The 143,598-nt window shown below is 41.0% G+C and overlaps 6 protein-coding genes and 1 long non-coding RNA gene across 14 annotated transcripts; 1 reads left to right on the top strand and 6 right to left on the bottom strand.

Moving 5' to 3' along the window:
- Positions 1 to 16,479: 16,479 nt before the first annotated feature.
- LOC309711303 lies at positions 16,480 to 17,221 on the bottom strand. The gene is made up of 2 exons (XR_014277931.1): positions 16,898 to 17,221; positions 16,480 to 16,740 (listed from the first exon to the last, which is right to left on the bottom strand). It is a non-coding gene; the product is annotated as an uncharacterized lncRNA (long non-coding RNA).
- A 19,649-nt stretch (positions 17,222 to 36,870) lies between these two features.
- On the bottom strand, positions 36,871 to 51,118 carry cUnh2orf42 (chromosome Un C2orf42 homolog). Of its 4 annotated transcripts, XM_082541520.1 has the most exons (9): positions 50,842 to 51,117; positions 49,477 to 50,570; positions 48,521 to 48,640; positions 48,275 to 48,385; positions 47,906 to 48,010; positions 46,115 to 46,222; positions 45,369 to 45,469; positions 45,070 to 45,232; positions 36,872 to 44,977 (listed from the first exon to the last, which is right to left on the bottom strand). In XM_082541520.1, the coding sequence occupies exons 2-9, from the start codon at positions 50,537 to 50,539 to the stop codon at positions 44,745 to 44,747; spliced, it is 2,004 nt and encodes a 667-aa protein (XP_082397646.1). In that variant the 5' UTR covers positions 50,540 to 50,570; positions 50,842 to 51,117; the 3' UTR covers positions 36,872 to 44,744. The 4 variants fall into 4 exon arrangements, with proteins under 4 accessions (XP_082397648.1, XP_082397646.1, XP_082397645.1 ...); XM_082541519.1 differs by having other exon boundaries at positions 48,275 to 48,640; positions 50,842 to 51,118; XM_082541521.1 differs by lacking the exon at positions 48,275 to 48,385 and having other exon boundaries at positions 36,873 to 44,977; positions 50,842 to 51,115.
- A 2,742-nt stretch (positions 51,119 to 53,860) lies between these two features.
- LOC309710601 (cytotoxic granule associated RNA binding protein TIA1-like) lies at positions 53,861 to 64,890 on the bottom strand. 3 transcript variants are annotated; one of them, XM_082540200.1, is made up of 12 exons: positions 64,667 to 64,885; positions 62,800 to 62,896; positions 62,451 to 62,549; positions 60,091 to 60,145; positions 59,867 to 59,954; positions 59,274 to 59,349; positions 59,022 to 59,127; positions 57,773 to 57,871; positions 57,605 to 57,689; positions 57,344 to 57,485; positions 57,049 to 57,197; positions 53,861 to 55,406 (listed from the first exon to the last, which is right to left on the bottom strand). In XM_082540200.1, the coding sequence occupies exons 1-12, from the start codon at positions 64,690 to 64,692 to the stop codon at positions 55,268 to 55,270; spliced, it is 1,161 nt and encodes a 386-aa protein (XP_082396326.1). In that variant the 5' UTR covers positions 64,693 to 64,885; the 3' UTR covers positions 53,861 to 55,267. The 3 variants fall into 3 exon arrangements, with proteins under 3 accessions (XP_082396326.1, XP_082396327.1, XP_082396328.1); XM_082540201.1 differs by having other exon boundaries at positions 57,049 to 57,194; XM_082540202.1 differs by lacking the exons at positions 53,861 to 55,406; positions 57,049 to 57,197; positions 57,344 to 57,485; positions 57,605 to 57,689 and having other exon boundaries at positions 57,773 to 58,528; positions 64,667 to 64,890.
- A 967-nt stretch (positions 64,891 to 65,857) lies between these two features.
- dtwd2 (DTW domain containing 2) lies at positions 65,858 to 70,143 on the bottom strand. Its single transcript, XM_082541530.1, has 6 exons — positions 69,765 to 70,143; positions 69,444 to 69,534; positions 68,068 to 68,162; positions 67,787 to 67,985; positions 67,097 to 67,225; positions 65,858 to 66,665 (listed from the first exon to the last, which is right to left on the bottom strand). Exons 1-6 carry the CDS (start codon positions 69,929 to 69,931, stop codon positions 66,486 to 66,488), a joined length of 861 nt encoding a protein of 286 aa, XP_082397656.1. The 5' UTR covers positions 69,932 to 70,143; the 3' UTR covers positions 65,858 to 66,485.
- On the bottom strand, positions 69,923 to 75,835 carry LOC309711293 (uncharacterized protein). Its single transcript, XM_082541518.1, has 3 exons — positions 75,131 to 75,835; positions 70,090 to 74,642; positions 69,923 to 70,005 (listed from the first exon to the last, which is right to left on the bottom strand). The coding sequence occupies exons 1-2, from the start codon at positions 75,253 to 75,255 to the stop codon at positions 72,404 to 72,406; spliced, it is 2,364 nt and encodes a 787-aa protein (XP_082397644.1). The 5' UTR covers positions 75,256 to 75,835; the 3' UTR covers positions 69,923 to 70,005; positions 70,090 to 72,403.
- A 6,281-nt stretch (positions 75,836 to 82,116) lies between these two features.
- On the top strand, positions 82,117 to 110,399 carry homer1 (homer scaffold protein 1). Of its 3 annotated transcripts, XM_082541525.1 has the most exons (10): positions 82,703 to 83,351; positions 95,296 to 95,452; positions 97,903 to 98,034; positions 98,124 to 98,216; positions 105,523 to 105,576; positions 105,871 to 106,013; positions 106,723 to 106,882; positions 106,976 to 107,086; positions 107,206 to 107,286; positions 108,849 to 110,399. In XM_082541525.1, the coding sequence occupies exons 1-10, from the start codon at positions 83,347 to 83,349 to the stop codon at positions 109,035 to 109,037; spliced, it is 1,125 nt and encodes a 374-aa protein (XP_082397651.1). In that variant the 5' UTR covers positions 82,703 to 83,346; the 3' UTR covers positions 109,038 to 110,399. The 3 variants fall into 3 exon arrangements, with proteins under 3 accessions (XP_082397652.1, XP_082397651.1, XP_082397650.1); XM_082541526.1 differs by lacking the exons at positions 82,703 to 83,351; positions 105,523 to 105,576 and adding an exon at positions 82,117 to 82,687; XM_082541524.1 differs by lacking the exons at positions 82,703 to 83,351; positions 105,523 to 105,576 and adding an exon at positions 84,910 to 86,923.
- A 1,010-nt stretch (positions 110,400 to 111,409) lies between these two features.
- Positions 111,410 to 142,313, bottom strand: jmy (junction mediating and regulatory protein, p53 cofactor). The gene is made up of 10 exons (XM_082541516.1): positions 140,906 to 142,313; positions 128,246 to 128,419; positions 120,075 to 120,225; positions 119,373 to 119,542; positions 118,679 to 118,844; positions 118,140 to 118,330; positions 117,936 to 118,022; positions 117,539 to 117,625; positions 116,490 to 117,003; positions 111,410 to 116,226 (listed from the first exon to the last, which is right to left on the bottom strand). Exons 1-10 carry the CDS (start codon positions 141,773 to 141,775, stop codon positions 115,916 to 115,918), a joined length of 2,721 nt encoding a protein of 906 aa, XP_082397642.1. The 5' UTR covers positions 141,776 to 142,313; the 3' UTR covers positions 111,410 to 115,915.
- Between the last annotated feature and the right edge of the window lie 1,285 nt (positions 142,314 to 143,598).

The raw sequence follows: 143,598 nt of genomic DNA, 5'->3' as shown, positions 1-143,598 counted from the left end.
CCTGGCATCCAGTATATTTGGTTGGATTGGCAGAGTCGACCAAAACTATCTACATGGTTTTCTACAACAAAACTAGTGAGAAAATGTTTTTATAATTTGGTTGAGCTGGCATTTTGAGTACATACAGTAACACAGGCTGGTCTTTTAATGCAAAACATTCAGCTGTGGAGCTCTCTAAGTAAGTACATGTTTGGACTGTCAAGGCTGTGATGTGGACAGCTGAGAGCTGTTGTAAGGAGATCTGCTGCTGATGATGGTGATGATAGTGAGGCTTATTGGCCTGTAACTCTGCTGTCTGCTCTAATAGCAGCGCTGACAGATGTAGACCACCCACTTTCCTCTAGCCAGAACACATTCATCATACTCTTAACTCTTTTTTTTTTTCCAACCATAACATCTTAGCCGGAGGCTAGAAAAATATATACAGAACATGCGATCTGGTCGTTACAGTTTTGAAGCAAAGGGATGTTATAGATTTTCGGGATGGTCAGAATAATAAAGAATCCTGATTTCAAGTATCTGGTTCATATTTCTGAGTTAACCACAGTGGAGCAGGCCAGAGCCATGGTATGAAATGTGGGCAAGAGAGAGACGTTACCGTCATGGTCATTCCTCAGCTTTTCCTTTCTCCTTCTCCATTTCCTCTTCGTCTTTTTATAAAATTAGTATAATTTAATTCAACTGAAATGTTATTAAATTTTTTGGTTAGTGCATACGTATCAGTTCTCTAAATCATTTGCCCTGTGTTTTCATCGAGAGGAGAATAAAAATTTCATACTTGACATGTTAGCCTTGTGGCAGACCAGACGGTCATGCTAACTACCAGATGTTAGTCTGAAACAACAACCCACATTAGCTCTCTTGGTAACATTTTCTTGGTATCTGAGTAATAAAAATGAAAACACATTCTGCCTGAAGATCAAAACACACGTTCATTGGGATAAAATACTCTGCCGATGTCATTTCATCTGCAAGATTTCCAATTAGCTGCTCAGTTGTAGAAAAAGAAGAAGAAACAACATGTAAGCATTACTGTAAGTGTCAGGCTTGATGCTGGATTGGCCTTGGGTGCCACTAACAACATGCAGGTTGCCCACAACTTTGTAAGGCACAGATCAAGTTTCTTGGCAGTGCCACCTGTAACTGAGTTCAGCCTGCAAGCTGCTGTTAATCAAACATTGATGAGCTCCTCTGCTCAACCACAAAACAGGCATGATGTGTCAGTGTTACAAAGACCCAAAACAAGAAAATGCATTTCCACTGCGTTGTTTCATAAATAAAAGCTGTGGGAATAGCACTTATTTCTGCCATTCCTCTAACCAACCACAGCTTAGGAGGCCTCCCAGCTTTACCAGCTAGCTAAAATGTTATTGGTTTCCTATATCACAAGGATATCGTGAGAAAAGACAAGATTAAGCCAACGCAAAAATACCACATAATTAAAGTTCTTTAAGTGGACACTTGATACTGACTCCAAGGGCAAGTCATTCCCTGTAGACTACTGTACCATTAAAAGGGTCAGCTTTATATAATAAATGGCTTTGGTCTGGGCAAATTTCTTGAATGGAATCACTGTAGTGTCAGCTATTGGTTTTTCTGTTTTTCTGGAGTCAGATGCTAGCATGTTTAGATGAATGGGTAGAGTGCTAACTCTAGACTGCTTGATGACAATTAGTGCTAAGAGACTAACAAAACACTTCACTCACCAAAACTTAAGCACAAACTTTGTGGGTGGCTTGTAATACAGCTCACATTATTTGTACGGTGGGTCCTTTAAAATGTTCAAAAAAGGCAAAAGCAGCATAAAATCTGTGAAGAAGCTCAATTCAGAAGGTGAGGTCTTAGACAGCAATGGGCTTTAATTGCTTGTCAAATGTATAATGCCAGCAACCAGTTACATTTGGGAATCTTTAACTCTTGGACGTAAAGACTGCAAAAACATCTGTAAACCTGTTATTGCTACTCTGCAGTATACATGCTTTTAATAAATGTATGGTAAGGTTTTATGTTTTAAGACAAATTAATTTAAACTAATAATTGATTTTATGGTGCCCACTAAGGTAACACAATAATTTCTTATATTTTGTGAAAGGTTATGTTGCGTTGTTATCTAAGCTAGGCTAGTTAGCTTTTAGCGAAAACAAATTTATTTATCGTCTTGATGCATGCTCAATCATCCAGGTAAGTAAATCTCCAAAAGTTGATTCTGTTCATCTGGACATAGCGTTTTCAGTGGGAGAAACGTTTCGTCACTCATCCAAGTGACTTGGAGACTGAAGAAGTCACTTGGATGAGTGACGAAACGTTTCTCCCACTGAAAACGCTATGTCCAGATGAACAGAATCAACTTTTAGATGCAAATTTATTTATGTTCTTTATTTTATGTTGATTTTTTTCATTATCACTGTTATTTTATTTATGCACCACTGGTAGGGTAATCCGGTCGTTAAGTCTGACGTCACTAGCCGTGTCTGGGCCTAAACTCTGCTGCAGGTCCATATATCAAACGATCACTATGGCATTACTGAGAGTTGAAAAACTGTCTAAAGTCTTTCATCTTTAATAAAATGATCAGCGTTCTGCTCTACCAGGTGTAACAATTGAGTTTAACCTCCAGGCATCCATGAAAACGGAATTTATGACATTTAACGGAGTTAGAAGTTAGCAGGAAGTTAGCTCGCTAGCTTCTATCTATATACAATATAGCATGTCCTGACTGCGGGGTTTTGGAAACAAATTAAAACGTACAGCTCTGTTATCACTTCCAACATAAATGAAGACAGAAAACTAAACAGCAGTGACGTTTGTAGGGTTACTGAAGTTTGGCTAGCTGGTATATAATGATGTGCTATGTGACCGCTAGCGACACAGCTATGTTAGCATAATATAAACAAGCTAACTTTATTTCCACTCGATAAAAGTTAACGTGAGTGTTCTCGATGGTCAGGAACAAATGTAATCGCATGGCAGGGTGCTGTAAAAGGACCAAACTTCAACCAGGAGAACAACTGAGATAATCCATCCACAATACGAGGTTAGTCATTCATATACTGCTGCATGGGCTGGGCTGTAGCTACATCCTAAGGTTTTAAAAACTGAGCTTAAATAAATGATTAGCGATAATAAAAGCGAGGGAAGTCAACAGTGATCACTGACTGACTGTAGGAGCTTTTTGAGATTAAATAGAAGAAAATACAAAACATTAAACATGTTAACAACACAAAAGCCATATTAAACGCAGACTACTTTAGGCCCGGAAGTAGGATTCGTCACGTCATCACTTAACGACCGGATAGGAGCATCAAACTGAGGCTTTAATTCATAGCAAGAAAGTAAAATATATCAATTAGTTTTGCCGTTGTTCGGGCTAACAGCTAACTAGCCATTTCAGTTTATCCGTGCTTTTTGTTCTTTGTAAACTTCTACACGCAATTTTTCTTTTTGACCCAAGAACTATTTTCATGGCAAGATGTCACAGGATTAGATTTGACCAAATATAACCATGTTTTAGCTTTACATGTCAGTATACATGTCAGTGTCAGGTTTTTAAATATGTTTCCTTTCCCACTGGAGTCTGAATATTTTCATGATCCATAACTCTGCTGTCTTCACCAGGTACTGAGGGCCTTTGGGAGATTCTAGACTGGCAGTAATTCAATGCAAAATCCATATGCTTTTGTTGGTCAGAGCGTGATGCGTTCACTTCCCCTCCCTTTTGACCAGGATGTTCCTGCTTCGCTGACTCCAGCGCTTCAGTATTCGCTCTTGAGCAGGATGTGATGTCACAGCTTCATATCAACAACAAAGCAAAGGCCACTGAATAGGCTGATTCATCTCATCTCTGCAGAGAGATTTCTGCCATGTCTGCTGCGCTCCAGCTCTCATGTCTTTCATCCTCCGTCTCTCTCTGTGATGACAGTGATTAATGACCCTCAGCTGCCGTGTGCTTCTCGCTGACACTCCCATCTTTCTTTCTCCCATTTTTGTGCTCTGTCTCACAAAAAGAAGGATTAAAGAGAGAGGATCAAGCCAAAAAACAATTGATGCCATATGTTCTAAGAGGGAGGGAAGTGAAAAAAACTTGATTTTGGTCAATATGAACAAAGAAATCCAAGTTAAATATAACATATATGCACAAATGTTCAAGTGTCTCAGTGCAGAGGAATGTGTAAGACTGTGAGGATCAACAGGTCAGTCTGTGACTCTGTCACTGATCCTGTGTGGCAGACAGTATCAGGAGTCCCTAACGGAGAAAAGACACATCAATCACTCAGCTATCATAACTGACTGGTTGAGTGAAAACATGAAAGATATTCATTGTTATACTGGTGAAGCTTATGGAGCTCAAGAACTGAGGTATGCCACTTTTTTCTCCTGACTTTTTATATTTATTAATAGAGGTCGTATAATAATGATCAGAGGAGAATGGCCAGACGGCTTCAAGCTGATGGGAAGGCAACAGTAACTTAAATAACCACTCATTAAACTTTGAAGCAGATGGGACACAGCAGCAGAAGACCACACACACAAAATTGTTCAATAGAAGATTGGAAAAACATTGCCTGGTCTGTTGAGTCTCAATTTCTGCTTCGACATTCAAATGATAAAGTCAGAATTTGGTGAAACAACATGAAAACATCCTTCCATGTATCAATGGTTCAGGCTGTTGCTCATGTAATAGTGGTACATTTTTTGCCCTTTACTACCAGCTGAAGCATTGTTTACATACCGCAACCTACCCGAGTATGGTTGTTGACCATATCCATCCCTTTATGTTCCCATTTTACTGATGGATGCTTTCATCCGGTTCACAAGATATCATCTCAAACTAGTTTCTTGAACATAAAAAATGTATTTTTTGTGTTCAAATCCTCAAAAGGTTTCACATAAACATCGGGCAGCAAAATGCCTCATATTTTCCTAAAAGATAAAGTGAAGTATGATGATGGAAAAGTAATAAATGAGTAAGTGTACTTACATTGCTCTGCAGTAGATTAAAAAGGTGAAATAAGTCAAGGAGGAAGAGACTGTATAACAACTAAAAGATTAAAACATGATTGACAAAGAGGCGTTTGCATTGACTTGTGCCATATGGTGGGTAATAAATGAGGAGGCGGGCTCTTGCAGCTTCTGGATGCAGTCACAGCTGTAGTTGCGCAGGAGCATCTCTCCACCTCTGTCACTTCCTTTTCCCGTCACTACATTTCTTTATTTGTACTGATGTCACAGCATCCACCTGATCCCCAGGTGTCCGACACAAGTGCCCCTCTCAAGTCAGGGTCCTGACAGCCGCCAGACAGCAGAAGCTGAGGGCAGCCAGGGTGATACAGATTGACAAAGCTAATGCATTTCTGTGTTCATTGCTTTGCATCTGTTATTTCTTATAAAAATGCCCCCAGGGTGTTCCTAAACCACCTGATTTTCCAAAATCTTCCATGCAGTGTCAAAACTGAAAAGTGTGAAGTTCCTCTTTATAATTTGTTCTATCTTTGGCTTACCTCCAGCATAAGCAAAGACCTAGAGTGTTAGCACCTGCCTGGTATTGTCCAACACGCAGAGACAAATCCTGAATAAATTACAGAGAGGACCAGCGAGATAAGGCTGTGACGCTGGGATTATTTCAGTTCAAAAGCTTCCAATCAGCATAAACAAGCCGTCTTCTGAGACAAGGGGTCCAGAGGAGATTAACCCCTGGTCATCCCTCTGTGTCTGCTGAGATGGTATCAGAAGGTTTGGCCTTTTTCACAACGCTGAAACAACAATCTGCAGGAAAACTCTAAGCCAGGCTGTCAGAGCGCATCACCATTTCCTATCAAATCTAGCCTCTCATTTCGATCTCTCTGGCCCTTTACATTCTCTCAGCTGTTCAAACACAGCTCTTCTATTCATACGCATTAGCCCGAGAATATATTTACTCTGGTCCAGTGGAGCAGTCCAGCATGAAAGAGCATCAGTTTAGATTGTCAAATTACCCTGCGCTTGTGCTACGCTGCCTGCTAATGACAGATAATTGAGCTGCTGGCAGGTCCGCCTGCTTGGTTTTATGTCAAGATCTAAAACCTCTATTGCATCTCTGCAACTCTGGGGTCATGTCAGTTTACATAGCTTTGAGTGTGTGTCAGTAGGGCGAAAGTAGCTTTAATTTAAGCCTGTTGTGTGCTTCCATTAGATTTAAGTTTTAAAGCTAAACGCAGGCGTCATTTGGTTCTCAGCAATGTTTGAAAATCAAAAGCTCTTTTGTCAGTTACTGTTGCTCACAAGGCCCTTTTTGACTTTTACAACCATGCAGTTTTAAAGGTTTTAAATTAAGCTGAAAAAACAGACTGTACTGGCTTAAAGGCACATTTTATAATTACTCTCTGCGGAACTTAACTGAAACTTGTGGGCAGCATCTGGAGATGTTTTTCAACGTGTCCTGTTGATGTTTGTTCTTTTGATATTTCCGTTTTCTCAAGAGACTTTGTCTTTCGCTATGCTGACATTTTTAAATAAGAATGCTGTCTTCATGATTTACCTCGCTAAATTAAAGGTTACACTGACTCATTATGTCACATTGTGGTGGTAGCCTGCATTACTCAAAGGTTTCACGCATCTCTTTACAGAAAAGAGTCTCAGTGTGTTGAGTGTTTTATATAAATCTAATGCATCACAGGGCGAAAATTGAAATATGAAAATGAATAACAGTACAAGACTAAATAGAAATAAAATCGAATCTACACAATCAGCAAACCTTAAGAGGCATCCATACAGGAAGCAGCTGACCATGGAGAGTTGTGACTTTCTGTGGCTACAAGAAACACAAAATGTGTGGGTCACTAGTTAAACTTTCTCATCTGGAAGTGACGGAGCGATGGAAACGACCACCAGCAAAACTACTGAAAGACATATGACAGGGTTGTAAATACATTAGAGGGTACCACAGGCTACCAGAACCTGCCAACTATTAAATATGGGACAAGCAAATCACTTCCAGCATGGAAGGGTGTAAGCAGAAGGTTCCACTAAGTATCTTTTGTCCATTTAGATAATCCCAGATTAAGTCAATTTTTGAGTTTTGATCTTGCATTTATCTTCGTAGTCTCTGTTTCATGTTGTTCATTGCCTATCCTTTCCCCAGTGCCTCGTGTTCATGTGTGCAGTTCTTGTCTCTTTTCCTTTTAATCATGTCTTTTGTTTGTCATGTTCTTGGTGTGTTTTGGCAGATTTTCCTTCCTGTCTTTGTGTGTTGCCCTCCATCACCCTCTGTAACTGTGTATCTTGTGTATGAAAATATATGAAAATAACAAATTGTGATTACAAACTGAGGAAGGCACATGTTCCCTACACAATCCAAAGAGATTTAAACTGATTTAAATGATGATTTCCAAATAGGTACATCTTTACTTACTTGTATGTATTATTTGCATCATTTAGAAAGTAAGGAAACTGAGTGGAAAATGAGTTAATGGTGTTTTTCATAATGCAAATGACAAAAATTATTTCTTCCAGCTGGTTTGAGGAGTCTCCAAGGATTAATAAACAACTGCTTTGTCGGAGATCACAAGGTAATTATATCCTAAAGAACCAGATGCTTTTAGTAGATGCTGCCTTTAATAATAATACATGAGGGGTGCAAACTGAGGTGACGCATAGTGAAGGGTTTTTTGTTATTTTTCTTACCATTTATATTTGCTGTGCAGCTGCAGCCAGTTAACCAAAGTATTCTCAGCTTTCCACCTACACCAGCGAGGGCAGCACAGGCCAATCTGTGGTTAGTTTGCTCAATACATCCAGTGTAATTTAATCCATTGCCAAGAACCTGTGAAGAAGTTTAATGGCGGTATAGAACGAAAAGAATTAGCAATACCAAAGGAGATTAGAAAGGCATTAGGATCTGGGAAGCTTGGCCGCGATGCTTAACGACTACTCTGTCCTGAACAAATCAGTTTTACTAAGTAAAGCTGCCCTCAGCAGAATTATAGCCTCTGTTAGCCACTCTTATTGCCTACCCCCATTAACTGGGTCCTACCTGAAGAGGGATCGGTGGAATAACACCATCAATTCAGACCCCTGCGTAACAAGTTGGTTCATGGAAAAAAGTTTCACTCCGTTTATAGCTTACAGCTCAACTTACTTCCCTCATATTTTCAGAAGGAATACTTACAGCCTGGTCCTATGGATGATAGTGTCAGTCCACTGCTCCACCAGTTTGGTAATGACTGATATCAGTAGCTTTTTACTGCTGCTCACAAGTTCAGTACAACAAGCCATTGCTCCCTTACACTCTAATCCAGCGGTCCCCAACCCGTGGGCAACGGACTGATACCGGTCCGTGAGTCGTTTGGTACGGAGCCGCGAGAGTTGAGGCTCGTGTGTGAAATTTATGGTTTTCAGGGTTTTTATTGTTGTTTTTTAGAATAGCTTTTTATCGTTAACTCGGTTTCCCTGGGTCTTTTCCTAGTGTGTTATTAATAAATCTTCTCTTTTTTTGGTATTGGTACTGGTTTTATTTTGTTGTATTTATCCGCCACACCTTAAAGGCCGGTCCATGAAAATATCGTCAAATATAAACCGGTCCGTAGCACAAAAAAGGTTGGGCACTGCTGCTCTAATCAATCCCTGACCTAGAGATATGCCTTTGTTATGAGATAAATACACAATGGTTGACATAAGCTTTAGATTTCAGTGGAACCTGATTTTGCATGATTTTTTGTCCATCTACGGCAAATTCTCGTAAATATGCAAAAATAATGTTTTACTGCAGTCCGTCTCTGCTCATTTCAGTACTCACAAGATACATAAACCTCTGTAAATATTTTTGATATGGTCTACTAAAACAGTTATACCAATGTCAGACTAATGCCATTCATCAAATTCAAATCAAATCAAATCAAAACACTTTTATTGTCACATCACATGTGCAGGTACACTGGTACAGTACATGCAAGTGAAATTCTTGTGTGCAAGCTTCACAAGCAACAGAGGTGTGTAAAAATACAATAACATAAGAACAAGCAAACTATAAGAATGGCTAAATCTGAGAATTATATTAATAAATATATGTACAATAAAAGAGTGTATGCACATTACTGAATGTGTATACTAAATATGTATGTGTGTGTGTGCGTGTGTGTGTGTGTGTACATATTTTAAAAATTAAATAGAATAAAGAATAATAGGGCAGCACGGTGGCACGGTGGTTAGCACTGTTGCCTCACAGCAAGAAGGTCCTGAGTTCAATTCCACCATCAGGCCGGGGTCTTTCTGTGTGGAGTTTGCATGCTCCAGCACCCCCCGCGACCCTGAAAAGGATAAGCGGAAGCGAATGGATGGATGGATGGATGGATGGGAAAGAATAAAATAAAATATACAGAGGTTGGCAGTTGGAAATGTGCAAAACAAATGGCATTTGTTTTGCGTATGGTATGGTAATCGACAGGTTGCCGGTTCGAGCCCGGCTTCGACAGTCTCGGTCGTTGTGTCCTTGGGCAAGACACTTCACCCGTTGCCTACTGGTGGTGGTCAGAAGACCCGGTGGCGCCAGTGTTCGGCAGCCTCGCCGAACACTGTCTCTCAGTCTGCTGGTTCGGGACCGGATACTGCAGAACCTCCTTCCTGATGGAAGTAGTCTGAACAGTTTATGGCTGGGGTGACTGGAGTCCTTGATGATCCTCCCCGCTTTCCTCAGGCACCGCTTCCTGTAGATGTCTTGGAGGGACATTATTATTAGTGAATTATAAATTCACTGGGAAAACAAATATTAACTAATAGAAATATAAACTAATATTACAAATATTACTCCTAAACTTTGTCCTGCATAAGAAGTTTAGATTAATTACAATACGTGGTTCACAAAAGTTGTTCATGTTGTGCATGCAAGCATTTTAAAATAATGTAACCTTAGACCAGTGCTGTTCCACCAAAGGGGCAAGCAGGGCAAACAGTGCTTGTCTGGTAAAATCTAACAATAAGCAACAAAAAACTAAAGCTTCTCTCTCCTTAAACGTCAAATAGTATTCTGTCATAAAGCTTCTCAGTTAGTTGCATTTAAAGGGCTGCCATCTTGTCGCCACAGTTGGCTATTGTCTCTGAAAGCAGGCTTAACTCTGTTTGACTGTTCTACCGAAATATAAAGCTTGTGTCATTTTGATGGGTGTACCCATGACCTGTTGACACATACAGGAACTAGACTGTTTATGCATGCACATTGTGGATAAACTTAGCGTCTTTGATGGGAAATGGATCGGACTAGAATGCTATACAAGTTGCCACTTGCTCTGCTTTCACTGTTCTAAGCAAGTAACTGAGCCCTCTCTGACTTATCCATTTGTCAAATTTAGCATCTTAACAAATAGTTTTTGTTTTACAAACAACCTTGGCCACCATATTGTTAGGTATCGTTAATCTAAGTCGAAGAAAACAGGGACAAAGCTTTCTCGAGCTTTGACATAGGGATTCCAAAGCGAAAGTTTTTCTCAAGCTTTGTACATAAAGATTTGTTCATTTAAAGTTTGTAGTCATTTGGTGGCTTCAGGTGGAGGACAGAACCTGGCACTCGTTCTTATTGTTCACGCAATTTAGCAGTGAAGGCTTTGCTTTTCTTTCCTTCCCTTTCCTTGTATTTTCTTCTTAACCCACATCACATAACAGGATATTAAGATGCCAGAGGGAGCAATGCACCACATTTTCTGATCTCATCGCAGAACAGGAGGAGGAGACTGCAGTAAAACAACTGGCTGTAATACCTGTAATTTGTAGTGAGTAAAAAACACCTGCAGAAAGCTGAACGAGTCTCGATATGTTGGGATCTGCAAGTTAGTTATTTTGAATTATTCATCCAGCCTTCCCCAGCATTCCTTGGTGTCAAGTTGCTGTGCCTGTGTTTATATTGAGTTTGTTTTTTATTTGTCACTTCCTGTTTTATTTTGTTATTGCTTGTGTTTTGCATCTTGCCTCAAGTTTGACTTCCTGTTTTGTCATTTTCCCTGATTACTTTCGCACATGGTTCATTTTCTCCAGCTGTGTTCACTTACCTGGTTACCCTGTTTGTGTTTGAATAGTTCTTTCTTTCCTTTGTCCTTTGTCGTGGCATTGTTAAGCTTTGCTTATGTGTTACTGTCTGTTTGCACTGAGGAATTTGCATTTCGGACTGCATCAACAACCTCTATTAAATTGCGATATAAAGCCAGATTATCTTGATACTAACCTTGATAGGATATCTGCTTCAGATGTCTTCTCCAGCAGTCCCAGTTTGGTATAAGATGACTCAAGATTTTTCTATATCCAGAATAATTTACATCCTATAATTATGGAATAGATGAGATTTTCTACCTTTAAACCAAAGGCTGTAATGCTAGGTCTACAAACCAATGTCTTCTGTGATACCGGATTCATTTTATTCTCTGGGTTTTTGAAGCTAGATCAGTTTGCTGTCACATTTCTTTACATCTCTCAGTGGTGGACATAACCAGATGCTCAATTGCATTGCAAAATTTGAGGAAGAATGTTCATGATAATAACTTGTTAGTGAATTCCCACCAAAACAAGCAGTAATTAAATTAAATTTTCACATTAAAGAGAACTTGTCTGTTACTCTGGCCTTGCTCCTTGTTTCAGAAAGGGCTAACAAGTTCAGTTTTCTCGCATAAACCCAGGCTGCAGAGAGCAAGTCGTCAGAGAAATACAGTGTGCAGTAAAGGAGGAGGAGGGAGAGGTGGTGAGGGTGAGAGGAGCGGGAGGGAGAGAGCAGAGGGGAAGGGCTCGTATTGATCATCCGCCAGGTGTGATGGATAGCGCAATAAGTGGCAGCGGCCAGCGGAGGAGAGGAGTGAGTGATTTCTGCTTTTCAAAGTCCTGATGAATGAGGGCGTCAGAGGGAGGCCCAGCGTCCAGAGCCCAGCACATGATGGACTGCTGTGTCAGGCAGAGAGAAATTGAAGGAGAAAAGAGAGGTGAGGGGAATGGAGGGAAGACAAGAGCTTTTTACAGAAGGCAAAAGAAAAGGAAGAGTGGGGGAGAAAAAGGAAAATGTAAGGGGGAAGACACGTGAGATGGGGGGTGAGATTTTAGGACGGGGGGGTCAATAAAGCGCAAAGAGAAAGAGGACGACTGTGAGACAGAGATAGAGATGAGTGCAAGAGGCGACAGCAGAGTGAGTTCATCTTTATTAATGGCCAAAGAGCAGAGAGGGAGTTATTAAAAAGGAAAAAGATGAATGAAAGAATGAGTGTGAACGAGCGGAGGGGTGACGAAGGGAGATGTGATATATGCCCCCTCCCGGGTTTCTGAAATCCAATAATAACACTGAGGAATGGGCCAGCTGGTGGACTGGGAGGGGGGAGGAGGGAGGGAAGGAGCACTTATAGGAAGCAGCGAATGAAGACCAGGCAGGGGCAGCAGAGAGGCTCACAGCTCTGAGAAATACACTTCTGTGGGAATGCACAGTAAGTGTCTTTTCAAAGAATGGGTGTTAAGCTAATCCCACACAAAGTTCAGTAAATGCAAATATTCTTCATTCAAATCAATATTCGGCTTTGCTTTTGCTCCAGTTTGTCTGGATACTGTTTTTCAAAAATACTAAAATTAAATTTACTAAATTTTCATAATAAGCTAGCTAATACAGCAAGAAGCTGAACTGTGAAAGAATCTCTCATTTTTATATCATTTTCTTCTCGTACTCTAGTCTAATAGCATGTCAGCTAACCCTGTAAGGCTGTACTGGGCTAAAAACCAACAATGTGTAGTTGTCATTAAGTATAATGAAAAATTTCTCATTTCAACCACCTTGATTTCTCGTATTAGCATGCTACAGTTTAGCACTTACCATGTAAAACATCTGAGGCCAATGCTAAATGGCCATAAGTCAGTATAGTTGAATTGATATATTGCTGTTACTACCAATCACAGTGTTTGGTGACTTAAAGCTCTAATATTCAAATATATATACACATATTTTTTATTTTTTTTTATTTCAGACATGAGGTAACAACGGTGAGATGTTTTTTATCCACTGGAAACAACAACGAGAAGCGGATTAAGAGGTTCTGATTTTTTCTGATTTTGTAAGGGGTTGTAAACACTATATATTTATTGAGCTGTTCTACTTTATGTAATGATTTTGTTAAAGGTTGTGTTTAATGTCTTGCTGTCACACAGTAATTTCCCAACTTATTACAACTGTGGGATGCCCTAAGAGGTAAAAACACACCATACGCTTTATACACCTTGCTTTTTCTAAATACAAGTAGCTTCTATCTACATTTACACTCCAATGGATGCATTGGAGAGCAACTTAGGGTTAGTTAGTATCTTGCCCATTGATATTTTGTCATGGAGACTGGAGCATTCAGGGATTGAACCACCTAAACAGTACATGCCCTGCTTAGTGTTGCTCTTTTTTTCTTTTTGCTGGTGTTTCTTTAAGTTGCAGTCCGTTTGACCCCTCAGGTCCACCGGTGGGTAAGAAAAATATATCTTCAAATATATTTTATCTTAAGAAACAAAAACTTAGCATTTAGAGCCAGGCTTTAGACCCAAGGGCTGAGTGCCTTTGTCCCTTGGGTCTAAATTATGTCTCAGACTATTTTTACTTCAGGGACCTTCAGGGTGTTTGTAGCAGGTGTCGAGAACAGTTACCAGCTTTTTATTATCCCCATTTCCAAACATCTGCACCTGCATAGAAGTTCTTTTTTTTTCCTGTTTTTGTTTTTTTTAGCTAATGGTACTTTGACACAAAGACATGGAAGTACAGAAGGAATCCTGTCCCTGTGACTTATATATGAACTCTAGAGATGTGAACAACAATTCACAATAATAAAATCTGTCTTTAAAACGCGGTACTATTATTGACAGCAGTTGTGGAGCCTATTTATGTTTAAATAGTCTTGACAAAAAGCAGCAATCTGATTGACACTGCCATCCAAAGACATACAATGCTAACAGTTTTTTTTGACACTAGCACATTGGCACTGTGGCACAGGAGAGACATAAAAAACTTTATGTTAGCAAACAGATACATGTTTACACAGATATGTAATCACTTTAGCAGTGATTGGTAGGCGTGTGTTTGTCTAACTGAAGAGTTCAGGTCAGTCATATCTTATAGGTTTGTTTAGCTGTGTTCGCTAAGTTTAGCAGCTAAATGCTCCAAGCTAGTTGCTAGCTACGTCTATCTGCTATTTGGTGCTGAGCAGGTACTGCACACAGTACGAGGTTTCTTCTGGTAAATACAGCTGCCTGTTGCATGAATGGGAACAAAATGTGAGTCTCAGCCTGGAAAAGACAAAGCAATGCCAAACACAGAGGAAGCTCATTAAGAGGGAGCTATAACAAAAAATTATGAGTATCAAATGCAACAACACTTTTCCAAGCTTCATTTAAAAAAAAAGATGACAGCTTGTCCTTAGATAGCCAGCAATGTGATGCGATTCAGGCTGACAAAAAAAGGAGTGCTTAGTTTGGCAAAAGAAAAGTTTGACTGGCTATTTCTTGAAAGAGAGATGGAGGAGCACATTCAGCTAGAGATAACAGCCAGACAGGATTCAGGAAATATTGGGAGAATAACACCCAAATCCTTCTCATCTACTGTTGCCTGGTAATAACAAATTATTCTGGACACTCTTCTCAAATTGCTTGTTTGTCCCGTAATGAATGCATGCAATGATATCTATTTCCTTATTTTTCATTAGAGATGGCACGATACCACTTTTTTATGTCCGATACCGATTCCAATATCATAAATTTGGATATCTGCCGATACCGATATGAATCCGATATAGTGTTTTTTAATCAACAAAACTGTTTTTTTTTAAAATATCTTGCTGCATTTTGTATAAGTTCATACTCAAGTTTAAAACAACAACTACACTAAAGCTATAGGGCTTCGGAGTTGACGTCACGCCGCAATGCATTGTGGGAGCGCGGCGGCATTTTCGGGGTCTACGAATCAAATCAAACACACTGTGTTGGAACGACGATTACAAGATGCTTAAAAGCAGCTTAAAAGAGAATGGACTGTATAGAGACCGATTGCGTCCAGAGGCGAAGCGGCGGTACTTGCAGAAAATAGCGTGCATTGGAAATGTGGACCCGTATGAAATACGGCCGTGGAGTAGAAACCCTGAAGACCAACCGCTACTGACGTAGCCTGACATATTTCATACCTTATCTGTGGAGTCAGCGCGTACAAGTCGTCATTCAATCAAAGGTAAGTCAGCTCGAGTACTGCGAGTGAAATGCGTTTGATTTCCCTGCAAACATTCAGATTACTGCAGCATAAATTCATTCATGAGGGGAAATTACAGTGAGAACATGTGGAGGCTGTTAGGTGGATAACATAGTGAGTTCAGTGCATTGATGAGACACTGTCCTGAAGGATTTAGTTATTCTCTATGGTTAAAGAAATTGCAATGATTTATTAATGTTTATTATAAATAATTCTAATTATACATCTTGCTTCCATATTTGTATCTTGTGTCACTAAAAATACATTTTATTTTAGTTTTATACATTGATTAATGACCTGCAGAATCTCCTTAACATATTAAGTGATTCATAATTGTCACTTTATGCTTTCTCCATCTCTAAAGTGATGACATCCTTGCATTACATACTTTAGGTTCATTTTCTGCAGGCAGGTTTCTGACAGAACAGACAGATTTAGACTATAACATGCAGCGTTCTATAGATGGACACATAAAGAAATGAAAAATTACATGTATGTGCTAACTTTCTTGACACTTTGTTACATTTATGATAAAGTAGATTAAACACATTTGTGTCGGCCTTGGCTCATAGTTCTTGTTTTTAAATGAACTTTGTCTGTGTGTGTTTCAGGTGCTGCACTCTAAGACTGAATGAACCAGCATTGCAGCCATGGGTCACTGTGAGCATCACAGGGAAGGTTGAAGCCGCCCGCTGCACCTGTATGGCCGGAGTCGCAGAGACCTGCAGCCATGTCCCTGCTCTTCTGTCTAAAGTAGACGGAACAGTGTTGATCCGTGGCACAAGGACTGTTACAGATGAACCTGCATACTGGGTTTTGCCTGGTAATAATACCAAGATACACCCAGAGGTTGGCCATAAGATAGACTTCTCCTCTTCAGCTGCCCAAAAAAAGGCTCTTGATCAAAACATACACAGACCATCTGTAGTGACGGGGAAAAGGAGCCGTCCTCAAAAAAGAAAAACCCCACCTGCTACTGTGGAGGAGTTGTCACTGCTATAATGCCATAATGTTTTATCTAGGGGTCTAGATGTATGCCTGTAGTGCACTGCTGTGTAAATAATTTGCATTTACTGAATATGTACTGACTGAGTCCCACTGTTCAAAAGTTGAATAAAGAAACTAAATTATTTTGCCTTTTTTTTTTTATTAAAACCACTTTATAGAACATCACATCAGTAACAGTGTAGAATCCATGTCATTTACAGTTTACAAATGACAAGATGTTTACACCAAATCATGAGTGTTTACATGATATCACCCACTACTAACATTACTTTATTTACTGTATCTTTTGAAAAAAATAACAGCACAAGACTTAAGAACATTTAACAGGAGCAGGTTTCATTCTTCTCTGGTTTTATTATCACACTGTTCACCAAACGCAGCAAACCTTCACCATCTTATCCAGGAGGGTCACCTCTTCACCCTCACATGGAAGAAGTAATCTGATTGGCATGGTGGTTTGTTTGAAGCAGGTCCCTCGTGTAGCGCTGGAAACCAGTCATGATGTTTCATCCATTTCATAGGCTGGTTTGCTGCAATAATGCCAAATAATTAGCAACTCTATAAATAGACGGTAGTTCTGCAAAATGACTCAGTAGGATGTTTGTTCTAATTTGCTATGAGCTCAGAGCGCATCGAAAATGAAACTAATAGGCTATAAAGAGAGATATGAACATATTTAGAACTTACCGGAATGAAAATGTCTGGAGCACCAACAGATATTTGGAGATGGAAGAGAGCTGCACGTCAGCTCATCTCACAGCTGCTATCCAGGCTAGACGCCTTCGTTTGGTAACATCGATACACGAGCTGCCTCATGTCGCTTCCAGGTTGGGAAAGCATAAAAAGACAATCCAACCTTATTCCCGTGCCGGTCGTAAGATCGAACATTGCAGCCGAGCACACAGCAAGTACGAACCATGGCTATGCTATCGCTCCTAGCTTAGACCCCCAAAATGGTGAATCGGGCCAAAATCCTTTCCACGCCCACCCCCGTGACATCACGCTCCGAAGCCCTATTCTGTTATACCTATATGCAAAAAAAAAAAAATTTCATAGTTCAGCAATACTGATCAATCTAATAAACTTAAACCTACACCATCCTCCCTATTCTGGTATTTTAAAGAGTACTTAGCGTAAATATTAAGCAACCTAACTAATAGGGTTCCAACTCCCAGCAACAACAAAAATAAATAAATAAAAAATAGGGAACCACCCCTCACACTCCACCTCATGATGCTTAATCGACGTAATCAACCTTAATTTGATGCAGTGTGAAAAAAAATGCACAGAAATCAATTATTTTTCAAGAAATATTAAATAGATTCAACATCTTTCTTCAACAAAATTGCAGACTGCACAGATGGTACCTTCCCAAAGGAGAAAGTACTATAGCTTACTAGGGTATATTAGACTTAATAGTTACTATATACAGTAATTGACTTCTATTCATTTTACATCAAATTAAAACTTTGGGTGTCAGATAATTATTTATTAAAAGCTAGACATTTTAAATGAGAATAAGAAAGAAAAGTATGTCTTTGTGCCCCCTTTTCCCTGTTAATGCCCTATCGGCCCCCCTGGCTAAACTTTGCTAGATCCGCCCCTGCACAGTTACCAGCCGTCAGCTACAAAAGATCCTCGAGTAGAAAGTAATATTAAATAAATTCTAACAACAGCGTATCAAGCTTAAACGTGCTGCTGTTGTTCAGCCGCTGGTTTCCTCTTTCTGGTGCAAAGTGGGCCAAAAACAAACCAGAGAGACGGAGTCGCGACAGAAAAGCCGATCAGCTGATCATTAAGCAGTTTCATGATTGAAGTAGCAGCAAGAAGAGGCAGTCGCTTGTTAAGCTTAACGCAGGAATGCTTTACAAACATTCAGAGATGGACTTACACACTTGCTTTACTTCTCTCGGGGATAACTTTGTCGGAGATGAAATGCCGGGTTGCTAGCGAAGCTCCACATGCTATCCAGACCACCAACAGGTCACAAATGCCACAGCCGCTCTATCACGTGATGCATACTGTTCCGACGTGCTAACGTTCTGAGGTGAGTTACGCGTGTTGCAAGTTTTGTGAGGTGCTTTCCTGATATTTAATGGATCGGATTACATTTTTTATTTTTCTCCGATATCCGATCCAGTAATTTAGGTCAGTATCGGACCGATACCGATACATAATATCGGATCGGTCCATCTCTATTTTTCATATCGCTACAAATCCAACTACAAAGGGAAGCATTTGCGATACAGCTCACAAATACTGATATATTTGAAAGCAGAAAAAATGTATTAACTGAGCTCAAAAAAAAATCTCAATATGACATCATGTCAGGCACATTTAATGGTATTAGTGAAGATAAATCTACCAATAAATATAAAAAATGGCTCCAGTAAAAACAAGCTAAATCACGCAAACATTTTTTTAGCACAGAATTGCATGATAAATCTTTCCCTTAAGTCTCTCTCCTCTGCAGCGAGTGGATCTGGTATCCTGCTCTGCTGGTCTTTATGTATCTGTATCCACAGGACATCATACATTATAGCAGTGATTCTCATCCTTTGAGCCCCTCACGTATATCATAAATCACTGGTTGGGACTCGTTCCGAGCCAAAATGACAGTAAACCATAAATACAACAGACTGTGTCTTATCCAGCATAATTTTAAAAGCAGTCTATGGAACAATCCCAGGTTTGAGAATCCTTAGTATGACTAAGCATTAGCTTAAGTTTCCACAAAGAGCAGTAAAGTACTGCACTGCTGAGGAGGTTGAGGACTAATACTATTAAACATCTCTCAACTCCATTCAGCTGCGATGTGTGGTGAGCACATGTGTGCTTGGTTTTTGTTTGTGGTGCCATTGTTCTCAATGTTGGCATCTTTACACAGCTGCAGAGTGCAAACAAAATCGCTCTTCATCAGAACATCGAATACAAGTCGTGCACGACTCACATCAACTGCATGAATGGTTCCTTTTTCAGGGGCTGTTTATTTATTGTCTTCCCTTCCTGACTGTTGGGTGGGAAGACCCTTTTTACACTAGAAATGGATCAAATAACTGGGTAATGGGTGGCTGTGCGTCAGGAGGTACAGTAGAGCAGGTGTATTATACTTGGGCAAAGATACTAAACCCCAAGTTGCTCTCCGATGATTTCACTGAAGTGTGAATGTTAGATAGAGAGCACCTAGGTGTAGAAAAAAAAGTACTTAAATGAATGGGTGTGAATGGCTGAATGAGGCACGTCGTATACAGTGCTTGAGTAGCAAAGCACTATACAAGAACAACTCCTCTTGGGATATATAAGAACCAGTAATTTGAACAGTCCCATTAGCACTGTGGGTGTCTTTCAGATGTTTTGTTTTTTTAGGCAGTAACTTTAGAAGTAAGCAGTTAGACAGAGTTAGCTACCAGATGGTGAACATTTGGACTACAAGCCGGAGCTAAAAAGTTGAAGGAATAGAGATCACTGAATGTATCAGGTCAAATGGCAGCACCTGTCCCAGTATGATGTCCAGTTTTATTCATCTGAAACCTGAGGCTACAGATTAAGACTCTTCTGTATCCTGATGTTACTGGCACCAATGATGATTTATAGGAGTGGACAGATTCCAATATCGATAAGCTGCATCAGTAATGTTGACTGACTAGCGGCTAATGGTGGAGTGTGGTCATTTGCAGGCAGAGGAGGCTACACACAAAATCGTCGACAACTAATTTAATAGTCAACACATCGTTTGAAACTTTGTAAGATCTCAAAACACGCAGGAATAAGTAGTAGGATTTAAGAGTGTAATAACGGACTGAAACAGAAGATGGTAGCACTGCATGTACAAGGATGCCAGCTGCCGTTAAACCCCAAAGAAGAAGAAGCTGTGTCCGGTATCGTACCCGTGTCCAAATTCAGGAACCGCATCCTCCTGTGACCGCATTTGTAGGCCGATTACGTTACAGCAACACGATAAAGACTGTCCATATTTGAAGACAGATATTCGACAAATGCGGCCGACAAATGCGCCCTTCATTTCCCCAGATTTGAAGGATGGGTCGGGTGTATACTTCGTGGCCCGACCTATCCCGGAATTCATAGCCCTGCTCAGTTTCCAACAACGGCAGCAGCTAGTTAGTTTTAATATTAGTCTTATTATTTTTCTGGGTCATAAAATAAACATTTAACATATTTTCAGGCGAGAACGTAGCTGTGTAAACTTCAAATATCTGCTCAGTTTATCAAGACACCACATATTTTCAAAAGCGCTCCGACGTTTTCAGAGACGTCTGTTACCCACCAGCTCGATAGTTAGCCAGGGTTCAAGGCTCACTAGAGCCGGTGAGAACACCGGACACCCGGCAAATCGTCTTTCGCTAATCAGGTTAAACATGTAATATAAGTCACTTAGATAACTTAAAAATGTTATTGTTTGGCTTTTTTCAGTATTTTATTTGTTCTTGAGTAAATCCGTTTGGCTGAGATTAAAGTTATAGTTTTTACACAGCTGAATAAATGTCAAGCAGACAACTGATTATCAGAAGTGTGAGATGCTGGAGAATATACTCCGGTGTCCTGTTATATTTTAGATAGCAAGGAGCAGACGGCTGAGTTTATTAAACTCCACCGAAACAATCTGCAAACTTCATTAAAATTTAATAAACTATCATCTTGTCTTTATTTTTAGTTAGCACATACCTTAAACACTTAAAGCTGTAAGCTAATGATAGTTATATAAGAGCAGATGCATGCTGGTGCAGTAAGCGGTGTGTTTTACATCCAATGGATGTATGATCTGATTAGTCGACTAATCGCAAAAATAATCGGTGACTAGTTGACTATCAAAATAATTGTTTGTGGCAGCCCTACCTGACACCTAGTAGGCATCCCACTTTAACCTGTATGTAATGCTATTTGCCATTTTGGTACCAAAACATTATACTGTTTTTGGAATTCCTGGCAGAGTGGAGCAGCGGTTATTGCTATCGGCTTTGCAAGAAAATTCCAGGTTTGAACCTCCTGCTCAGCATGATTGGAAATTGGCTGTAGGAGTGAGTGTGTGTGGTTGTTCATCTTTCTGTGTTGACCTGATTAGCAATTTGCCCTTAAGTTCAATAAGTGTACGGTGTACAAACAGACAATGTCTGTATATAAACTAGATGAAAAAACAACTATTTCATACATATTATATGTATTTTTATGTAAACTAGTTTAGTTAATAAATTAATAAGATGAATTTTCCCCATGCACTTGTACAGTTATAAATTTAAATTAGCTTGATAAATGTAATTATGCAACTGAAATTCCTTGATTTTATTTCTATGCTTTTTCTTATTTGTGATATTAGCTCTCGCAGCCATGCAGCATCTATTCCCTCCTTTGAATAACTGAAAAAACAATTAAGGCAAACATTAAAGTTTTATTTTTGTATTTGGTGGTTGTTTTGATCTGTTTCACATTAATTAAGTAAGCTTTGTATAATTCAATTCTTTAATTACTCCTGAATTATTATAGATATTAATCTAACATTAAGCTGTGTCGGCTCCTTTTGTCACTACAGAGATAAGAGTGCTCCCGATAACCTTGTCAAATTGAAGAATGTAATACCTTCCTTCATCAAGGTTAGAACTCTTTTCATTAATGTGAAAAAGAACTGCCGGGGCTTGTATTTTAATATGTCTGATTTAGAAATGGCAGCACATTTTCTTCATGTTTTACAAGAAGATAAAACTCTCTTTTCGCCTTCTTGACGCATAAAGTTTATTTTTCATTCACTTGTTTTTTTAGGTTTCTTCAAATCCATCTTGATCCTTTTTTTTTATCCTCTGTCCTCAAACAGACTGTTTCTGAATCTACTGCAGTAAGATTTTCATGATTTACTACCACATTCACTTCCAACACAGACTGTGTAAACACTGTAAAATGTTTCTGGTATTTTTGCAGTGAAGAAATTGTTTCTGCTGCCAAATAATTTTCTGTCCACCGACTAACTGTTACACCTCTATTTGTGTAACTGGTTATGTAGTTTTATGTATAATAAAGCGTCAAAAAAAATCACATATTTCAGAGAATCATTGTACTTTCAACTACCGCTTCATTTTACAGATAGCTATTTATTTCACCTTGACCGGCTCATGCTAAAGGTGACTTTCTGGAGTGTGCATGTGTTGACTGAATTTGGGGTATGGATTTCATAATACCAGAAATTTGTGTGATTCTATGAGATAAACTTTACAATTTCCCTTATCAGTTTTGATCCCTGCAGCATATCACATCATGAGCTGTTGCTATATTGACCTAAACAGGCGTACATGAACCTTTGTGGCCCCTGTGTGTGGAGCACTGCTGCTACAGGTGACAAACAACAACAGCAACATTTCAGGATGTGAAAAATGTGACAACACAAAGTAGAATTCAGCGTACAGATCCAGATGACGCTCTGCTGCACCTGCTGTTGTTGTCGGTTATTGTTATTTTCGAAAAATGATCCAGTACTAACGGCAGCTACTTTCAGACAAACAGGTTGTGCCACCCAACAGATGTCAAAGAGAGCAAAGAAGCTGCTGTTGTGGAGAAATGAGAATTCGTCTTTATTCAAGCAAACGTGGGAAGACCGATGATGATCAAGAGAAAAATGGCAGTTTACACAAAAAATACGCTTTTTTTTAGTGTCAGTCTTGTTTATGACAGCCCATTTCTATCTTTGAATACTGGACGATCATAATATAACAACAAGTCTTTAGACAATCATCACCCTGCACTAACAGCACAAAGATCATATATGGAAGTAAGGCATGAAACATGTTAACGCATGTGTATAAATGTCATTTATTTAAGGTTACTTGTTTATTACGACATAATGACTACACTTTTCCAGGTTCACAAAATCACTTCAGCTAGTTTTCTTACCTAAATTTTAGTTAACTATAATAACTATAATAACTTGTGTTTGCATGCTATAAAAAAATCACAGTTTGTTCAGTTAACTCAAAATTATAAAGGTTTTAAAGTGCAGTCCCACACAGTCCAGTAAGTATGTGCGTATTTTTGCTTCTTCTTCTTTGGCTGCTCTCTTCAGGGGTTTCTACAATGGATCATCTGCCTCCATCTCACCATATTCCGAGCATCCAACCCTCTGCTTGTCCTCCTTCACTATATCCATCAATTTCTTTTCTGTCCTCTTCCTCTTTTATTCCTGCCTGTCAGCTTCATATTCATCATCCTTTCCCCATTATCCCTCTTCTGCTAATGTCAAAACCATCTCAGCCTTGCTTCTCTCTGAAACACTCAACCTGAGCTGTCCCTCTGAGGTACTCATTTCTAATGCTATCCATTCTAGTCGCTCTCAACACAAATATGAGCATCTTCAGCTCTGCCATTTCTAGTTCGGCCTCCTGTCTTTTAGTCAGTGCCACCGTCTCCAAACCGTACATCATAGCAGGTCTCGCTCTTGTCTAAATTTTTTCTTGCTGCTGTCTTTCTGCTGACACTTGTCTCTGCACTGTCTGTTATTTGGGACGGTTGACCCCACATATTTAAACTCCTCTACCTTCACTATCTCTGCTCCTTGCATCTTCACCATTGCACCTGTGTCTCTATCATTCACACACGTGTTCTGCCTTGCTTCTACTACTACTGCATTTTATTTCTCTTTCCTCTTGTACATGCCTCGGCCTCTCCAGGCCTTCTCCTGCTGGCTCCCTGCTCTCACTACAGATAATAATGCTGTCTGTGAACATCACAGACCATGGAGAAATCTTACTTATGATCTGCATCTTTGATTTGACATTCATAATGCAACACAGCCTTGGGACTGGCACCAGGGTTGTAGCCGCCTGTGTAATTTGTTTTTTACCAAAATGATTTTAGCAAATAAATAATGTGAAATAAAAGCTAAAGCCATTGAGAAACATGAATTAACCCATCAAGCAGGTCTTTGAACTGTGGAAAGAAGCTGGAGTACCCAGCGAGAACCCACATAGGCCAAAGCTAGCCAGCAGTTTCAAACCAGTAACCCTCTTGCTGTGAGGCAACATTGCTAACCACTCCACCGCTGTACCACCCTAAATTATCCGCAATTCAAATTATCAGTGTTTCATGGATAATTTCAAAAGTCCAAAATAAATTTCAGAAGTTTATAGACAACTTTATTTTTTCACTAATCATTTCATCAGATTTAATCTTTACAGGCTCTAAGACACTAAACTGCTTACACTGCTGCAGCTGCATGTTTTTGTAGGATCTTAATCATCAAAATCATTGAAACTTTGGTGCTTTTTTTCAAGGACTTCCTTCACCACTGCCCACGGACTGGCTGCTGTAATCTCCACCCACTATAAAGCATGCTGCTTGTATCATTACCTAAATAGAGAGTAAGTCAGGGGGGACTGACAGTAGGACAAGTAAGAAGAGAAGTTGTTCTACATGCAGGCGAGCCGAGTTAAAAGATTGAAACAGTCAGCTGAACAGGGGATGAAAGGTGAAGAAGAAGAAGGGAGAATGAAAAAGGAGGAGCTGAAGCCAGACAAGCTCATTAAAGGGAGGGCAGCGGTGTGACAAATGATGCATGGAGCTGGCTGCATTGATCTCACCGCTCACAAGGAGGGTGTCTGGGCTGGGAGATGCATGGAAAAGTGTGTGTGCGTGAGTTTTTGTGTGTGTGCGGGCGCAGGACTGAGAAATACTCAGGTGCCACAGCTCTAATGGAGAGGCCAGAGCCGCCAACCCGTTTGACAGATGACTTGTCAGTGAAGAGGAGGAGAAAGGGGGAGAGGAGGAAGAGAAAGAGTAGAGCTAGTGATTAGATAGTTTCGCTAATGCTTGACCTCCTCTAACCCGGCGCCTGTCCTTCACTGGCACTGAAGATGGGGTGGACAAGAGGGGAAAAGGGAAGGAAATAAAGAACAAGGGAGAGAATGAAGGGATGAGAATTGATTTTTTTGGTGGGAGGATAACCAACTGTGAGCACACTCAATTAGCACTTTGTTTGGGCTGAAACAAATATAGCATTTTTACAAATGAAATGATATACAATGAAGCAAATAAGCAGTCAGATTTTACTATATAACTTTGCTTCAGTATTATAGTACCATGTTAAAAATACCTCTTGAAAAGTAAAAGTATTCTATGCCAATATTTTACGCAAAACTAAAAAAGTAGTATCATCAAATTACTTGGACTTAGCTTAGCTTGCTGGTCATCACCCATGGGTTAGCATTGTTTCGCCCACATTTAGATGAAAAAGTGGGGTCATCGGCTAAAGCTAAAAAGCTTGATTAGTGAATGGCATCTATAAACTGTACAGGCACTATGCACACATATAGATACCTGCTAATTAGCGCTACGTGACAGACTAATACAACACTAGAATTTCAGCCACCAGAACACAAGAACAAACTACTTGGAAGCCATGATGTCAGATAATTCCATTAAATTGCCCTAAAACATGACACAGTGCCCAGCTCAGTTCAGTGACTGTAAATAATCAAGTTGACGCTGAATAAACACCAGTCGGTTTGAACTGCCTTTTCCAGACACCTTTCAGTCAAAGTAGTCAAACCTCTAACTGTCAGATTAGTCGTTAAAAAAATCCTATCCACTCAGGACAGCCTGGTAACTCTTTCTAATACAGCACTAAGGGCGTAAGTCCCTGTAATTAAATGTCATTTCAGAGTATTTTGTTTGAAAATGGAATCTAAATTAAAATGAAAGGTAAAGTTGAAGTGAGACACACTAGAATAAGGGGGTAAAGTTTACAGTAAACAAAGAAATGATTATACTGTAAGTAAATTAAGTAAGTAAAGCTGCCCCCAACAAACATAGATGTTTACATCAGCACTGTAATTTGCACTAATCAACTGAACAACTACTACTGTTATAACTCGCACATTATTTTTCTCAGTTTATATAAAACAAACAACAACCTGTCCTTTAATCTTAATAACTGTACAGTACTCTGTTGCCAGGGCCCTAACAAGTACAGCTTACTTTGATGTGTAAATATTTTTGTTTTTCCACAAAATGACTGAGATATTCCAGAGTACTTAAAATTACTTAGAGCATCATTTGTCTCCCTTCCTGTAAAATACACAGAATTACTTATAATGTAAACTTAGCTAAAATGTAATTATTGCTCATTTTCTCTAAAATACATGAAGTTATACAGTACCTAAAATTATATTATTATTATCATTATTATTATTAATAATATTATATCGTTACCCCTTTATCACGATCCGAGTGAGTGTCTGGTGTTTTTCCATTTGAGTCCTGTGATTTTCCTGTGTCCGCCCATGTGGTTCCTCACCTGTTTCTCTCACCTGTAATCCATCGACAGCAATCAGCAGAGCGACTTTAGAGGCCAGCTCAGTCCTCCACTCTTTGCCAGTTCATCAGCAACCTCATGATGGTAACTAGGCCTCCTCTTCTTTCGCGGGCCATGTTCTTGCCTCGTATTTACCCTCGTCTCTTTGTGTCCCTAGTTCTCTTACCCACAATCTGCCTGCCCTCCTGTCTGCCCTCACTCCTGGGTTCCTGGAAACACAAGGTTGGAACCTCACTATCACACACACCACCATTCAGGCACTTACTCAACCATTTATTCTAGTGTCAGAATCCAGGTGATGGTAACTTCTGGCCCTTATTAGCCACATTAAACAGAATTATACAGCTGGTGCTTGGATGCTTATGGACAAATGAAAGGCAACATTTTTCCAGAAGGAGCTAACATCTACATAAAGTTTTTATGAATAGAAAACTTTTACTTTTTTTAGTAAATGCAGTCTTTAATCTTCAAGTGGAGTTTGTACTGATCCAAACTATAGAGGTGCTTTAGCTGTGAGTCAAATTAACAATAACCTTGGGAATTTTCCATCTAGAAGTAGCATACTCCCAATTCTTTCCCACTGAGGGCATGTATTTTATAGTCTATTTGTATTCTTCTGGATAGTAATTACTTTTATAGAACACAAAAGTTTATGTTCACTCATTTTGACCAACAGTAAACCATTTCCTAACAAATACATTGTTGGGGCACTCTGTTTGATGTCTTGGCGTCAAGACTAGCAACTACGAACACCAGAAACACTCTAGTTTACCTAACCTTACTGACAACCTATAGCAAACAAAACTGTTTGGAAAGCTTTGACATTTTCATAAAAGGTTACGGTGGAGTCAGCTTTGCCAGAAGCCAGTTTTACTGGTCAACAGGGAGCTGTAGTGGTCAACACTGCAGGTCCTGGATTTGATTCCACCATCTGGCCGGGGCCTTTCTGTGTGAAGTTTTCACTTTCTCCCCATACTGCCACAGGTTCACTCCAGACACTCTGTGTGTCCTTCCACAGTCCAAAGAAATGTATGGCAATTAGGTTAATTTGCAATTCTAAATTGGCCATAGGTGTGTTTGATTGTCTTTCTCTGTGTATTACACCCAGAAGAAAATGAATGGACGGACAGCTTTAGATTCATGTACATAATTGAGAGATGAGCACATAAAAAGTAAAACGAAAACAGTTTACAAAGGAAAGGCAATCATAAAGGAAACAGGGGAAGAAGAAGAAGAAAAAATGAGCTGGTTTGTTGCGATTCAGGCAGCTACACCAGGACTATCATTACCATACATCAGGACAATGAATGAGGCTTTCACCAAGCGGTAATAAGAATTTGATAAATCATGAGCCGAGAATTAACTAGACGTCAAAACAATGAGAGCACCCTGATAGATGAAGAGAGGATGATGGCAAAAAGAGCAAGGGGTGGGAGGGACATGAGTCCACACAGGGTCAGAGGAGGTGTAAGGGGGGTAATGAAAGGGTCGCTAGCAAAGGAAACTGCAGCAAAAACCAATGGAAGAAGACAAAAGAGACGGAATCAGCGAAGAGGCTGATTGAAGAGATTACGGAGAGGAAAAGGGTAACTGTAAAAGGGGTCGAGGACATGTCTGGATAACTGTAATTATATCAAAAGCCTAGATGTTTCAGCTCACCATGTGATTGGTGGGTATCTTAAAACAAGAACAGTGTCCAGTAAATCTGTGCTAAAATCCCTGCAAGTCTGTAGCTAAATGCTAGAATGAGCATGCTCACAAGTTAGTTTCCATCCACCGGTTGATGGACTCAAAACTTGAGAAAATGTTTTCAGAAATTAAAAGAAAAAATTAAAATGTGAAGTTCCTCAAAGATTCTTTCAGTTTTCTACATCATAGAAACAAGCACTCTTTGATTATATCGTTTTTAGTATTGGGGTTGTTACAAAAAAGTCATGTATTACTTATTACTTTTCTTAAAGTAATCCAGTATGTTCCCAAAAGTTGATTCTGTTCATCTGGACATAGCGTTTTCAGTGGGAGAATCGGGAAAATAATCCAGTATGTTACTTAATTATGCGCTGGAGTAATTTCTATGTCGGCATGTACTCAGCTTTGACATTACTCTAGGTTTATCTCTAGCTTATTGTCAACATGTTGTTTGTGAAGATTCCTGCAAAGAGCCAAACTTTTGTTGGGAGTGTAATGCAGCGGTTTCTAGCCTGTACACACTTTACATTTTACCATTATGCTCTTGTTCTTTAATGCGATAAAAAATAAAAGCAATGTCTCAAAAGTTGTTGAGTGCTCCAATATTTTTCTCCTTCCTGCACAAGAATTGAAATCAGCTGATTGTAGCACAAGTGCACGGTAAGAAAAAAACATATTTGATGTTTTGTTTTGCTTTTTTTTGGTTTGTTTTTCTTTATCCACTTATCATGCAGATAACTGATTATTCTTTGGCGCTCAAGAAACAGCAAAACTGTAATACAATTACTGAGTCTGGTTCTGCAGGAGGTTTCTTGCTGTCGTCAAGCACTTGCTCATAAGAGGCTGTCTGATTGTTGGGGCTTTCTTTGTATTATTGCATTACAATATAAATTGAGGCATTGAGATGACTGTTGTTGTCATTTGGAACTATATAAATAAAAGTGAATTTAATCGAATTTAGTACTAAAACACATTACATTACTGCATCAAGGAAAACTTGTAATTACAGTAATGCGTTACTTTGAAATGCATTACACAAAACACTGTTCATCTTACTGTGCCATCTGCAATGATTTGACCCAATAGCTGATTGGATGCTGACTCCAAGATAGTGGTTTGATTTAAAAATCCTCACCTTGTGCATAAGCTAATAAAGAAAAAAACTTGCTTTTGGGTTTCCATCTGTGATGTGTATAACAACCTCCAATTCAGAACTAAACTACCTTCCACTGGAGCCTGGTTCTGAATTCTGAGCTGTGATGCTTTTCATGTCATACATGTCCGCCTTAGACAACATTAGAAAACACTACATGCATTTGACCCTTCCCTTAGTTATGCTGTTATGCTGCTATAGGCTTGCCTTGTGTTCTCTTATGTTTGTCTTTTGTTGTCTTGATTGAAAAAAATTACTTTGATTCCATCACATCTTAAATGAATAGTGTCTAATGTCATGCCTACCTCTACTGCAGGCTGAATGAGGTGATGTTTATTCAAGATGGCGCCGGTGTGTATGGCAGGCCGTCCTTGTCTGCGCCTTGGCATAGTACTCCTTATTGTTTTGGTTTTATGCTCATCAGGTGGCTATGCACTAATAACTTACGACAGACAAATGCTTTTAAATCTCCGATTCTCTTACTCTATCGCCCGGATCCATGTTGGACCCTGGGTGACGCCACCCCTCTATAGCGGAACTCCCCCACCAGTATGTCCTGCCTACCCCTCTCCAATCTGCACAGGAAACGTTACAGGAAACAGGGTAAAAGGAGTGGCCTTCGCGTCGTCTCAAGGCTTACCTTAAAGCCAAGGCTGCGGATTATCCATATGCTAGCCGGGATATTCTACACTTTCTCCCCTCCTTCAGAGGCCGCCCTGATGCTAAACTGCTGAGCCATCGGTGGATCTGCCCCGCTGGATTTCAAGCCTACCCAGCCCTTCCAGTGGCTTGCCTCCCTGTTCGGTTCTGGATAACGTCCTCTAGACACAGCGTCCATCACAACAACCTCAGCGTCCTGCGACATGCCACCGGTGGTGACCTAGCTCCCTGGGGGCCCTGGACATGGATGGCTTTATTTAATGTTAGGTCGCTGGCGAATAAGGCTTTTCTTTTAAATGACTTTTTCCTCGCCACAGGCCTGGACGTTTTACTCCTGACGGAGACCTGGATTTCTCCCGGTGAGTCCATCCCCTTCTCTGAGCTTCTCCCCCCTGAATTCGCTGACTTTTTAGGATCTGTTCTTTTTAAATATGGCTGTGTTCTTATTACTGGTGATTTTAATACACATGTCTGCTGTAAGGACGACCCGTTAGCTAAAGACTTTCTTGTATTTACTGGCTCTTTTAAACTCATTCAGCGGGTTAATGAACCAACCCATGCTAAAGGCCATACCCTTGACCTGGTCTTTTCATATGGCTTGGACATTTGCATCAAGGATATGAACAATGCTGGGACTTAGGTAATACTGAACTGCACCTTGAGGCCCTCCTTCGCCCTTGGGCGATCGTGGCTCAAGAGTTGGGAGTTCGCCTCGTAATCGGAAGGTTGCCGGTTCGCCAGTGTCCGGCAGCCTCGCCTCTGTCAGTGCGCCCCAGGGTGGCTGTGGCTACAATGTAGCTTGCCATCACCAGTGTGTGAATGTGTGTGTGAATGGGTGGATGACTGGATGTGTAAAGCGCTTTGGGGTCCTTAGGGACTAGTAAAGCGCTATATAAATACAGGCCATTTACCATCTATGCGTATAGTTAATGCTGAAACTGTGGCAAATTTTTCTCTCTTTTTTGAATTCTGCATCCACTACTTTTGATTGTTTTACCTCTCATATGGTTGAAGACTTTGCTAACACCTTGTTAACCATATGGTCCTCTATCCTTGAGACTATTGCACCTATTAAAATGAAGCGCCCTTGAACTTATTCCCAATGTTGGTTAAACGACTCTATACGCGCCTTACGACCTGTGTGCCGCCGCGATGAGAGGAGGTGGAGTAAAGATAAACTCCAGGTATCTTATGAAATCCTACGTGCCAGCCGCTCGAAATTTCGATGTAATTGGACCCAGTATTTTATCGTTATTGAATTCTTCTTTACTCTCTGGCTGCGTCCCGTCAGCTTTTAAACATGCTGTATTTCAGCCTGTTCTTAAAAAAGGAACCTTGATTATAATGATTATGTGAATTACAGGCCGATCTCTAAGCTCCTGTTCCTGTCTAAAATCCTTGAGAAGATAGTTCTTTCACAACTCCAGGCGTAGCTGGATGAGAATGACATTAATGATAAATTCCAGTCTGCCTTCAAACCACATCATAGCACCGAAACAGCGTTGCTTAGAGTCCTTAACGATCTTCTTCTAATTGCTGATACTGGACGCTCTGCAGTCCTAGTTTTATTGGATTTATCCTCGGCCTTCAATACGGTAGATCACAACATCTTATTAGCGTGGCTTGAGCATACTGTAGGCATTAAAAGTGTTGCCCTTGAATGGTTTAAATCATACCTCTCCAATAGGTCTTTCTCGGTCAACCTGGGCACCTGCTCTTCCTCCGCTGCACCTGTCTGCTGTGGCGTGCCTCAAGGATCTGCGCTGGGCCCTATTCTTTTCTCACTGTATATGCTCCCTCTAAGCGCAATCTTTGAGAAATACCACACCGCTTTTCACTGCTATGCTGATGATATACAGATCTACTTTGAACTAAATGATGATCTTGCTTTGTCCTTGCACTGCTTTCAAGAGTGCATGTGTGAGGTCAAAGAATAGCTCTTAGGAAACTCTCTTATCCTAAATGATAAGAAAACTGAAATCGTGGTATTTGACAGTAACATTCCTCGTGGCCAACTTCGTGATGCCTTTGGTTCCCTTACCAGTTCCCTCTCTGACACTGTTAGCAATTTGGGCGTGTTGCTGGACAGCTCTTTCAAATTCGATAAACAAGTGTCAGCTGTAGTCAGATCTAGTTTCTACCAACTGTGTCTCATTTCCAAGGCTAGGCAGTTGGTTCCGCATAAGGACCTGGAAAAGCTCATCCACGCCTTTGTGACCTCTAGGCTGGATTACTACAATTCACTTTTTTTCGGTCTTCATTCTGCCCTTCTTCATAGACTGCAAACAGTTCAAAATGCTGCGGCACGCATTCTGACCGGAACTGGGAGGTTTGCCTCTATTACCCCTGTTCTAGCTGACCTGCATTGGCTAACCATTAAATACCACATCCAACTTAAAATACTGCTGCTTACGTTTAAAATCACCAACAACACAGCACCGAGCTACCTTATCGAACTCCTTAGATTGTATGTTCCCGCCAGAGCACTAAGATCATCTACTCAGTTACTCCTGGTGCAGCCAAGATCTCGGCTGAAGTGTAGAGGTGACCGTGTGTTTGCCTTGGCTGCACCATAGTTGTGGAATAACCTTCCTATTGCTATCCGGGCGTCCGATTCTATCCAATCATTTAAATCACGGTTAAAAATCTATTTGTTTAATCTCGCTTTTCCTGCTTGTTAATGCCCGTACCTGATTCTTAGACTTACTCTTTTTTCCTTTATACATATCTTTTATAGCTTGTGGTTTTACAATGTTTTTACTTGATATGTATTTTATGCTACCCCTGTGTATTAGTGACAATGACCTGTTAGTATATTTCTGCCCACACCCCCAACAAATGGCTGCTCCTCCCTGAGCCTGACTCTGCTGAAAGTCTGTTAAAAGGGAGTTTTTCCTCCCCACTGTTGCCAAATTCTCACTGATCATTTTTTAATACTGCAGGAGGTTATCCTTACAATTTAAAGCACCTTGAGTAGATTGCTATAACTTGGCCCTGTATAAATAGAATTGTACCATACCAAAGGACCATGTACTTTTCCGATAAATATTATGCAAATCTATGCGAGTGCTGTTGATACATTTCTCTCAAACCACAAATGTAAATCCAAAATCCAGAGTCCATCATAAAAATATCTGCTCTAAACAGTTGGTGATATTTCAGCCTGAATCATGAAGTCGAAGGAGCCAACACTGTCAGAGTCATAGTGCTAGCTTGGATAACAAGCAGAAGAAGAAAAAAACAGCGCTACAAGTACTTTTACAAGAACACCAACATACATTTTGCAGCCGACTTGACTTTGATTGACAAGTTTTTCATTAACATTCCGCTTTATTGTCTGTCTCACTCATCCCTCTCCTCCCTTCGCCCTGTCCTGCCTCGGTTACTCCTCTGCTCGCAGGGTGAAGGATGTGACAGGAGGATGTTTATTTAATGAGAGCAGTCTGGAGGGGGTAATGAAATCTACCCTAACACCATTAACAACCAGGCTTATCAGCTCCTGGGACACACGTCAGCATGCTGCAGCCTTTTGTTCTGTGGCTCTAGGCAGCCACCGACCCAAAGGACAGATTAAGGATTCTCCGAACACCGTTGACACCTATGCTGAGAAATTAAAAACTGTCCACCAATCTGTGCTTTGAAGTAACGCTATCGTTTTTCACTTTGCGCATTAGGAATTGACATGAAAAGCATTAAGGAGGCAGGATAAGTGGGCAGGTGTCTGACAGGCACATGTAAAGTATCTGTAGTGTGTGTGTGTTCGAGCGTGGGAGGTGGTTAGTTTGTTACCTGACCGCACAGGCACAATCAGTCCCCCTTCATGTTGATATTGATGGATGGACTTCTTTGTGTAACACACAAGCAGAGACAAGCCACAAGCTCGCACTGTATGTATGGCAGCATATAATGGGACAATTAAGACCTCTTTATGCTCGCTCCTTCCCTGTTTCCAGTCCACAGCATGCACCGCCCTTGTGCCGTTTTTCCACCCTTGAATCATACAATATTCTATGAAAGGCTCATTTTCTGAGCATTACATTAGAGTGAAGCTGCTGATGGCCACACAAAAGCCATGTAAATGAGCTGTGAGAGAGGCCCATCAGTCATCATGCCAGATGCGCTCTCCCATTATTATTTATGGCCATAATTGGCCCGTGTTTCCTCAGGCAATGACTGTGCACTGATGGATCTGATGATGACTCTGCTCAACGATCAGGAAGCAGTCTGAAGGAAGGAGGAGGAGAAGGAGGGGAGAGAAAGTTTGCATGTGAAGGGGAGGATGCGTGAATCATAAGAGAAGAAAGGCTGTGTTAAATGATGCAGTGTAGCAGCTGAGTTGCACAAAATGAGATCCATCCAAACACTGATGGCAATCACAAACAAATTGCTTCTGCACATTCAAACTGTTTTTCAGTTCCCCTCAGAGATTCGTCGCCACGTGACCAGTTTCCATTCAAATGCAGTCCAAACTTTTAGCAGTTCTCCAAAGAATGTAAAATTACTACTGCATAATTTACAGGACACAGATTAATGGTGATGAGATTAACGGTTGGTGGTTCTATAGTGGAGGGTCATTGAACTTTATTATTTGAGTTTCACATTTGTATTACATAGATCTCACACACATCTCATTGGCTCTTTGTAGTATTAAAAAATAAGAACATTTGCTTCATTTTGTTTTTAGATTTATTGCTTTCTTCTATTACTGCAGCAGGTAATGAAAAAAAGTTTAGTTTTTTATTTAGAATTTCATTTGTTCTTGGCATGGACGGGGTATGACACGATGGACCCTCAACCTCTAGAGGTATAAACAGTAACTATAACTACGCCTCTTTATATAATGCACTATCAGTACTTATTATTTTGCAAAATGATTTAGATTTGTTTCGTGGCATCGTTAGCTACCTGGTCACTGAATATTATTCAAACTGCAGAGCGTGTGAATCACCTGTTGCGATGAACCTTTAATTTAAGTAGGATTCTTGATCATTTCTTTTAAATACAGCTTCTTCTTTTGTTCTTGGCACTCTGAGACCCCTCTGGTGTCTCATTTTACCTTTTCAAAGAAGCTCTCCAGTGATATTTGTTTTTGTCATTTTTTTCAAGGGTTAGCTTGCAGACTTACTGATGCATGAAGAAAAAACACGACTGAGGGAGTGAGGTGTAGGTAGTAGTAGCATTTTTAGAAAAATAACAAATCAAAATAAAATAAATTTTTAAACTAAGTATTTTTTCTTTGCACACGGTATGAAATAATCCAAAGCCAGTAACCGTTGGTACCGACTCTACGGTTTAGACTCCTCAATTTGAAGCCTCAAAACTAGCATTTAATTTTTAGCCATATGGTACAGAGTTACCATATTTGAATGAAGAAGTGAAGTGATAAGTTATCAACTAATGCTATCAAGCTTAGTTAGCTACATCCGTTACATTGTAAGAGTGATGAAACACAGAAATGACTGATAATTAGCCTTAAATAACAGACTAATGAAATGCTAGTTCTTCTAAAACCATTTTCCTTGCTAGGCTATTAGCATGATTTTTTTAAATCTGTAAAGTTGAACATTTTAACATGGGAGTCATGCTCAGTGGACACTAGAGAAATCACAAATCCAGAAGTACTGAAAATGGATAATTCTGTACTTTTCATTGGTCATGTTGACTTTAAAACAAGAAATGTTAGCTAAAGCTTCAAATATAATCTGGATTTTGTCCCAATTTGAGGAACTGACATAAACAATAATGTCACAATTACTAATCTGTGCCCAAACAAATTTGCTTTTTATGCAGTTAAATAAGTACAGTGTTCTGAAATGAATAGTTTAGGTTTAAAAAAGCTACTTCTAAGATTTGGTGGTGTTAAATCCAATTGGCAAACGTCCACATTTTTACATGTTTATGAATCAAATTTCAAACACGCATTTTTGTTATGAGATTTTCCACATACAGATTTTTAGTTTTAGTTTTTTAACATGTATGAAAATATGTCCTCAAGTCCTAAAGCAATTAATATACCTTGAAAGAATTTTTTTCTTCAATGTATATTAAGTAAGCAAACATATAAATGCAGTGGAGTATGAATAAGCATAGAAAAAAAAATTAAATGCAAGACGCAAAAATGTACTTGAGCTTCATTAGATTTCACCACTTTTGGACAGGTTTTTAAAGGTTCCTTCACACATCTAATGAACATGTGATCGACTCACTCCACATATTCATCCATCATTCAGGGCTGATTTACCCCTCCTAATACAAGTCAATACATGCCGCTGTGGAGTCAGGAGGACTTGTGGAGGTATTGAGATGTGGATCGTCAGGACATCGACTTTGGATTCGGTCGGTTCACCCGAGGACTGACAGACAGGGTAAGTGGTCTTCTCGCTCTTTACCTTGCATGCGACATTGACTTCTCTGTCTGGTTAATGGTTTTCTGTAGAGGCAGGTCGAGTGCAGTTTGTTTCCAGGCCGTGGAAATGTTGCGTGTCACGGTTTGTCATCAGTCATCACGGACGTGTTGATAAGTCCCGTCAGTTTGCCTGCATCTCTTCCAGTTGGCAGGTAGGCTACTTGTTGGCAGATCGTTTTCCCCGCCCTTGTCTTACACTGAGTTACACCTCATATATCCACGTGGCAGGCTTAGATAATGTGTTTTGCCTTGTAAAAATGCTGACCTTTGTAACTGATGATTGGTGCATCCTCGCGGTTTTTCCCTTTTTCATATTGTTTTTCTGTGCTTGGACACAAAGACCTGCTGTTTGCACTAATCGCGTGCAAATGGAAGCAACTTTTCTGACCTCATTACGGAGATAAGTCAAGTGATGAGGGCCGTGGGGATGCTTCAACAAGTGATAATGGATTTGTGAGTCTGAGGTCTGGAAAGTTCTGTATTAATAGTACAAGTGCTGCATCTCGTTAAAACCAATTAAAATGATATTAAGGTGAGTATGTGATCTTTCATCAACATGCAGCTACGCTTGCTAACCAAAATTTGCTCATATAGCATGTTTTTATATCAGAGAGAGGCAACTGGAAAAGGCATGTATATGCTTTTTTTAGTTAACCGGCCATTCAAAGCACATTAGGGCTTTAATGTACACACTTTAACCTATTTATCCACATCACACCCAAGCCCATTTGAAATCACCACTTAACCAAGCATGAATAGCTTTGGACTGAGGGAGGAAGCCAGGAACCCATACGAGCACAACAGCCACTAGAGGGCAACCCCTGTGGTTGAGTAAAGACTCCCAGTCCTATGGAAAACACCTGCATCATGTTATTCTGTTACTGGACACTAATTAGCAAATGTGTGTGTCTGTTAATTGTTTATGAATACAGCCAGCATTAGCTAACGACTTTGCCCTCTCCTTTTCAAATGTTAATATCTGCCTTTAAAAAAAAACTAGTACTGAAACTCTAACATTGAAACCTCAGAATGCAGAGTATATAGAGGCCTTGACTCATTTAGCAATAAGAGACCATAGAAAGTCTGATTTGTTCTGTGGCTTGACGTGACAATGGGCGAAATAAGGCACTAGTGATACAAAGTGGCCAGGTCCTGAGTTAAGTTTTCCTCAGCTGTAAAGCGAGGGACTGTAGTGACTACCAATGACATTGAAGAATATGGTTGATTGAGTCATGACCAGTGTTGGGACTAACGCGTTATTAAGTAACGCGTTACAGTAACTACGTTATTATTGTGGTAACGAGCACGGTAACTAGTTATTATGCCAAAATCAGGAACGCGTTAGTCGTTACTGGGATTTAGATAGGGTCGTTACTCGTTACTTCGTGTGGTGGCTATCGCGGAGCTTCCACAGATTCAGTAACATTAGCAAGTGGTGGAGGCCAGCAGGTGGATGAAGGAAAGGGGACGCAGAAGGAAAAGAGACCCGAGGCGGCCGCCGGTCCAAGTGTGAACGAACTTCAGGTAAGAAGTTATGACCTGCAGTCTCTCTGGGTCAGATATGAACCAAGTTTAGGTGGAGTTTATTTTCGTTATTCTGACTTTTTCCGTACTGCGTGCTAGCTAGCATGACGGAGTTTCTATACAGCTGGGTGGTGCTATGAAGTTACTGATGTTGAACTTTATTTTGTTCATAAGTTATTAGAGTTGCCAACCGTCCCGTCTGGTATTCAGAGAAAATATTACGCGTTTCTTATTGAGGTGAAAAGGAACAGTTTATCCCGTAATTCAGCTACAATGGAAAAGGCACAAAGCTGGAGTTATTCTGTGTCTTTGCTGCACAGCTGCCTCTTCTTCTTTCATTCTCCCCCCTCCCTCTCCCGTTTCTACTTCAATCATGAAAACTGATCAATGATCAGCTGATCGGCTCTCTTGTTTGTTTATCGCTCACTTTGCGCCGAAAGAGGAAACCAGGGGATGTCGCGCTAAACAACAGCAGCACATTTAAGCTTGATCAGCTGTTGTTAGAATTTATTTAATATTAATTTCTAGTATCAGCTGATGTTTGCTGGAGCCACAGCTGCAAAAAAGCTGCTGGTCATGATATCGTTTGGTTATTTGGTGAGAGGGAAACATGAAGATGAAACCAGGAGATGTCCTTACTGGATCATCAGAGCTGAACAGGTGATGGAGAAACAGGTTTACCTTTTAGGTGACATGAATGAGTTGAAGGGAAGTTATGAACTGTTTCTGAGAGACAAATAACACCAGGATCCTTTTTTAGGTAGCTGACAGCTGGTAACTGTGCAGGTGCGGGTCTAGCAAAGTGTTGCCAGGGGGCCAGGTAGGGCATTAACAGGGAAAGGGGGGCACAAAGAAATACTTTTCTTTCTTATTCTCATTTAAAATGTCTCGCTTTTAAAAAATAATTATCTGAATCTTACAACAAACGATTGATAGATTGATGCATATATACCATCAAAACAGTGAACATCACTGTCACAACAGTGTTTGTTTTCATTCAAAGGCTTTATGATTTTTCCTATAATGGTGGGCCAGTCTCTAGTCAAAATGCCCGGGCCAATTTTCCCAGTCCCAGTCCAGCCCTGTATGCAGCTCATCTGCAGTCTGGTGTTGCCTACATCTTCCTATTCAGAAGGCAGAATTTCTGAGTTCTGAGTACAATCGAAAGCACCACGACTGCAGTTTTTGTGTTGGATGTAAAAGGCGCGCATGACGCTGTGACGTAGGCTAGAATCATGGCAGCAGTCAATGACGGTCCAGGCGTGGGATTTCTCTCGTGGAAATATGCATTATACATTATACATTATATTTTCCCTTCTATTGGTAGGTGGCACAGTGCACTTGTGGCAAGTAAGCAAGCTAGAAGACTGGCAAAGTTATGGAAGAAACACATTAACAAGAGAACTCTGAGTAAAACCAAAGTTACTTTCCCTAGTAACTAGTTACTTTGAAAGTAACGAGTAACTTGAAGTAACTGAGTTACTTTTGAGAGAAGTAACTAGTAATGTAACTAAGTTACTATTTTAAAGTAACTTACCCAACACTGGTCATGACAGGGTGGTAAACACATTAGAGGAACACAAGCTGTCAAAGCAATAAAGCAATGCGCAGTGACTGAATTGCTTCCTGTGTAGAAGAACCTTACAACCAACAGGTGCACCTTTATATACGGTTGATACTTTTAACTGAAATGCAGTATAGAGCTAGTCTCTCTTGACCATGATATGAACGGAGTGGAAAACTAAGACAAGTGTCTCAAAGATGCTATAAGGCTCCTTTTGAGATTACTGCTCATTGTGAATGATCTCAAAAATATTTAAACATGACAAATTTATTGCACAATGTAAATTCTAGAAACGTAATTATTCTTTCTTCGGTTACATGGACAGTGCTAAATCCAATATGGTATTACAGGCTGAAGTTTTTGCTACCTGGCTGAGACTTCCGGTTTCATGTTAGTACTCGCAAGGTACCCCAAAAGTATGAATTTGTGGAGTAGTTGTTGTTGTTTTTCACTTTTGCACTGCCCCTGTCTGCAACAGTGAGTGTTAACCTTAGAAGTAGTTATCAGTTAATATAAATCAATCAACACACCAACCTGATGACATCACATTCTGTACTAAGAAACTCGTGTTTCTTAAATCCAGCTTCAAAGATTTACATACAAAATACAATACTACTGCTTAAAAGTAAATACAGTGGCTTGCAAAAGTATTCGGCCCCCTTGAACTTTGCCACATTTTGTCACATTACAGCCACAAACATGAATCAATTTTATTGGAATTCCACGTGAAAGACCAACACAAAGTGGTGCACACGTGAGAAGTGGAACGAAAATCAGACATGATTCCAAACATTTTTTACAAATAAATAACTGCAAAGTGGGGTGGGCGTAATTATTCGGCTCCCTTTGGTCTGAGTGCAGTCAGTTGCCCATAGACATTGCCTGATGAGTGCTAATGACTAAATAGAGTGCACCTGTGTGTAATCTAATGTCAGTACAAATACAGCTGCTCTGTGACGGCCTCAGAGGTTGTCTAAGAGAATATTGGGAGCAACAACACCATGAAGTCCAAAGAACACACCAGACAGGTCAGGGATAAAGTTATTGAGAAATTTAAAGCAGGCTTAGGCTACAAAAAGATTTCCCAAGCCTTGAACATCCCACGGAGCACTGTTCAAGCGATCATTTAGAATTGGAAGGAGTATGGCACAACTGTAAACCTACCAAGACAAGGCCGTCCACCTAAACTCACAGGCCGAACAAGGAGAGCGCTGATCAGAAATGCAGCCAAGAGGCCCATGGTGACTCTGGACGAGCTGCAGAGATCTACAGCTCAGGTGGGGGAATCTGTCCATAGGACAACTATTAGTCGTGCACTGCACAAAGTTGGCCTTTATGGAAGAGTGGCAAGAAGAGAGCCATTGTTAACAGAAAAAGCATAAGAAGTCCCGTTTGCAGTTTGCCACAAGCCATGTGGGGGACGCAGCAAACATGTGGAAGAAGGTGCTCTGGTCAGATGAGACCAGAATGGAACTTTTTGTCCAAAATGCAAAACGCTATGTGTGGCGGAAAACTAACACTGCACATCACTCTGAACACACCATCCTCACTGTCAAATATGGTGGTGGCAGCATCATGCTCTGGGGGGGCTTCTCTTCAGCAGGGACAGGGAAGCTGGTCAGAGTTGATGGGAAGATGGATGGAGCCAAATACAGGGCGATCTTGGAAGAAAACCTCTTGGGGTCTGCAAAAGACTTGAGACTGGGGTGAAGGTTCACCTTCCAGCGGGACAATGACCCTAAACATAAAGCCAGGGCAACAATGGAACGGTTTAAAACAAAACATATCCATGTGTTAGTCAAAGTCCAGATCTAAATCCAATCAAGAATCTGTGGCAAGATCTGAAAACTGCTGTTCACAAACGCTGTCCATCTAATCTGACTGAGCTGGAGCTGTTTTGCAAAGAAGAATGGGCAAAGATTTCAGTCTCTAGATGTGCAAAGCTGGTAGAGACAAACCCTACAAGACTGGCAGCTGTAATTGCAGCAAAAGGTGGTTCTACAAAGTATTGACTCAGGGGGCTGAATAATTACGCACACCCCACTTTGCAGTTATTTATTTGTAGAAAATGTTTGGAATCATGTCTGATTTTCGTTCCACTTCTCACGTGTGCACCACTTTGTGTTGGTCTTTCACGTGGAATTCTAATAAAATTGATTCATGTTTGTGGCTGTAATGTGACAAAATGTGGCAAAGTTCAAGGGGGCCGAATACTTTTGCAACCCACTGTATGTTCTTGGTTTGCTTCTTGTTAGCAAATGGCTTCCCTAAATTGGATCAGCCCACTCTCGTTGGTTAGAAAGACTGGTTACAGCAGTTAAAGAAACCATGGACATTTTAGCAAAGGTTAGCTATAGTATCAGCCTCTGGTGCGTTTCTAATAAAAGACGAGCTCAGATAGAAACACCCACCCCGAAACAATGTCACTGGCATAAAATTTGCATACTGATGTGACACACACCGTTGGAAAGTATGGTATAGCGTGCCATCCAAGAGCTGTGACATACCACTGTGGAACTGACATATGCCACCGTGCAGTGACTGACATGCTGCTATCAGCTTTTCAATCTTGAGGCTTTTTTTTAAGACCATTAATTTTACTGAAAACCACTTTAGTCTTTTTAAATTTAAATCAACTTTTCTGGCTTCCAGCAACATACGAGCCCTCCCACCCTCTCAGGCCTTTGCTGTCTCTTTCTATAACACATCTTTTAGGTGATGGAGGAAGTCTCTCTGTCACAATGTGCTCGCTATTCCTTCCAGGAGAGGATTGATGTGTCTCCCATCTCTGTGACTGACAGACTACATAAACAGCTAAATGTGTTCCTCAGAGCTGTCTGGCAGAAACCTGCACCCCACCCTCCACCCCCCTCCTGCACAGGCAGAGGCTGTACTCACACTGATGTCCTGGGGGCCTGTGAGGGACGACGAGGCCGGGGGCTGGCACTGTTCTTAAACGCCTACACCAACCATGTAGATACACAGTGTGCAAGCTGCTATTCTGAGCGCTGCATATAATTTGGCGTTACGTCCTCATGGCATTAACTTGTAATCTTAATTAATTCATGAGCATTTGGACACATTTTGTAAGCATGTGTGATGTTTCCAGCGATATATCACACAGCAAGTGTGTAATCGCCGCTTTGTGATGCCCAGAAGGGAGAAAAAAGGGATGAAGCCAAATTATGAAATGCAGTTATACACCTAATTTTATTCTATATTAACTCATTTCCTGAGAGGAACAGAGTGAAACGATGCACTTCTTACACTCATTTCTCCTCCATTTTTACACTTCTTCAATTTGTGTTTGCTCAAATCCTGTAGGTGAAGGAGCAGGACGCTGCTTCCATCTGCTGGTAACAGTTATGTACATTCGTCCAGAAAAGAAATGCAGGACTTCCACTGTAATGAGAACACAAGCCGTCTTTTATCCTGCAGTCATCTGAATTTGACTGTGATATTGTGATGTCTAAGCATGCAAATTCAGAGAGCATCTTCACCAAACTGCACGCTACAAATAGAGAAAAGAAATACACCGGAGATGTCTCCAGGGAATACTAATGAGTGGTGGATGTAAACACATAACTACATAATGGGGGAATCCAGTTTACAGCTGGATATTGCACAATGAACCTGTTAATGTACATGTAGCTGGACTGTGGATTAGAACGGCCAGAAAACCAAGCCATGTTCACAAATGTCACCAGGAAAAGTCAGACAGGCTAGGTATGACAAAAAAAATTCTTAAAAAAGAAAACTCATTTAATACTGGCTGTCTACACCTTAAAAGTTGTCCTTCTGTAACACTGCACTGCCTCCCAGCACAGAGGCTGTTATTAGATTAGGCTGGAAGTCCTGGTCTGACTCCTTGCATGTATGAATTTCCAGTAAAGGCTGGATCTTCTCCAGCGTGCACGATGGCATGACAACAACCATGGACGGTATAAAAGATGGACTGCACTGTGACGTCACTAATTACTTAATTACTTAATTAATTACTTAATTACAAGTTCTGACTCTTAGAATGACCATAATTGACTAAGTAAAATGGATGTTTATTAAACTTATCAGTAAAGCGCTTACTGAGGTCAGAACAGTCGGGTGTTTTCTACAGGACTGGAAGACTTTGTTCAACCGTAGGTGTTCCCCTCTAGTGGCTGGGAGGTGCTTTGCTTTGGCTTCAGTTTTCCAGACCTGCAAACTGCTGAAAGTCAGCTTGTTAAATGGCAGCAATTTATCCTTTTTGCTGACTGTCCTCCATCAAGCGCCTCACACAATTACAGCAGAACTGTGCTTTGACAGTTTGTGCTTTGACCCTGAGGTACACCACTCTGTGAAAGGCCAGCATACTCCTGGTCCCTCACCTGACCTTGTGTACCTGCTGGTTCGGTCTTTGCCTGAGAACCAGCTCTGATCATCAGATCACAAATGGCCTCTTTTAATGTATATGCTGATAATTCGTTTTCAAATGCTGGATTAAATGTTTCTATATATGATTCTGTTTTTACCTGTTCTTCTAAATTTGAGAATCACCAGTTTAATCACGTGACTGAATGATGTGGCTGTGGCTCAGGTGGAGTAGGTCCTCAACTAATTAGAAGGTTGATGGTTCAACCCTCTGCTGGTCCAGTCTGCATGCCAAGTTATCCTTGGCAAGACACTAAACCCTGAGTAACTTCCAGTGCCTTCACTGGGGTGTCAATGTGAGATAGAAAGTGCTAAGGTGAAGGAAAAATGTACTTTTATCAATGAATCAGGCTTAAAGCTCCATATAAGAACCAGATCATCAATCATTTGATCATCTGGACATGACGAAAAGGCCTAAGAATTCATTTCTGAGTTTCCCAAGATGAAAACACAGCAGGACACACAGGGCAGTAAATGCATCTTTTTTTTCCTGATTTTATTTTGCACACTTTTTACTGTACAATCAATTTCAGACTTTTTTCTTATCTTTACAAAGTAAAAAAAAACTGAATCTGTTTCAAAAAATAAACTGTTGATTTTTAATATGTAGTTTAAATATTTTTGCATAAAGGAATACACATTAAAATGAGAACTCCAGTACAGTCTAGCTTTCTACTGATCAATATTATACAGTGTAACACACTTGTTCCTTCACACGTTTCATAATACTTTTATTGACACATGGAGATATATATATATATATATATATATATATATATATTTATGAGTGGGACACATGAGGAGACACATGTCATGCTGTGTTTAGACGACGACCTGTAGAATTTCGACAGTGTTTGTGAGTTTGTGTTGGGGACAGTCTGACTTATTACGGCCTCCTTTCTCTGCTGCGCTCGTTTTGTCGCCGTGTTCGGGCTGGCCGCTCTGTTGGTGGCCAAATTCAAAGCTGATCCTGAGCTCTCCCACGTGACAGCGAGGGAGAACGTCTGGGATCCAGTCAATCACAAACGGGCAGGCCTCCTTCTGATCTGCTGCTCCTGCTCGAGAAACAGCAGTGTAAACATGGCTGTGCAGGCTGACTTCAGGTGTAAAAGAAGAAAAACTAAAGAAAGAAAGAAAAGTTACTCACCGACTTTGAGGAAGGTGCGGAGCTCCATTGGTCGTATCGCCTGCGGCCGATCTGACTTGCATCCTTCTAGTGATTCCAACTCAGGCGGAGGCTCGGGGCAGCGAAAATGTGAGTACGAACCGTCTGCGTTTTTCACAAAACTCTGAGTGACCTCCAGCGGCAGCTGTTGGGCAAGACAAGAAGAAAGAGGTACGAAGTTGTAAGAAGAGGTCTGGGGTCTGCCAAAAAAACCACTAATGAAGATCTTTCATGAAAGAAATGCTGTGTGATTTTTTTTATTTATAGATGCGAGCGTTTACCTCAGGAGTGTCAAAGATGCGTTTGACCTGCATCAGATTGGTGATGTGCCAGGTGTACTTGGAGTAAGAGGTCTGAGGAAGTCCATCGTTTCTCACAAATGCTGACATTCACACAAATAAGACAGAGACAGAGAGAGAGAGACGTATCACATAAGTATGAATTTTTGGGCTTGTTTAGCTGGAAGTACCCAGATTCACAGGAGACATTCACAGTTACTGCAAAGGGTTACAAGAGGAGTAACGAGGCGATGAAGGCAGACTTACTACATTTCATTTTTTGAGTATTTTCTTTTCTCTTTAATGATTTGTGAGATGATAAAAATGACCTCCATTGGCTTGAAACTTAAAACCATTTGCAAGGTTTTTGCGTGGCTGTGTTACGATGGTTCATGAGTCACTAGTTTAATATCTGCCATTGTGCTGTAATTTGTAAGATTATCAAGTACTTTCTGGGTGACGAACCAGAACGTCGCTGACATAGTTTGCATCACAATTCACAGGTTACTGCCTGTAAAATGATCATTATGATCTTAAGCACAATTTGAGCAAAGACCCGTTACATGATAATTGTGTGCACCTAAATTCAGACATCACTCTGTTCTGAAGTAGCGAATCTTGTGACTTGTGAGCACACGGACACCTCAACCTGGGATAAGCTCATTGGTTCTTTTCCAGGATGAGCTACATGATGAGCTCAGCTGTGTGGTTTTGATTTCTGTCTTACTTAAAGCCTAATATGTTCCCACCTGTTGTGAAGTTAGGCAGTCTCCTCTTCTTGGATCCGAGCGACAGACGCTGCTGCAGAGCGTTGAAGAACTCCTGAGGAATGTGGTAGACCAGAGGCTCTGGCTTCCCTGATGGGGAAAAAAAGAAACAGTTTTTTTTCTGTGCGCAGTGAGAAATTTAAAGCCTGTCATGTTGCAGAAACATGTACTGTGATCAAGTTCCATACCATAGTACCATATCACCCCAGACTGCAAGCTTACTTGCAGTCTGGGGTGATATGCAAGTAATCACCCCAGACTGATTACTTTCTACCTTTAAATCTACCTTAGGAGATTTAAAGGTAGAATGGGAAAGCCTCCCCCATTCTACTTCTTCTCTCTGTTAAAAGGAAGTTCTTCCTCCCTACTGTCGCCAAATGCTTGCTCATTAGGGAGTCATCTGATTGTTGGGGTTTTCTCTCTCTCTTACTGTAGGGCAGTGGTTCTTAACCTGGGTTCGATCGAACCCTAGGGGTTCGGTGAGTCGATCTCAGGGGTTCGGCAGAGCCTCCGCCGTGACATGCACGGCTCATTTTGTGCACCAGTAAAAAACATATCTATTTTATTTTATTTTATTTTTCACTAAAGAGGGGTTCAGTGACTGCACATATGAAACTGGTGGGGTTCGGCACCTCCAACAAGGTTAAGAACCACTGCTGTAGGGTCTTTACCCAAAGTGCCTTTAATTGACTGTTGTTGTGACTTGGCGCTATATAACTAATAGTGAATTAAACTGTCGATGTAAACACAGTCGATGTAGAGAGTTTGTATGTTTTCACTGAATAAATTAAATAAAATGGGGACCACTGAATGGCTACCCTGAGGTACCCCTGAGCAAGGTACCGTCCCTACACACTGCTCCCCGGGCGCTGGATTGGCTGTCCACTGCTTCAATAGAGTGAATGGGCGAAATGCAAAGAATAATTTCCCCCAGGGATCAATAAAGTATTCTGATTCTGATTATTAAATTACATAAAAATTAATTAAATCGTTTAATTTTGTTTTACAGCTCTGCAATAAGCAACTAGAAACTGCTATTTTCATCAAAAGCAGAATAATATTTGTGTTTTGTTACTACAACTGTGTGCTCCCCAGTTCCTCAATTTAAAATGTGTTAACAGCGTGTTTGCGCTGCCCCCTGGTGGTTAAATACAGCAAGTACAGCATATTTAACAATTAAACGAGTGAACCATTCCAAATAAAGGTTCTTTGCGTCATTAATTTTTAATAATCTGTTATGTTGTTCATGTTGATAACTTGGAAATACATTTTTGTTGTTGTGATTTGCTTCTTACTGATTTATGGTTTCACTGGATGTAAAGTAACTAAAACATTTATGAATTATGATCAAAAATGTGACAGAGCAACATGGAAGACCCGGCGCAATTATTGGTTAAAAAAGTGAAAGGAGGGTGAAAGTGTTTATTAAGTGTTGGCTAAAGTTTCGTATAATGAGATACTATCTCTGTATCTGACTTTATCTCATTGTATATCTGCATAGTGACAATAAAGACATTCTATTCTACAAGGAAATGAATAAGAAGTCTCTGTGAGACAAAAACTCAGGCTTCAGTCTGCTCCAAACACTATGTTTCAAGAACTTTTTTCTACTCGTGGCTCGGTATGATGTCAAACATGAGGATATTTTCTATGTAAAAGTCTCCATTGTACCACCGGAGACAGGTGACACTACTCTCAAAGACGCAAGATTTCATGGCCTAATTTGTTGAAAATACTTTCGTTTTAGTGCTTGAATCGTTGTTTCAACTTTACCATCACACTGGTAGTGCATGGCCAGGTGGATCCTCTCTGTGATACTCGCCAGCCACTGATGAAAGCCCATCGTCACCGTATGCTCATCCACGGCCTGAGTGCTCCCTGAGACATACAAATATTTAGTCTTCAAATCAGATTAAAAAAGAATCCAGACATTTTCCTGAACTAAATGTTAGAATATGCTACAACTGTTATAGTATCTTCTGTGTTCTTTTTGAACAGTGGATCGGGGTAAGTGCTGCAAGATTAGATAGATGAAATGACAACCACAGAGAGAGACGTCTGAGGAGATTTAAGGTTCTTTAACAGACACACACAAGAGAGGTGGAAAGGCTCCAGTGGTGAGACAAGGCAAGGAGGTAGCACCTGGAGCCTTCGGCCCACCAGCACCAGGGGCTTTCCTGTGACCAGCTTTCCTTGGGCAAGAGGCCGACACTCCCTCCTTCCCCACCCCAGAGAGAGAAGCCACTGAGAGGGCTTCACAGAGGCAGCAGGAAATGACAGAGAAAGATAAGACAGGAAGAGAAGTGAGGACAACAGCAGATTTAGAGCAACATCGATGAGCACAATGATTTGTGCTCAGTTTTTCAGAAAGAATTACGATCAAACCACCAGAGACAGATTCATCCAGGTGAAGCTTCTTGGCTCTGGGATGAGAGCCGACGGGTTCAGCCTGCTGCAGAGGTTTCTCACAGGGACTGATTGTTCTACCCAAAACTTTTTGCTGCAAGCCTGAAAGGAAAACCACAAGGAGAGGGACATGCTAAGACATGTGATCAAGCATGAAGGAACAGTTGGCTGAGCTGCATTTGTGGCCAAGAGTAAAGCCGTAAGCTGGTCTGTGGTGCTTTTTATACATCTAGATTGTTTTGGTGTTAGAAACCCAGTCTTGGAGACATCTGCTTTCTCTTGACTATGCTTAAGTTAAATGGCACTTGGAAAAAAAAAAAAGCATAATGAGGGGCTTTTTCTTGTGACAGAGTGACACAACCAAGCCATGCTCAAAGTCTTCTCCCATTCTGATGCCCAGTTTGAATGTCATCAAGTCACCTTCGCTGAGTCACTGCCATATGATTGGCTGATCAGACAGTTTGTGTTATAGAGCAGTTGAACAGGTGTACTTCTGAACAACTGAAATATATGGATATTTCTTCACTACTACAAGTCGAGCCTTCTGGTTTCATTGCATTGCAGAAAGGCAGACATACCCACAGCTCAGGGCAACTCACACCAAAACAATCAGAAATGATTAAAAAAAAAAAAAAAAAAAAAGCATTACAGGTCAGAGAAAAATGTGTAACTCTGATTTTCGCCAAGTCTCTTAGTAAACATCATGTGCATGTACATTCAATTGCTGTTTTTTTAAACAGTATTCCTCTGCAGCCCTCCAAAATGACAGGTTATTATCACTAATATATGTATGTGTGTATCTTTTTGCTTGTTGAGAAGTTTCATAAATAAAGAGACTGGATTCAGTATTCTTGTCTGACAACACTTGAGTACTAATGTAATCCCAGTCTGCTGCCAGGTTCTGTCGAAACTGGTTGAAATCAGCTGGGTTGCCGTACCGCTGGAGGCGTAGTTGAGGAAAGCTGAAAACTCTGAGGCCAGCTTCTCGTCGCTTGCAAATGCACACACGCAGGCAAAGAAGTGAAGGCAGGGCTGCAAAGTGAAAGAGCTGGGAGGCAGCTGAGAGCCGCCTGCTCCGTCCACGCCGGCTTTATTTCTTCTCGTGTTAACCTGGCAGGCACAGTGAAAAATGCTTCTCTCGCTCTTCAAAGCCTCTGATGACGGCCCCCCTGCGCCTACAGTCAGATGCAGCAGCCCCAGTGGATGGTGTGAGTCCGTGTGACACTTCACCACCAGCGTGTCTTTAGAAACGCGCTGCACCAGGGGCCCCGGAGACTCCGTGGCCAGCCGCCACAGCTCTTCTTTGACTTGATCTGAGGCCTTCAAACCCTCCAGGACTGAACTTTTGAACGTCAGTGGGGTGGCACAGCTGCGACACTCTATGGCTTGTTTGATGTGGACACAGAGGCTCTCGGAGGACTGTTTGGCTGCAGGTGACTCGCCCTGATTCGATCTTTGACCCTGTTTGCAGGAAGGCAAAAAGCAGCGGCCCAGGTTGATGCGGGTGAGCAGGGTGGGGCCATCCCCAGTGGCGATCGCAGTATCCGTGGGAACGAGTTCCACAAAGCCACACTGTGTGCCTGTGACTCCTCTTCCCCTGTGACATACCGAGAACACCTGCACACCTCCGCCTGACCCACTGCCCAGGACCCCTTGTCCCTCCTGCTCTTTCCCACCTCTCACCTCACTGTCGATTATAACTTTAACCACCTCCACAGCACATTTCCTGCTGCTTCTGCCCGTGGATGAAGCATTCCGGAGGGACACCCCACAGGCCTTGTTCTTGCAGCTGAGCCCACGGGTGCCGTTGTAGACCCCACACTGAGGACACTTGCGAATACCCCGCAGGGTGGCCCTTCCCAGGTTGGAGAGGAAGGCAGGAGTTGCGGCTGAGGACTTTCTGCTGTCTCTCTGTTTTGCTGCCAGGTTGGCCTGACTGGTTAGAGTCTGTGAAGTGGGGGTTGACAGGACGCTTGAAAAGGAGCAAACTTCAGTTTCCATTGTTTTTAGGAGGACATGAAGGGATTCAAGCCTTAAAAATTTTTAAAAAGAGGGAAAATAAAATAAACACGTGCATTAAGAATAAAGGGAGCTGTGACTAAATGTTACCAGTAAAACAGTATTTTTGATTTATAATAGTATGAAACTTTAATTGAAATAACACTCAGCCTTATTCATTCTACTATCTACATTGCTTTTTTTAAAGTGCTTTATCATATTTCTGTTTAACCGCTACAGCACCTCTCTATAAACAAACCTCCTATCTTACATATGGTCTTTACGTGTGTGAATGTCCAAACTACCTATAATCTGCCTCTTTTGGTCAAATCCAGCTCAACTCAAACCTCCAAAATCGTCTCGACCGTCGCCATTGCTCCTTACATCCCGACACCCGCATTGCGCCTGTAACGACACTCCCTATTGGCCGGAGACGATCACGTGGTGTAGAAAGGCGGGGACAGAGCGGTTGACTAGAGCTCAGGGCTCTGGGAGGGGACGGCCTCAGGAGCATTGGCTCATGGGGGCTGTAGTTATTTTGAACTGTCGGGTGGACGTCTGTGACGCTTGTGTTGATGAGGCTTTTTATGTTGTTTTGTTGATCATGTTGGTTTTCACATGAAATTAAAGTGCGCCAAATATTTATTAAAGTCCACTTAAAAATATATAGCAAGTGTGTGTTTTAAGGTATATTTTATTTTGTTGTATAGCTTTTTTATGTGTGTGCTTATATATATACATACATATATATATACATACATATATATATATATATATATATATATATACATATATATATATACATACATATATATATATGTATATATATATATGTATATGTATATATATATATGTATATATATATACATATATATATACATATATATATATATATATATATATATATACATATATACATATATATATATATATATATACATATATATATATATATATATACATATATATATATATACATATATACATATATATATACATATATACATATATATATACATATATACATATATATATACATATATATATACATACATATATATATACATACATATATATATATATACATACATATATATATACATACATATATATATATATATATATAGTTAGTTTTTTAATTGGTCTGACAAAAAAGCCAAGGGAGTTTACATGTGCTTCCCATTTTGGTAACTTGCGGATTCAAAATTGCCCATAGGGATGAGTGCAAATGTACACTGATCAGGCATTACATTATGACCACTGACAGGTGAGGTGAATAAGACTGATTATGTATTCATTCATTATTAGAGAGCAAGTGAACTTTTTGTCCTCAAATTTTTATGGGCTAGAAGCAGAAAAAAGTGGAGATATCATCTGAATTTCAGGAGTGGGACCACTCCTCCCTCACCCCCCCTCTGGGCTCCCCTTCACCAATACCTGCTGTTCTCATTTTCATGCCCCCCCCCCCCCATTTTTCCTCTCTTCTCCTCTCTTCCTTTCCTTCATTCACTTCTCATTAGTACATGGGGGTCTGCCCGCCCTAGGAGCCATTGCCAGTCCCCTTCAAGGCCTTCCCCAAACCGCAGCACCAGTTCATACTTCCTCATCCCTCATCGCCCATCGTTACTGAGGATGTGGTCCCAGCTACTGAAATGGGCAAGTGTCAGGATCTTGCGAGTTTGACAAGGGCCAAATTGTGATGACTGTAGACGACTGGGTTAGAACGTCTTAAAAACTGCAACTCTCATGGAGTATTCCCAGTCTGCAGTGGTCAATATGTATCAAAAGGGCTCCAAGGAACAGTGAAGCAGCGACAGGGTCGTTGGTAAACAAAGCTCGCTCATACACGTGTTGTGTATCTATATAAGATCCCATAGTTGACAGTGCATGACAGAGCACAAAAGAAGACATGAAATCTAAAGAATTGTGTGTAAAGCTCTGAGACAGGACTGTATTGAGGCACAGATCTGGGGAATAGTAGCATCAGGCTGTGGGGATGTTTTTTGTCAGCAGTAATTGGGATACTAGTTGGGGTTGGTTGAAAATTTAATTTGATCCATTTTGGAATAAATATGTAACATGACAAAATGTGGAACAAGTGAAGCGCTGGGGATACCTTTTGGATGGATTGTATTGGACTGAGATCTGGTGAATGTGGAGGCTGTGTAAATACAGTGAACTCATTGTCACATTAGAGAAACCAGTTTGAGATGATTTGAGCTTGACATGGTGCACCATCCTGCTTGAAGCTACCATCAGAAGATAGGCATACATTGTGATGTTGAAGCGATGGACATGATCAGCAAAAATACTAGAGTTTTGGTGAGCCTGTGTAAATTATAGCCTCAGTTTGTTAGCTGACAGGAGTGGCCCATGGTGTGGTCTTCTGCTGCTGTAATCCATATACTTCCAAGACTCTGTTGCAAATTCAGATACGTTCTTCTGCAAACCTTGATTGTAACATGGGGTTATTTGAGTTACTGTTGCCCTCCTGTCAGCTCAGAGCAGTCTGACCATTCTCTTCCGACCTCTGTCACAGACATAGAGGCTGCCACTCCCTGGGTACCAGATTCCTTCTCAGACCCTTCTCTGTAAACCCTAGCAGTGGTTGTGTGAGAAAATCCCCAGTAGTTCAGCAGTTTCTGATATTCTCAGATCCACTCATCTCCCACAATGAGGGCATGTTCAAAATCACTTAAAATCACCATTTTCCCTTCATTCTGAGGCTTATTTTGATCTTGAACTTGGTTGTCCTGACCACATCTGCATGCACTGCGTTGCCTCTCCGGCAGCAAGTTGTAACAAGACTACAAATAATGTTCTCCATCTCAGGCTCCACCTGCTGTATAGCATAGACGCCAACAGCATAAATGTGATCTGTTTTAAGTATCAGCACTTTAATGGGACAACAGACCAAAAAAATTTAATTAAAATCACAAAGCATGTTACTGGAGCTTTAACAGAACTTGCTTTGGGTTGGAATCATTCTTAGGCACTGCCTACTGTGATGATTTTCGGTTTAATGAAAGGTAGGTCACTGATAAGGCAGCACAGCAAGGTTTTTTTTTCCGATTGTGTTTAAATGACTGGGGTCACAGTAAACAAAATCTAATCCTTAAGAAGTTGCTTCTGTACCCAAAAACCAAACTGTCAGGTGGGGGGAAAACAAAATAAGTTAAGAACTATAAGGTTAAAGGCTTTTCCAGCGTGTCCACCAAGCACGTGAAAGATTGAAATGCTGCACCGCCTCCCAACACGTCCTAGTCATTGTTGCTACTCGTTTATGGAATCCACTTCCCCAACCAGGAGAGCAAGCACACTTCCTTAATCATCATGTTGTCTTTATACAGATTCAGTACAGTTGAACAGACTGTTTTGTTATTTACATAAAACAGACTTCCAAATGAAATCACAAATAAACTGGAATGCAAAACAAAACAAACAAAAAAACCCTCTAATGTTTCAAATTTTGTGACAACTTAAGTATTTGTGCAATATTTGTCTGCCTATAAGTAAGATAGAAGTGGCAGTAATCCCTGCATTTTATTGGAGATCATCTAATTTAAAAAATAAAAGTTGACAGTTGACAGCCACTTCATGTTTTAGAAAGAAAACAGAAGATTTTGCGCATCACATGATTAGATGGTGTCACTTCAACATTTCTTTATAAGACAAGAGTCCTGAAATGAAACACAAAAAGGCAAAAGCTCTTTTTACAATAACAGCATTTTAAATTTGCTCAACAAAAAGAAAAAGAAAAAAAAAGAAAAAAAAATGGCAGTTCATCTATTAGATTTGTAGCAAAAAAGGGGAAAAAAGAAAAGATGGCATAGTCCTTTCAGTTTCAGGGGAAGATGACCAGGGTATTGTCTTGTGTGTAAAAGCATCAGTTCATGCACACACGTAAGCACACACACACATTTCTTAATCCGCAGATGGGATTCTCTGCCCAGTCCTGTCCGGGATAACAAGTGAAGTAGCGCTCAAATTTACTTTGATTTTTTTGTTGTTCTTTTTTTTGTTTGCATCCGCATCCTTCCCTCAACCTGCTGGCTCCTTCTACTCAGTGATATCCTACATTTCACAGAATGACTTGACAACACCCTGAGAACTCGCTCGGACTTGTGTTTTACTTTAGCAACTGGACAGACGGACAGTGACATTGATTCTCCAACTGAAAGAAAACTAAAAAAAAAAACCACAAAACAAAACCCCGTACCCTTATTCAAGACACATCTTGTAGCTTGTAGCAATTGTGCCAACTATTGAGTTCGTCACCTCTTTCGCCCTGGACGATCGTTGAATATTGGTATAAAATCCTGCCCTTGCTCTTTGGCTCTTGGGGGCTGAAAACAAACATTAAAGCAGCTGTTTGAATAGAAATCTAATTCAAGAAAAAGGTTCCTTTTAAACTAAACTGTGGCTGAGCTCAAAATATCGTAGGAGAATTTACATTTGGCCAGTAGTACACCAAACAATAAAATGGGCCCAGGAATGCAAGGTGCATTAGCGATAGCTTTAACTGTGTTAAAGTGTGACTAATTATCTTTACACTTGCACATTTGGGCGGTGAGTGAAGTTTGGGGCTTGTATGGTTGATAAAATGGCGTACCAGCTTCACTAACAAAGTAATTTGGTGAGGTGACAGACAGAGCACTTCTACTGCACTCCTTCCCCAGCAGAGTATCATCCTTGTGGCCTCAGAGGCTTAGAGGGAGACGGACGCTGTGATCAGTGAGTGTGATAGCCAGCAGTACCCATGCCAGCCTGGTTGGTTAGCACAGTCCCGTTGACTCCTTGCCCAGCCTCCACCATGCCTCCATTGCTCATGGCACCCACACCTGTCCATCCAGCACCAGCATGTAAATGACTGCAACAGCACACAAAAACAGAACAATTAGAAAAAATGCAAAATACTGACAACTGCTTATGCTACCCCTCAGCCTCCTAGCAGAAACACCTATGATATCAACTTCAAAATCAAATTCAAAATTTTGACCTTGAGGTCAAGGTCACTGAGGTTCTAACTCATCAAAGATTTTTAGTAGATGCATCTATGGTATCAATTCCAAAAGCTTAGGTGACTGCCTTCTTGAGTTATCGCATTCACAAACTTAGGTGTCCAAGTCGCCCGCCCACCCACCCAGCCAGCGGGGTGACGACAATAGCAAATCAACCTTTTATGGCTAAGGGGTAAAAACAAATGCAGCCAAGTAAGACATGAACCAGAGTAAAGATGCACTGATCAGATATCAGCCCAATCCTCATATCACTAGTTTGGGTATTGGTTATTATTCTAATAGTAGACCACTAGTTCCAAGCAGGAAATAAGGTAGCAAATTATATGTTGATCCTGCTGCTGTCTTACACATTTAAAATAAATTAATTAATTAATACTGACAGCTGTCACTGCTACCACTAAGCCTAGTAAATGCAACTATAGCATAAATCTGAGGGTTAAAGCACAGACTACAGCTTATTTTTGATGCATTTACTAGCTGCTGGTATCAGACTGGTGCTCCATATCAGCAGAAAACAGCTTTAAAGCTTTACTCATTTCTAGTTTCAATTACAACTTCCTTTGCACATAATTTGAGCTGTTCAGATTCCATCAGATGCAGGGATTTCAATGTATGAATTCCAACATGGGTTATTAAAAGGAATACAAGTTATTCTTATGCCAGCATTTTTCAATACTTTAACAGTATCTGAATTGAATTAAATGTGGACTTGCACTGCTCTGCATGTAGCCAAGAAAAACAAAGACAGACTAAAGTCAGACGACAATACTCCATCAGCCTTTTATGAGTGAGGGACTACACTAATACACAGTATAAAATATGGATGTAGCTTCCAGGTCAGAAGAGTGAATGAGCCTTAAAGTTGCATTATTTTTAGCAGGAGATGCTGCTGCAGCAAAAACACTTGTGGTCGTATAAAAGCCTAAAAGGGGAAAACAGCCCCTGTCCAGACCTCTGTCCAGACCTCTGTAAGTACTTTCCTGATGGGTTTGTGGATTCAGTCACTTATTTCTGCTCATGCAGAATAAAACCCTAAGTCGATTTTGGTAATTCCAAGTTTCAGAAAGGACAATTACCCAGCATGCATGTTAACTAGCTAACAACTTGTGAAACTACACTCGCATTGTGTAGCAATGTCTAATCCGTCCCTTGTTTGTCATTTTTGATTTAAAATACCAAGATGGCAACGACAGAACTGCTCAGCAGCTGGAGCCTGAGGCTTCATAACAGGACGTCACAAACCAGTGGGTGACAACATCCATATTTCTCACTGTCTTTAACTTTACTTCTGTCTTAAGCAGCCTACTGTTACCTAGGCTTCAATGTGCACTGTGCATTGTAAAGGCTGGTAGAAATTCTAAAGTATCAAGACAACATGAAAAATGTTTAATTCACTGTAATGTAAATAACAGCCCCTGACACAGAAAAGAAACAAAGCTGAGGTGAACAAACTGCTCACTTCTTTTGACTGTAATCATCTTTGGTACTTACTTGTAGCCCTGCTGATCCCAGGTCTGTCCATAGACGCTGTAGCTCGGCACCTGCCACCCATTGGGCACATACTGGCCAATCTGCTGTGTGTTACTGTACCACTGGCCCCACTGACTGTAGGGCTGCGCTGCGAAGCTCACTGTGTTCTGCTGACATGCAGAGTTATATTTTAGGAGGCAGACTATCACATTGCATCAAAATCACTCACAAGTACAGTCAGTCTCTCATTTGAATGAGTGGGTGTCATTGTAGTCGATCTGTAATACGTTCAGAATAAAATCTTAAAGGTTCATACCTGTGCCATCTGTACCTGCTGTATGGGACCCTGGACCATGTCTGTAGTTTCTTTACCCCAGTAACACTTAACAACATAGCCCTCTATGGAAGTGCCATTGACAGAGACAATAGCATGAGCTGCGGCCTCATGGGAGTTGAACCTGCACAAAAAAAGAAATAGGAAAAAGCGCAGGCATTAGATTGGATAATATTAAGACACCCTAAACCTAGGTGTGTTTGACAATTTAGACTTAGAAAGCATAACAACAAGACAACTTGCCTCACAAATGAATAGCCTTTCTCCGGGAAAACTCTGATTTCCATTATTTGCCCAAAAGGTGAGAAGGTCTGTCTCATAATTTGTTCTATGAACAGGAAAAACAGTTTTAATGTTGAATGTGTAGGCAGTGCTTGCAGCCCTGCAGCACAGAGGTAAACTGTGACTCACCTGTGAGTCCTGTTGTCACTCCTCCGCAGTAGACTGTGCAGTTGCTGGGGCTTGACTGGTTCACCACCTCATCAAAAGATAGCTGCTTGGTATTGGTTGCTAAAATGAGAAAAGAGAAAGACAAGGTTTCTTTTTTAATTAGCTTCGTTATCAAAATGTTTTCTTGCAGCATATTTGCTTTGGGCTAGTTTATAGTGCTAGTGCATTTATATTCATTTTGAAACAGAACACAAACCTGCTCCAACTTTTTTTTATTAGCCAAACACAGAAGAAACAAATCTGAACATTTAGAACTTTTATATTCTCGGGTTTTACCTTTTTTTTTTTTTTTTTTTTTTAAGGGACTGTTGAAAAATATGCTTAGCAGCAACTTTAATTAAAAAACAAACAAACCAAAGAACCAAAAACAGACATGATTCCTATTGAGCAGTAAATAAGACCTGGAGTATCTTTGCACTGTTCGCACCAGAATACCCCTCCCCCAACCCTTGTTAAAAAATAGTAGTAGTAAATAAAATAAAAAAAATACAGATGCCGTTTCAATATCATGCAAATATTTATTGTTTCCCATATTTAGACAAGTCAAGTGTTGCTTTATCAATAAGCTATGGGCAGTTTTACAAGAGCACTTCTATTTGCGGAATGCCTCTCACTGGCACTGGCACACCCACTATGAGTGCTCTTCTTATTACCTTCTTGTGCATGTCCGCACGGCTTCCCTGACTCCTATTTTCAGGTTGCATCTGCAAGCAGGAACTAAGGGACGATCATGCATTCAAGAAGTTATCAAACTATATTTACACACTGCCTATTATTATGTAATGAGCTACAACCAGAAGTAGGTGGTGGTAATAAAAGTACAAGCTTTTACCAACCATTAAAAAACAAAAACAGAAGCACAGCGGACGTATGTAGTGCGGGGACACGACACAATATCATACAAAACCACACACATGGTCTGTTTGGTCTGACACACGCACGCACAACTGAACTCTTCAGCTGAAAACTGCTGGTTTGGAGCTGGAGACTAGTGTTTCTCCATAAGAAACATGTTTCTGGTTAGAATAGAAACTGATGTCTGAGGTGGTGACACAGGTAAGTGCAAGCAGTGAGAAAGGGGCTTTAGGGAGCGATATAAAAATAGCAGCTATATTGAAAAGCAGTCCAGAGATGCACAAGAGGATTTACTTCAAGAGAAAAAAGAAGGGAAAGAGAAAAGAAAATCTCCCAAATCTTCATTCTCACTCACTTTCACTTGTAGTTTTTGGAGCAGGCTTCCTTGTAGCCCAGTTAGTCCTGATCTGCCTCCCTCCCAACCACTGTCCTCCCATCTGCTGAATGGCGTTCTCTGCATCCTGATTACACAAAGCAAGCACAGAAGAAAAAAACAAGACATTTGTAAACATTATCAAATACAATATGGAAATCCTGTCTCTGACTTAAGTGAAAAATCAGAACCTGTTTCTGACTCCTCTAACACGGTCATAATTTACACACTTACCCACTTGTTGAAGAAGGAGACAAAGCCATAGCCTTTAGATTTACCTGTGGCCATGTCTTTCACCACCCGACAGTCCCTGCAAACAAATGAAACTCGGTCAAAACAAGCAGCTTGAAAGACTGAGACCTATAAAGAATATATTTTAACCGAATATTACCAAATATTGACCATGTAAAGCTAGCATTTGCAGCACATTAAATCATTTTCCTACAAGAGTCAGAGCCAACCAGTGTTCACCTTCCCTGATTCATATGGTTTCCAAAAATAAAAATGTATCAAGTGATGGTCCAGCACTAGAACTACTGAGGAATGGGCCTCACATTTTCAGCAATAAATTCCAGCATATTTCCATGATGCTTTCCTCCTTATGAAAGCACCAGCAGATCTGGTTAGATTAGTGCGAGTTTACCAACTATTAAGGTAGTGTTTGCTAATACCTACAATGGCCTTTACACCATATCTATTAATTCATTTCACAAACCAGTGGAAGTCAGACTGGGTGACACAGAAGCACTGGTTACTAGCACATTCTCGATTGTGCTGTTTTCAGCTCACAAATTTCCAGAAACTAAATATCACAAGAACACACTTACGATATTTTTCCAAATGGAGCAAAAGCTGCTTTTATGTCATCTGTGGTGATTTCAGGACTTAGATCTCCAACAAAGACATGGAAGTGACCTTAAAAAAAACAAAGAAAAATAAACATAACACAGTAAAACACAAAATTCATTTATTTATTGACCAATGTTCCCTGTTTAAAAAGCTAAGACGACCCCAGAGAATACTGTGCAACCACATCACCAGTTTTACTCACTGCTTGTGTCTTTCTTTTGACTGGTTGGTGTAGTAGCCCAGTTGACCTTGACTTCCTGCAAGAGAGAAAGATGCAGAAAGCGAGGAAGAGGACAAAGGTGAGACATGTAGCGCGCTTGTGGAAGGAAGGAAGGTTGTTTTTCTGTGATTAGAGGCTTTTTCACACACCACTTTTACTTAGGCCACATTTTGTGATTGAGAACTTTTTTTATATAAATAAGATGATCTCTGTATGTCACATTTGGGTTCTTAAAGCACCAACACAAACTGATTTATCCATTGCCATTTAATTTTATACACCTTTGCAGTAATTAATACACAGTAAAAATACAGTGGCGTACACAGAGGGATATCAAGATTTCACCTTCATAATCAGGAACATTTCACTCTCAGTCTAGTAAAAATTTGGAGCAAAACTGTAGGAAGTAAGGTCCAAATAACAAGGGACTTACAAACAAGTGATTTTTACGAACTTGTTATACTCCTCAAATGGTCCTTCAATACCTGTTGAGGATAAAATATTTTCAACTGAATGTATTTTTCTTGGAAGTAGCTCTTATGTGGATTCTATGTGGAAATAAGTTTGCAAAAGAACACACAGCAGTAAAGATGTAGGGGGACAGAAGAGCATCAATCAAATGAGATCAGAGAATGTTACATGATTACACAGCAGGGCCACGGTAAATTAATTCATACACAGATGGAAACTCACTTAAGGAACATCGGCATTTAAAAACAGGCACAGCATGGAGCATGAAATGACAGTAAAAGGCAGCACTGTGTTTATACCCACTCACATACTGGATTTCACTTTCTATGTCAGACACTGTACTGTAACCTACAGAGCCCCTGAAATACCATATGGTGACGTTTACGAAAAATAATATAAAATTTAAAAAAAAGTTTTCGTTAAAATAAAATAAATACATAAATAAATGTATTTATTAGCCAGGAATTTCTGTACCTTGTATATACGAGACACACTTAATGTTATGGGACTTCAGGAGTTCTGTAATAATTCAAAACAGCTGAAAAATAAATAAATAAATAAAACACTGTATTTAAAGCTTCAGTGACCACATTTATGCACTTTCTTCCTTTTTGTGATTTTCTAGTCTAAGGTTAAAATTCTAGCGCTTCCATTCTATACATGAGCCGTAACTATGGCGTTCAATTAAATTGTTACTGGCCTTGAACTAGAATGAAAACTTCACCCAACAGTGTGTTCAGACCAAATGTGAAGTAAAGATAAATATAAACATTGTGGAAGCTACATATTTGTGTCAAACAAAGGCAAAGACATTAGTTACAAAATTTATAAACTCTGGCACCAACTTTGCTTTATGCTCCATCACCAAAGTATCAGCTGTTGTTTCTCCTGATTACACTAATTAGCAGAAATGGGGGATAAGCTTAAAGTCACAACACAATTTGAGTCAGAGTGAGAGAGAGAGAGAGCGAGAGAGAGAGAGAGCGAGAGAGAGAGAGAGAGAGAGAGAGAACAGGACTTGAAGTAAAGTAAGAGAAGTGACTCTACTTCCTGGTGAGGTCTGAAATATGTTTCTGTCAACTGCATCTAGCTGACAGTGAAAAGTTGGACACTTTATTCGTGTGAGTAAAGTCAGGAAAACATCTGTTTGGTCTGAACAAACAATAGGTGGCAGCTCTAGAACATAATTGACACATCAACTGTTGTCCCACTAAAATTTGATTGATAGATTTTCTCATTTTTCATTCATTTTCATTTCATCTGTAAAAAATAATTGAAATAAAAAATAAATTATTTATTTAAACAAATTAATAACCCAACTGGTAAAATTACTAAAAACAAATTAACAAAAAGGTCATATCTTTGATGTCTGTATCAACAAAATATCGAATTAAATATTATTTAACTTTCTGAGAATCTCAAAATACTCTACCGCTGTTAATCTACCACAGTGAAAAGAATATGCCATTAAGTCATTTTTGCATCTAATTTCTTTGGTTTGCATGATTTGCAGTCACTTCTTGATGTGCAGCTACTGATTTGAGTTAATTCCACACAACCAACAGAGCAGCAAACACACAAAACCAAAAGCTCACACTGTTGAGAACCAAGACTACATATTTTTAGGATTCATAAAGTTCACAACAGTAAGATTACACAGATCAGTGCTTAGTGTTCTCACCCTGGTCATTTCAGACTGTGCACAGAAGAATGGTTTGCACAGGGGAATTAAACAAATTAAGTGAAGTGGAGCAGGAACAGGGCAGTGTGATAAGGTTTAACAAGATACAAGTTTCTCCACACGCTTCATTTCAAATTGTGCCCACCCAGCCTTGACCTAGTTGACTCACCCAGGAGATACGATAGCTTACCTTACCCAGAATTTTCCGACCATTCATGGCTGCGATTGTGGCAGTGGCATGTCTATGCTCATAAAACTCCACAAAGCAGTACGGATCGTGACCTGCTGTCTGGGTTGGAGAGGAAACACATAAGTTATGTTACTGTGAGCAATATGAAAGCTTGAATAATTATGGTGACGTCATTGTTAAGCATTAAATTGGGAGGATGCAACACCAATGCAAAATGGAGAAAAAAAAAAGGATGAACATTACAAGAGTCAAGCAAGTAGCTAAACCAGATTGCAAGGGCTGAAAAGAAAATGAGAAGAAAAAGAGTTACGGAAAAATAAATAAATAAATAAAATTAAAAAAAACTCACATCTACTATCATTTTGCAGCTTTTGCAGGGTCCGATTTGGCCAAACAACTCCAAGATGAGTGCCTCGGTCACATCCCGGGACAGATTTCCCACATACCTAGATGCACAAAAACAAACAACAGACGGGAGACAGTCAGTGCTGGCTAGTTTTTCAAAGTAGCCATCGATGGCTGGTGCAGATGCTCTAACAAGGCAACAGGGTTTCCCTTCTCTAAAAGTTTACCATTGTTAAAAAATTAGCCCAGGGAAACATCTTTCCTAATCCATTTTTAACCTAACTCCAGAAAATGTTTGAAGCATCACGTCAGGACACTGTAAGAAGTTGTTGTTTCCCATTTTTAGCACATTCATATCAGCCTCACCCTCATTACTGGAAATACTTTGTTTCGTTTTAAATAAGGGAGGTTTCTGGGTAGACTGTGCAGGAGGCCAGACGCATCATAACAACTTGATAGATGTGAATTCGCTGGACCATTACATGTGTAATTCCTAGACCAGAACAACTCAGCAAATCACAACCACATACCACGCATTCATCCAATCCAACTGTATAGGACATATGCATTATCGTATACCCCTCCTTTGGGTACGGTCTAGAAAATTTCAGACAGGTGGAGGTGATTGCTTTCTTGTAATTTCTTGGAAAAGATAAAAATAACAAGGCGGTACATGTTTCCATAAGATGGCAAAGCAGCTGACATGATCATGTTTCGATAAAATACAATCACTGATTACATTCTGTGTTGGGATAAATATTCAGTTAAAATATTGCCACAAGCTAAAATGACAAGTAATTGTTATGAAATTAAATTTCTCTACTATGAAAGCATTCCATATCAAATACACTTCAAAATACTGGTGTTTTTTTGGTATGATATCTTGGATTAACGCTGAAGCCCAACAAGGATCAATTTAAAGCTTTTTACACACTGGAAGATGGTTTAATCTCTAAAAATATCATACTTACTGAGCTGATAAAAGGGTTTGAATTTAAGATGACGACTTACAGATTAAAACAATAAAAAAAAATAAACAAAACAATATCAGCACCAGACACCACTACTAGTCCACTTGTAAGGCTCCATTAAATGCAAATTTGAACGCTATTTATGCTTAATGATTCTGTAATCAGAGCATTTAAATGTCAGCCAAAGAGTAGGGAGAGGTTTAAATAAAGAAATATCAACCATGTCTTTTAAATAGAACTGTTTTAAATAGAATTAATCTTCCCCAAGGTAATAAAAACCCGTTTTCATAATCAAATCAACATTGGTTGACACCATGTTAACACTTAAAGCATCAAACGCATATACATATATGTACAGTTTCCTGGCCTATACAATGGTGACTCTATCAGGGTGATGGCACGTCGAACTCCATTGAAAAGCCAGCTAGTTTAATGTCCTTCTGCTTATTGCAACACTTAACAGCGCTATAGAGAAGTCTCTGGTACATTTAGCGAGTCTCCCCAAGTTACTACTTAAAGTGTCGTTCACTAAGCATACCAACAGTTATTTATTTTAGAAACAATTCAACTTTCACGCCGTCTTATTCTCAGCAAGAAACGTGAACGGACGCGTTAATTTGAGATTTTTCTGGAACTAGCTAGCAGGCTAGCATTAACCAATGTGTCGACTATACCAGAGAAAGACCGTTACCATGTGTTTAGATGTTATAAACGCGTTGTTATGCTACGTTTAACAAAAGCTTACACAAGACATTCAACTGTTATTATATAGACGGGAGCCTCCAATGTGCCTGTCCTAAAGAAACAACCGCTTCGAGACCGGAGTCAGCCCTGGAAACTGCCGCTGAGCATTACGTGACGAACACAAGCGTTTAGCTAACGATAAAGGCATACACTTACAGGGTTTTGGGCTGGTCATCGTCCATTCTGTTTCAGTTGCTGGCCGAAAACAAGTCGCAACCCCGAGTGCAAATCCACGACTGTCGCGGGCAGCTGCCGGTGACACTGTCAAGTTATTTTATTGCGAACTGGTTTATCGCCGTTGTTAGCTCAAGAGTGAACAATGGGCAGCCGACAAAGATGGCGGAGCAACTGGAGGCCGACGCGAGTCCCGCATGCGCAGTAGTTCAGTCCAAAGGCAACTTCTAGACAGGTTACAAAATAAATAAAATAATAAAGTGTAAATTAGATGACAAAACGCGCATAATTATTACACGAAAACATGTAAAAGCACGTGTAAATGTTTCTTTTCTTCTATAATATATGCATTACAAGTAGATCTCTAATCAATAAAATATGTAAAAACCTGTGCGACTTTTAATAACTTCATTCAATCCCGCTGTTTTTTATATTCTCTTTTGTGTAAAGTAACTACACTTTGGGAAACGTGTATCTGAGAATGTATATTTAAGTTTTGGATTTCTCCTCTTTTCTACATTTGAGAGGCAAATATTAGGACATGCAATATATTACAATTTAAATTATGTATACACAGATGGATAAAGCTGATGAGCCATACTACAAACAAATGGGAAGAAGTTGTTTAAGCTAGGTTAAGAAAAGAGGTGACAATCAGTGAGCAGCAGTGGGGTATAGAGGGTGGCAGAGGGTGGTGCAGGACATGCGAGGACAATGAGACAGTGGTGAGGTGTGCAGTATGAATGACAGATGGGTTTCCGGTGGGAAGGGAAGAGTTACATCAGGGCTCGCCTCTGACTCCCCTCTTGTTTGCAGTGGTGATGGACAAGTTCACAGATGGGGTTTGGTAGGACTTGGCATGGACTATGATGTTTGCAGAGGACGCTGAACTGTAGTGAGAGTAGAGAGCATGTGGAAGATAACCTAGAGAGGTGGAGGTATGCCCTGGAGAGAAAAGTAATGAATAAAGAGAAGAACAGCCAGACTGCTTTGAGCTGATTGGAGGATAGCAGTAAACCAAATAACCAGAGTACAAGCAAGGTATGCAGAAGAGCGTCTCTGAATTCACAACATGTTGAACCCTGAAGCACATGGGATATCTGCTGCGACATTCAGATAGTAGGACCAGAATTTGGTGTAAACAAAAGAAAAATTCTACACATATTCCTAAAATGAGATTTGTTTTCCATTTTATTGATAGTTTGTGGCATTGAAAAACTGCAATACTTAAACAGCTTTTTGTAACATCCAACAAACATTATTGGCAAGCCTCCAAACACCATTTATAAAGCTATACATTTATACAGTATAGTGCAAGTTTCAGTTGTCACTCTTCTTACCAGTGTGTTATTTGTCTTTGGTAGGTTTTGTGTTGCTTTCTGTTTATTTTATTATTTTTTGTGGAAATTGAAATTTTGCTTATTAAAAATATCAGTGGAATCAGTCCTTCCACATGTGACCTGCTATATAGCCACGTGAATCCAATCACAACAGAACCACCACACGTTTCTAAAAAATTCAAGCTATTGTGATGTAAACAAAGTAAGAAACCTAATTTATTCTTAACTCTGATGCTTCAAGTACAACATTTATTTGTCAGTAATTTACTTACAATTAATGACAAATACATAAATTATATTTATCAGCATATACAAGTGTTTTTACAAAAAACCAAAAAGGAAAAAAGTCCCCTTATGTCTCATCGTTTCCATCCTTGTACTCTGATCGCACAGTCCGACACAGTGCAAACAGCAGGAGAAGCAGAGCTGACAGGGCCTGTCCTCTCTGCTCTGACATGCCCTCATCTGGGGCAGATGCTGTGGTCACTGAGGAGTTTCTCCATCCTCTTTATCTTGCGCTTGTTCTTTGGCATGGGCTTGTCGTACATGCCGTTCTTCAGCAGATGTTCCTTGCTATGATGGATCTGAGCGCCGTGCTGAAGCTGGAAGGAGCAGAGTGCTTTCAGGGGCTTGAGCAGAACCTGCACACGCACAGATGGGAATGGAAGGAGAACGCGATAAAGAACACCATGCTCTGTGTTTTGACATGATTCATGATAATGAACCTACAAAGAATTACTGCCCAGCTTCTCACGCACTCTTATCTCCAAGCTTCATTTTACCATCCTTTTACCCTTTTCATTTAGCCTACCCACTCATCACCCTTGTTTTAAGAAGGCAGCAGCAAAAAACTCATTTTATTCTAAAGAGCGGAAATGTCCATTTAGCAATGATCTGCTGAACACAGTCAAGCATTTAGCATTAAAATCTAGATATTTATCTCAGCAGTTGGTAGAGACTAAACACAGAGTTAAAAGTAATGCAAATATTAGATGTAAAAATAATTATGATTCTGTATACTACAGATTTTAGATATTTATTATACTACTATATAACCGTTTTGGTATTTTACCTCTTGGATCTCATCATTCCGCTCCAGGATCGACAGAGCGACAGCGGCACATTCCAGAGTAGACAGACAGATGTTGGAAGGTTGTGTGCGGATCACGTATTGACTTGATAAAGTCCTATTGAGCTGCACCTGGTAAACCAAAGCAGAAGTGATCAGTAATCACAATGTTGAGGTATGAAAAGCAATGAATTTTATGAAAGCTGTAATTCTTAAGGAATGCACCACACTGGCAGTTTTTCATTTAGGGCTTTCAGCGTTCATCTCTGACAGGTGTGAAGTTTCAAAGTTATGGTTTGTCCATAAACACGTGATCAGAGCTGGAACATCTTCTAATGTTGGTTGTCAACATTACACACATTCAACTTAGAGGCGGACTGACACAGAATTTATGACACAGATTTATCTGATATCAGATATATGAGCTAATTTTTCCCCCCTTTCGGACTTCTGTGTTTCATTTACTTGTTTACGTTTTCCCTCACTCTACCTGGATCAACTGATTTGTGTGTTTGTGGCGTTGTATTGACTAATCACGTTTGTGCACACCTGCATGTTATAGTTCTGTGTCAGTTGGACACACAAATCCAAATTTTCCACCCAATTCAGGCTTTAAGACCCTAGAAAGAAAAAAGGCTTAGCAACTGAGAGAACAGAGTTTATATTCTCTACAACGTCCTTTAATATGCGCACCTGCTTGGGCAAGTGGAAAAGGCTGTTTTTGAGGAACATGTTTTTGGCTTGGCTCCATGTGCCGTCTATGATGATGACATTATATTTCGCAGTGCCCACTTCTTGGTATTGCACCAACTCCTCAAGGTTCTCCGATTTAGGTCCTGGGTACAGAATCAGCGTTCTGCTGTCCCGGCACACCGCAGCCAGCTCCGGGTGCCTGCACAGAAAATAAATGAAGGCAGAAAATAAAAATTTAAATATAACACATATTTAACTACGCTCAATTAACGCATACTTACTTTTCCTCATTAAATCTCCTTCCAACTATGACATTGCATTTTCCTTGTGGCAAGCAAGCAGCAAGTAGAGGAACTGTGCGGAGTACTCGGCTCTCCTGCAAGAGATCGAAACCTTTAGTCTCTCATGTTAACCTTTTATAAAATGTGTGTTCATTACTGTCATGAAAGCCGCACATTATAGAGTCCACTGTCAGGAGCAAGACAGTAATCTGATTCCAAAGCATTCAAACACACCCGATGGCGATGTCAGGGTGATACACTGAGAAATGAGACACTGATGTTCTTCTTATTCATCCACTAACTCTCAACACAATATCAGTCTTGGTCTGGTGCAGATGTACATGTATGCATCTTTCTGGATATGGGTCAATATCAAAACTTGCCTTTAATGGAAATAAGTCAGCAAAACATGCGTGGAAATGGTGCGATGTAGAAATTGTTCTTTCAGATAGTTTGATTAATAAAATAAGCTATGGTTGTATCAGCTGATACAGGCATCAATGTATATGTTTGCCATTATTATTATTATTATTTATTTTACAGGAAACAGTTTTTCCAGCAGAGTGGACATCTGTACCATCATGCAGGATTTTAGATTAGCGAGGTAACTTAACTGGGAATTTTCCGTTTTAGTGCAAAGTGCAACTAATGTCACTGTTTGTTTTGATAGTAAGATTATTATAGTCCATAATGTTTGTCTCTACAATTAATACTTTTGGGTGTTTATTTTGCTTAAATATTCATCAGCATTTTTAAACCAAATCAATCTTAAACAGTTACAGTCATCTTAGTGTAAAATTCCCTCTCTCTTTGTTACTTTATCAGCTTTTCTGCTGATTCAATTAAACCCATGTCCTATAATATATTATTGTATATAGCATTTGTATTCTATTTTATACGATTGTATATAGCATTTTATTTTTAATTTATTTTATTCTACTCTATTGTGTACTGTATCTCATAGATATATTATTCCAGTGTTTTTTCTCTAATTTTTCTATGTAACTTTGCACTGTCCACTGCTGTAACAAAACAAATTTCCCCACACGTAGGACTAATAAAGGTTATCTTATCTTATAATAGTTTATTACTTATATCCTATTTTTGTCAGCCAGGTCTCAAAGTGAAACTCATGCAAGATCAACTTGCTAGGCAAAAAATAACCCATAGAGGCTCAAATCAATGTGCAATACATGCATACAACAATACAGCTAACACTACCACACAACATAAAGTTTAATCTAACAGATTTTTATAAACAATAACAGTGACTTTTGGAGGCTTTTGAAAGACATAGATGTATTTTTGAAGCTTCACAAACGCTACATGTAAACAGATCAAGGACTCTGGGTCTTAAAACATGACTTTTGACTCACCTCTGCAGGATGCTGCACTACGTACAGACATGTGGAGACCTCCAGAGGTTGTGGTGGAAGAAAAGGACATAGACACACCTTCTGAGGGCGACTACATGGGAGGAAAGTTGAAGACGTGAGGCTGTGTTTTCCCAGTTACTTCCCAGCCTATAGCCCCCATCTGTGTGTGTTTCAGCTGGTCTTGAGCTTTTCTGTAACGACACGGATCTGTTCCCTCATTAAAGCATGCCAGCTACGCGAGGAGACGGGAACATTCATACGCCGCCTGGATCAACCAACTCGGCTAACTACTAGCATGAGCTGCTCTTTAATTCAACTCACCGGCAACGGAAACATGTCGGTCTTCTCTCGCCAGCCTCCACCGGAAGGGCAGCCAGATCCCCAAAAGCGTCAACCAACCCGTCCTCCATCGAGGAGCCGTCGCACATTTCTGGGGCGTTTTGTATCTCTTGGGTGACGGCGGGACACAGACTGGGAGCGCAGTCCATTGTGGAGTTAGCAACAAGCTAACCTGTGCGAGTACCCAAACACTGCGCCGTCTTCTGGTGTAGAAGTAGACCGACTAGAGAGAGAAGGCACACGGCGGCGTAATTAAAAGTGTTTCGTAGAGTTCACAGTGCGTACGCTTTATATTTCGGGTATATACCTCGCCTCTACAATGGATGAAAAGAGATGAGTACACAATGCACATAACTGCTGGTGGTAGGAAATGTTTATTACAGGAGAGTCCGAGGCTGAATTCGTTTATACAAAGTGTTTCTCTTCTTTTTCTTTTCCTCCCATCTCCTTTGGTATGCGTCTATCGCGTAGTATGTTATATACATTTAGAGTTGGATGGCTAAAATAACTTGTTTCATAATCATAACAGACACCTTTTCTGGCTACGCTTACCTCGTTAGTAAGGTAAGAGTAATGATCTATGGGGCGACTTCACTTGTTGCTACTGCAAGGTTAACCAGTAAAAAGACTAAAGCTAGATCGATATTATTAACCAGTATTAGCCATTATCACAGGTATATATGATATTAGCCCAGATGATTTCCCGTATATGCTAACAGAAATTAACACAGAACTTTTTGACATCCGGGGTCTCAATACAGATACAGATACTAAAATTAAGACTAGTTCCTTATTTTGTCACATCTATTTATTTATTTTTTGTCATATCCAAGATCAGTGGTGCAAAGTGAGCTTCACAATAAGCTGTTAACTATTTAGTTTGGAAGTTGTGTGTGACTAAATAATAACCCCATCATTTCCCCCTTTCTCATAAGATTCAAATATACTCTCAATATGTGTATGTATGCATATAATCCAGACTGCTTTCATGCATCATTGGTAAAAACGCCAATCATGTCAGAAACAGAATACTTTTATAATCTCTAAGGACAATATATATATACTGGTATATAAATCGGTATATATTCAGTTTGCCATCATATGCAACAAAGAAAAATAATATATTATTGTTTGAAGAGCTAAAAAAAAAGAAGCAGCTATTTAAACTTTCATTGTCGAAATTGTGTTTCATTACAATTTTTGCTGTCCTTCTCAGGATGATTACAGATGTTCATAATCAGTTCATAGGCATAAATATAACAGCAATCATTTTGTTATACTCGTCGTTGTTTTGTTTTTCATTTTCAGTCAGTTAGCTGTTTGCTGTTCAAAAACTCAAGTTACCAACATGCACTGACACATCCGTTCTATTTATTGTATTTCTGCGACACAGTTGCTTGTAAGTTGTTAGTACTTCATTAACTCAGGGCTGCCACCTGTCGGTGTGGAGGAAAAGGGTTATTTTAAAAAGTACGCTGGGTGTCGCCAAAGGCTATTTAATGTAAAAGTAAGGCCGCTTTAATATACTTGGAAACACAGCTTTTGCCCCACGGAAGCAAAATAGTTATGTACACTTAGTTGCGTATGCATTTTATTCACACATCGTTTGTCCATTTGAAAATGGATATCTGTGAGTTTGTTTATAGTTTGACTTTGAAGGTCAGTCGACACAGGGTCACAGCTGAGGCTTCAGAACGCACCTTGGATTCAGACGTAAAGCAACTACTGTACAGTGTATCTGCAAGCAATGCAAACATGCAGAATACTGTACACCACAGTGCAAAAATTAAAAAAAACAAACAACCCCAAAAAGTTTCTCTATGTGCATACATTGGGGAATATTTTGTTCATTTTGAGACAGCTGTGCTAAAGCAGACTAAAACGAGCTACGTTTGGTTAAGTTGGAGATATCTCTTCGATGATGCAGGAGAAATATACGTAACTTTTATAAATGCCTTTGAACATTTTTATGATAATTTTTTTAAAAAGCATTTGCAAAATTTTATAACATTTGATGAAGATCTTTAATTACAGATTATTTTGACAGGGTGCTAAACATCACACCCCATTTGGCTTAGCGACAGATGCACATTGTCAAGAAGTTTCACGTTCCAAGCACATCCGTGATTAAACAAAGATTTGCAGGGTGGATAATTTGTCAGGAATAACCACAGGTAAATAGGCTCATCTGCACGGATCACAGACTCTGTCTTGGATGTTTACAAGCGGTTGTGCGGAACACAGGCTCCCAGTTTAGATAAGGTGTCGAGTTAATGGCCAGAAGGGCTTATTTATAGCTGAAGATGCACCCTGACACCGTACAGACACCGACACATGCACGCTTATCCTTTTTATTTGCACATGTGAACCACTCTCATCAATCATGCTATGACTCATGCGCTATTGGCAGACAGTTTGGCTTCACCTGCAGAGACAAAGGATATATGATCAATCTGAAGGCAAAGGTTTTAGATAAGACTTTGATTATATATGCAAATCTGAGCTTTAAGAATTTATCTTAATTTAATGCACTTTACATTTACTGACATTTTAAGCCCAAATATGGATATTGATCTGTTACAGCACTTAATACCAAGTTTATTGAAAAAGACTGTAGCGCACTAAAGTATTACACACTGTCCTTTGTTTTTGGCTTGCTCAGTTGGAAAAACTGTCGAACTATCTTCTTGTTTCTCAGCATTATTCTCTGTTGGATCTGTTTCTGATGACTTAACATCTGTCTCTAGTTCAGTTTGTTTTGTAACTGTTTCGGTCTGGCTTCTTTCTCCTTCTTCTGCTTTGGGGTTTTCTCCTTCAGTTGGCTTTCCATCTCTCTCATCTCTGGTGGTCACTTCATTCCCGTCCTGTACGCTTTCAGCTTCTGTTTTGGCCACAGCCAACGCATTCTCTTCTCCATCTCCGTCGCCTTCATCAGCAGTCTCTGCCGGCGATGCCGTCTCTTTCTCCTCCTCTCTTTGCTCCTTCCCTCCAGCCTCTTCGTTTTCCTGCACAATTGGAGTCAGAGGCGTTAGATCTAGACACGTCTTAGGAGGGGATGCTACTTTTCTCCTAGGAGGAGCGACTGGCTTGTCTATTTCTGAATCTTTTTTCCACAAATCCCGAACACAGACATTGCTCTCTTCCAAGGCTGCGGGATGATCATCTATACTTGTCCAGTCTGCTTCCTCTGAGGGAAACTCAAAGCAAGAGATGCTAAGTTCATCGACTGGGATTTCTGTTGGTTTTTCAACTGTTATAGACACACTCCTTACTGTCTTGGATTTACTCTTTTTTGCTGTTTGTGTGTCGTCTTCTTCCAGAAGTCGAGGGAAAGGCTCTATGTCGCACGGAGAAGAATTGGCGCTGGACCTGAAGAAGTCTGTAATATCCTCCTCTGAGTTAGGCACCTCTCCTTTTTCAGGTTTGGTCACAAAAACATCAAGATCATACAAATCCTCGGACATTATCCGAGGTCCTTCCTCTGGGCATTTTTCTTTATCTGTTGGTTCCCCCTCCACAACAGGAGTCTCATCTATCAGGACATATTTCTCTAAATATCCCCTGGCCTCTCGGTCTGAATGCCTGCTGTGGAAGGACTTCTCCGAGGTCACACTTTCAGTGTCTTCTTCTTTTTTCCGGCTGCCGAGTGCTTCCTCGTAAAGGTCTGTATAAAGAAAGGCCATGGCTTTGGGTTCCTCCAGCAAAATGGGATCAATAATTTTCGGAGGCCCTTCGGGTAGAAAGATTGGTGTGAGGACATCTTCTTGGCTTCCAAACAAATTCGAACCACTCTGTTTTGAGGGAAGCCTAGATAGTGCACTTTCTGCTGCTCCGCCTCCATCTGTTGCCCCTGGACCTTTCAGAAAGTATTCGTCTGTACCGCCATAAAAGACTTCATCTAAAAGCTCGTTAGCAAGTTCCACCAGACTGATTGTGTCTGACTTGTCAACATCTGCACCTTTGGTGCTGGTGCTTTCTTTAGTCTGTGCATGTTTCTCAGTGTACTGACTCTCAGTAGCAGTCTTTGCCTCTGGTTCCACCTGTCCTCCTGCAGCCACAGCAGGACCTCCTGGAGCTTGAGCATCAATCAGGGCGAATGCCTCAAAGTAGTCCACATTTCCTGCTGCTGCTCTGCTTTGCATTCTGGCCACGGGAGCTCCCGGTGGATCCATGGAATCTAGATCCACAGGAGGGTGGGGGCTGGCTTGGTAATCTATTGTTGGGCCCGTCTCTACTGAGATCAGCAGCTCATTTTCATGGATCTCCTCACTAGCTTTAGGAACAACACTTTCCTCCAGGTATGAAAGATTGTCCACCATTTCTTTGCTGACTTCTTCATCCACGGTGGCCAGTTTTTGGGGAACAACAATGTTGAGGATTTCAGAGCCTTCTGACACTAAGCTGAACAGCTGCTGCTCTTTGTCTTCCTGAGGATCAGTTGTTTCGTCTTGGTCTCCTTCTCCGTCACTTTTCAAATTTGGTTGAGAGACTTCCACTAACTCTGGCCGCCCTGAGATGTTCTCAGAGCTTTCTGCCAGGACTTCTCGCTTTCTATCTGCTTTGCTTTTCGGCCCACTTGCCCTCTCCTTGGTTGTCTTCCTTCTTGAGATAAGCTCCTCATCCATGACAAAAATGATTTTGCCTGCTGGATGAGACCCAGGTGTTGCAGGCTGTATTGCACTGAGATCCACAGAGGGGAGTCCAGCTTCAGACATCCATGGTGTGGTGCAGCGACTGGGGGTCGTCTCCCATGCGATTCCGCTGTCCTCCCCTTGCATAGTTACCATGGAGAAGGAGGAGTCCATCATTAGGCACTGCATCTTAGGCCGGACATTATCATCGTGGACAGCCTCGCGTAAGCTGAAGGCACAGTAGCGCAAAAATATTGGGAGGTTAAGGGAAAACTATACAAAATATGTCCTAATAACTTCTAAGTTGTGCAGGTGTTCTTTTGCTTTAATACTTTTTGCACTGCGCCTAAAGCGAGAGAAAGAGTCTCAACTTATATTCACCAAAGTCTGAACTGCATAAAGCATCACATCTATCAACCTTTGAAGATGCTTGTTGTGCTCCATGAGCATTTTTACGTCACACAAGTGTCATTAAGTAGGAAGAAAGAAAGAAATTTCACCCTGCAGAACTTCCCATTCTGCTTGACCAGTGCAAACATACGAACATGTGTCATTTCCTCCATAAATTCAGCATATTTTATTACTGTAAAATAAATGTTTCACCACAGACTCTAATTCCTAAATGATCAAAAACTTTCTTCTGTGGTAAAAAACAAAAACAAAATTGCAAAACAAATCTCATTAAGATGAAACTTTAACCTGCAGCATAAAGAGCACCTGTTTTGAAGGGTCTCCACTTCATCAGTAACATCAAGGTTTTGTTCTGTAATATCTTCAGATGTCAACACAGTCATCTCGGGGTCAACATCTGACTGTGCAAAATCCTCCATTGCTGTAGCCATTGTTAGCAGTATGGATCTGCTTCAGCCTCTCAACACGACTCGATGCTGCTCTGCTGATCACATACGAAGCGAGCGAGCGTGCTCGAGTCGGGTTTTCATGCTCAGCATAATCTTGAAATAGAAAACTTGCCTTCCACTGTTTCATCTGAAACATTTGCAGCATGCAGGGAGAGTAATTCGTCTCCTGTTCACAATGGTTGAACTCTTGAAATCACTACATACAGATAACAAGTTAATCTGGGTTAAGCAGTTGCAAATAATCTGAACTGTGAAAATGCAGGAACATTAAGGCAGTGTCTCTGTCTTATTTATTTTTGCCAGGTCTAATAATAATTTTTTCTTGGCATCATGTATTTGATATCATTAGTCTCTCTGTAAGCGAGTTAGAGGTAAGATTGTTTAAAATCTTTAAGCTGTTTTTTTTTTTTCATGTGCAACAAATCACATGTCAATGAAAAATAGTAAAAACCAAAATTGTGATTAAAAAGTTAGACTTGTCATGCTTTTCTGTCCCACTAGTGAGCATTTTTTGTGGTAACTGGCCAAATAAGTTTTTAAAATCTGCCTTTCTTTCATTTTGATTGAGCCACCTGCTCGTGTCTGTCACACAGAGTGTCAGAGATGCTATGTGGGAAATGAAAGCGTGAAGGAGTTGGGGAGGGTTTAGTCAACATGTTCTATCTGGGTAAAAGTTCCCCAGTGTAAACTAGTCTGACATACCCTGTGCATCATAAAACTTTCCAGTGGGCATGCCAAACTGTGAATTTAATATTATATAAATTTTGAGGCAGTAATCACACACAACAAGACCGGGAAGAAGTAAAACTGAAAAGTCCAAGAATATAAATTAATCAATAAACACAAAACACTGGGCCAGTAATTTGACATTTATGTTAGGCTGCTGAAAGGTGTCTCTATAAGCGATTGCACCATAGGTTATACTTAGTTTGTTACAGGTCCTGTAGGAAAAAATGATAAAAGAAACTTTATCTCTAAGATCCAGAGAAGAAAACTCCCGTTATTTTAAAACATATATCATTAATTGTCATGGTCCTGGGCCATGTGGGCCCAGTATTCTTAGTTTTCATGTATTTTTGTATTTTGTTCTTTATTTAGGCCATGCTTCCTGGGTTGATCTGTTACGTTGTTCCTTATGTGTTTTCCCTTCGTGACTCTTACCCCCTGTGTGCCCCTCTGTGTATTTATGAGCCCTCGTCTCTCTTTGTGTTTTATTTTATGTTTTCCCCAGCCCGTTATGTCTGCGTTCTCCCCGTGCTCTCTCTCCTCCTGTTTGAACCTCTGTGTACTTCCTGCTTTACTTTGCCCATCTCCCATCAGTGTTACGTTCACTCCTGCCGTGTCTTGTTATGATTATCAGTGTCACCTGTGTTCCCCGTGTGCATCCACTTCCCCTGATCATCCCTCATGTGTATTTAGTCTCTGTGTTTCGTACAGTCTGTGTCGCGTCGTCTGTGTTCCCCCCCTCCGTGTTTCCATGCCTGGTCTGTTGTCTTCCAAGCCATAGCCTCACCATAGTTTGTTCTCAGTTTAGGTTTTTGTTTAGCCACGCCATCCCTGCTGTATTTGCACACCTTGTTTTCAGCCATATTAAAGGCTCGCCTTTTGTTAAAACTCACTCCCGTCTGCTCACTTGTGTACGCACCTGGGTCCATTACACGCATTCTCCACTCGGTCCGTCACAGCGGACCGTGACAGTACGACGCGACCATGCCGGACCCAGCGTCACAAGACCAGGAGATCATTCGGACAGTGGAGTCGCTATGCGGCGGTTGGCTGCAGTGTTCCGGGGAGGAGGACCGGGTTGAGCTAGCCCGCCAAGCCGGAGTATGCGTGTCCGCATTCCCCTGGTTATGGGAGGCGCTGCATCCCCTCATCATAGACTTTCTCGCCTCCACTCGCCAACTCCGCCCGCGACAGCAGCTGCCCGGTAAGCGTGAGCCGTCGCCTGAGCCATGCTGTAGCTCTGTTTCCCCGCTGCCGCGTGAGCCTGAAGCGGTCAGAATCGGTACGGTGTGGCTCACCGCCGACACACCCTCGGCTCACGCTCCATCGGCTTCCGCTTCCTCGCCATCGCCTGACTGCACTACGCGGCTCAAGGAGATGCCAGCTGCTATTGACTTTGGTGAGGAGGAGCGGCAGCAGGTATTACGGGCGTATCGCGAGGACGAGCTCCGCTGGAAGCCCTGGCTCATCCCCCGAGGAGGAGTTCTCGCCAACTGCCCCGCCTCGCACCTGCCGCCCGCCCTCGCTGCCCCGATCGGACTACTCGTCCCCTGCTGTCTTTCTAGCACGGATGTGGTTGGAGGACGAGGAGCCGGTCGCCAGGGACAGTCAGGTTTTGTCCACAGCCGCTTCACGGGGAAAGCGGCGTTCTCGCCGCCGTCGCGCACTGCTACGTCCTGTCTCGCCCTCCACGAAGCGTCCCGCGGACGCTGTGGGGGTCCTGGACGTCGATCACGAGGGGCAGCAGCACGCCGCAGGCGCACAGCTAGTGGAAGAGTTCGGGAGGGAGCCGTGGCTCGCTCCTGATCATGACGAGCGCTCTTTCCGGGGAACTCGACTGGCTCTTGGGGGTCCCCGGAGCTGCCAGGGACTTCCACCGCTCACCTCGCCCGCTTCCACGGATAGAAGGAAGCGGCACTCTCGCCGCCGGCGCTCTGAGCCTCAGCCCAAGGAGGTCCCTCGGTTATTGCCATCTGAGGCTTTGACTTCCATCAGCCATCCAGTCGTGAGTACCACTGCCTCAGTTTCTGACATTGTATCTAGCCCCATAGCCAAAGACCTTAAGTCAAAGGAGAGTGTTTCAGGGGCTGCTGTGAATAAAGACTTCTTGTCTGACTGTGACCCGGCTGATTCGGCAGGTTACAGCATCCATGAACCAGTTAACAATCTTAACAGCAATAAAGATGACTGTGTCCTCAGCGTCATGACTTCTGAACCTAAATGTTGTGCTGATGCAAACAATAACTGTATTGTTCTTGAGTTGTTTAACCCTGGTACTATGAGCAACAGTTCTAATGTTGCCGTTAATGAAGAGGTGTCTGTGCCCGCCGGCACTAACCTAGCACCCAGCTCTACACAGGCTTTTAGCGCAGTACAGGACAGATCGTCTGTAAAGTGCAACGCTGTAATAACCAACCCACCATTGTTTACAGCCACCAACCATTGTACTTCTGTGTTATGTCTTCCTACCACGTCAGAGGGGTTTACTGAGTTAACTAGTGATGAGGACGTTAAGTCTCACACAGTGAACCTGCAGTCGGTGGATTTCTCTGAAATAATGTCGGATGCTGGGAGTAAAGGTTCAGACTCGAAGTATTCTGTGTCATGTGACTTTCGAATTAATGTGTCGAAACCATCAGCGGGCAGCCCTAGTTGTGCGGGTGATCAAGAAGTAACTTCTGTTACCTCTGACAATTTAACAAATGCTACGCCACCTCATGCCGGGTTTGAAACGTTATGTGAACAAGTTACCGAGTCTGAGGAGAGACTGCCTAGCTTTCCTCAGGGAGCGACTAAGGACTGTCTGTACTGCGCTGAGGTCTCTGGAGAGGAGGGGGCAGCAGCTGTCCAGTCCGCACCCGTCCTAGTTCTGTCCCAGACTCCTCCTATAACGGAGGTAAGTGACTGTGCTTTCTCATCTCATGAGCCTGTCATAGTGGAGTGTACTGGGCTACCCTTTTGTGGGCCCAGTTACGAAGAAACTGGTACCAAAGACCGCTCCACCATTAACCATGATTTCATAAACATCCATGCTGTGGCCGACCTACCTCTGGTTAAGACTAAGGGCCAGTCAGAGTCGGGTTGTGATAATGAAAGGATTGTGTGTAACAGTTTTGATGAAGCGCACAATGAAATCACAAACCATATTCCTGACTCTGTAGGATCCAGGATTTTTTCTAGCGTTGCTCTCACAGTCGCGCCACATGAAGCCCAGGTTCAGGAGACGGCGAAAGGGGACCACACGTCTGCTGTACAGGTTGCTTCTCAGCCTGCTAGGAATGGCGTGAGCTTTCTCTCCGCCTCAGACTGCCTTCTGCTTCAGCCGTCTCTTCCAGCTGGAGGGCCCGAGGAGCCCGTTCAGCCTCATGCCACGTCTGCTGTACAGGTTGCTTCTCAGCCTGCTAGGAATGGCGTGAGCTTTCTCTCCGCCTCAGACTGCCTTCTGCTTCAGCCGTCTCTTCCAGCTGGAGGGCCCGAGGAGCCCGTCCAGCCTCAAGCCATTTCAGCTGGAGGGCCCGAGGAGCCCGTCCAGCCTCGAGCCATGTCAGCTGGAGGGCCCGAGGAGCCCGTCCAGCCTCAAGCCATGTCAGCTGGAGGGCCCGAGGAGCCCGTCCAGCCTCAAGCCATGTCAGCTGGAGGGCCCGAGGAGCCCGTCCAGCCTCAAGCCATGTCAGCTGGAGGGCCCGAGGAGCCCGTCCGGCCTCCTTCCACGTCAGCCGGAGGGCCCGAGGAGCCCGTCCGGCCTCCTTCCACGTCAGCCGGAGGGCCTGAGGAGCCCGTTCGGCTTCCTTCCACGTCAGCTGGGGGTTCAGGAGAACCGCACCAGCTTCATGCCTCGTCAACTGGAGGGTCCGAGGGGCCCGTCCGGCCGCCTGTCTCCGCTGGAGGGCCCGAGCCGCCCATCCAGCCACCTTCTGCTTCTGCTACGCCTGGTCCAGCCTCAGCACCAGCTCCTGCTTCTGCCACGCCTGGTCCAGCCTCCGCCTCTGCTTCGCCTGCTGCAGCTCCAGCCTGTGCTTCGCCTGCTGCAGCTTCAGCCTGTGCTTCGCCTGCTGCAGCTCCAGCCTGTGCTTCGCCTGCTGCAGCTCCAGCCTGTGCTTCGCCTGGCCCAGCCTCAGCCTGTGCTTCGTCTGGTCCCGCCTCAGCCTGTGCTTCGTCTGGTCCCGCCTTGACTGGTCCCGCCTCGACTGGTCCTGTGCCCACCGGGCCTCGGCCGGTCCTGTGCCCACCGGGCCTCGGCCAGTACGCCTGACACTGGAGAGCCGCCGCTGCCTTGCGCACTGCCGGCCCCCTGAACTGCTCCGCCGTCGCCGCCGCCGCTGCCTTGCGCACTGCCGGCCCCCTGAACTGCTCCGCCTTCACCGCCGCCGCTGCCTTGCGCACTGCCGGCCCCCTGAACTGCTCCGCCTTCGCCGCCGCCGCTGCCTTGCGCACTGCCGGCCCCCTGAACTGCTCCGCCTTCGCCGCCGCCGCTGCCTTCCGCGCGGCCGGCCTCCGGATCTGTTCTGTCACCGTGGCCACCTTTCCCGTGGCCGGCCTCCGGAACGGTTGGACTGGACTTTTGTGTTGTCGCCTCTCGGGTTGGCCTTCGGGCCTCTTTGGACATTCGCCTTCCTGTTCTGGACTCTTTTGTGTATTTGTGGACTCAGTTTTGTTCTCGTGCTCCTTGTTTTTGGTTCGTTTTGTTCCCTCCGTCCTGGTCCCCCGCCTCCCGCCCTGGGTGGGGTGTTTTCTGTTTTGCTTGTGTTTTGTTTCTCGGGTTTGGGCTGTCGGGAGCCAGCCCTTTAGGGGGGGGTGGTGTCATGGTCCTGGGCCATGTGGGCCCAGTATTCTTAGTTTTCATGTATTTTTGTATTTTGTTCTTTATTTAGGCCATGCTTCCTGGGTTGATCTGTTACGTTGTTCCTTATGTGTTTTCCCTTCGTGACTCTTACCCCCTGTGTGCCCCTCTGTGTATTTATGAGCCCTCGTCTCTCTTTGTGTTTTATTCTATGTTTTCCCCAGCCCGTTATGTCTGCGTTCTCCCCGTGCTCTCTCTCCTCCTGTTTGAACCTCTGTGTACTTCCTGCTTTACTTTGCCCATCTCCCATCAGTGTTACGTTCACTCGTGCCGTGTCTTGTTATGATTATCAGTGTCACCTGTGTTCCCCGTGTGCATCCACTTCCCCTGATCATCCCTCATGTGTATTTAGTCTCTGTGTTTCGTACAGTCTGTGTCGCGTCGTCTGTGTTCCCCCCCCCTCCGTGTTTCCATGCCTGGTCTGTTGTCTTCCAAGCCATAGCCTCACCATAGTTTGTTCTCAGTTTAGGTTTTTGTTTAGCCACGCCATCCCTGCTGTATTTGCACACCTTGTTTTCAGCCATATTAAAGGCTCGCCTTTTGTTAAAACTCACTCCCGTCTGCTCACTTGTGTACGCACCTGGGTCCATTACACGCATTCTCCACTCGGTCCGTCACAGCGGACCGTGACAATTAATGTCATGAATGCATATCATACTGAAATGCTGATTGTGCCTTCAACCCCATCACCATTTTCAACCCCCATAATGCAAAGTTAAGCCCCTATTACCGATGTTAATGAAAGTTCTCTTGGCATGCTCTGGCAATGAAACAGAGTATTTTTGAGTGAAAATTACGTGTTTCATAAGTGATCTTTAGCCATGGGACATTTCATCATTACATACTCACCAGAATTTACTACTACTTATCATGATTCTTGGGGTTTTCGCTATTTCCTCTGTATTATTTTAAGGTCTTTACCTTACAATATAAAGGACTTGAGACAACTGTAATTGGGATTTGGTGCTATATAAATAAAACTGAACTGAACTTCAGCATGATTTCAAATCATGATCACAATGATCATATGATAATTTTGTCTGTGACAGGGTTGAAACCCAAATGGATTTAGTGAGATTTAAATGCCTAATAATGACTTTGTGCCTAAAATCTGATCAAAGTACAAAAAATGTGTTTATTATACAAAAATATATTTTCTTTATTGTTACTGATATAATATAATAATACTCAGATGTTCTGAGTACCATTGCGTTATTGTCCTCTTTTATTTACGTCAGTTTATTTTACCCTCTACCGGATGTGAGGACATACATACTGCCAATAACGTCAAAACTGCAGGCGTTAACGTAGCGTGATGACGTCGTTGGTTAATGCTTCCCTCTGAGCAGAGGCGGCGGATGGAGCGGAGCTGATGAATGAGATGAGGGGCTAACAGAGGGCAGACGGGCTGATGATGAGAGAGGATGAACCAGCAGCTGAAGGAGCATCAGTCCTATTCTCCCACCATCTCAGATCCAGTTTACGCGAAACAACGCAAACAAAACAAGACGGAGAAATCTGCTCGTTTGTGAATGAAGGAAAATTTTGTGGCGAACATCGACGTCGGTGAAGCTGTTTTGATTTTTTTTTTCCTCTTGGAGGAGGGCAGGACGTGATGATAAAACCCGGAGTGTACTCCAAGGGCTTTTTTGTGTTCTCTCCAAAAGCAGCGGAGATGAAGCCCCGTCTGGAAAGAAGATGTCTGTCACCACAGAGCGGCGTTAAATGTCTCACTTGCGGCGGTAAAACTCTTTAATATTTCTCCGATTTGAGGATTTTAATGGCACAGAGGACTTCAATCAAGAGCCAGCGACTTAAAGAGGGATTTATGAGTGTCGGAATTGAGGGGTGAATGTTAATTTTTTTATCCCAACGTCTGCCATCCCTATTCAGATTATACACCAGCCAACGGAGCATTTATAGCCAGCTAACGTCACATTTAGAGACTATAGGCAGTTTTATTTGCTAAAACACGTTAACATTTTTTCCCCTTCGATAATTTCACTCTGAATTTAAAAGCGCAACACGATCCCTTCGAGTCTAATGTGGTTATAAATCACACCATCCGTCTGCTGTCAGTTTTTTTCTCCTTCTTTTTTTAATAGCCCGAGTTGAGCTCCATAATCCTGCATTACTGTGGAGTTTGGTTGTGGGGTTTTTTAGCTAACGGCGGCGGCTACTAGAGCCAGAGCAGCGCGCGCGCGTGTTGTCAGTCATCATGCGTGCACCGACACGTTCGCACGGATGAAACCACCACCTATGCCAAAAATATGATGCACCCAGAGGGCACAACAACACGCCGAGCCATGTCGGACTGAGAACAGTGAGAGTGGGGCTTCGCCGGGCTGTGAGCTCACACAAACAAGCAGAGAGCGGCTTTCAATTGAGAGGGAGAGCGGATAAAAACAAAACAAAAACAAAGCTGCAGCTAGCCTGTCCGCACAGCTCTCAGGAGACCGCTGAGAGGATCATTTTCGACTCAACTTAGAGACCAGAATCCAGCTATAATGGGGTATGTAAAGTGGTGGTTCAGTGGAAGTTGTATTTCTCACTCCCCATGTCATGAGTGTGGCACACTTTGTTGTTGCAGATTTCAACACCCACAGCTGCCAGTCTGCTAGCTAACCCCCCTTGTCCTCTTACATAGAAAAAAATTACTGTAAACCACTATCCCATCATTATGTGCACCTAAAGCCTCCATACGCTGACATTTCAGCTTACAGAAGCCAATAAGGATGAGGCTGCGATGAAGTAAGCTACTGATGATAGGGAGAGCATATTTAATGTTTTGCCATGAGTAAATGTGGAAGGGGGGGGCTCCATCACCACAGCTCCATTGTGGTGCTCACATGTGGCCGAGCCTGCAGATGTGTGGTGATTCTCCTGATCAAAAGCGACCTAGTTCCCACTCCAGATGATGTAGAATGTGATTGGTTTGTTGTCATATTGTAGTTGGGAAGGAGGAGAAGGGGATTGGTGAATGGCTTGCCTCCTCATCCTCTGTAATTCTCAAGGCCAGTGGTTGTAATCCAGTCAACAATCAATTTCTGAGTCGGTCAAAAGAGAGTATGTCCTACAGTATGTGTTTACACTGTCTCAATTAGCAATTCTCCCTGTTCCTGTCCTCTTTGTGCAGTTGTTGATCAGTTCAAATGTCACTGGCATGTTTTTGTTTTTTCAGTGGAAACGGAAACATATCTGAAGTTGCAGCAGTGACACACCCCTACCACTGGAATTCAGTTAGGACTTTGTAGTAAACAACAGCAAGCATAGTACATCCAGCAACAACACAATAAAATCCCTAAAATGACAATTACAAAGTTTTTATTTTTACTGGCTTAAAAATGGGTGCGCAGCTTCAGACAGTTATTCCCATACTGTTATTACAATGAGTCTGTGATATTGTAGAAGTCTGTGCAATTCATGTATTTTATCCTTATGCGGGTAACCTCTTTGATGTATGCCAATTGAATGCTTTTAAATTTAAAAAAAAATTACATACAGGGAGTGCAGAATTATTAGGCAAGTTGTATTTTTGAGGAATAATTTTATTATTGAACAACAACCATGTTCTCAATGAACCCAAACCCAAAGCTGAATGTTTTTGGAAGTAGTTTTTAGTTTGTTTTTAGTTTTAGCTATTTTAGGGGGATATCTGTGTGTGCAGGTGACTATTACTGTGCATAATTATTAGGCAACTTAACAAAAAACAAATATATACCCATTTCAATTATTTATTTTTACCAGTGACACCAATATAACATCTCCACATTCACAAATATACATTTCTGACATTCAAAAACAAAACAAAAACAAATCAGCGACCAATATAGCCACCTTTCTTTGCAAGGACACTCAAAAGCCTGCCATCCATGGATTCTGTCAGTGTTTTGATCTGTTCACCATCAACATTGCGTGCAGCAGCAACCACAGCCTCCCAGACACTGTTCAGAGAGGTGTACTGTTTTCCCTCCTTGTAAATCTCACATTTGATGATGGACCACAGGTTCTCAATGGGGTTCAGATCAGGTGAACAAGGAGGCCCTGTCATTAGTTTTTCTTCTTTTATACCCTTTCTTGCCAGCCACGCTGTGGAGTACTTGGACGCGTGTGATGGAGCATTGTCCTGCATGAAAATCATGTTTTTCTTGAAGGATGCAGACTTCTTCCTGTACCACTGCTTGAAGAAGGTGTCTTCCAGAAACTGGCAGTAGGGCTGGGAGTTGAGCTTGACTCCATCCTCAACCCGAAAAGGCCCCACAAGCTCATCTTTGATGATACCAGCCCAAACCAGTACTCCACCTCCACCTTGCTGGCGTCTGAGTCGGACTGGAGCTCTCTGCCCTTTACCAATCCAGCCACGGGCCCATCCATCTGGCCCATCAAGACTCACTCTCATGTCATCAGTCCATAAAACCTTAGAAAAATCAGTCTTGAGATATTTCTTGGCCCAGTCTTGACGTTTCAGCTTGTGTGTCTAGTTCAGTGGTGGTCGTCTTTCAGCCTTTCTTACCTTGGCCATGTCTCTGAGTATTGCACACCTTGTGCTTTTGGGCACTCCAGTGATGTTGCAGCTCTGAAATATGGCCAAACTGGTGGCAAGTGGCATCTTGGCAGCTGCACGCTTGACTTTTCTCAGTTCATGGGCAGTTATTTTGCGCCTTGGTTTTTCCACACGCTTCTTGCGACCCTGTTGACTATTTTGAATGAAACGCTTGATTGTTCGATGATCACGCTTCAGAAGCTTTGCAGTTTTGAGACTGCTGCATCCCTCTGCAAGATATCTCACTATTTTTGACTTTTCTGAGCCTGTAAAGTCCTTCTTTTGACCCATTTTGCCAAAGGAAAGGAAGTTGCCTAATAATTATGCACACCTGATATAGGGTGTTGATGTCATTAGACCACACCCCTTCTCATTACAGAGATGCACATCACCTAATATGCTTAATTGGTAGTAGGCTTTCGAGCCTATACAGCTTGGAGTAGGACAACATGCATGAAGAGGATGATGTGGACAAAATACTCATTTGCCTAATAATTCTGCACTCCCTGTATGTTGATATTTTTAAGCCTTCGTGCTGATAACAGCTGGAGCCTTTTGGGTGCACCTTTGTGCCTGCATCCATCTGTCCCATTCCTGTGTAAAGTCACTGCTATTTTCAGGTAGAACTAAAATGACAGTTCAGTAGACAGGCACGTGTTTTGATGAGCAATTAACCATCAAAGTGATTTATTTGAGCAATTTGTTAAAAAGCGCTTTTTCGGATAGGAATATTTGACAAGTTTATGGGAAGATTAGTGTGTCTGGGGAAAAACAAGACGTCGTATGCAGAGCTACAGCAATAAATCGGCTGATATTTGCTAATTTTTTATGTAGATGGCTCTGTTGGTGTATTTACCAGAAGATAAGCAACAAGAAATAGGCAAAATTTAATGTTTATTTTTCACATTTATTCCTAATTTTTTTTTAAAGTGAAAGCAAATGGGTGTCTGAATCTTTTTAAATATTATTATAGGTCAGAATATTATGGGTCTTAAGCTGGCGCTGTGAGCTGTGGCTGATTAATGAAATGTTTTTGTATATAAATTGACATGTTCTCAGCTGCTGTTTTGTGATTTCAGTTGGGTTTCCTCAAGACAAGCCAGTCTTTCATAACTTCTTTCACTTCCTCTATGAGCTTGTGTTATTTTCAGTGTCAAAGAAGAGTTGTTACAGAAGGGCTTGGACTTTCTGAACTTCTTACATTCAGACAAAGAGAGCATCAGTGGAAAAAACACAGGACTTCGTTATTGTCATGAGAAATAGTTTGAAAGTGTCAGGCGAGCCGAGTGTCCCACGCTTGCTCTTTCTCTTTTGTCGGCTGCTGAAAGACTAGAGGTCTGTGAGCGGCATATGGGCGTTTGGGACTGGAGGCTTCGCCTTGCCAGGCTCCTGCTGCCTCCCTCTGCGAGTGGGCTAACCCACAGGGATGCTGCGATCGGATTGGGCGAGAGAGCGTGTAGGAAGGAGAGGGAGCGACGGAGTTGGAGGATGTTCACAGCTCATGACCACATGGGCAGTTGCCATGACAACGTAACAGCTAAGTTAGTAATGCGGAGTTATTATTCCTATGCATAGCAAACATGGGCTGCAGCTGTCATTGCTTTCACTCAGTGGAGTTTTGGCTTGTAGTCAGATTTGTTTTCAATATTCTTCTTGATATAGTCCTTCATATATAGTATAGACAGGATAGGTAAAAAATGATTTACGATTTATAAAGAAGAAATAAATGAATCTAACATAAAATTCGAGACTTAATAAAAATAAAAGACATTTCAAAGTTCAGCGGGGGATCAAATAATTTTTCCACTGTATACATCTCTTATATCTGTGACCTGTGAGGCACAACTTTTACTCCGAAGACAAACCTCCAGTTTGTTTTTTCATGTTTCACGAAAGCTGAGAGAGTGTTAGCAGATAAGTCAAGACTTCAATGCTTGCTATGAGCAACCACAGCAATCTGCTAATGACCAATGCAATTACAAAGAGGGCCTTCGTCCAGAGTCCTCTTTGCAACCGATTTTATATAGCAGCAGCCAAATATAAACCAATCAGTTAGGAAATACGCATTTTTTCCCGCCTTTTGACCAGAGGACGGCAAGTAGTCGCAGATCAGACTCTAGTGCTGTGTGATCGAGGCCCAATGTGCTGATAGGCTGATATCAGCTAGCAAACCAAACATCAGCCAACACCTTTGTTTGGGTTGTTAGGATTGGGTAGTTTGTGATTACCCGAATTAGTGATAGTTGTTGTTTTTGACGGGAATGGGATTAATTTTCTTATTTAATAGTCTGTTGACTGTAAAAAAGAAAATAAAACTACCATGGTAGATACTATATCGGTAAAACATAAGCACTAATAGGAGCTGGCCATGTTATGCACACTTTAGCAGCACTATTTTTTTCTTCACAAACCATGGCAGAGAGTAAATGTAAAGAAGTCTCCATCTAATGGATTAGTACTTAAAAAACAACGTCAATTCATGAAGAAAATGAAAAAACTAGACCTAAAACTGAATGTGTGGTTGTGCACCCTGTTCATTTACTACCGTCTGTTATCCCCACCTGTTCATTCATTTCCTGGCTGCGGGCGAAGGCGCTCTGCATCCGATTGCTTTGTTTAGTTTCTTGCCAGTTTTATCAGTTTTAAAACCCAAATAATCCCAAACAGAAGATTAAATATTCTTTTTGCACAGCTGATTCTTGTGGACTTTTCCTTCTTACGCACGTGCACACAGACACACAAACACACAGAGCATGCATGTGCACTCATTTGACTGGCTGCTCATAAAAACTTCACCCATCTGTAGTGGATTCCAAGCATTTTCTGATAATTATTTTAAGCCAGACTGGATTAATGAGATGCTAATATATAAATGGTTGCATGAAAATATACAAAATTTAAATGTTTTTTTTAATAATGACTCTTTTGCACTATTTTTGCTGTAAACTAAATTACACATACTATGTATTAGTGCAAAAACAATTGGCAAGCAAAAATGAAGTTTGCTGGATTTAAGCTCTTAGATGTGAATAGTTCTGTTTGTTTGTTATATTCATAGATACTTTATTTATAGCCAGATGAAGTGGTGAAGTTATTAAGATTAATCAGATTAGTTGACACTTCAAGTTAACGTTAGTTGCATCCCAAATATGTGACCGATTAAGGAAATTGTTTCGCATCAGTCCCCAGACGTCATTAAATGTGGCAGGTATCAACAAACCTCAGTGTCCTGAGTGACTGTGACATGTCCTAATAGAGTCTTTGTCATTGGAAACTAATCTGAGCATTGTTTCGGTCACAAACAGTCCACATCTTTGTTTGCCACCATTGAAAACACCAGCGCTCGTGTGTGTCTTCTGCTGCTGTGAATGTTTCTGCTGATCTGACGACATCTGCACTCAGATTCACGTGCAAGTACATGTCATTGAGACTCGAACGCTAGGTTTCATTGTGAAAAGGGATTATGGGCTAACAATCGCCACGCTCTCATGGAGACACACTGCACCGGGGCAGAGTTTGATCTAGGCCACACTGTCAGACTAATGACCTGCACCCACTTCAAGCCCCTGAAAAGCCACAGCTAATTGAGACATTGACACAGTGACCAGCAATGCCTTTTATTCTTGTTTAAGAATTAATCAAACGTTGATTATATATGGCTTTTAAATTCATTTTAGCTTTGCATTCAATTCATTTTCAGTCTGAATAGCTTTACCTTTCTTTTTTATGTGTTTGTTTTACAGCAGCCACATTAGCTAGGATTATGTGCTTAAATTGGGAAGAGTTAAAAAAACAGAATTCATTTGATCTAGCGGTGAGAGTCTTTACACTATGGCTTTAAAACCAAGCACAAAAGAGTTGAGATTGAACTGAATAATACCTTTATGTGCTCTAGTTCCAATAGTTACCTTACACATTTTTCTATTGGCTTATAGAACTATTTTAAAACCACTTGACTATATATTTGCCTTAAAATCATTAAAAGAAATGGGATAACATTTGTCAGATTACTCAATTCATTCAACTGAGTAGCTACTTACAAGTTAGATTAACAGAGTCCATCTGCTGCATGTATTACATGCAGCAGATAGTTTCAGGATATCTTTCTGTATTTTAGTTTAATACAGGGGAATGTCACTGATACAGTTTATCACCAGTGAATTATTTTGAAAGTGTGTAATTAGCATCCTGCTGGTACTAAACATTATCTGTGTTGGCAGCCACAGTGCTATTGCTTGAAGTGCAGCTGCAAATATTTGTGAATATTTTCTTTTTTGTTACACAGATTATTGTTGTTATATGAAACTAGGGATGCACTGATCCAGCTTGATCCGTTTTATTTGTCTTATTTATTTGCACTTGTCTTTACAATCACATTGCCTTCCTCCTTGGTATATTAGCTGTGCACCAGTTTGCTGCAAACAACATGAAACTAAATTGATCTGTCAGGAGCATCTGATCTAGGTTTTTGAGTCAGGATCGGCGCAATAGCCAAACCAAATATTGCATCACCAGTTGAAACATTAGAAAGTCAGTCAGAGGTGATGTTAGCTTAATTGGCTTGCCTTGACACAGCTTTAAAAAACAGCTCACAATAGTTAAAAAAATTCATGAGCCAGTTTGTGCTGTTCTAATTATCTTGTCCGAAACCTTGCTTGTTTTGCATAATATCTCATTGATAACATCTCCTGGTAGATATCAGGTTAGAGCTGCTGTAACCAAATCATGTCAGAGGAAGTCTTTATTGTGAACTCTGACTCGCACGTAACCTCCAAAGCAAAGAGTGCTGTTGCATTCAGTCTCTCCTAGAGCTTTACTTTCATCCAGTAAGCGCTTCTAATGAGTTTATGTCCTTTAGTGTATTTATATGGTTCTTTACTTCCAGCTTGCATGAGCTGATGAAGCCGGTGTGACTCCCATGTACACATCGTTACATCATTAACTGTGTCAGTGTTTAAATAAGCCTCTGCTCTGCTATCTTAATTAACACAGTGAGATGTGACAGGATATTCCCAGAGATGGGAACAATAGCTGGGCTCAGAGGAGTCATGGAACACTTAGCTGCCAGACAAGGAATCATATCTACTTTCCCTAAAAGCCTGGCAGATAGACATCTCAGAACCAGAACTGCATTAAAGGAGTCATGTTGAAATAAAGAGCTTGTTATAGTACTGAGCTACACACAGAGTTACTAGCTGCATTTAGATCTGTTGTCTAACTTGAGCAGCTTTTTGACTAATTGTAACTAGACTGAAGCTGCAGTCCTCTCAGGACCATGTCTGTTTTCGTCTGGTAGCCCAGAGCGTGAAAGTCGATCTCTGTCAACCCTGACTTAATCCAGTACGCGCTGGAAGTAATACCCATTTTGCATGTTGATATGACACTATCTGTTTCAGATACAGTAACCAAAGCATTTATAGATGTCACTGTCAGCTTTACCTTTTGTTAGCTGTAGCAGCATTAGTTGGTCTGCGCGTAGTGTCCCAGCTGTTGATCATTTTGAGAACAGTCATAATTTTCAGATTGGAGTTGAAAATCTATTTTAAGAAAAGCTGAGATTGTATTTCTAGATAAAAGTCTGGAATTGTGCTTTCACATTAAATGTTTTTGTTATTTTTGCAAGGTTGAGTACAGTCTCCATCTTTATGTCTGTCCCTTAAATATTCTAAATATATCTGCTCTTTATTTCCTGTGGATTTCCTTCATCACTGTGACCAGTTGCAACCAGAACAGTCAAAGCTTGTTTTTAATCCAAGACCCTGGGAGCTTTTCATCCATAGCAATGTTTGGAAGTCATCCAGTATCTGCTGATCTCTGTATGTTGGCACAGGTGCTTCCAGGTCACCTTTGGCTTCACTTGTTCACCTCATCTCAGTGTGCACCCCGCTGGTTAGGACCAGCCTGCACACACTTGCACATAAAAAGTAACAAAAATATAACACCATGTCAGTTTTCCTGTCAGAAGTCACTCTGGCTTGTCAGGTGGAGCTGTGGCTGCGATGGGTGCTGCTGGTGTGAAAGAGGCACTTAAAATGAAAGTGACAGCCAAACAGCAGCAATCAGCTCCACATCTGCACCTAACGAACGGATATGGAAGCATACCAAGATTCCTTCAGTATCTGGACCCACATGATCGTGATAGTCCAATGATAAGCCTGTTTTTCTAACAAGTCTAATCCCTTCTATCTCCGACAAGTTGCTCAGCAGCATCACCAGCTTTTGCTTGCTGTAGAGCTTTGCTGCCGATGGGTCCTGAGGTCGTCCGATCATCCTGGTCATGTAGAGATGTGCGTTTTTTGGTTTCTGTGTATACTCCGCTGTATTGTTTACCTCTATTATTTAAGAAGAATTAACTTGTCTCTGCTTCTTTTGCTGCTTAAAAAAAACAAAGCTTAATTCCAGTCTGATTTTTTATCAACGACACACTCAAAAAGAGACAGTAGGTTTCAGAAGGACAATAAAAGATGCCTCCACAGTCAAGCGCAGTTATAGTGGTTGACTGCACAAATCATTTTCTGGTCCCTGAGACTAAAACATGTTTCATTTGTACAGAAGAAAAACATTTTTCTCTTCTATAATTTCTACTAAGTCTTTACTTGAAATGCTGTTCACATTTTGATGTTATGTGCAAAGTGCAAAAGTGAAGTATACCTCGTAATGATACATCTTAAAAGGGGGTGTCAAGCTTAATTTAAAAGAGAACTGCCTCGGAGGCTAGATACATGCAGTTAAAGGACCTGCATTTATCTAATGTGAAATGCATGCTGCACCTAATCTTCTGTGTACATCTTAGGTCCAAGGCCTCAACCAGTCATCCAAATCTCCATTTAGTCAAGCAAGCCTAAAAGTCTTGCTAGCTATGGCTTGTCTGGGTTGGTGTGTGGATAAGCACATATTGCTGTGCAGACCACAGATTAATTAAAGTGTTAAATCTAAGCTGGACTAAATTTTGCAAAGGGCAGGATTTGGCACACAGACTTTGACTGAAATATGACATGAAGGATGCTGCATTATGGCTTTCAACGTTTCCACATTTGTTATTTTTTATTAATTTTTACAAAATCTTTGAAGGTCTTTCATTTTTATGTGCTTTCTAGAACATTTTTGTACTGGCAGATGTCTTAATGATTTTGTCTACATCAGTTTGGGTCTGTGTCAGATTATCTTGATATATAATGCAACTGATATCACAGTCAAATGCCCATGCATTCCACTGTTCCAGTTACATTAATGTAATCTAAATCCCTACATTGTGGCTGATTGCATAAGTTGTATTATGTTCACCTTTGCCGGTAGACACACTTACGCACTTGCTCTCAGTGTGAATGGCTGCTGGCTTTTTTTCTTCGTCCATTGTTCAGCATCTGCTAGTTCAACAACAGAGTAGGTCTGTGAATTATGGATGTGCGGGGATGAGAAATGGCGTCTTCTGATTCATTATGTTGTTTGAGACTTCCTTTCCGTGGCAGTACAGGACAGAGTTGGATATTTCCGTTTACATGTATGCTTTAGCTTTGGCAGTGCTGGTAGGTTGGTGCACCACTTTAGTCACTACAGCTGGGTGGACCACTAGAGAAAAACATTGTTTAAAAATCATTGTTTAGGATTATCCCGTGAGATATCTCAGTATCTACCAGATGATTACAAAATGTCTCTGTAGACGGATACAATTTGGAACTGACATTTATGCCGCTTTTGAATGGGGTCACATTAACTTGTGAACACACAGGGGCCTGTTCTCCACATGTGGATTAACCTTTTATCCGGATGAGCAGTCCATAGTAATGGAGACAAATATGGGATTTCCTGCTACTGCTCGTAAACAGTTCCGAATGAAATAAAGAAATTACACCAAGACCTGTGATATGACACAAGCAGCAGGGGATAAAAAGTCAAAATTGATGTCCTGCCAGTTGGTCCATGGAGGTAAAACCACCTCTTTATTAATAATATTCATAGTAAATATTCTGTAATCAGATAGCTTAAAAAAAAAAAATCTGTTCGCAGTCTTTCTCCCACATGGACAGTGTTTTCTGACTAATACACCAGGTGAGCAGAGAAGCCAACATATTTAAAAGTCTTTTTTTGTTCTTTTGTCTTTGTTGTGCTGCTGTTTGCTCTGAATATTAGGGGATAACGGATGAAAGCTCATTATCACAGTGGACAAAGGAGGTCTGCTTTCAGCTTTATACCACCTTTTTTTAAATGATGGTTTGTGCAGTATTAGGCTGTGACCTTTTGGGAAGCGACTGAAAGAATGAGTTGTCAGAAATTAGCTTCCTCCAAAGGGTCTGTGTGCTCTCCGATAGAGGCAGAGTGAAGAGCTCCATCATTCAGGAGGGACTCCTTTCAGTCAGTGAACAGAAGTACACAACCAGTACACAACCAGTGTTGGTCTCAGATATTTTTCATTGCTGTCTGACTGTTTTTTCCTGATCTAGGGCACTTTGGGAGAAAAGTAAACTAGGATTTTTGACACTTTTTAAGGACCAAATACAAACCCGATCAAAAGTTTAAGACCACGTGAAACATGGCAAAAAAAAAAATTTTGCATGTTTTGCAACTTTCCCTTTTTGAATGTGGTCGGGTTGTTGAACTGCAAAAGCAGGATCTCTTGCAGTGCGCCATCGCTGATGAGGTGGGACGCAGTAAGACAGTTATTTGAAATTTCTTTAATGATCCTGAGGGTTATGAAACAAAAAAGTCAAGTGGAAAAACCCCCCAAAATTTCACCAGTACTGAGCTGGGGGATCCAATTGACGGTCCATCAAGACACTGGACGATCCTCGACCTAAATTAAGGCCATTACTGGTGCTGACTGCAGGCCCATAACCATCAGACAGCTTCTGAGACTGGAAGGCTTCAAAAACAAAAAATGTCTTCAAAGGCCTCATCTCCTTGAACGCTGCAGAACTGACCGCTTGGACTTTGCACTTTCAGAGTACCAAACATGGGACATTGAAAGGCAGAAGAAAGTTCTGTTCTCTGATGAGGAAAATATTTGACCTTGATGGTCCTGATGGTTTCCAACGTTACTGACATGACAAACAGATCCAACCTGAGATGTTTTCTATGCACCACAGTGGAGGGGGCACCATAATGTTCTGGGGTGCTTTTTCCTTCAACGGAACCATGGAGCTTCAGGAGGTGCAGGAGCGTCGAACGGCCGCTGGCTATGTCCAGATGTTGCAAAGAGTGTCCCTCATGACTGAGGGCCCTCGCCTGTGTGGTAATGACTTGGGTTTTTCAACAGTACACAATGCCTGCAGGTCAAGAGACTTCTTCCAGGAGAATAACATCACTCTTTTGGATCATCCTACATGTTCCCCTGATGCAAATCCAAGTGAGAACCTTTGGGGATGGATGGCAAGGGGCATTTACAAAAATGGACAACAGTTCCACGCAGTAGATGCCCTTCGTGCAGCCGTCTTCACCACTTGGAGAAATGTTCCCACTCACATCATGGAAACGCTTGCATCAAGCACGCCACAACGAATTTTGAGTGATCAACAATAAAGGTGGAGCTACTCATTACTGAGTTCATGTTTGGAACTGTGATTTCTGTTTTGTGGGAGTTTACAGGTTTATTTTGGAGGTGTGGTCCTAAACCTTTGATCAGTTTTTTCAGTTTAAGCGTTGTTTTCAATAAATTGCATGCTCAAAAAATGTTTGTGTCAGTCCCATTTCTTCTTGTTGCATGTTGAAGTTCTACTTGGAACCTTGTTACAATCTAAACATGCAAAATATGATTTTTTTTGCCATTTTTCAAGTGGTCTTAAACTTTTGATCCGGACTGTATTTCTCTTGTTTTTCCTCTTCCAAACTACTGTTTAATTGAATCGTTCACATCTTTAAGCCATCCTAATCTGAAACTTTTAAACATCCTCATCTGTTTCTTCCTCTCTCTGTGCAGAGAGCAGCCCATCTTCAGTACGCGGGCCCACGTCTTCCAGATAGACCCGAACACCAAGAAGAACTGGGTTCCCACGAGTAAACATGCCGTCACAGTGTCGTACTTCTTCGATAGCACCAGGAATGTATATCGAATCATCAGTCTGGATGGATCCAAGGTGTGTACAAGTAAAGCCAGTTCTTAACCCGACCTGGTACAGGATTGCAGTTTTAACCTATGTTTACATGTTTATCTACATCCTTTTGATTTCATCGAACTTCTTTTACGTGCTTTGCTATAGTAACATTACTTGTTCAGCTATCAAACAATTACGTATTTTTATCGTAGAAATGCTTTCTTCCACCACACATTCCACCACCCAAGAATAATTTTTTGGATTTCACCAAAGTGGAAGTAAAGCACTCTTCCGCAGCGTGTCTTTTGTCCCGTCTCCCTCACCCTCAACCAGTCAGTGAAGATGGCCTTCCCTGAACCCGGCTCTGCTGGAGGTTTCATCCTGTTGAAAGGGAGTTTTTCCTTCTCACTGCCAAGTGCTTACTGATACAGGGCAATTTGATTATTGGGGCTTTCTCTGTATAACTTTTCATGTCTTTACCTTACAGTGTAAGGCACCTTAAGGCGATTGGTGTTGTGATTTGAGGCTATGTAAATAAAACTGAATTGAATTGAAGTTTTAATTGTATATAAATATATTCATATAAATAATTGGAAACACTGGTTTTCCATCAGTGCATATTCTTTGTGACTGCTGTGCCTCAGCCGGGCCTCTCTCCTAGAGCAGTGAAGTTGAACTCAGGCCCGTCATATCTATGTGGCAGTGATTATTTTAGTCTTGAGATAGGTGCAGGGGTGGAGTTAGCATAGTTATGCAAGAGTCTCTATGGGTGACTAGCAGTGCTGTTGTTGAACCAGCAAGTTAGCTGTGCTGTGCTGGAAATAGCAGCAGTCGGGTGGGCTGGTGCTTGGAGGACATTATTATACAGACAACAAGAAGGATTCTCAGCAGAGACACACAATGACTGGTGTTACTTGCAAAGTTCCAGAGGGAGCAAACTTTTGACATGTTTGACATGTTAGTACACCCATGGATCCTAGAAATACACAAAAAGTGGTTATAACCTGTTTGTTAATAATAAGAGTTTTCAAAACTTTATAGTGAGTTCATCCATTTTTTGGCTTCTTGGTTGCACATTTAATAATAATAATTGCATTTATATAGCGCTTTTCGAGACCCTCAAAGTGCTTTACAATTCCACGATTCATTCACTCTCACGTTCACACACTGGTGGAGGCAAGCTACAGTTGTAGCCACAGCTGCCCTGGGACAGACTGACAGAAGCGAGGCTGCCATATCGCGCCATCGGCCCCTCTGGCCATCACCAGTAGGCGGTAGGTGAAGTGTCTTGCCCAAGGATACAATGACCAAGATCGAACCGGCAACCTTCCGGTTACAAGATGAGCTTCCCAACCCCCTGAACCACGACTATTTTGGTTTACTCAGCAGCAGCAAAAGCAGGCAGATGTTTTCAACAACAGGAAAAAAACTGTCCGACATGCAACCTGCTCCAGCTGCTAGCTGCTGAGCTTTTAACAGCTCAACAAACACAGTCATAATTACTCATAATGTTTCTCCCTCACTGCTGCTGATTGTGTAAATGGGCAACTGTTTGCAAGATCAATTAAAAAGTTGATTTTATGTCAGTAGTTTCTGCTGCCCCCAAGTGGTTCATGAAATTGATATCACAAGCTAAAAACAGCCACTTGCAAATTGTTGACATTTGCCTACCCGCTGTGTTCAAATGCTTATTTTGAAAACCATGAATGTTTGTTTCTGCTCTTCCCTTCTGTTAACTTTTAGAAACCACTGTTATGTGTTACTGTAAGTGTATAACTAATGAGAAACATACATATATATTTGGTAAATCAGCAGTTTTTTCTACCAGGTCAGACTTTTTTTGGAGGTTTATCTTGGGTGTTTGGTGAAGGAGTCAAAAAAAAAAAGAAAAATCAATACAAAACTGCACTCATAAAAGTTACTTTTTTTAAATCTAAAAATTCCCATGAACCATGAGCAGTCTAGAATGATCCAGCCTTACTTACTCCACTACTTGGGCAGATTCCATCCAAGAACTAGTGCAAATTTTATTGTTTTTATATTGTTTTAAAGACCACATGTACAGACGGAGATACCCATGCACCTCCTCACAGAACCGCTCTTTAAATTCAGTGTCCATCCTGTTTTCCTCTGTTTGTTCATGTGCACTTACAAAGTAGTGGTCACAACACATTGGAGGGTACACATGGCTTCTGCCCCATGATGGTAGGCCACTCCACACTGCCCCGGACCCCTCCTGCTGTAGTGGGCTCATGTCACTCTCTTGGTCTGCGTGCGGCCATCCCTGACCACCAGGCTTGTGCACTTCGATCAGGTTTTGACAGTCTGATGGAGTCATTTCCAACTGCATAAAGCTCAAGAAAAGCAAGCATGCTGACCTTGAGCTGACAGTGATTTCTTTTCTTTAGCTCTAAACTCTCTTTGGCTTGAATAAGCTGTTCATGTGTACATTTGATTATGACGTTCTGTCATGTGCAACTTGTCCCCAACAGGCCATTATAAACAGCACCATCACCCCCAACATGACGTTCACCAAGACATCGCAAAAGTTTGGCCAGTGGGCGGACAGCCGAGCCAACACTGTCTACGGCCTCGGCTTCTCATCAGAGAGCCACCTGGTTAAGGTGAGAAACTGCCGATGCCCTATCAGAAACCAGAGCTCGCTGCTCAGTTGCCAGCCGTGCTGTAGTATCAGTTGTTTCTGTTACTTCAGTTTGCAGAGAAGTTTGCAGAGTTCAAGGAGGCGGCACGGTTAGCCAAGGAGAAGTCTCAGGAGAAGATGGAGCTCACCAGCACGCCCTCTCAGGTAACAGACATTAAAAACACTACCGCTGCCTCAGACCTAGTACCACCACCACAGGTGATGCAGAAGTGCTGGCAACTTGTTGTAATACAAACCCAACTGTTGAGACACTGTGCAAAGTGTAAAAACACAATGCAAGAATTTGCAAATCTTATAATCCCATATTTCCTTCATTATATAACATGAGTGTTTAAACTGAAAAAATCTGCAATTTTAAGAAAAATGCTGGCTCATGTTGATTTTTGACAGCAGAAACACATCTCAAAGAAGTTGGAACAGGGCCGTGCTTGTCACTATGTAGCATCTTCTCTTCTGTTAACGACAGTTTGTAACCATCTGGGAACTGAAATATTAGAGAATATAGACAAAGCTAACACGAGTAAATACAAACTGCAGTTTTTAAATGATGATTTTATTTACCAAGAGAAAAGAGGTATCCACACATACCTGCCCCCTCAATGGAATAACTTGTGCCACTCCTGGCAGCAATAACTGGCAATGAGTCTTTCACGTGACTGTGGAGGAATTTTAGCCCACTCTTCTTTGAAACATTGTATTAATGTAGCTCCATTGGTTTTTGTTTTTCTTCTTAGCCTGTTCAAGGTCATGCCAAAGCATTTTAATCAGATTTAAATTTGGATTTTGAGCTGGATACTGAAAGAAAACCTTCATTTGAGGTGGACTTGCTGGTTTGTTTCAGATTGTAAATTGAAAATGAAAATTCTCCTTCATGATTTTCTCAGTAGACATTAGAAATTGTTGTTCCATACGTTTTGGCGTCCCAGGTCCTAAAGCAGCAAAGAAGCCCCAGACTATCACACTACCACCACCATGTTTGACAGTTGGTATGATCTTTTTATGAAATGTCGTGAGTTTTACAGCAGATGTAACGGGACTCAAACCTACCATCAAGTTCAACTTTTGTCTCATCAGTCCACAGAATATTTTTACAAAAGTTCCCAAGATGTTTGTTGCAAATGTGAGATGAGCTCTTGTGTTCTTTTGGTCAGCAGTGGTTTTCTCAGTGGATGCCATTTTTGCCAGTCTCTGTCTTATACAGACAGAGACTGTTTAAAAAAAAAAAACCCAAAAAGATTGTCATCAACAACTACAGTAATGGAAAAATGTGACTGGTTTCTGAGTTTCACCCCAGCTGTGAAACTCAGAAACCAGTCTTACTTGTTATCATCTATCGTCCACCTGGGCCTTACACAGAGCTTCTGTCTGATTTCTCAGACTTTATATCTAATTTAGTTCTGAGCTCAGATAAAATAATTATTGTGGGTGATTTTAACATCCATGTAGATGCTAAGAATGACAGCCTCAACATGGCATTTAGTCTGTTATTAGACTCAATTGGTTTCTCTCAAAATGTAAAAGAACCCACCCACCACTTTAATCACACTCTAGATCTTGTGTCAACATATGGCATAGAAACTGAACATTTAACAGTGTTTTCTGAAAACCCTCTCCTGTCTGATCATTTCCTGATAACATTTACATTTACAATAATTGATTACACAGCAGTGGAGAGTAGACTTTATCAAAGTAGATGTCTTTCTGAAAGCGCTGTAACTAAGTTTAAGAATATAATCCACCCACTGTTATCATCTTCAATGCCCTGTACCAACATAGAGCAGAGCAGCTATCTGAACGCTACTCTACAGAGGTCGATTATCTTGTTAATAATTTCACCTCCTCACTATGTACGACTCTGGATACTGTAGCTCCTGTGAAAACTAAGGTCTCTAATCAGAAGTACCTGACTCTGTGGTATAATTCTCAAACACGTAGCCTAAAGCAGATGACTCGTAATCTGGAGAAGAAATGGCGTGTCACAAATTTAGAGGATCATCATTTAGCCTGGAGAAATAGTTTGCTGCTTTATAAGAAAGCCCTCCGCAAAGCCAGAACATCTTACTATTCATCACTGATTGAAGAAAATAAGAACAACCCCAGGTTCCTCTTCAGCACTGTAGCCAGGCTGACAAAAAGTCAGAGCTCTTGTGAGCCAACCATCCCTTTAACGTTAACGAGTAATGACTTCATGAACTTCTTCACAAATAAAATTTTTATCATTAGAGAAAAAATTACCAGTAATCATCCCACAGATGTAATATTATCTACAGCTACTCTTAGTACCATTGATGTTAAGTTAGACTCTTTTTCTCCAATTGATCTTTCTGAGTTAACTTCAATAATTACTTCCTCCAAACCATCAACGTGTCTTTTAGACCCCATTCCTACAAAACTGCTCAAAGAAGTCCTGCCATTAATTAATTCTTCGATCTTAAATATGATCAACCTATCTCTAATGATCGGCTATGTACCACAGGCATTCAAGCTAGCTGTAGTTAAACCTTTACTCAAAAAGCCATCTCTAGACCCAGCAGTCTTAGCTAATTATAGGCCAATCTCCAACCTTCCTTTTAGGGCTGGGCCATATTATACCGTTCACGGTAATACCGGTATAATGTTAGGCAACGATAGGAAAATGAAATATCGCGATAGAATGGGAGTAAAACGCGCATGCGCAGTGCCTTTGTTTTCATACGCACATGGCCGATTGTTGAGTGAAACAGATGAACCAGAATTGGTTTGTAAAAATGGTGCAACTTCCGTGATGTGGAACTGGTTTGGTGTTTGTCCGTCAGATACACAACAAAGCACATTTTTTTGCAGAACATGCAAGCGGCCGTCGTTATTGTCGTATTTGTCGGACTAAGATGCTCTTAAATCTGGGAGTAATCTGGGTCCTAAACTCCGTATGCTTCAGGTCAAACAACACTGCAGCATCACTTAGAGTTAAAAACTGTCTAAATTCTTTCATCTTTAATAAAACGATCAGCATTGCTGCTTTACCAGGTGTAACTATAAAGTTTAACTTCCAGGCATCCATGAAAACAAAAGTTATTACATTTAACGGAGTTAGAAGTTACCAGGAAGCTAGCGGAAGTTAGCTCGCTAGTTTCGCTAGTTACCTAAGCATGATATTGCATGTTCTGACTGAGAGATTTCTGAAAAAAATCAAACGTACAGCTCTGCTATCACTTCCAACATAAATGAAGACAGGAAACTAAACAGCAGTGACGTTTGTAGGGTTACTGAAGTTGGGCTAGCTGGTATATAATGATGTGCTATGTGATCGCTAGCGACACAGCTATGTTAGCATAACATAAACAGTGAAGCTGGAGGACGAACACTAACACTTTTCCACTTATAAAAGTTAACGTGAAGGTTCTTCATGGTTAGAGACGAATGCAATCGCATGGCAGGATGCTGTAAACGGACCAAACTTCAGTCAGGAGAACAACTGAGATAATCCATCCACAATACGAGGTTAGTCATTAATATACTGCAACAACATGGGAATAGAGCAGCTGCCAGAGAATTCAACATTAATGAATCAATGGTACAGAAATGGAGGAAGCAAGAAGAATGAGTTTAATAAAGTTTGATTTATCTGACTGCTTTGTTTCGCTTAATGTGCCTTATAATCCTGTGCACCTTATGGTCCGAAAAATACGTACTGCACACTGCAGTTTAATGTTGCAAAGCACCTCTTTTTAACTTCAGTGGATATTATACATGGTTATGCTCAGGATGTGTCAGCCCATTTCTACTGGAAATGCCTTTTGGTTAAACTTTCAGCAAGGAATTTGCATTTGCACTGTTACATTTTTATAAAGCTTTAATGTACATAAAAACCAGCTTCTTGTTTAAGTGAAAATAAATGGAAGGTTGTCTTTTTGCGCTAGTAATGTTGTGGAGTTGTATTTTGTCTCGCATCAATTATATCGTCGGTTATATCGTTATCGCAAATTTTCAAATATATATCGTGATAAATATTTTTGGCCATATCGCCCTGCTCTACTTCCTTTCATATCAAACATCCTTGAAAGAGTAGTTGTCAAACAGCTAACAGATCATCTGCAGAGGAATGGTTTATTTGAAGAGTTTCAGTCAGGTTTCAGAGCTCATCACAGCACAGAAACAGCTTTAGTGAAGGTTACAAATGATCTTCTTATGGCCTCTGACAGTGGACTCATCTCTGTGCTTGTCCTGCTAGACCTTAGTGCAGCGTTTGATACTGTTGACCATAATATTCTATTAGAGCGATTAGAACATGCTGTAGGTATTACAGGTACTGCACTGCAGTGGTTTGTATCACATCTATCTAATAGACTCCAATTTGTTCATGTAAATGGAGAGTCCTCTTCACACACTGAGGTTAATTATGGAGTTCCACAGGGTTCAGTGCTAGGACCAATTCTGTTTACATTATATATGCTTCCCTTAGGCAGCATCATTAGAAGACATAGCATACATTTTCACTGCTATGCTGATGACATGCAGCTCTATCTGTCCATGAAGCCAGATAACACACACCAATTAGTTAAACTGCAGGAATGTCTTAAAGACATAAAGACCTGGATGGCCGCTAACTTTCTGCTTCTTAATTCAGAAAAAACTGAGGTTATTGTACTGGGCCCTGAAAATCTTAGAAATATGGTATCTAACCAGATTCTTACTCTGGATGGCATTACCTTGGCCTCCAGTAACGCTGTGAGGAACCTTGGAGTCATTTTTGACCAGGATATGTCCTTCAACGCACATATTAAACAAATATGTAAGACTGCGTTCTTCCATTTGCGCAACATCTCTAAAATTAGAAATATCCTGTCTCAGAGTGACGCTGAAAAACTAGTTCATGCATTTATTACTTCCAGGCTGGACTACTGTAATTCATTATTATCAGGATGTCCAAAAAACTCACTGAAAAGCCTTCAGCTAATCCAAAATGCTGCAGCAAGAGTCCTGACAGGGACTAGAAAGAGAGAGCATATTTCTCCTGTTTTGGCTTCCCTTCATTGGCTTCCTGTTAAATCCAGAATTGAATTCAAAATCCTGCTCCTCACATACAAGGTCTTAAATAATCAGGCCCCATCTTATCTTAAGGCAAGGCAAGGCAAATTTATTTGTATAGCACAATTCAACAACAAGGTGATTCAAAGTGCTTTACAGAGACATTAGAAACAAAAACAAATAAAAAGCATGATTTAAAATTGATTTAAACAAGCAAACAAACTAACTAACTAAACACACACATTTCACACCTGTTCGCGCGATCTGAACCCTTATCGTAAGGGGAGCTACCAGTCCTTCTGTGGACGAGCTACTTTCTATTTTAAATTCCCTGAATTTAAAATACTCTCTAGACCCAGTCTAGACCCAGTTGGGGAGCTACCCAGAGCTCTAATCCCACACCTGTTCGCGCGATCTGAACCCTTATCGTAAGGGGAGCTACCAGTCCTTCTGTGGACGAGCTACTTTCTATTTTAAATTCCCTGAATTTAAAATACTCTCTAGACCCAGTCTAGACCCAGTTGGGGAGCTACCCAGAGCTCTAATGACCTTGTAGTACCATATCACCCTATTAGAGCACTTTGCTCTCGCTCTGCAGGCCTACTTGTTGTTCCTAGAGTATTTAAAAGTAGAATGGGAGGGAGAGCCTTCAGTTTTCAGGCCCCTCTTCTGTGGAACCAGCTTCCAGTTTGGATTCAGGAGACAGACACTATCTCTACTTTCAAGATTAGGCTTAAAACTTTCCTTTTTGCTAAAGCATATAGTTAGGGCTGGACCAGGTGACCCTGAATCCTCCCTTAGTTATGCTGCAATAGACGTAGGCTGCCGGGGGATTCCCATGATGCATTGAGTTTTTCCTTTCCAGTCACCTTTCTCGCTCACTATGTATTAACAGACCTCTCTGCATTCAATCATATCTGTTATTAACCTCTGTCTCTCTTCCACAGCATGTCTTTATCCTGTCTTCCTTTTCTCACCCCAACCGGTTGCAGCAGATGGCCCCGCCCCTCCCTGAGCCTGGTTCTGCTGGAGGTTTCTTCCTGTTAAAAGGGAGTTTTTCCTTCCCACTGTCGCCAAAGTGCTTGCTCATAGGGGGTCATATGATTGTTGGGTTTTTCTCTGTATCTATGAAGCGCCTTGAGGCGACTTTTGTTGTGATTTGGCGCTATATAAATAAAATTGAATTGAATTGAATTGAATACTTAACTCATGAATACTGACCTAAACTGAGGCAAGTGAGGCCTGCAGATTTTTAGAGGTTGTTCTCCTGGATGAGTTGTCAGTGCGCTTTCAGAGGAAACTTTGGTAGACTGGAACCTTGGAAAGGTTCACTACTGTTCGAAGTTTTCTCCATTTGTGGATAATGGCTCGCACCGTGGTTAGTTGGGGTCCAGAAAACCTGAGTTTCTTTAGATTGTGGTGTGAAGTGTTGCTTTTTGAGATCTGTAAACCTACTTCACTTTGTCAGTTTGTGAATACAATAACTCAAGAACGAAGTGAAAGTGAAAGTGGCCTCTCTAAGAGGATCTCTTTGTACTCAGTCACATTACTGTTACTAGTAAACTTAATTTGTTACAACATGTTCCTCCAGCTGTTTCTTTTGAGTACCCTTAATTTTTGCAGTAGTTTTTTGTGCCCATCACAACTTTCTTTGAGACGTGTTGTCGTCGAAGTCAAAGTGAGCTTGTTTTTTCTTAAGATGGTACATTTTAATACAGTCTACCACCATCACACTTTTTCAGATACTTGCAAGCCAGGCACGTTATTCGTTCCCAGATTTCAGACTCAAGCCCTCTACCAGGGCCTACACTATTAGAAACTCTCCTACAACTTAGTCCAACCAATATAGGGCTGATCACCGTGCTTTACAATGAAATGTTAAACTTGACACGTACCTCCTCATCCAAACTCAAAACACTATAAGAAGAAGACTTAGACTTAGACTCAGATCTGAATCTGCTAAAGACTGCTGTTTTAAAGTATATATCTCTAATATGGTCACCTGTGTGAGCTGTCGGCACAGAGCATCTACTGTTTAAACCTGCTTACAAGGGGCAGCCAATCAGAAGATAGTTGACTAAAAGGGTGCACAAACACCTTTTTTTGACACAGGGTGAACTTAGGGGCTGCACAAAGGGTCTGTATAAGATAAGATGATTAAGTATTATTGTGAATCATGCAAAGCTATCAATTCTTAGGTATCTCTATGAGGTGAATGAGAAGTTTCTTTCTTGAGATATTACACATTGTATTTGCTAATATTTAAATGCTACCATTCTACTTGGAGAGCCCTAACTGTGGAAATCGCTGCTGTGTTTGCCGTGTTTTGCTTTTTTGTGTTGTTCTCGGCATCATGTCCACGTTATGCTGCTGTAGCCACTAAGCTAACACCTTGTGTGGCCTGTTTTGCCTCCTTTTGCTCTCCCAAACGATTCGTCCTCAGGGTGGCACCGTAAAAAGGAATGTGTTGTCAGTCAACAAACCTGTTATAAAGAAGGTAAAGACAAATGGAAGAAAAATTACTTTGTTGTCTCAGATCTGACAGCACCTTTTCCGAGTCTTCCCCGAGTGTTGACACAAACTGGCGTCTTTGTATCCCCCTTCCTGTTTCCATCACCTTCCGCCCCCTAAGCTAAGCTAACTTGTCGTAGCTTCTTATTTAGCTTACAGATGTGTGTGGTGTCACTCTTTCAGTCTTAACTCTCAGCATCAATTTCTCAAAGTGTTGAAGTGACATTTTTTTTGTTTGTTTTCTTTTGTTTCTTTCACTTTCACAAATGTGCCAAATCAGGAGTCAGCCCCAGGTGATCTGCAGTCACCTTTGACCTCAGAGAGCATCAACGGTACAGACAATGACAGAGTTACACCAGATACACCTCAGCACCCCGAAGCCAGAGCAGAGCCTTCCCAGAATGCACTGCCCTTCTCACACAGGTAAACCAAAGTTCACTGGATCGCAGAAACAGTCGCACTTCTTGTTTAGTAGCGTGTAACATCACTTTTCAGCACTTTATTTTAGTTCAGCTGGGTCTTCATTCATATTAAACAGTCTGGAAGCCTGAAACACAAAGAATTATTCATGGTGGTCAGCTCTAGGGTGCACAGAGAGAAATATTCTGTTGGTTTTGTAGGGCACCTTTTTTCACAACACGCACACTTGAGTGGGAAGATTTATTCTTTATTTTTGAAGCCTCTGTGTAAATGAAAGAAGATGAATTTTCATGGTAACCAAACAGAATCAGCTGTCAAAGAATTATTATTATTATTTTATTACATTTAGCTGTTTTTGCCTGAAATTCCCACATGATCAGCATCTTTGCTCATCCCACCGGAGCACTCCACAGATGCCTTGTTAATTTGTATTATGGTCACAGCAGGCTGAGAAATACTGCACTTGTACATCAGCGCACAGTCCTGGTCCAGCCTTTGATTGGCTCTTTGGAACGGGACAGCCACCATCTTTTCCCTCATAGATTTCCGTTTAGAATAACACGAAGCTGAAAATAAGCACGCATGTACACACCTCATGTATAGTAATAATTACACCAAATGCTGTTGAAAGTCACTGTGGGCTTAAGAACATTCTGAAGGGCGTTTTTCACCTTTTTCCAGTTATTCCCTTTCCTCCTTTGTCCATTTTCAGTTCATCCAGCATTAATAAGCACTGGGAGGCAGAGCTTGCGGCGCTGAAGGGGAACAATGCCAAACTGACGGCGGCTCTTCTTGAATCTACAGCCAATGTCAAACAGTGGAAGCAGCAGCTGGCAGCCTATCAGGAAGAAGCTGAGAGGCTACACAAACGGGTATCACTCTGTCCCTGCACACAGGAAAGTACTCACTGCGTGATCCCATTTTACCACGTCTGAATGCTTTTTCTTTTCCTTTTTGGATTGCAGGTGACGGAGCTGGAGTGCGTGAGCGGCCAAACGACGGGGATTAAATCTCAAAAGACTGAACTCAACCGAACAATAGAAGAGTTGGAGTTGGCTTTGAAGGCTAAAGAGGAGGTACAAGGAGTGCTTGTTCGTCCTACTGGGTTGAAGTCGTGGATTTTGCATGCCTGGACTTTGATTGGTGCGTTTACCATCTGTTCTGAGCTGTACACTCTTTCTGATCATGCTTGCAGGAGTTGGAGAGACTTAAAGCAGAGGTGGAGAGTGCCAATGAGTTTAGGTCCCAAAGAGATTCCCTCACACAGAGGCTACAGGTGAGTATTGCTCAATGATCATGTGTTGCATAAAGATTAATGCAGTCTGTAAATAGTGAGTAAGAAAGAGCAAAAAAAGGACTCCATCTATGACCATCCCAAGTCCAGGAAGTGGTGCCAGATGGGTTGCAGACTTGTCTTTTCCTCATAATAACATCAACAAATATAATAAAATCAATCAATTTGTGCATTATATTAATTTTTGTGAAAACTGCTTGACCACACAGTAACAGATGTTAATAAAACAGTTACAAATGTGATTCTGTCTTTGGAAACCAGGTGAGGGGTGAAGTGAACTTTTAACGAAGGAGGAGCTTGTTTCAGACTGTATTTAGTATAAATATTTCAAAAATTCACCGTATATGTAAAACATGGATTGTGGACCAGTATTTCAGCGTCTTTTGGCGGTTGCTATCTTTTTACAAAACCGTATTTTTTAACCAACTGGCGCACAGAAGTGCCAAAAACTGCACTTCCTCCATTGGCCACTTAAGTCAGTCCTCATAAAGTATCATGGCTAACTTTACAGCATTAGAAAGAATGCTTATAGCCTGGTAGAGATTAATTTGCAGTGCATCCAGATGTTGGAGTTAGGGGTGTGGCCACAGTGATTGACAGGTTTTCTGATACAGGCAGTTGCAACTCTACGTCTGCAAGCCCCTTGGCTGTGTGGGTGGTGGTGTTGTCTTTTGGTGCCGCTTAATGGCATTATCTGGCCACAAGTGATAATGCCATTACCTGTTTAGTGTTACAGCCTCACTGTGTATGATTCTGGATACTGTAGCTCCTCTGAGGAAGAAAGCCTCTAATCAGACATACTCCAGTCCATGTCACAAACATGTGACTTAAAAGCAGATAACTCGAAAGTTTGTTGCTCTATAAAACGGCCCTCTGTGAAGCTAGAACGTCTTATTATCCCTCACTGATTGAAGGAAATAAGAACAACCTTTGGTTTCTCTTCAGCACTGTAGCGATATATTCCTTTAACCTTAATGACTTCATGAATGTCTTCACAAATGAAATTTTAACCATTGGAGAAAACAATTATTTATAGCCACCCCACAGATGTATTATTATGTACAGAAACTTTCAAAACTACTGATATTTATTTAAGCTCTTTCTTTCTGATTGATCCGAGGTAACTTCAGTAAGTACTTCCTCTGTTTGTAGACCCCGTTCCTTCAAGACTGCTCAAAGAAGGCTTTGATGTTAAATATGATCAATCTGTATAATGTAATGGACTGCGTATCTGTGGCCAGTGTACTCCTAGTACCCGATAAAAGGGGAGGCTTGTGTCAGGAAGGGCATCCAACGTAAACATTTTTAGAAAATCCAACATGAGGTTCATTAATAAAACGTCCATACTGCATTGGTTGAAGCCCGAGTTAAAAAATATTACCAGTGCTGCTAACCAGCAAAGACAAAAAAAAATGCGAATGGGTCACGAAGGCTTCATAAAGGGCTTGTTTAAACTAAACAAGGATTTTCAGTGGAGTCCCAAATTACAAATATGAAGCTAAAAATGTGAGTTTTTAAAAAGCGTTGTGTGTCGTTTCTATCAGGAGACGGAGGTGAGAAACCAGACGCTGGAGGCCCAGCTGACTGATCTGGAGCAGCGTCTGGAGAGCAGCCAGCTGGAGCGGGAAGCCTTTCGCAAAAGCCTGCGCTCCCTGCTGGAGCTGCTGGACAGCAAAATCTTTGAGCTGAACGAGCTGCGGGACGCACTGGCCAAGCTGCTGGAGGGCAGCTAGACGGAGAGAGACGAAGACTGTGCCACCACCTCCAACCACCTCCACCAACACAGCAGCCAGCGCCGAGACTTTTACCGCATGTCGGCACTCACCTGCTCACTGACAACTTGAATTCTCTTTTTTTTGTTTTTTTCCTCCCACACGCGTGTAAAGGTTTACACACGACTTTATACTTTAACACACATCCACGCTCAGATCGTTTACAAACCGCCATGTGAAGCCTTCCCCTCCGCTCCACTCTGGACAAATCCACAGAAGCTTTCCTCGCTCTACGGAAACATTAAAGGCGAAATTCGCTTTTTTCTTTTAAACGTTGCTTTGGTGCGTTCAAATGCAGTCACTCAGAGTCTGCGATTGTTCTTGTTTTTTTTTTCTCTTTTTTTTCCTCTTTCCGACTTTTTTTCCAGGCACAAATCTTTATTAAAACCCACGTCGCCATCAGCCAAATAAACTCTTGAGATCCATTCGGTTATTTGTTGTGGGGACTCGACACAAAGAGGATCCGGAGGACGTCGGTATCTATCGTGAAATATTCTTCTGAAATATATGAGCAATACAAAAGGGCAGCACCAGAGGGTTTACAAAAACATTTTCCACTCTCACTTTCAGGTAATTTTACTCCTCTTGGATACGTTTAAGACATCGAGGTGGGATTTTACTCAAACGTCTTTTCTTTCTTTCTATATGCTTTTTTTTAAAGGATATAACGGATTCATAGTGCACTTGTTCATGTGTGTGTGAGTGAGTCAGATGTTTCATTTCCCCTCTTTGTTTCTGTTGCGACATGAAGTGCAATGATTGAATCCTTTTTTTTGTTAATTTATTACTGAAATTTGTGACAATGATGATTATTATTATGATGGAAGTTGTACAAAATCAAAGTATCTTTATTTACATCTCATTTTCACTTAATCTTTTTTTATCATGTGGTACGTGAGTGTCAAGATGTTGAAACCTGGCAATATTTTTGAGCTGTTTATCGAAGGAAAAAGGAAAATGCGGCGGGTTGACTGCAGTTTTTTTTTTCTTTTGCCAAATAATGTTTTCCTGTACAGATCTGAATTTTTGCTGATGTTGCCTTTGGTACAGACATGCATCAATGGTAGCTAAGTAGCGGTACTTTTTATTTGGTGGGATTTACTATTGCCAAAAATGAGAGGAATACGATTCAGCGTGTACACCTGAAGAACACTATTTAAGGGCTTGTTGTTAGCGCGGGTACATTCGGGACACTTGGATGGATTTTTGTGCTGTAAAGGGAAAAAAGAAACATTTGAATAAGACTTTGAAATACTGATTTAACCACATGCTTACAGACACAAATTGTAATTTTGTTTTTAATAAAAGAAAACCAAATGAAAATGCTGCAGCTGTGTTTTAATGAGCATACTGCACAGTAAACCAGCCCTGCTGTCATAAACCTGGTTTAAATAAACCTGACTGCAGTTAGACTTGCCTGGTTTAAGTTTTAACTTGCGTCCTATTTCAAAGCTTGTTCTTTGGACTATTTAAGTACCAGCATACCGTCACTTTTCCAGGCATTCAGCACGTCAACCTGAAGCATTTAAATCCATGAATGTTTTTGATTTTGCATCTCAACTAGCAGGAAACGTTCCCACAATGTTCTAATGGTGTTTTGAATGGACCTGTCAAACTGAAGGACTCATCAGGTACTGGCAGGCCAAGCAAAGTGCAGCTCTGGCAGCAGCTGAAGCAAAACCTCAGGTACAGACATGCATCAATGTCTGTACCTGAGTTTTTCCTTCCCACTGTCACCAAGGGCTTGCTTGTAGGAGGTCGTCTGATTGCTGGGGTTTCCTCTGTATTATTGTAGGGTCATATAAAGCACCTTGAGACTAATTATGTTGTGATTAGGTGTTATATTAGAAAAACTATTTGAAATAAGGTCTGGGAAGAGTTCGTTGAGTTCACTGACAAAGAATTTTGGTCAGGTTTAAAGCAATTCTGGCAAACAATCTCAGGAGGAAACAGTACCCACACTGTATAGTGGGATGGAGTGCTGGTGATTTAGCTACGCTGTGGAAAGAATAGTTTGAGGATCTCCTCAAGCCTCGAAGAAGAAGCAGAGTCTGGGGATGATGGGGAACAGCTCCTCAGCAGTGTCTACTCTGGATTAGCAGACTGGGTTGGTGGGTTTCCTCTTTAAGAAAGGGGAGCAATTAAAACTATTAAAAACACAGACGTGTTGTTTAATTGTCTGTCTGTGGGAATAAACTTGAAAGCAATGATTCTCAGGAAGGTGAATAAAAATATGAGTTTTGGATTCTGTAAATGGATTATGGACTAGAATGATAACAGCATATTATGTGGGGGTTAAACTCTAAAGAAAGATTCAAAAACAACATTTTGGTGCATCATTTTATTTTGAAAGGAAAAAATATACATATATATTTATAAATGGCCTTTAGAAAGCAGAGAGGAATGTCATGATAGGAAACAAAAAGAAAACCTTAAAGTACATTTACATTTGTACGCTTTAAAAATTCTTTAAAATATGAAGTTTCAATAAATACTTCAATACATTTAGGCATGCGGATATATTTTTCATGATTTACATTTCATTACAGTATCATTCTTAAAAGCCCCCCCCCCCAATCTTCGTTATTGCACTTACGTTGTAACTGGTTTGTCATCAAACCAATCACATGCATAAGGTCGTAAAGGTCAAACTGACAAAGAGTTATGGGTGGAATTTGAAATCTAACAGTTAAAATGGTTACAAAAAAAACCCCAAAAAAACAAACCCTGTAAAAGTTAAAAAAAAAAAAAGAAAAGAAAAGGAGAAAGTCAGATCATCTGCTGCCAAAGGTTTACACTCATACAGATATATTTAAAAATCTAACTGGGTGAAGAGGAACTGCGTGCAAATTATTCATGATGACTTTAACACTTAGCAGCAGTCTTTTACTCTGACAGTCAACTAATTGTCTTCCTGTTATACAGTATGCAGAAAACATAATGCTACAGTTAGCTTAGCTTAGCATGAAGACTAGAACACAACCCCACAGGAATTTTAGGAGCAATACTGTTGAGTCTGTGTTTCCACTTCTGCTAGTTTAGAGACGAAAAAGATTTTTCATTTTAAAAAAATCCAGTATTCAGACACATGAAACATAAACACACTTCCCTAACATTTGCTATGTGTAGTTATTTATTACTTTAAACAAGGCCAAATTCAGGTTTGTCAGAATTTGATGGTCTGTGTTTAAAATCAGCCAAGTAACAGTCCTGCTTTGACATAATTACATCATAAAAAAACAAAACAAAACTAGCGTCTAAAACTCATTAAGTATCGCTAGATACGCTAGAGAAGCTAGCTCTGTTTTTAGTCTTTATGCTAAGCTAAGCTGGTAATCATTCAAACACAGCAGCACTGATGTTATCAGTGCAATGTCAGCATATGTGAGAAGAAAAAAGAAGATATATATATATGACATGTTGCTCACTCAGTGCATGGCTTATCAAACAGGAAAATGTGGGATTAGTTTTTCAGTTAACAAGTTTTCTCAACAGATATTAAAAACCAAACCAAACCCCCCCCCCACACACACACACACACACATCAACAACTCCAGTAAATAAGGTAAGGAAGCAAGCTCGGAAAACATCTTTCATAAAAGAAGGCAGTGGAAAGACAGCATCTCTCAGGTGAGGAAACTGACAGTAAAAACAACAAATGAGAACAGCACAATAAATAGAAACGTCACACATACTCCTAAAGCTCATCTATGAATCCCTGCCACACCGTGTAAAGCATCTGAATTATTACAAAATAATATGCTGGTTATTTTCATTGTGTGGAGATAATAGTAAAAAATAAAGACAAGAAGGAAGAACACCCATCACCGTTTCCTAAAGCCAAAAGCAATGTCTTCAAATGTGTCAAATATCTAGGTTACGGTTAGCTAATGTGCAGCTAACTATCACATGCTAAATGAAACAGAAAAAAAGAAACAAAACAAAAAACAAAAACAAATAAAATTCTAAAATTTCAACATATCAGCCAAATATCATTACACTACCAGCTGATATCGGCCCCTCTTGACTGACGCTACACCCCAAAAAAACAATTTTACCGATATTAGTCAATATTTTCTTTTTGCCAGATCAATTTTGCACTGTTGAATTCTTTAAAAAAAAAAAAAAACACGATAAAGAGATTAAAAGGCAGTTATATTTTAAAATTAAGATGAATTTGTTTCTAGCACAAAAGCAGAAATAAACAAGAAAGAAATGACAAATTCTTATTTTAGAGGATGTGAAATTCTAGACCGATAACAATCTGTGGATCTGTATCTAAAGAGCCGAGCTCCATTATAGTGATTCATATCTACTTTTTTTTGCTTTTTGGTTCTGCTATTTGTCAATGATGAATCAAGATCAAAGTAATAAATGAAAGGGAATCTGGTCCCAACAATATTTCCATCTGTAAGGTGGACAGTAAACTCTGCCAAACACAGAAAACATCCAAAGCTACATTCAAGAAATCATTTATACTTCAAATGGAGCTAAAATAGAAATGTCATACAGGTATACATCTGTCAAAATACTGACCTGGTGTTAACGGCATCCTTATAAAAGAAGTGGAGGATGCACAACAACAGATAAAGCTTGTTATGTAAAACCACAGCTCTTTGTGTGCTGATGATTACAGTGTTACAGTGTGACTATGACGGGAACACCAGGGGCCAGATGTGCTACTGGTCTACATCGGCACCAAGCTAAAAGACGCCGGCAGGTTTTCTTTGTGGCTGGCTTTATGTTTATGTATTAGACAGATTTTTCAGTTCAGAGTGCAAAGAAGAAAAAAATCGACAGATTTAAGAGAAAAACTAAAAAAATTGTGGCTTTTGTTTCAGTCAAAAAGCATCGCTTTACTTTTCAAGGTTCAGCTGATCTTCTGGGATCAATAACTCATTAGAACAACAACAACATCTTTTTTCCAGCATGTTCATGTTTTTCCAGTCATGCTCTGACCTGGACTAACAACACAGGGACCGTCTGCAAAGTGTAATGCCGAAACGTATAATACATAGATATCCCATTAATCAAACCATATGTAAAAACGAGCTTCTATTGTTATCAATAATTGGCAATTTTTACAAGGGAAATTACTAAATGACTTTCAGTTAAGAGAACATTTAATATCATTTCCTTATAAGCTTTTTTATTTTTATTTTTTAACTATTTGCAGCAATGGAGCACCCAGAATCTACATGTTGGTGACATAAATGAGAACAAAGTTATTGCTGATATGAACGTCTTTTTTCAGTGTTGAACTTTATGATCCCAGTGCTGTCTGTACAGGTCAGAGGATGACTTTTAAATGCATGGAGTTGGTTTGGTATGCTTGAAAAAAGGCATACCGAACATATTTGTATGGCTTATTAGTCCCAGGAGTTCACATATCTGAATTTCTTCTAACTTAACCTGGAAACGTGTAACGACAGATTCCCTTTTCCGAGTTTTATTCTCGTAAATTTGTACTTTTTTTTCTCCTCGTACATTTGACACTTTTTTCTAAAAAAAATGTACAACGTTTGTGTACATATATGAACCACCGTGACCCTAATACGCCTTTTAAGTTCAGGCATTTTTGAGTTGAATTTGTCATTTTATTGAACCTATTTGAGTCTTGTCTTTGTCCTGAATATGAGCAGCCTCACGCAGCATGCAGGAGTGAAACAGAGTCATGAGCACATTTACAGTTACAGTAAATTCGACAGACAGATGGTTTGGGGTTGGCCTTACTCTGGTCTTGCCTGAGACCATTATCCCAAGAACAGCTGTCCCAAACTCCAAGATCCCACGCAGACTTCATCGAGTTCTAACAGAAGAGTTCGTCTTTGTCTCAAAACATATAGATTCTCCTTCAGCTGTTTTAGAGTGAAAACCTACACTTGCTGGATTACTTGCTTCCTCGTCCGCTCTGCATGTTTTTGACCCACTCGTTTACACTGCCCTCAGGAGACTGCAATGGTTGAACTGGTGGTTAGATTTGCACATTATGAGCATTATCAGCACATTCTTGCATTAGTAGCATCACATCGAGTAAATCTGGCCCCAGGTCTGTTATTCTCACACATATTTAGAGCTGAAAAGCAGCAAATCTACAAGTTTGCGTTTGTCTTTGATGACCGGCCGAGTTGTCTCATCCTGTGTGAGGTGCAGGTAAACAGGGATTTTACACATTTGTAAGTTAACTGGATTATTTTCTAACAGCCCTCAGAGTATTTGGGGGCACTTTGTACTGCAATCAGGTGCTTTCACAGTTCTAAAGCCCTAAAACAGATGCTGGACGTTCAAATTGATTCCGATAAACTGCGTGGGTGATTACACAAAACCTCATCTCAAAGTCAAAGTTTGGCGATTTTGTAAATATGAATGTTAATACCACTCTCGTATGCACTCAGTCCAACTATTCCTTTAAAAAGATGTACAGTACAAATGCTTGTTGTGTAGTAAAATGTAAACGCTCAGACTGAAGGTTTACCATCACTGTGAGCAAAATTCGTGTCCTCAAACAAACCCGTCACAGCAAGCTACAGTACGACTCGGACGTGATGAGAGGTCAGAGGTTGTATCCTCGCCCAGAGAGCCACAGCAATGACATAAAAAAAAAAAAAAGATTAGTGGTCCATCTTTACAAACAGCGTACATGAGTAAGAAAAAAATCCTCTAATATATATTAAAAAAAGAAAAATCGAGGGTTTTTGTTCAAATTGCACCAAGAAATCTCCAGGTGACTTAACCCTGGCTTGCCTGCTTAACTTGGTTTCACTTTGTTTAAACTCTTTGTGTTAAAAAAACAAAACAAAAAGGTGGGGGGGTTTAAAAGATTCCTTCGATGAACCGCATTAGTTTTCCCAGTCAGTGCAGGGAAGACCTTCATCCTCTGACTCTGACTCAGGAGAGGCCTCCTTGATTCTCCTCAGAGCCTCGTGAATGCTGCGGGTCAGAGCGTCGGCCGAGTGGGGGAAGCTTTTGGGATGACGCTGCTGCTCCGGTCTGGTCCGTACCTTCCTAAGCCGGACGCCCTGTCGGATTTGAGCCAGGATATTGTTGCTGTCGTCATCCGGATCCGGGCCCAAGACCCGCAGCTCAGCCTTCCTCAGGTGGAAACTGCCCCGCTTGAGTGATGCCAGCACCTCATCCATGGGAGAGCTCGCTGAGAACACAGGGCAGAGACAATTAGCCTCACAGTGTTTAGAGGCTTGGTTCGCCGTTTAGCACACAGCCAAACAACCTACTGCTGACACACAATTTAGCTCCAACCTCTGTTTAAATACACCATTTCCTGTGACTGATAAAATGCTTAAATTACCTCATTTAAAAGTAGGTACCGAATGAGTGTTATGTGCCTTACATTAAACATTTGTAGTATTAACCAACCATGAAGGTCTCTACTGCAATGAAAAGTTCCCTGCCCACCTCTCCTCCACTGCGACGAGTCCAGAGAAGCCGTCTTCCGCAGCTTTTTCCTCGCCGTTAACAGCTGGCTGCTGTCAAAGAATCGAGGGGAAAATGGAGCCAGCGGGAGCGAGGTGGAGTCAGACTCGCCTTTCTGGTGTTGAAGTGTGACGGCTGTGAGGTTCTTCTGCTGGTCGTCCTCTGAGGTGGGAAGTGGTGGAGGAGGCGGAGGAGGAGGCGGTGGAGGCGGGGGAGGGGGACCCAGTGAAAAGTTTGACGGCGTGGCTGAGAGTGGGGGCAGCGATAGGAAGGGAGGCGAGGGATCGAGGCCTTGGAGGTCGACCGCAGGTAAAGAGACGCTGTCGCAGCCGTACGCGTCCGGCGGGAGAGGAGCAGAGAGTTCTGGGAGATCTGAGATGCAGTCGGTCTGAACGCCGGCAGCCTGGGTGCTGGGCTGCTGCCCAGCACGCCTCCGACTGTGAGTCTGACTCAGGCGCAGGCGGCCTGACTTTAGAGTCACCTGGCCTGGATACCTCTGTGTGGGGAAGCAGCAAGAAAGAAAGTAAAGCTGAAGGACTGAGTGCAGTTTACGCAACATTACACACATGATTTTGCTTTAACCTCCTAGGACCTGGCGTACACATATGTGGACATCACAATTTGGGTTATTTAGACCAAAATACTACATTTTGCTCTACAAGTGCCTGATATCCACTTACGAGGACATTATACTGCCACTGTTTTATTGAAATTTGAAACAAATATCCTCATATGTGGCTCTCACTTTTCTTAGAAACAAAAATCAGGTTCTTTGTTTTTACATCCATCGGGTCCCAATCAGCCCAAATATCAAAGAGAAATTAAAAATGCATGCTGTGGAAGAGTTCGGGTCTTAGGAGGTTAATGTATCAAGACTATGTAGATGTCACTACAAGAACATAAAACACTGTGGACAAACACAAAATCATCTTTTAACTAAAAAAACGAAAAGTTACTAATCATTGGTGTTTGAGGAGGATTCAGTGAAGGTTCCTCCTCAGATGACGTGTGTGTTTATGTTAAGTCCTCACCTGCTTGAGGCTGCGAAGCCTGTCAAGTGTCCTCTGCCTCTCCTGACTCACTCTGGCGTTTCGCTTAGCTTCATCATCTTCATCTCCCTTTTCACAGAAACAGCAAATGAGATGAATGTGTTGTAGCAGGGTGAGGAACAATTGCTGCTTTCACTGCTTTGGTATCGATATTTGAAATTTGTCTCGCAGCAAGCTCTAAATCAAAAAAGTTCGATCATTGCCACAGAATATTTGCCATGTCTGTGAGCATCAAAGTGGACTCCCTGTTTTCTTTCTGGTGCTATAAAAATAAAACTGCACTGAATTAACTGGTAATATCATCTCTTCATTTACTGACAGAGTAGAACAGTGAATATATAAATCCTATCCCTTGCAGCCACAGATAGAAGTTTCTTACCTGCTGCAGCTCCTGCAGGGATTTGCTGTCAGTATGGCTACCTTGGCGCTGTTGTATCTTCTGCTTGTGATTGATGATACAGATTTCCTATTTGAGGAAGAACAGAACACAAACATAATGTTATTATAGACAGACCTGTCAAACTGATCCTTAACCCACAGGAGATAAAGCACACGACCGTATCTTTATCCATCGGTAATTCACCTTCTTATTTTTGAGGTAGACTTTCTTGGCAGTGATGCGGCCCCTGCGGGCCTCGAGCTGCCGGGTCCTCTGCTGCAGGGTGCAGAGTTCTTCTTCTCTGAGGGGTGACGGTGGGGTCGTGGGGTCTTCTACACCCTTCATGGCATCAGGACTCTCAAAGGTATCGTAGTACACCACCTCATCCTGTCGCTCTGGCAGAAAATCAGAAGACATTGAAGATTCAAATGCTGCTTGTGCAGCTTATACAGCTCGTAACAATGGCTCGAGGATTTGATCTCTGACTGACTATGAGTAGAAGAAAAAGTGGTACTGGTGATAAAGTCAAAGCAGGACAGCTGTGGTGCCACGGGATAAGCAAAGGACTTAACTGGAGGATGAGGTTGGAAACCAATGAGAAGCCAAAACATTTTGTTTTATACTTGAAAACCACATTTTTCAGCACATGTAAGCATCAGTCATGAGTCTGACACACTGAGCTATAACAGAAAAAGAGAAAGAAAAATAACAACCTGAACCAAACCATCTACAGAGATGCTCACCTGTCATCTGCCTGCGCAGACTCTGCAGCTGGGCAGTGAGCAGCAGCTCCTCGCAGCGCAGCACCTCGGCCTGAATGTCATACAGCTGCAGCTGTAACTCATAGTACAGCGCCTCCAGCTGGTCCAGGCGAAGCATGGCATCCTCCCCACCCTGTAGACTCTGCATCTACAACAACAACCACAGAGACTATTTCAAAGGCCAAAGGGCACCGTCCACAGGATTTTCCAAAAGCTCTACCTGAGTGACTGTGCATTTATATTTCACATTAACAGATCCGGTGGAAGCTGAGCCAGTGTTTGTGTCTTCTCTAAGTGCTATGCTACAACACACTGACCAGGTACATTTTTAGTTTTAGTGTATTTTCAAATGCACAGCAAACATTTGACCTGACAGTCATTCCCAGTGAGTCATTTCCACTCCTGCAGACCAGGAAGTTGTTCCCTCCATTACAGGATGCCACAGCCATGAGCTCATTTTTCCAACACGGCTATTATCTCGAGTTCTTCTCTTCTGTTAACTTCACTATATCCATGTCCTCTTATTGTGGCTTCTTAAAAACAAACCTGACTGGACTGAGCACCACCTTTTCAGAACACACCCAGATACACTTCAGAATTTTGACACCGATCTTGGTCCACATGTGTGATTTGTTTTTGGGGGGTTTTTCAGCAGCATCAGCATGTTATGTTTTACCTCCTCCTTCAAGCCATGTTTCCTCTGTTCCAGGCAGATCTCTTTGGCCCTCATGAGCTGCAGAGTTTCTTTGGAAACGGCAAACTGCAGCCGCTCCATGCGTTCAACCGCCGCTGTCCACGCTGACTTCCCAAACTTTCTCTGGTCAGCTCGCATCCTCTCGTATAGAGCTATAACGCATACAGTAAAGAAGTAAGTGAAAAGGGCTAGAGCTGCAGAGATTAGTCAGCTAGTTATCTGGCAAATGATTAGACATTTAAACAGCAGTTTAATGACCATAATTGTGGTTAATAGTTTTGAATCATTTGGAGCAAAAAGAACATGTGAGAAAATGGTTTGGCCTAAACGCTATAGTTTATTTCTGGAGCGTTAAATGCCTAAAATGGACAAACCAGCAGTGCTTTGACTTGAAATCCGAAGTAAATAAAGCCCATTTGAGGAAAAACACATTTTTATTCCAATTCATAGCAGAGAAGGTTTGAGGATTAAAATGTGTCACGAGTCAGGGTGGAGTGTATGTTAATGACTTTGGTATGCCAGAGGTTGGAGATGAGAACAGAGCCAGAATGTTTTATTCTCACATGATCTCTAAGCGCTCTCTTATGAAGTAAACATACTTTTATAAAGGTTCAAAGGTCACCACAAAAACAACGCCACACATTGTTTTCTGAAGAGAGAAACTAGCCTCCTGTGTGTGTTTACCTTTCTGAGACCGAGTTGTGGTTTCAAAGAACTTGACAGTCAGGTCTTGAATGGAAAGCACTGCGGCGTGAGCCTTCTTCTGCCACTCCTCGTCCTCTTTTCTCAGGCTCTCCACACGACGAGGGCCGAGTCGCTCAGTCTCCAGAGAAATCTGGCAGGAGTTAAGGCAGCTTGTTAGAACAGCTTAAATGTACAGTACTTAGATCAGGTATCATCAGTGAGGTAACAAGAGTTTGTATAGGAAGATTTTGCAACACATGTTGGTATTTATGTCTTGGTCTTACTGTTCTTTAATAATGTTTTTTTTAGTCTATCTTTGTTTACATTTTGGCAAACAGGCTCCAATTAAATGATGCCAAACTAGCAGCTGTCGGTTCCTGTTTATGTATGTTTATGTATACTGGATTACTTTGAAACTGTAGAAAACTAAAAATATGTGTAAAGCACATTTCAGAGTTAGATGGAGATTCCCAGGCAGTTTTATGACCATCGTAGACTGTATATAAAAGATGGACGCAGCTTCCTGGTCTGAAACTTAAAGCAGACGAGGAAGCTCCTATTAGGCCACAGTTTTTTTTCCTGATGAGTTTATGGACTTGATAATTGAATTTCAAGCAAGAAGCAACATTCTTGTGCCAAAAACTTCAGCTCTAACCGCGATTTGAGCCAATCCCTCTAGACTCACACGTCACAAAACCCAACTTCAGAGCATCAGAAGGCATGTTCACACACACACACACACACACACACACACACACACACACACACACACACACACACACACGTTTGTGTATATATAAATATAAAAGAGATCAATTTTTCAATCCCAGCTGGGCTAACTTGGCCCAAAGAGAAATCCATTGCCTTAACTGCCTCTTTGAGCTCCCTTTTGTTTGAAGAACACTGGCATGCACCTGTTCTGATCATTGTATGCCCCGCCTTCCTTTCTCCAAATGCCACTTCACCTCTGCCAGTTTGAAAACCACCACCAAAGACCATCTATAGCATTCTGAAATACCAGGAAGTCACAGCAGATGGTGATAACAAAAAGGAAATGGCTTAGGCGCGTCTGTGCACGCTTATACAGTGACACTGACCCAGTATACTTGTGAACAATAAATAAAACGATACATGCACAGAGGTCCTTTTTTTTTTTTCCTCCTGCCATGTGAAAAAAAGAGTAAGAAAAAGAAAAGCGGTGTCACGTGGAGTTGTGTTCTGGGTGTTGAGGGAGAAATACAAGCCCCTCTAAGAGAGGGCAGGGAACAAAATGTACACACAATATAAGCTAAACTCCTTGCGAGGGCCTCCTGTGCATGCAGTCGTATTTCAATATCTTGATGCAAAACAGATGTGCGTAGGTGCTCAAAAATAAACAAGACTATAATAATCCCAATCAAAGCCCAAAGGCTTTGATTTATGTTAACCAGCATACTCTGTGCTTTTATTCTTGTACAAGTGAGGCACAAGAACAGGGAGTGGTTCGGGGGTGAAACCGGGAGCAAGCGGGGGAGGAGAGTCTACATCAAAAGAAAAGAAAAAGTCTGGCAGGAACAAATCTTAGAAAGTATATTATTTATTCACCTAAAAATTACAACAACATGAGGAAACAAGAGCAAGGTTGCCTTTTAGCAGGTCGATCCCACCTGGTGATGATGGACAGACATTCACCAGCCTCCTTTCCTTTACCTCTTTGCATGCCATCACTGACTTTGTCCCTGCTGACCTCGGCAGCAAATCAAACTGAAGAAAACATCTCTGCATAAAGTTGGCTCTTGATCATCAGTCTGTTAGACTGGTTTTATGCAAAGCTGAAACGCATCCAGACAACTGACAAAATGCATCACCTGCTCTACAAGTAAAGCAGGCCAAAGCCCGTTGAAATGTAACACAAACACTAGCATTTGGGGAATTTCCTGAAATGTGCATTGTTTGAATATACTTTGTGTCTGATCAAAGTCTCAGTAAGTTATGGAAATAAAAGAAGTGCGGTGCAAACAAGTGATGATTCACACCTGTAAAGTTGCTCGGAAAAGGTGACACATTCCTATGACTAATATACATTTGGACTGTGAGCCAAACGTAGTAAAGGAGTTTTACATTTTAGTTACATGTCAGCTTTGAAATGCTTTCTGCATGTTTGGCTGTCTGAAAAACAGGCCAAGTAGCCACACAAATAAAATTAGCATCCTTTTTCCCCCAGCCTGCTCCCTTCTAGCATGCCATCACTCACTTCCTGCATACAGTTTAAAAATGCAAAAAACAATGGTGGTGGGGGTTGGGGGGGAGTTACATCTGTTAACACCTCTGGTCATGGTGTCATACAGTGATATGTCAGCCTTACTTAAAACAGAGGTGTGACGCCATTTCCCACGCTAAAGTGCTGGGATTACAGGACGGATGCTGTCATGGTCGCCCTTATCTCATTTGATTAAAATAGCATGACTGTGGTAGATACGAGGCAGTCTTCATCAAACAATTATTTATAATTATTTGAAAAACCTGCAGTTCCTTCAAAGAACCAATTTTAAACCGTATCGTGAGGCATTTTGTTACTAGCATCCTGTCGCAAAAACACAGGAGTGTGTGTATTAAAAAAAAAAAAAAAGAAAAAAAAGACAACACAGTTAACCAGGGATAAAATATAATTTTTTGGACCAGGAAGGTGATTCTCAATCAGATATTAGCTGAAAACTTGACATGTGCAGCATGTCTTTCACATCTACAGGAAATGAACAGTATCTGAAAGTCACGTCCTGCAAAGAACTGACACAGGCCTGGGACGTGCATCTGGCCTAACAGTTGATCAAGCAACTGTTTCCCGAAGCCTTATCAGAGATACTCTCAGTGGGAGGGTGGCCGCCAGGAATCAATCTTAAGGATGGGAAACAGGCCAAACTGCACAAGAACTGGATTGAAAATCAGTGCCAACATGTTTTATGAATTACTGGATCAAAATTTTACATCTTTAGTCATCAGTATGTATTGAGGAGGTAAAAACAGAAGTACAACAGTGAGTGTCTACAGTCATCTGTAAAACATGGTGGTGTCTTGGTCATGGTTTGGAGCTGCTGAGAAAGAAGTCCTTCAATATATGATTTATTTAATTAACTTTGAACTTAAACATTTAGACCACAAAGAAAAAATGAGGACTTCTATAACTAGTAAAAAAAACAATTAGATTAATTGCCTAATCAGCTAATTTATGTGCATAGAAATGTTTTCTCTTAGCCCCTTTCCACTATTACCTACTCGGCTTGGCTCGGCTCAGTGTATAGGGTTTTCCATTAGATGGTATCAACAGACAGGCTTCCACACATTGGCGAGTCACTGACTTCACTCCATGAGTCATGAGAGCGACTACGTCACAAAACCCGCCATTTTTGAAAATGGCTACACAAAAAAAAAAAAAAAACCAACAACACCGCGGTCCCCAAGTTTGACGAAAAGCTGTACACCGAGCAGCAGGTATACCATCGCGTCGACGTCCTCCATTGTAGGGTTGTGTGTGTCGCATGCAAATGGCATCACAGGACTTTCAAGAGCATTGGTGTAATGACCCCAGGCACATTAGGTGACATTCATATGTAATGAAAGCCACCAAAACCGAGCCAAGTCGAGTCCCTTCGAGTCGAGTTGAGTAGGTACTAGTGGAAAATGGCTTTTTGAGTCACAGGAAATTAAAACAAAGCTGCCTCGGTGACACACTGAAGTAATGACAAAAGAAGTCGAGGAAATAAATGTTTTTCAGTGATGCAGGGCGGTGGAGAGGTGGAGCATAGATAAAAGAGCAGAAGAACTTAGCAGAGGTGAATCTAGTGTAGCATGTTGACAACTGTTGCCATGTTAGAATGAATACAATGTGAAACTGTAACTGGAGCTCACCATGGCACAAAACCATCTCTGCCATGCCACAGTGAAACCACATTTTTAATTCATGGCTGCCCTCTGACCTCCTGAGCAACAGGACACCCACGCTGGACTGCTCCGACATGCTACGGACAATGCACCGTTCACCAAAATGCCTGATGAGAGAACATTCATTCAATTTTCCATCAGCTTTTCGCTGTTTCTGGTAAGCTCAGATGTCTCCAGTTGAGAGCGTGAAACCCTTTAGCTGAAAATTCACAGCTGAGCAGTAACAATGGTCAAATTAATGATTAAACACATATATTCATACATCTCAGCTCCTAGTTTGTCAGCAATATTCACTGCTTTCTGACATTTTACAGGCTAAACCATTTTAAAGTTAATTTAGGAAAAATAATGATCTCCAAGAAGATTAACCTAACTTTTAAGTACCAAAAAATATATCATGCGAGTATTAAATAATTTTTTTCCAATTCTCTCTAATGTGTAATACCTCTACCTGACAAGATTACACCTTACTTAGATTACTTTCAGACAGTCATTTCCGCTTATGTGATTCCATCTGATTATGTTAGCTTCGTATATGAATGGCAGTCTGGTCACTTTTCAGTAAAGGTCAAACATGCATCACTTTAAACTTTCAATACATCCTGAGTCTGAATGCACGTAGTCACATTAACAGCATGCACAGAGCTCTCCTCTATCTTCAGTTGATTAGCTCACAAGGGGACAATTTTTTTTTTTAGAGAAATCATCATCATGTCAGGGGCAAAAAAGAAAGGAAAATAAACTGTTAGACTGTTTATTAAATATCCGGCTACTTCAACATTTGCAAACATATAAACAGAGTGAAAAAGATGGTTTGCTTGCTTTTAGTTGCCACATCCACTCACAGGCCTCTATTCTAACTATCACAGATTTAAGACGTTATCAAATAAAGCTTTACAATTTCAATAAGGAGAACAGAGTCTGGCTAATGAAACTCTTTCTGTTCTTTGGAATCTCATGTACAGAACATTATATACTGCAAGTACTATGCATGGTTACATTACTGTTGCAGGAACGCTTACATGAAGCCATAAAAGTGACATGTCTGAATAACAGGACGTCACCATTTAACAGACTGATGAAACCAGCATTGTTGTTTATTTAAAAGGGCTCCGCTGTAACATTGCAGCATGTAGGTCCTTGAAGCACTTTGGTCTTTTCACAATAACCTCATACATGCCATGTGTATTACTGCATTCACACTTGCAGATGAGGTCAGAACAGGTTATAATACTAGCACCCGTCTGCCTTTTTCCTCCTCATCTTTACGACAACAAGCAGGATGCAAACTGCATGTAAGTGACAATCTCCTATGTGCTGATTCCCTCTTACACCTCTTCCCCTTTCTTCACAAAGGAGAGAATCTCCACAAACCCCTGACTCATCAGTTTGAAAAAAGCCCGCTCCCTTTAGTCTGTGTCAAGGTATCATTTGCATACAGCTTTGTTTTCAGCCGTTGGATCGCCCTGAAGGGAGCAGGTGGTACAGCTGGAAAAACTTGGGCACATGAAGCACATGGAGAAAATAAAAAAGGTTTGAGGTAAAAGTTGAAATAGTTGCATTCATTAGACACTACATTAAAGTTCAGGTTTAACATCATACCACACACAGACTACCAAACAAATGCTGAAGGATTTGTTTTCAGCAATGTAGCAGATCTATAAAACCTGAGGAATTAAAAGAAAGTAACAGAAAGTCCGACTCTCAAACTCTCGCTGATTGTAAAACACCTGAAAAATCTTGGGGTAAAAAAAAAAAAAAAAAGGAAGAAGAAGAAGAAGAACAAGAAGAAGAACAAGAAGAACAAGAAGAACAAGAAGAGAGAAATGTAATCTTAGGAAAACATTTTGATGTTTACCTGTTTTTATTTATCTATTTTATTCACAATCACAAATTCTCTATTTCATATTTCAACAGTTAAAGCAATATTATAAACATTACTATGTAGTATATAAAAATGCTGTCATGGGCTAAGCTTGCCACATGCTGGACTACATTTCCCATAATGCAATTCATAAGCTCTTTAATTCAACAAAACGCCATGCTTTTACAGCCCCACCTACCCACCCACAGCACAACAGTTTGTATTGCAGCATTGTAGTAATCTACACAAAAATGTACAAAATGTCAGTGAAGGCTTCACACTTTGCACAGTTCATCAGAAACACATTGCTTATTTCTACTGATTTTTTTTTCCACAGCATAAACAAGACTGCTAATCTTAAAACATAAGACTGCCAACACAGCTTAAAGGATTAGTTAATCTGCATTAATGGGTTACACAACTTATAAGCAAAAAATATTCACTGGTCATGGCCGGTTGTGTCAAATGTAAAATATTCACAATTTTTACTATTTTCTACCTTTTTTTCCTTGGTGCTTTGCACTCTCTTGCTCAAAAGCAAGATACAAAAAATATAAATAACTAATTGGCTATAGCAAAATACCAGAAGCTTTGAAAGATAAAATACTTCTCTTAAATTTGAAAAAAGAAATCTGTAGATTTACTGATTCAGAAATATTTTTCTTATTGTCAATAAATAAAAAAGACCAACAATCAATGACGTGTTAGCCCTCCTCTAAAAACAGGTTGCGAAAAGAAAGATTTTTAGTAACACTAACTTTACACTTTATTTACAGGAAACTATTTTAGGTTATAGATAAATCCATAAAGCCTTTGGTAGCTGGACATTTATAACAACAAACTACAGTTTATATTTGACTCAGTTCCACTAAGTGCAACACTGATGTGTTTTTAATATATCTGACAACAGTGGAGCTTTGCGTACAGCGAGTAGAAAAATGTACTAACACTTAAAATTTAGATTTCTTTTTTCCTTTTTTCCTAACTATTGCAAATATTTAGACTTCTCCTTAAAAAAAAGTGCAAAGGGGAAAACAGTGAAATATCTCACTTAACATCAGCATCTGCCCAAGAACCATCATAACACACACACAGAAATCCCACCCAAGACACACACACACACACACACACACACACACACACACACACACACACAGGCACTTGTGTTGTTAGTGACAAGATGCCGAATAAGCATGCTGTGAAAGGCATGTTGACAATGTAAAATACTCACAGCCCAACTGTGGGTGAAAGACTGAGACAGTCTATGAAAGAGAACAAAAGACAGGTAGAGAGATAGTAATAGGGACTGTATGGGACATTATTTCTATTGTCCATTAAATTAATGTCCATGAAACGAAATGTGCTTATCAGTGTAGACTGACTCTGTTTAGAAATTAATGGCAATTATTTACAAACATTCACCAATCTGTCTGACAGTGTTTGCAATCAGTCTGAGCTAGACCACAACTATTTGGATACAGGATGACTCCCAAGAGACAACCCAGGCAGTCGCCTTGTGATCAAAAGTCAGGGATGCTGCATGACCAGTCTGTGGGCAATCAGGTGATCACCCTGACCACTTGCAATTTGTGGCTGAATGTAAAGAAATTCAATCACAGCAACCTGACCTAGTTGCAAGACAGTTGTTGTCCTATTTTTACTCTAGCTAACTTCTAGTCTGATTGTCTTGGTTGAAAATATGAACTATCATATTAGTGAGAAATCAGCTGACTTATCCAATTTTCTATTGAATTTCAATGTTATGTATATCACTTCTTATCCGCTGAGCTTTTGGACAAGTGTACGAGAAGCAGCTAGAACTCTGACCTACTGACTGAGCAGGCATGTGCCTCCTCCTCTCCATGAAGTCTGTGAGACAGTAGGGATTAGTCTGTGGATTTACTTCCCTTTCCAAGCCTAATGAAGAAAAGCAACAAAGACAGAGCAGAGAAAGAGAGTGGGAAACAGAAGGCTGTGCTGAGGCTGCAGAATTACTGAGTGGTTTAGTGACTGCTGCAATAATACTTATGCTGGTTAAGCTGCTCTGCGCTGGGGGAAAGCCTCTCTGCTGATCCTCTGACCTCCACAGCCCCCAGTAGCAAATGCATAGCGCAGAGCGGCTACTACCCAACCATCAATACCACTGCACCCAGCCTAAACACCTAACACTGCTGGTCAATGCACTTGGCTTAGAAGTGTAGGCTCATCATGCAGCGGTTCAGGGATCGTTTTCCAGCACTAATCAAACCATAGCAACAGCACTTTAACTGCTAACATGCACCACTGTAGAGCACGCCGACCAGTTAGTCGGCAATAGCTAGTGCTAAACCTACTTAAATCAAGCCCCTCAAACAGATGGTATTTGTATCAGTGTGCCTGTGTGTATTACCTTAATCTGCTGTCGGCGCAACATTGCCAGTTCCCTCATATCCCTGAAGGGCTGAAGCAGGTAGTGATAGAGCTGAGTTGTGGCTTCCAGCAGCTCTCCATACGCTTCGTCCTCCTCCGGGTACACCTGCAGCAGCTCCACCATGCTGTCCATCGCTTTGTGTTTATCCAGCACCTGGAGGTAAAATGTGCATTGAACAGTATAGTCAGACAAACAGTCCACACAGTGAAAAATACTGCACTGGAGTAAAAGGTTGCTGATGCGAGAAATCTCTTTAATAAATTCCACAATAATAACCCAAAAGACTAAACATTTCAGGCTTTACAAAGCCCTAGTGGTTGCCAGTAAAGACCAAAATCTAGACTAAAAGTGCCACAAATAATAGTTTTATAGTTTTTACAGGCTTGTTAACCACTAATTACTGTACTCTGTAGCTTTTAGCTGGGTGTAAATACAGGGAGTGCAGAATTATTAGGCAAATGAGTATTTTGTCCACATCATCCTCTTCATGCATGTTGTCCTACTCCAAGCTGTATAGGCTCGAAAGCCTACTACCAATTAAGCATATTAGGTAATGTGCATCTCTGTAATGAGAAGGGGTGTGGTCTAATGACATCAACACCCTATATCAGGTGTGCATAATTATTAGGCAACGTCCTTTCCTTTGGCAAAATGGGTCAAAAGAAGGACTTGACAGGCTCAGAAAAGTCAAAAATAGTGAGATATCTTGCAGAGGGATGCAGCAGTCTCAAAATTGCAAAGCTTCTGAAGCGTGATCATCGAACAATCAAGCGTTTCATTCAAAATAGTCAACAGGGTCGCAAGAAGCGTGTGGAAAAACCAAGGCGCAAAATAACTGCCCATGAACTGAGAAAAGTCAAGCGTGCAGCTGCCAAGATGCCACTTGCCACCAGTTTGGCCATATTTCAGAGCTGCAGCATCACTGGAGTGCCCAAAAGCACAAGGTGTGCAATACTCAGAGACATGGCCAAGGTAAGAAAGGCTGAAAGACGACCACCACTGAACAAGACACACAAGCTGAAACGTCAAGACTGGGCCAAGAAATATCTCAAGACTGGTTTTTCTAAGGTTTTATGGACTGATGAAATGAGAGTGAGTCTTGATGGGCCAGATGGATGGGCCCGTGGCTGGATTGGTAAAGGGCAGAGAGCTCCAGTCCGACTCAGATGCCAGCAAGGTGGAGGTGGAGTACTGGTTTGGGCTGGTATCATCAAAGATGAGCTTGTGGGGCCTTTTCGGGTTGAGGATGGAGTCAAGCTCAACTCCCAGTCCTACTGCCAGTTTCTGGAAGACACCTTCTTCAAGCAGTGGTACAGGAAGAAGTCTGCATCCTTCAAGAAAAACATGATTTTCATGCAGGACAATGCTCCATCACACGCGTCCAAGTACTCCACAGCGTGGCTGGCAAGAAAGGGTATAAAAGAAGAAAAACTAATGACAGGGCCTCCTCGTTCACCTGATCTGAACCCCATTGAGAACCTGTGGTCCATCATCAAATGTGAGATTTACAAGGAGGGAAAACAGTACACCTCTCTGAACAGTGTCTGGGAGGCTGTGGTTGCTGCTGCACGCAATGTTGATGGTGAACAGATCAAAACACTGACAGAATCCATGGATGGCAGGCTTTTGAGTGTCCTTGCAAAGAAAGGTGGCTATATTGGTCGCTGATTTGTTTTTGTTTTGTTTTTGAATGTCAGAAATGTATATTTGTGAATGTGGAGATGTTATATTGGTGTCACTGGTAAAAATAAATAATTGAAATGGGTATATATTTGTTTTTTGTTAAGTTGCCTAATAATTATGCACAGTAATAGTCACCTGCACACACAGATATCCCCCTAAAATAGCTAAAACTAAAAACAAACTAAAAACTACTTCCAAAAACATTCAGCTTTGATATTAATGAGTTTTTTGGGTTCATTGAGAACATGGTTGTTGTTCAATAATAAAATTATTCCTCAAAAATACAACTTGCCTAATAATTCTGCACTCCCTGTATAGTTAAATCAATAGTTAGTCAATCAGCAACAGATTTAATGATTAAATAGTGACTTAAATCTTTTTTTTTTCTTTTTTTTTTAAGTAAAATTCTCTAAGTTGACTGGTTTCAGTTAAGGTGAATATTTGCTGGTTTCCTGATAGTAAAGTGAGTCTTTGGGGCCTTTAGCTCTATTACAGATCACCCAAAATACCTGAGAAAGTATCGGGCAGATATATTAGTAATGACACTGTTAGTCGTCCCTAATTTTCAGCAAGCATCACTCAAACCTGAGTGCATGGTGTATTTGTATTTGTTAAAGCTCTTAAGCTGTTTATCAGGTGCATGTTAGTGGGTGAAAAGAGCACCAGGACAGTGTATGAAAAATATCACCAGTGGTTTTTTTTTTTTTTTTAATGACTGGATATGTGACCTATAAAATCAGCATGTGTATTAAATGGAGCAGGAGAAACCTGGTTATTCACATATCTATTTACATAGTAGATTTCTGATATTCTGTGTGCACCCATGTGTTGACTTCTCACCATCACAACCACTATCTTATTCACCCACAGAGACAGATCGGAACCAAGGATAAGAAGTTAATTATCCACTGTGTCCTGGTCCCGATTAGTACTACAAGTAACACAGGCACGTTTCTGAAAAGCAGAATGTGTACGTGTCTGCATGTTAGTCTGCTCAATAAAATACACAAAGATACCATGATTTCATATAACTAACATACTTGGAAAATATACCAACACACCTATTTGTCAGTCTACTTGTCCTGCAACTGGTGCATTGAGGACATTGGAAAGTTGTGTGAGCTCAGAAATATGTGCATGTTAGAAAAATTTGAACATTATCATTAAAAGCTTTAAATTGATTGTAATTTAATGCCAATGACATGCATCTTTTCATAATTAGGCATGTCATTTTGACTCTTTATAGATATTTTGGTCTAAGTAGTTTGAGTACTGAATTATTACTCAACTACAGTCCTGTGACAAAGTCTCAAATGACCCTAATTTCTGTATATTTTGCTAGGAGAATGGGAAATTGTTGCAAACATACATGGAAATACACTACAGAAGCAAATCGGAAAATCAAGATTGTATGACCATCTTTATTCAACATAGACTGAACTCGCTTATGCAAACCTTCAGGTAATGTCTTCAAGAAATAGTTCTCTAGGCTTCTTGAAGGACATCCAAATCTCTTCTTTGGACCTTGACTGCCTTTTGTTGTGTTCAGAGCTGTGCAGCCAGTCAGACACTTTCCAGATAGTACTGCATGGTTTGATCAAAATATGGCACTTTACAATACTGATAAAAACCTGCTGCCACTGATTTTCAGTTCTTATGCAATTTCGCTTATCTCAGCCTTTCCTTCTAATTTACCTTAAGAAGGGCTTCTTGACAGTCACAACTGAGATCATTTCTGATATTCCGTTTCTGATATTCCGTTCACCAAGTTTCCAGCTAATAGCTCTTTGGGAATCATTGTTTTCTATATTCTATACCTATACTGGGAACAAATTCTGTGTTTTTGTGATAGTGTACTTGTAACAACAGTTTAAAATTGGCTCTTTGCTAGGTTATCTGTCATTTGTAGATAGGCTTTTTTGTCTGAAGGACAAGGATAAATGTAAAGTGGCTTAATAAACCAACACAAAAGAAAAACACTTCTCTGAAGTGGTCAAGTGCAAGGGCTGGACTGGAAAGAAGTGACAAAGCAGACAATGTCCAAGGAAAAACTTTGAAAGACCTTCAAAAAACTGGTAAAACTTTGTTCCAAAATACTTAACCTTCCTCTTGCATTAGGGTCGGCAGTGGCCCGTTTTTAGGTTTTAAATGCATAAAAGTGGATATTAAATTTGTTTATTTCAACAAGACAGACTTTGTCAGGAATCTCCATTTAAACAAAACAAAACAAAAAACTGAATTTAACTAAATTATAAAAAGTTCTGGTGAAAATGATGACCTTTGTGTGTTGGGGTTGGTTTCGACACAGTTATAATATAAGACTATAAAACTAAAAAGTTTTATGATTTCGGTTTTAGTGCTAAAACTGAAATCATAAACACACTCTGAGCTCTCCCACACTATCAGAGAGAGAGAGAGTACACATCTCCAGTTTGTAGCATACAAAAATAAGAAGATTTACAATAAGCCAAACTCTTGATCGTATCTTTGCTAAAGATGAGGACACAAAAAGCATAGCAATATAATTGACCATCTTTCTGAGGACAATAGATTATCAACCAGAGGACAAAGATACATCTGATGATGTCGTCACATGTGCTAGAGCTGCTCTCACTTCTGCTGAAACATACAAATCCAGAAGTGTTGACATATCTCCATCCATCCATCCATCTTCATCCGCTTTATCGGGGGCCGGGTCGCAGGGGCAGCAGCCTAAGCAGAGAAGCCCAGAACTCCCTCTCCCCAGCCACCTCCTCCAGCTTATCCGGGGGAACACCAAGGCGTTCCCAGGCCAGCCGAGAGATATAATCTCTCCAGCGTGTCCTGGGTCTGCCCCGGGGCCTCCTCCCGGTGGGACATGCCCGGAACACCAACCCCAGGAGGCATCCTTGTCAGATGCCCAAACCACCTCAGCTGGCTCCTTTCGATGTGGAGCAGCAGCGGCTCTACTCTGAGCCCCTCCCGGATGGCCAAACTTCTAACCCTATCTCTAAGGGAGAGGCCAGCCACCCTTCGGAGGAAGCTCATTTCCGCCTCTTGTATCCGCGATTTCGTTCTTTCGGTCACTACCCACAGCTCGTGGCCATAGGTGAGGGTAGGGACGTAGATCGACCGGTAAATTGAGAGCTTTGCTTTTACACTCAGCTCCCTCTTCACCACGATGGACCGGTGTAGCGTCCGCATCACTGCAGCCGCCGCACCAATCCGTCTGTCGATCTCCGGCTCCCTTCTCCCATCACTCGCGAACAAGACCCCGAGATACTTGAACTCCTCCACTTGGGGCAGGAACTTGTCCTGACCTGGAGTGGGCACTCCACCCTTTTCCGGCTGAGAACCATGGCCTCAGATTTGGAGGTGCTGATCCTCATTCCCGCTGCTTCACACTCGGCTGTGAACCGTTCCAGTGCGAGCTGGAGGCCATCACCCGATGAAGCCAACAGAACCACATCATCCGCGAAAAGCAGTTGTTGTTGACAAAAGCAGTTGTTGACATATCTTTTTAGTCCAATAACTCCTGGCTTACATGGTAGGGTAATTGCTACACATGTCATCAAAGTGACGCCTGGGATTACCTGGTTTGCTGTGACAAGAATAAGTGACATCAAGACACGTTTTGATCCGTTTATGCCATTGTCATTTTTTGAAGGAAAAAAAAGTCCATGGCAACATTTGGAATGGCATTGATGAGAATACCTGGATGCCTATAATGGTGTTCTTCTTGCTGGTGTGTACAGATCCAGCAATGAGAACACTGATAGTCTTAGGGACACATCAACAGGCAGAACTATTTTCCAGACTACAATGTCACTTCAGACCTTCGGAATAATATCAAGAGTCCTCAGACTTTACAACACCGATACTAGAGCAACATCTGACAAGCTTGTTCCCATTAGGAACGGATGCAGGTCTTTCCACTGACTGATGTTCAACCCTGAGGTGACAGTAGATGAACATTTTGCCCCTTCCCATGACAAATGCACCTTCTGGCAATACATGCCCAGTAAGTCAGGTAATATGACATTTTGTGATGTGATGCAAAAACTAGCTATGCATAGAACTGTGGAAGATGCGGAAAAGGAAAACCAGTGAGTGGCATCCCTGAGAAAATTCAGGGAAAACATCTAATCTTTGATACGATAACTGGACTGCAGGGGTCACAATGTGACAAATTCTTTACCATCTATGATACTGGACAAGAACTATCTGCCACAGATAAAAACAATACAGGTATAAAAGCTACTTTTGGCTGCTCCTTTATTCACCAGGGGTTGCCATAGTAGGTAGCTCCCATGTTTGATTTGGCAGATGTTTATACCAAATGCCCTTTCTGACACAACCCCCAAGAGGTTTGTGTTTCCCTTTGAAACAAAAAAAAAAAAGGTATAGGTATGATTACAACTAAGAGAGCCATTGAAAAGAAAAAAGAAATCCCTCTATAACATGTAATGTCAGTCATAAATTACACTACTTCATCACTGTAGTCACTAAAATAGTGTTCTCAGTTAAGGTTTATTGATTCTGGAGCTGCACAATTACACTGCAAGTTAGAAGAAAACAAAAAGAAACAAAAAAAAAAAAAAAAAAACATTGTTGGTTTTAATTTGTTGACTTAAAATTTAAACACATCCTAAGAAGCTTTTGCACAGCTGACATTCAGACTTCAAAACACATGGCGGGGGATCCTATTACTATGCGTGCTGGTTCACCGTCAGGGCATACTGGGACACTCGGTGGAACTGGGTCATTATTAACATTAGTAACTCCACCCTTGTTTCCCTTCTGTCCGGCATATGTGATGTGAAAAAGGTCTATACTGTGGCTTATTCCATGACAACGTTAACCTTTGATTTTTTTTTTTTTTACTAGAAACTATTGCCAAGTTAATTCTGTTATGTGTAGAAAAGGGCTAATGTTGCGACACTGGAGTCACTTGCTGCACCAAATTTGGGTCTAATTCTGATTCATGATTACAGTCAGGTCCAAACAAAAGCCCTTTCAAAGCGCAAAGAAAAAAAATCCTAGTAATCATGTGTAAGTGCAGGCACACTAGTCTGCGTGGTCAGGAATGATGCCATAAAATACATTGTTTAAGTGTAGTACAAGATAAATTGGCCTCTACTGTTGCTGATTCATACCATATGTCCAAGCGTCCACAGACACTTCATTGTTCCAGAGAAAATAACCATTAAAACAACTATTGTTCACAGGAAATACAATTCACCTCCCAGCTCTCAGAAGCCAGCAGCTTCAGTTCACACAGCATAATACTTCTCCTTCACGTCTGCCTCAGATAATATTGAAATGTACCACCACACCAATCGTCATCCAAAGTAGTGAATAAAGTGATCTCGCTCTGCAGAAACAGATAGATATGAATAGAGACTCCTATATTAACTGTGGGCTGAGTTTCCACAGCCCTCCACAGTGGGTACTGGGGTAGACACTACACGATTCAGCTCCAACACTGCTCCTACTGTTTACTTTAGCTCTGCGTAGCCCTGGAAACCAGTGCCCAGCCGTACACCCCCTGCAGCCACTGCTAGCCAGGAAAGCCCCTGAGCTAAATGAGCCGACTCTAATTCAGACTGGAGAATTTTAGAATAAATCGCTAAAGCTGGACTTGCACATTTTTCTTTTACAATTCCCATTTTTATAATGCAACAATTTCACTTCCTGCAGTGATGTCATTTTAATGGTCTGATATATTTGTTGGGAACAGTATAAGGCAAAGAGCTGCTGCTCTTGCCCTCCAAAGCCAACTGTATTACTTGTCTTAATTAGTTTTTGGGCAATTACCAATTAATCAATAAGTTAATGAACAGAAAAATACATGGGCTGCTGTTTTAATAACTGATTTTTCATCATTCATCATCACATTACAATCCTAGAATTAGGATTACAATACATTACAATCCTAGTATTGTAATGCTTATTTTTACCACAAGTGACATTATATTGATGATGAACTGAATGTTGTCAGGTGTGGGGTGTATAGGTGTGTTAAGCTTTTCTTTTTCTTTTTTTTTCTTTTTTAAACTGGGACCAGTAAAACAGTATACTGTGCAAGCTTTTTGGCCTGCTGCTGGCCTGTTTGGTGACTGACAGAAAAAAAGAAAAAGCAGGTGAACTGACAGATCTTAAGATTACTTGAGCTAACAGCTGCAACCCCGTTGCTTTCTAGTAGACATGCCTGTAGCATGCAGGGGTAAGTCTAAAGCTTATTTTATTGTACGGCACATGTGTCCTTAATTGTCTATAGTGAGCCTACCAAGAGGTGTTGTCAACCTACACAATCATGCTCCTGTGCAGTCCTCCAAAAACCCAACAGCATGTAGCTCAGGTGTCCTTACTGAGAGATATCTATTTCACTTCAGCTCTTTGTGTGTTATAACTTTACTCGTCTCCACAGCTGACTGAAGGGTCAAAAACATCAAAAGCTGAAGCAGCCCACAGACTGATTGTACCACATATTTTGGGGACTGCTTCCATCTGGCAACAGCCACTCTCTGCAGGTAGACGGGCTGTTCGTAGCTTCCTACAGCCTGCCAACACACCACCAATGGAAAGCCATGTTCACCCCATAAAAAAGGGGAACAACATTTACCCTACTGCATTTACTTTTAAGTTACTGTTACCATGTTTTTTGCAGATACAGTTTTATAATATGAAATATAAATCTACTAATAAATTATGCTACATTCTTGTAGATTATGCTACCAGTATAACGTAATTACACATTTATAATGTAATTAAATGGGACTTTTTTGTGGGGGAAATAAATGGACTGGTATTCATATAACTACTACTCAAGTTGACCACTCAAAGCACTTTCTACTACAAGTCTCACTCACCCTATCACACACATTGATACAACGCTATTATCTATGCCGCTAAGTGCTTTGTCTAACACACGCACGCCACAATAAAAGCATGAACTACTGCTCCTGTGGGGAAAATAAATTATACTGAAAACTGCACAAATGAACTGGACTATTTGTTTGAACATCAGTCTGATATTGCCTAGTGTGATGTTGAGCATTTAGAATCCCCACGCACCGCATCCAAAAGCTCATCATTTAAGAACAATCCTATTAACTTTAATTTAAACTGTACTCAACTGCTGCGATCATAGTTTTTTGTTTTTTGACAAATTTAAAAGCTAACAATTATTATTTCACATTGTAAGACAAAATTACTGTAACCCCTGCTTGGTCCATTTTATTGTGTACCCAGACATCAAACACACAGCTGAAGGCACCATCCAGGATTTCAGGCATTGCTCTCTTTTAAGTGTCTCTTACTCCGACTAGTTTACATATCATTTGCTTATGCCTTATTAGTGTTCTGCTCTTACTCTTGTTATTCTATATCAGCCTGACAATAAGAGTATATTGTGTGTATGTTTGCTTGTCTGCTATGGATAAATATGCATGTTTTAAAGCAGTTTGCAAATGAATAAACATAAAACCTATGTTAAGCCTTGCTGTTAAACAGAAGGCCTTCCAATGTGAAATGAGTACATAATAATTACAGGGACATTCCTGGTAATATGCACTAGAGTATAGCTGCAGTATACCAGCTCTGTCATCAGGACTTACTCTTGCTGCTGCTACATCTGCTCAGTCTTGCTGAAGCAGTTTCCCTTCTGCCTTTTAATTGAGATGTGAGGCAGGAAGAGAACGCCCTGACTGAGCAGAGACTGGATTTTAAAGCTCATTTGAAACTGAATGCTGTTCAGGAGTCGTCAATCAACAGACCTCAGGCCTAAATCTTTCAGGCAACTTGACTGGTTCTGGCTTTCTCAGCACAAAAGTTTCATGTAGTGATAGATGAAAATAGTAATGCCACCTGTAATCAACAGAGGTAATGTCAACTGGTTAAACACAACGTTTAAGATGCATTTTTAATATCAATAATTTGCATATTGTAACTATTATTTTACTTATTTTTGAGGAGTTGCTCTGACAAAAAATTGTCAGAAAAGTACAGCTTCAGCTCTATGTGTTCCCATTTTTAGCTCCAACAAGACAATACCAGCAGGCAAAACAGCAATTGTTGTGAACGTATCAGTTTATGTACAACTAAAAAGATGTGAGTGACACAAAATATAAAATACCCCTATACATAAGTGTGAATGAAGTAAACTGCTCCGTTCAGTAACTGTACAGCAGACTAACAACACAGCTGTGCCTGAGGCAAACATGCAGACACACCATAACAAAAACTGTGGGCGTACACAAAACATGCAGAAGCCATGTTAACCTTCAACATACAAAGGTCAAGAGGTTGCCCAGCAAAGAAGAGAAACTTGATTATTGTACACATTTAGGCCTGAATTTCAAACCACCCAGAGGAGTAGTTTAACTGTCAAAAAAATTTACAATGGTTGTACAGATTTAAACGTCACAGAGAGAACGATTACAAAAGATGCTGCTTTTTCATATATATCACAACAATAATATATGTGATACATATATTTGCATTTATTCAAATGACAAGCATGTTGATTGCTGGATTCCTTCTTGACTGTTTTCTCAGACTACCAATCGCTACATAGACATTGGCAACTTGGGCATACAGGACTACACACATGAAACAAGCAACTAATCCCTTTTTCATTACTCTTTATTGTTTTGCTATATTTATTTGTACAAATGAAAAACTTTACATCAGTACTTTTGTCTTTGCCTCACAATATATTATAATCTAAACCTGACTTGTAAAACTCTACTATTTTCACTGTTATAATTAGAGTATCATCTATAAACAACAGTCTAATTTCGATTGCACAATCTACTGATATTTTTGCTTTAATGGAAGAAATTGTCATATTTTTGTCATTTTGGTGACTACATATGGCTACATGGTTTATTTTGTCAAATATAACAGTTTACAATTCAGGAAATACTAAATTTTTAAGTATCTGAGAGGCCAGAGAAAATTTAAAGGTTTCATCTAGTCATGTTCAAATTGATCAAAACATACTGGAAGTGGGTCAATACACCTTTTTCCAAAAATAAACAAGTAAAACCTTTGAAATTATTTGATATATGGAGCTATAATTTCACAGCCTTATATATGTGCAAATTTTAAACCATAACATTTCCAGGCAAATCAGAGGTGCTTGAGCAGAAAATGTTCTGATCTGAGATAGAATGACTCTTATATGATACCTGTGGCTTAGATTTTATAGTAAACACTATAGCGTGATTTTTTTTTACGTATGCTTTCACTTTAATCTCTCTGTGCTACAATTGTAGTTAACCTCCCATCACCTTTTGTTCCCTTCACATCCTTGTCATCGCAGAACAAGAAAAAAAATGTTAAATTTTAACTATTAACTTGCAATATGTCAGGTCCCCTGGCAATAAGCTGGATTTCGTATGGCATCAGACCACAGATAAGGAAAAACTGGGAAAGTGTCAAAGTACAATTATTAAGAGCAGTGATTTTCAGTCTGAAGCTTTTCCAGACAAACCAAACAATCAGGACAGGCTATTCAGTGTTTATGCCAAATCAGAAAAAATGACATAAACTGGCATTTTAAAGGGCTCTACGTAATGCAGTCAAGTCATTTATTTACTATACAGGTAAAAAACCTAAAAATATTGTTTTATGTGATGAAAATTATCATTCTTGGCAAGGATTAAAAAGTAAAATTTTCTCTGTTTCTGTTGCTTGGATAGAGCAACGTAATTAGTGGAGTACGGAAGCACATTACTATAAGATCACCATATCTTTATGGTAAAAAACTGTAAATTTTACTTGAGGTAAAATGACATGCCCTCCTTTTCTCCCAATATCATCATGCAATTAAACCAACTACAGCCCTGAAAGTGTTGGAACCAGGTCAGCATACTTAAAGTCAAAGTTCATCATGACTGAACCTGGAAACTTGGGAACAAGTACAATCCAATAAAACAGAGTAAATATTACATCTGTTGTTGACACTATAGTGTTCCAACGTGAGGCTGCAGCTTATGATTTGAGCTAGATTATATTTTATTGTTATGTATTAGTAACTGAGTTCTTCCACATGAGTGTGTTGGATAAAATAACAAATAACACTAATTACACATCAAAGGAAGAGTCATCTTTGCTGCTACTAAGAGCTGCCCCATCTTTCACTTAGTTCCATTATCGATTAATCTAACAACTGTTTCCCCGACTAGATTTTAAACACCTGATGAGAGCTGTATGTAATGACTGCTGCTCTTTTTATAAAAACAAGTTCAAACAAAACTCATTCCTGTTTCCTCTGAAGATGTGCCCTGTCACATATGAATCACTAAAGTAATTAAGTATTCCTTGCTCCTTGATAACCAGCTGTTTACTGGTTTGGTGCATCAGTCAGTTAAAACACTCTGGAGGTTAACATTTTTTTCCTGAGGCTACAATTATGATCATAACTTACACCTTTAGAGTATCTGGCACTTCACCTTGCTTTGCCACTCACATCAGGCTACAGACATGAAATATAGCAACATAACTGGGCTAAATATACACCTTCATCTGTGTAGGATTACACTGAAGCAATCTCGACAGCTGTGGTGACACATCATTCCTGTAACTCCACCTCTTTTTGTTCTCCTGTTTTTCTATGTAACTCCCTTCCAATGGTTCAGCCAACTGGAGTGTAATGTCTGGCCAGACCAGATCATATTACTGGCTTGTGAATGTGCAGCAACAGATGGTAGATCACAGGAGGGGAGGGGGACAAAGGAAGAGGAGGGAAGAGAACCAGCAGCCTTAAAATTATAAATGGACTTAAAATTAAACCAAAATTGCCCCGTTTATCAAAAAACAAAAAAAACAAAACTACCTTTCCATGTAATGTCAGGCTGCCATTAAGAGTGTACTTATCAGATCTCACATCATCAAGTACTAAAAAGCTTGATTCCCTGCTTTTATTTAAAAGCAAGTCAGACTTCATGACAACTGAATAAGTTACTTCACCTCTTGCATGCGTCTTTTGGCCCTCTCCAGAGCATCTTCATAGCCTTTCTGCCTCAGCTCACTCAGACTCTCGTAGTACTCCTCGGTGTCGTCGCTCTCTGAGAAAAGCACCTGTGAGAGGATCTTCCAGCCGCAGGTGTCCAGGGCATGACCCAGGTACACCTGCAACTGATAGCACAGGGCGTCCGTCTCCCGCTGTGACATCCCGGGCGGACCGAAAAGGACAGTCCACACGCCAGACTGCTCCTCCGGGAAAGAGGGCAAACAAGGCTCTAGGTCCGAGTTGACGGCGCATAGTTGGAGGTGGGCTGCTCTCAGTTCCTGGAAGGAGAACAGTCCAGCCCAGCTGAAGTCTTCGCGGTTACTGGCCTCGATGTCGCCTGGGTCTGCATCATCCGGAGACAGCGTGACATCCACTGGCTCCAGGATCTCCATATCCGTTATCTTGGGTGTCACAACGTCCCATGTCCCTAAAGTGTGACTTACGCACTCATATGACTTTGAACTACCGGCTTTTAAAGTCTTCCTGTCTGCGTTAGCATTTGTTGTGGGTTTCCCTTTGGGGACAGAGTGCGGTCTAACTTTACCCACTTGGCAGACTCCATCTTTCTTCGCCGTGACGGGACTTTTTGTGTGTTTTTCAGCCACGCAGGCACCGGTGGGAGGAAGCCCAGCGATTGGGCCACAGTCGACGTCCAGTAAAGTGCTCCGTCTCTGCACGGTTCTGTTGTGGCAGGTTATGGCGAACTTTCCCTCGACGTCGTTCCAGGCCACAATGAAAACAAATTTATGTCTCTCTTTTTCGTCGAAGACTTTGGGCCGGACGGACACCCATCCGGACTCTAAGTTATCCTCCATGATGAATGACATCTCATCCAGCCAGTAAAAAAAGACACTTAGATATGCGTTAGCCAGAGGAAAAAAATCTTCCCTGATGTCGAGGCTAAATGCTACTCGTAGCCACCGACAGCAGACCCCACGTTTAAAAAAAACACAAAGTAAGATTTGGCAGAGCTACAGCGAACAAACCGACGAGCTAGATTAAGAGATGACACAAAGGCTTTCTTGCTTTGTTAACCCGCTGTCTGTTGCGTGTAAGCGGCCGAAAGCGCAGCCAACGTCGTTGTCCCTCCTCCAAATGGTCGGATTTGGGATTCCGACATGAAGAAGTTCAAGCAGCCAAACGCACTCGGACACCGCGGTCTAATCGAAGGAGAGAAGTCGGCTTCATATTGCGGCAGCTAATGTCCGTTGCCATGACACCTGGGCGCTCACCTGCCCGATGCTCGCGCTGTCTTGAATGTGCAGCTCTTTGTCCGCTCTCAGACAATGCCGTCGCGCGACGCACATCGGCTCTCGATGTCACGTGTGAGCTTCTGTTTACAAGCAGAAGGTGCGTGCGTGTTTGTCCGGGGAGGGATTTAACTGGTGACCCCCCCCCCCCCCTCCCTCCGGTGTTGCATTCCATCTCCACGATGAAAATGGTAAATATGATGCTCCTAGAAAATGTCGATACCGTACTGACATGCAAAACGATCTTTGAGCAAATTGTTAGTTAGTTGACTAATATTTCTTTATCTCTATAAAACTACAAAAATATCTCTTTATCTCCCAATAATATGCATTTTAAAAGACGTTTAATGATGCATATAATGTACAATATGCTAATGCTGGTTAACTATATCCGCTAGTCTCTCTTTATACCATGTGAACGTGAAATATATCAATTTATCATTAAAAAGCAATGCAAAGTCTAATATTTTATCAGATGCATTAAGCGTGACATGTCTTTCTATCACAAACTTTTATTCTTTTCACAATTCTTTTTATTTTTTGGATATTTTTAAACACAGTCCAGTTGTACATACTACATCCTTAAAATGTTTTGTTCATTACATTACAGTGTTTAACGTTTTTATTACGCGTACACTTTTTCCACATGAACCCTTGAAGGCAACATAACAGTCCGTTTCTTTTAACAGCTTAATAAACCAAACGGCACACAAAGACAGAAAACTGTTCCACGCAAACTACTTTTTAATTCAGTAACTTTACGTGTTTAATTTTTAAAAAGTGTTCATTACGAGTTGTACTCTTTTGTTTTTTTTTTAATCTCTATTCCTCTGTCTCTTTTCCTCACTTGCATACGTGCACGAGGAGCATAAACATCTGCACGTGGGCAAATCCATGACGCAAATACGTACAGAACGTGTTTAGTGCCAGACTGCGTACGGTAAGCGAACTGGGTCAAAACAGGTTTATGCACCATTTATTCTCTAAGAAAGTTAATTTTCGCATGCAACTTTAAAATCAATCTAGAAAAAAAATGTAGAGTGGGGCAAAGATTACCTTTATGGTGCTTTTAAAGCTACTAGAAAAAACACACAAAACTGTATGTAGAACCAAGTGGGTTAGTTTACTAAGGGCCTTTTCCAAAATCTTGCTGGTGCTTGACTTATATTTAGAATCTTTTCAACTTTTGATTTCCTCTGAGTGCAAACTTCAGGTCTGTTAGTCACTGCAGAGTATTTGTAGAAATATGCCAGCCTTTGTTGACAGTAAGCTTGAGATGGAAGATGTGCGAGGATTCAAAGTACGATGAGGCAAATCTCAAACGTGAATATGAATGTAAAATACAATCAACGGCAGAAATATTGGCATTGATTGTATTTTTTATATGTTTTGTTTTATTA

This window comes from Aulonocara stuartgranti (genome assembly GCF_965226115.1).
Source record: "Aulonocara stuartgranti genome assembly, chromosome: 7".
Taxonomy (NCBI): Eukaryota; Metazoa; Chordata; class Actinopteri; order Cichliformes; family Cichlidae; genus Aulonocara; species Aulonocara stuartgranti.
The sequence above is the reverse complement of the archived record's forward strand: the minus strand, read 5'-3'. Positions and strand labels throughout refer to the sequence as shown.

Coding starts and splice junctions, on each gene's coding strand:
- LOC309710601 (XM_082540200.1), bottom strand. CDS start 64,692: ATGGACGATGACCAGCCCAAAACCCT. Junction 59,350..59,866: donor GCTCCATTTGGAAAAATATC/GTAAGTGTGTTC, acceptor ATTTGTTTGCAG/GGACTGTCGGGTGGTGAAAG. Junction 57,872..59,021: donor TCCAAAAACTACAAGTGAAA/GTGAGTGAGAAT, acceptor TTCTCATTTTAG/CAACCAATACCAAGCAGCTA.
- jmy (XM_082541516.1), bottom strand. CDS start 141,775: ATGTCATTCATCATGGAGGATAACTTAGAGTCCGGATGGGTGTCCGTC. Junction 118,331..118,678: donor TCTGCGCAGGCAGATGACAG/GTGAGCATCTCT, acceptor ATTTTCTGCCAG/AGCGACAGGATGAGGTGGTG. Junction 118,023..118,139: donor TCTACCTCAAAAATAAGAAG/GTGAATTACCGA, acceptor TTCCTCAAATAG/GAAATCTGTATCATCAATCA.
- LOC309711293 (XM_082541518.1), bottom strand. CDS start 75,255: ATGGCTACAGCAATGGAGGATTTTGCACAGTCAGATGTTGACCCCGAG. Junction 74,643..75,130: donor GTGGAGACCCTTCAAAACAG/GTGCTCTTTATG, acceptor CTGTGCCTTCAG/CTTACGCGAGGCTGTCCACG.
- cUnh2orf42 (XM_082541519.1), bottom strand. CDS start 50,539: ATGGAAACTGAAGTTTGCTCCTTTTCAAGCGTCCTGTCAACCCCCACT. Junction 45,470..46,114: donor ACTGCCTAACTTCACAACAG/GTGGGAACATAT, acceptor TGTGAATGTCAG/CATTTGTGAGAAACGATGGA. Junction 45,233..45,368: donor GCATCTTTGACACTCCTGAG/GTAAACGCTCGC, acceptor CTTGCCCAACAG/CTGCCGCTGGAGGTCACTCA.
- homer1 (XM_082541524.1), top strand. CDS start 86,733: ATGGGCGTTTGGGACTGGAGGCTTCGCCTTGCCAGGCTCCTGCTGCCT. Junction 86,924..95,295: donor CATGACAACGTAACAGCTAA/GTTAGTAATGCG, acceptor CTCTCTGTGCAG/AGAGCAGCCCATCTTCAGTA. Junction 98,035..98,123: donor CAGAGAGCCACCTGGTTAAG/GTGAGAAACTGC, acceptor CTGTTACTTCAG/TTTGCAGAGAAGTTTGCAGA.
- dtwd2 (XM_082541530.1), bottom strand. CDS start 69,931: ATGGACTGCGCTCCCAGTCTGTGTCCCGCCGTCACCCAAGAGATACAA. Junction 69,535..69,764: donor CCGACATGTTTCCGTTGCCG/GTGAGTTGAATT, acceptor CCTCCCATGTAG/TCGCCCTCAGAAGGTGTGTC. Junction 67,226..67,786: donor TTTTCCACTTGCCCAAGCAG/GTGCGCATATTA, acceptor TTGGTTTACCAG/GTGCAGCTCAATAGGACTTT.